The sequence below is a fragment of the Anguilla anguilla genome, chromosome 12 (assembly GCF_013347855.1).
Source record: "Anguilla anguilla isolate fAngAng1 chromosome 12, fAngAng1.pri, whole genome shotgun sequence".
Lineage (NCBI taxonomy): Eukaryota > Metazoa > Chordata > Actinopteri > Anguilliformes > Anguillidae > Anguilla > Anguilla anguilla.
Genome location: NC_049212.1, coordinates 40,774,463 through 40,887,557, shown reverse-complemented (window position 1 = coordinate 40,887,557; position 113,095 = coordinate 40,774,463). Strand labels below are relative to the sequence as shown.

At 38.1% G+C, this 113,095-nt stretch overlaps 15 protein-coding genes across 23 annotated transcripts; 10 read left to right on the top strand and 5 right to left on the bottom strand.

The window, feature by feature from the left end:
- Positions 1-2,568: 2,568 nt before the first annotated feature.
- On the bottom strand, positions 2,569-4,400 carry LOC118210111 (olfactory receptor 52L1-like). The gene is made up of 3 exons (XM_035385989.1): positions 4,271-4,400; positions 3,968-4,078; positions 2,569-3,801 (listed from the first exon to the last, which is right to left on the bottom strand). Exon 3 carries the CDS (start codon positions 3,775-3,777, stop codon positions 2,821-2,823), a length of 957 nt encoding a protein of 318 aa, XP_035241880.1. The 5' UTR covers positions 3,778-3,801; positions 3,968-4,078; positions 4,271-4,400; the 3' UTR covers positions 2,569-2,820.
- A 4,587-nt stretch (positions 4,401-8,987) lies between these two features.
- LOC118210089 (olfactory receptor 142-like) lies at positions 8,988-12,082 on the bottom strand. The gene is made up of 2 exons (XM_035385955.1): positions 11,405-12,082; positions 8,988-11,199 (listed from the first exon to the last, which is right to left on the bottom strand). Exon 2 carries the CDS (start codon positions 10,890-10,892, stop codon positions 9,936-9,938), a length of 957 nt encoding a protein of 318 aa, XP_035241846.1. The 5' UTR covers positions 10,893-11,199; positions 11,405-12,082; the 3' UTR covers positions 8,988-9,935.
- A 2,334-nt stretch (positions 12,083-14,416) lies between these two features.
- On the bottom strand, positions 14,417-21,337 carry LOC118209266 (olfactory receptor 52L1-like). 4 transcript variants are annotated; one of them, XM_035384472.1, is made up of 3 exons: positions 21,152-21,332; positions 16,754-19,313; positions 14,417-15,650 (listed from the first exon to the last, which is right to left on the bottom strand). In XM_035384472.1, exon 3 carries the CDS (start codon positions 15,633-15,635, stop codon positions 14,712-14,714), a length of 924 nt encoding a protein of 307 aa, XP_035240363.1. In that variant the 5' UTR covers positions 15,636-15,650; positions 16,754-19,313; positions 21,152-21,332; the 3' UTR covers positions 14,417-14,711. The 4 variants fall into 4 exon arrangements, 2 of the variants coding, with proteins under 2 accessions (XP_035240363.1, XP_035240364.1); XM_035384473.1 differs by having other exon boundaries at positions 14,417-15,647; XR_004761692.1 differs by having other exon boundaries at positions 15,291-15,650; positions 21,152-21,337.
- Positions 21,338-23,216: 1,879 nt separating this feature from the next.
- Positions 23,217-24,522, top strand: LOC118209184 (olfactory receptor 52D1-like). Its single transcript, XM_035384343.1, has 2 exons — positions 23,217-23,292; positions 23,572-24,522. The coding sequence occupies exon 2, from the start codon at positions 23,596-23,598 to the stop codon at positions 24,520-24,522; it is 927 nt and encodes a 308-aa protein (XP_035240234.1). The 5' UTR covers positions 23,217-23,292; positions 23,572-23,595.
- A 2,121-nt stretch (positions 24,523-26,643) lies between these two features.
- Positions 26,644-28,633, top strand: LOC118209182 (olfactory receptor 1-like). The gene is made up of 3 exons (XM_035384341.1): positions 26,644-26,661; positions 27,374-27,489; positions 27,659-28,633. Exon 3 carries the CDS (start codon positions 27,683-27,685, stop codon positions 28,631-28,633), a length of 951 nt encoding a protein of 316 aa, XP_035240232.1. The 5' UTR covers positions 26,644-26,661; positions 27,374-27,489; positions 27,659-27,682.
- A 3,029-nt stretch (positions 28,634-31,662) lies between these two features.
- Positions 31,663-32,434, top strand: LOC118209181 (olfactory receptor 52L1-like). The gene is made up of 2 exons (XM_035384340.1): positions 31,663-31,894; positions 32,030-32,434. Exons 1-2 carry the CDS (start codon positions 31,715-31,717, stop codon positions 32,432-32,434), a joined length of 585 nt encoding a protein of 194 aa, XP_035240231.1. The 5' UTR covers positions 31,663-31,714.
- A 3,589-nt stretch (positions 32,435-36,023) lies between these two features.
- Positions 36,024-37,583, top strand: LOC118210228 (olfactory receptor 142-like). Its single transcript, XM_035386244.1, has one exon. The coding sequence runs from the start codon at positions 36,024-36,026 to the stop codon at positions 36,969-36,971; it is 948 nt and encodes a 315-aa protein (XP_035242135.1). The 3' UTR covers positions 36,972-37,583.
- A 2,551-nt stretch (positions 37,584-40,134) lies between these two features.
- Positions 40,135-43,249, top strand: LOC118209243 (olfactory receptor 52Z1-like). The gene is made up of 2 exons (XM_035384432.1): positions 40,135-40,471; positions 41,371-43,249. The coding sequence occupies exon 2, from the start codon at positions 41,395-41,397 to the stop codon at positions 42,340-42,342; it is 948 nt and encodes a 315-aa protein (XP_035240323.1). The 5' UTR covers positions 40,135-40,471; positions 41,371-41,394; the 3' UTR covers positions 42,343-43,249.
- Positions 43,250-50,188: 6,939 nt separating this feature from the next.
- On the top strand, positions 50,189-52,369 carry LOC118209244 (olfactory receptor 142-like). Its single transcript, XM_035384433.1, has 2 exons — positions 50,189-50,215; positions 50,404-52,369. Exon 2 carries the CDS (start codon positions 50,428-50,430, stop codon positions 51,373-51,375), a length of 948 nt encoding a protein of 315 aa, XP_035240324.1. The 5' UTR covers positions 50,189-50,215; positions 50,404-50,427; the 3' UTR covers positions 51,376-52,369.
- Positions 52,370-54,476: 2,107 nt separating this feature from the next.
- Positions 54,477-56,934, top strand: LOC118209268 (olfactory receptor 142-like). Its single transcript, XM_035384476.1, has 2 exons — positions 54,477-54,823; positions 55,721-56,934. Exon 2 carries the CDS (start codon positions 55,745-55,747, stop codon positions 56,690-56,692), a length of 948 nt encoding a protein of 315 aa, XP_035240367.1. The 5' UTR covers positions 54,477-54,823; positions 55,721-55,744; the 3' UTR covers positions 56,693-56,934.
- A 2,296-nt stretch (positions 56,935-59,230) lies between these two features.
- On the top strand, positions 59,231-61,812 carry LOC118209269 (olfactory receptor 52Z1-like). The gene is made up of 2 exons (XM_035384477.1): positions 59,231-59,567; positions 60,467-61,812. Exon 2 carries the CDS (start codon positions 60,491-60,493, stop codon positions 61,436-61,438), a length of 948 nt encoding a protein of 315 aa, XP_035240368.1. The 5' UTR covers positions 59,231-59,567; positions 60,467-60,490; the 3' UTR covers positions 61,439-61,812.
- Positions 61,813-65,873: 4,061 nt separating this feature from the next.
- Positions 65,874-66,882, top strand: LOC118209270 (olfactory receptor 52Z1-like). Its single transcript, XM_035384478.1, has one exon. The coding sequence runs from the start codon at positions 65,874-65,876 to the stop codon at positions 66,819-66,821; it is 948 nt and encodes a 315-aa protein (XP_035240369.1). The 3' UTR covers positions 66,822-66,882.
- Positions 66,883-69,304: 2,422 nt separating this feature from the next.
- On the top strand, positions 69,305-90,507 carry LOC118209855 (olfactory receptor 52D1-like). Of its 6 annotated transcripts, none has more exons than XM_035385552.1 (3): positions 69,305-69,437; positions 69,658-69,768; positions 89,304-90,507. In XM_035385552.1, exon 3 carries the CDS (start codon positions 89,328-89,330, stop codon positions 90,267-90,269), a length of 942 nt encoding a protein of 313 aa, XP_035241443.1. In that variant the 5' UTR covers positions 69,305-69,437; positions 69,658-69,768; positions 89,304-89,327; the 3' UTR covers positions 90,270-90,507. The 6 variants fall into 6 exon arrangements, with proteins under 6 accessions (XP_035241443.1, XP_035241445.1, XP_035241444.1 ...); XM_035385554.1 differs by lacking the exon at positions 89,304-90,507 and adding an exon at positions 69,902-70,963; XM_035385550.1 differs by lacking the exons at positions 69,305-69,437; positions 69,658-69,768 and adding exons at positions 73,509-73,658; positions 89,060-89,170.
- Positions 90,508-95,884: 5,377 nt separating this feature from the next.
- On the bottom strand, positions 95,885-98,067 carry LOC118209839 (olfactory receptor 51E1-like). Its single transcript, XM_035385531.1, has 2 exons — positions 97,996-98,067; positions 95,885-97,407 (listed from the first exon to the last, which is right to left on the bottom strand). Exon 2 carries the CDS (start codon positions 97,384-97,386, stop codon positions 96,430-96,432), a length of 957 nt encoding a protein of 318 aa, XP_035241422.1. The 5' UTR covers positions 97,387-97,407; positions 97,996-98,067; the 3' UTR covers positions 95,885-96,429.
- A 1,622-nt stretch (positions 98,068-99,689) lies between these two features.
- LOC118209840 (olfactory receptor 142-like) lies at positions 99,690-101,805 on the bottom strand. Its single transcript, XM_035385532.1, has 2 exons — positions 101,694-101,805; positions 99,690-101,388 (listed from the first exon to the last, which is right to left on the bottom strand). Exon 2 carries the CDS (start codon positions 101,380-101,382, stop codon positions 100,429-100,431), a length of 954 nt encoding a protein of 317 aa, XP_035241423.1. The 5' UTR covers positions 101,383-101,388; positions 101,694-101,805; the 3' UTR covers positions 99,690-100,428.
- Between the last annotated feature and the right edge of the window lie 11,290 nt (positions 101,806-113,095).

Sequence of the window (113,095 nt, the reverse complement as noted above, 5' to 3'; positions counted from 1 at the left end):
AACACTAGACACTCACATTTAGCTGAGAGTTGTTTTTATTACAAAGATATTATATTAAACACCACAATGACCACTTTTTCCATTTTGACTCATGGGCCCAGTTTTTAAAAACATATCTGGCAGAACAACAGCAGTGAGATTGGATTCACATATGAAAATTGGGTTTTTTCAAAACAGATAAATTAGACTTTGATCACAAAGATTGGTACTGAGATTCAGTTTTCCAATCCTAACATAAATCATGCTTAAATGTTTTTGCATTTATCAAACTTGAGGGGAGAAGAGGTGCTTGTCAACTTGGAGGGAGGAGGATTGTGGAATGTGAAGAAAATGTGTTTGTAACTGTTTGTATTGATCAGAAGAGGGCAGCCAGCTAGTTTTGTTGCCATGTTTCCTTAAAAGTTAAACCTCACATTAATTATACATTTTGTTCCTTCAAAAAAGAGCAAACAACTGGAAGCTTTGCGCTATTGTTGTCAGTCATTGTTAAGCACTGGCAGAAGGGCCTGCTGCCATTTTAAAAATTTGGGGTTGGCAGCAGGCCTGTACCTGATCTGACCTAATGTCACAGAGGTGAAAATAGGCCCATTACCCGACCTGATCATACCTTCAGGCCCCATCAGTGTGGGCTCAGGATGCAGACCTTATTGTTAAAGGAACCGTGTTGTAACTGGTGGTGCTTTGGGGAAAATACTGAATATGTGCATTAAAAATGAGCCAGACTTGTTGTTAAAGTTCTATTAATTTGCAAAAAAAAAAGATTAGCAAAAATTATAAGCAAACGTTTTTAAATGAAACACATGTTGAAACCAAAAAAAAATGTATATATGTTAAAATTAGGATAATTCTAACATAATACTGCATAATGAAAGGATTACACACATCTGAGGGAATATCCAAAAGTAATGAGCCATAAATATGCGAGATTTATCTTGTACGTGGCTCATGTTAAGTCTACTTTGAATATTCTTAAATTCAGATCCCCATAGAAAATTGAATCACAGGCAGCAAGTGTGGGGTGCAAGTTTGAATGGCTGTCTTTTGAGATGAATTTGAAGTCAACACGATGATCTGAGAACAAGGTGAAACAAAAAGAGGACGCCAGTCCCACTAATCCCTGAATGGTCTTATCAGAACAAGGGAGTTTAACTTAAGGCAAAATTGGTACAATACACTTTTTTAATGATCCTGACACAAAATGCAACGTGTGACAAAAATGGTATTTTCCCATTCCTAGAACATCTGTGCCATCTTCCCACATCATCATAGCTGCCAGTCTCACCTTCAGCAGACTGCACACCAGACTGACCCCAAAGCACATAGACATGCTCACATTCCTTTACAAAATTATGTCACTTAAGGACTTCATGAGTTAATGTCAAGGATAAAGCTGTATAAGGAACTTTCCAGAATATTTAAAGTGTTTGTGCCACCTGTGACACCGTGGGTTCTTATGGGATAAGTTAACGTTATACGTGCAGACATCGCTAAAAATGAAGCCCATTAATTTTACAATATTTAAAAAACTGTTTCAATGTTTCAAAAAGTTGTGTCAGTCAGTTTTTCAAATGTTTTAAAAAGTTCTTGCAATATTTTATTAAAAAAGCTGTGTTTCAACATTTCAGTGTTTTAAAAAGCTGTGTCAATGTTTTAAAAGCTGTTTTCAATGTGTCAAATTTTCAAAAAATCTGTTTCAATGTTTTAAAAAGCTTTGTCAGTATTTTAAGGCCCATGCCTAATGTCTAGATGCTAGGGTCTTCCACTTCCATAGTCCTCCACTGGTTTTCACATCATAATTGCACACAAAGAGAAGGAGCACACACACACACACATGCATGCACGCACACGCAGTATAAATATGTATATGTAATAAATTGTTCGTTAATAAACTCTGTGTTACTTGAACATTTTTCACTGTGCTCCTAAATTTCTTTGTGTGCTCCTACATTTTTTCATTTAGGAGCACATGTACTCCTTGGGGAAAGAGTTAGCGTAGAGCCCTGCCTCCTGGGCATATTGATCGGTTCACTAGCCCGGAAGTGCAGCTGCTCCGGGATAGCTGTTCGAGTCAGTGTCCAGATGGACCCTAGTGTTATTTCACATAAATAATAGAGGGGTCTCAGTTTCACAAACCAGATGGAGTAACCTTAGTTAGGGCTCCCTCGACTAGGTTTGTTTCGGTACTCGGACAAACATATTTTTTCAGGTTTAAGTCATTATTTGCAAGCTTCCCGGATGATTGGCACCTTTACCTGCTTGGATAGAAGTTCTTAATGGCAGTGGACAATTATATAAATGCCTGGCAGCAGTAGGTAGTCTTGCTCTCTGGGGTGCAAGTCTTGCCACCCACTCTTTCAGCACACCCCAGCGAATACATGTATATGTGAACCCGCACTCACACAAACATCCACATTACAGGGTTTAAAAATAATGGAGTCAGATGAACGTGTTTTCATCCCTACCACTAATTTTAAATCGTTACAATTTATGATTTATGACAAGTGACAGAAAACAATTCATTTCGTAATTTAATCTGAAATCTTCAAGAAACACAACAGTAGTCGTATATGTTAAAGGCATTTATTTATTTTGTAATAAATGAAAATAAACTACCAAAATCGAATTGAACCATGAACATATTGTGAATCCACTCAGGATAGCAATTTTTTTCTATTGTCAGGCAATTTATGTCATTTTACACAAAATAACTAACACCTCCACATGTACATCTTTAGAGAGTCTGATGGATCCTAAAATGTAAATGGGCTCATTTGAGTTATGTGACTTAAAATTGGGATTATGAATTAAACAGGCTTAAGGTTACTTCATTATCATCCGCGTTATCAACTTATTTTTCATACCACTAAACAGTTTGACGATATGAGCCCTGATTGCTTGAATGCTAATTCCATAAATGATAGCATTAAACAATGGAGGAATTATCAGATAGTAAAGGGACAGGAATATACGAGCTTTATAAGGTATATGACTCATATTGAAACGACTTTGGGTGACCTCAAAAAAGCATCCCACTGAATAGTTAATGACAGCCACTAGGTGTGGAGTGCATGTTTGAAAAGCTTTGGCCTGAGATTCCTTAGAAGCAAACAGGCAGATTCTGAGTATTTGTGCATAGGAAAATAGTATCATGAGCAGCTGTGGAACAATTACAAGAAAAGCTACAACAAAGCCAACTCTGTTCTGAAAAGAGGTTTCAAAACAAGACAGTTTGACTAATTCAAAATTGGCACAGAACACTTTTTCTATGATAGCAGCACAAAATGTTCGCTGTACAGTTAATATGAAAAAGAGTCCAAAAAGAATATGGGCATGAGACCAAGACAATGCAATAAGGGTGCACACTTTTCTACGAGACATTAACTGGTGATAGTGTAATGGATGGCAAATGGCAACATACCGGTCATAGCCCATCACTGCTAAAACATTTAAATCAACTGAAGCATGTGAGTGTAAACAAAAGATCTGTAAAAGACAAAAGGTCCGAGATATTTCATAATTCTGAGATAACAAATGGCCAAGCATAGGTGGTAATAAAGAGGTACTACCATACACTCCATTCACGGCTAAGTTACATATAAACAAATACATAGGCCCGTGCAAACCTCTCTCTATGCATATTACTACAATTAGACCTGAATTTACAAATAATATCAGAACGTACAACACGAGTAAAAGTATGAAGTATAAATATCTGTGGTCTTCCAGTTCAGTGTATGCTGTTAAAATGAAGGATGTCACTGCTGATACATTTTCCATAATCACCTGAATGTAGTGTCCGTGCTGTGGAGAAGAGTGTGAGGGTTTATATTTTAAAACTGAGGACTTAAAGCCAGCTGGTACTGAATTAAATCAACATATTGTGTTGATCAAATGTGCACTTTTTAGAGTTCCTTGTTTACAGATAATTCACATGAGACAATGAGGATGAGAAGAGCATTCAGCTCACCTAGGCTCATCAAAGAAGGAAACATATGAAGTATAAATATCTGTGATCTTCCAGTTCGGTGTATGGCATCAATGTGAAGGATATCACAGCTGATACAGTTTCCATGGTAACCTGGTGATACAATGCATAGTGTAGAGACAAATAAACATGGATTCACTAATTGTATTTGTTGCTTGTTAACAGGGAAAGATTAAACTGAGACACATACAGCAAAACAACAACACCTGCATCAGGAAACCCTGAAAGGACAAGCATTATTTACATTACTCTATACCACAGTGAAAGCACAATTGGTACACTTACCACTGGAACATTAGATTTAAAAAAAATGGTTCAGGAAGAAAAGAAACTAGAGTGCAATTTCCTGTTGAAAGGATCTCTTAGATCTTCAGACCTGCTGTTTTATGAGTATGATTATCCTGCAGGTGTGCGACACCTTCTGGATAACTGAAAGGACAGCTCCACTCTTGTGCCTTTTATAGGGAGCTGGTCATATAAAAATAGCCTTCAGTTGTGGACGTCACCAGTCAGCAGCCATTCAAACTGGAACACCTGCAGAATTCCCTTAAGTCAGTTCACCTTTTAATTAGTTTGAAAACACACTAACAATGTCCTGCAAATTGCACACGTTCACTAGTTTTGGGAAGTTCGATTCTTTAAAATGAATCAGCACATTCGAGTCATTGAATTGCAATGAATCGAACTTTCCAGTTTTCGAGTCCTTCAAGCTATTTTCTCACTTGTTGAAAAACATGCCCTTTGACAAATATAGCCTACTTTTTATTTCTGCTCATCGGCCTCAATCTACACTTACTCATTTACAGCGTGTAACAGAAAGTCTGACTTAGGTTCTACGCTTCATCTTGAGAAAAACGTGAAATCTTAATGGCATGGTAAATGACTCCTTTGAGCACAATGCAATGGGGTCTTTCCCACATCCAACTCTTATATGGTGTGAATCCACCCTTAGTTCAACTACACAGAAGCTACTGCTAAGCACACTTTACTACTATTAAAACCTGAACTTTTTTTGCAATTGTAACAACATTTATTCTGCGATATCTGTCATAATCTTGCGACGCCGCTCGGAATTCTGGGAAAGTTGACGGTATAAATTGATCACTTTAGTATGAAAATTGAGTAAAAGGCCGTTGGTGATGATGAGGTCCCGGCTGAGCGCAGTCGCATAAAAAATTACACAGCTGGTCTTCTTGAATGCCAATTTGCAATTAATCACTCATTTTATAAACTATATTGGCTATGTAGTCATGATGGGTTTTGTATTTTTATTTGATTTATTTTCCTATTTATATAGTTATTTTAATTATTCTTATTCATATAAAGAATTCCTTTTCTTGACTGTAATTTTTTCACTTGTTGATCTTGCCGTAGGCTACCTTTATTATATTTTAAGCTCTGATTTGATCCATTTTTTTGTCACACATTTCTATTTGTCTTGATTTGTTGCTGTTGACATAAAGGACTTATTTGAACATGTTTAAAATCAATCAAATATAAGTCTAATTGAATTGCTACGATCTATCCATATTATATATTTAAGGACAATACTGTTTCTAAGGTCAAGCTAAATAATAACCTGCTGGGCTGCATCCACTGAGTTTTGTATAGAAAAAATCAGCAAGTTATGCTAATTTATATTCACCAAATGAGAGGAATATGTCCTCATAGTACTGTTTAAACAGTTCAAATTATCATCAGCATTGCCGTTAACATCATTGTAAACATTCCAGTGACATTATTTTTCTAAAACTGAAACACGGCTTCTTTTATTTCCTGTTTCTGTTATCTTTCTAGTGCATCTCATTCATTTGAGTCATTCAGTAGGTTCGGCACAATCAGTTCATGTCATTCATTTGAGTCTTTCAAACTTTCAGTGGATGAACAAATCTAACGGAAGAAAGGTCCGATTGCGCTTGCAGTCCGTCACAGTAGTACATGAGCGATTTTGTATCGTTGATTTCATTACATAAGATAACCCGTCTTGGTCCCGCAAGCTCATTCTTGAACTGTTTCAGTGAAAAATGCTCAGAAAGGTACCACAGTCATGGCCATAGGGAATCATTTGGTTATGTACTTTGCCAGTGAACATGTACATGTTTAACACTCAGGTAGGCTGTATTTTCAGTTTCATAGTCTGAGTCATGCAGCGAGTCAGGGAAGAAAACTCATGTATTTAGATTACATGTTTAAATTATATGCAATGCAATTATTTTAATTTGGCATGGAATGGATCTGCTTTAAGCACTTCTCTGAAGGCACCAGCAAGGACTAACCTGTCGAACAGGTTGCACAATTCATCTCCCCAACTAAACATGAGAAAAAGCAAAACTCCCAAACAGCAGATCATCCAAGTGCCCCACCCCAAACAAGGCTATGTGTACAGCAGACACAAGCTGTGATCCTGGATCGGACATTGGCTATGCTAACCTTCTGTGATTCTGATAAAAGAAACTATTTGTACAGGAGAGCATCTTATATTTCCTGAAAGATCAGGAAGCCCATACTGATATTACAGTTTAGTGGTAGGAATAGAGGAGCAGTGTCGAGCTGAATGGCCTGTTCTCGTCTTACGTTATGTTATGTTATGTTATGTTATGATATACATCCAGCCCAGAGATGGAACACTAGCTGTGATCCTGCATCAGACATTGGCCATTGTAACATTATATGATGGTGATAGAAAGCTATGTGTAGAGCAGAGTACCTGCTGTTTCTTGGAAGATTAGAAAGGTCATATTGATATCCCTCCAGCACGGAGACAGAACACTAGATGTGATTCTGGATCACCCATTGGCCATGCTAACATTATGTGACATATCATAGCATAGGCTATGTCAGAAAGCTATGATAAGTCAAACTAGGAGGCATGATGACGAGCTATAACATCAAGATAACGATACAAATGCAATATAAGTGCTGGATGGAGATACAAGTGTAACATGAAAGTGCTACAGGAACAAATTAGAAGGATTAAAGTGACAAGAGCAATTCTAAATTGGGAGTGCCTGGCAGGCTTGTGATAGTTAGTCCAGGCATAGTCTGAAGATGCGTCTTCAGACCACGGCGGAAAATGGGAAATGGCTGTTTGTAGAGGGACGGGGAGTTTTTTCCACCACTGGGGAGCTAGGGTGGAGAAGCTCAGTAGTTGGAACGTTTAAGAACCATTCACCCGGATGGCAGGGAGTGCAAGTCGCCCTGCTGCAGCAGAGCAGTGTTCGAGCAGGCAGGTAGGGTTGAACCATGTCCTGTTGGTCAGGACTTTAAACCTGATCCTGGCGGCGACTGGTAGCCAGAGGAGTCACCCCAGGTGAGGAGTGACATGCTAGAACTTAGAAAGGTTGACGTTGGATTAATTAGCATTTTAAACCCCAAGAGCCCAATGGAGATGGGTCTGGCAGTTCCAGTGTTAATAACATATTTTTTTTAATTCCCTGCAATTTAACAAATGCTTACTGTGTCACGATAAACCTGGGTGGTATCATTTCATTTTTATTGTTAGGCTTCTGTGCAAGCTTTTCTGTGGATTTTATTTTATTTTAGTGCAAATGACGCAAATTATTATCTCTATTATCTCATTAAAGTTACAATCTCGAAGATTTCCGTTTCGTTCTCTTTGGCGGTACCAATGGTGAGAAGCGGTAATTGCAGGTGTGTTTTTGGACCTCACTTCCCATAGATCCAACCGGATCCAACCAGTGTCGCCTGTGTGACGTCAGTCAGTTGGTACCTGGGCCACGCCAACTATTACGCTTATTATTTACTGAATAAAAAATGGTTGTTATACAAGTAACGGTATGTACATACTCATTCATTGTCTAACATTAGGCTAAAAAAGACCCACCTTGTCAAATCGCCAAGTGCAGTTTTAGAACGTTTACAATCAGACGTCTTGGAATTTTGCAAGTTGCATCCAGTCTTGTTGCGAATCGTTGATCTGAACTGGCCTTTAGTTAGCTACATTGCAACGCTGCAACAAGGTAGCATTGCATTCGAGAGACGGTTTGCGAGGTCGGTACCGGTCAGTAGCGTTAGCTAGCGTTTTTTCTAATTGTTAGCTGACATTAGATTGTATTCATTCCATTAGCTACCTAGCTAACGCAACGTTACCTGATATGAGAGATGGATTCTGTGCGCAACATTGTCTAAACTAATGTTGCCTTTATTGACATGATCCAGCAGCTAGCGTTAGCTGTGCAAATAGCTATGAAATTTAGTAACGTTACATTGTCATCAAATGTAATACGAAATCTACATCAAAAATAATATGACCTCTCATGTTACACAAAAACTTATTAGGGTTCCATAACCCCTGCCCCCCCCCCCCCCCCCCCCCCCCCCCCCCCAGCGGACCGACCACTGACGCATCACTATCTATGCACTGCTTGTGATTTTTTCCCGGGAATGTCGCCACAGACACCCAGTTCCTTAATCATAAATTATTATAATAATAATAATATTATTATAATAAAATTCATATAATAATAGGCTCGATCACCATTGTGTTACCTAATTCAGCGATAGATAGTGACTTAACAGAAATTTATTTTAATGAAAATCTCCGAGATTATTACTTTAACGTCTGTTTATGTTCAAATCAATTTTTGGGCGTGCTTTATGCAGTTTATAAAGCCCATATATCAATTACCTCTGTGCTGCCCTACACCTTGTAAATACCTGGAGCTGATCAGATTACATGCTTGTGCTGCTGTGAGCGATTTGATTGTTGTGTCTTTTCCAATGAGATGCAATGTGATATTGTCTGCCCACTGTGTTTTTCACCATGCACAGGTTTCTTTTTCTAAACCGGGCAGGTGGTGATGGGGTGACTGCTGCACAACTGAAAAATAACTCTTCACCTTACCCGTGTTTATTATTACTTTCAGAAATACGGTCAGAAATAGGTTTTGAGACGGGCTACTAGGCTGGTTTCAATTTTTGTGAGGTGGGAGAAAAAAATGAACAGAATGAACAGATTTATTTTATTTTGTTGTAACTGGTTCAGAAACATGTTTCAGGCAGAACAAAATAACAGAAATGTTAAAATTCTGATTCTGCTTGTAGCTAATAGATAGAAAAAAAATCTGTTATCGAGCCCTGTCTGTAACACAGGCCAGTCAATGCAAAGGTATTGATGATAAAATTACTGTGGGGAAACTTACTTACAGAGAGTCTGTGGACCACAGAGCAACGAAAAGCAAGTGTTTCACAGTTTTTGGGGCACATTTTTCTTTTTGTGGCTTTAAGACCCGGGTCAGTTACACAGCTGGAAGGCTTTGCCTCTTCAGATGTTAAGAAAAGAGGGAGATTTTTTATTTTATTCAATTTTTTTTATATTGCTGAAAATAAATGTTTCCTTTAAAACAGTTAAAAATCTGGTAAAGTATGTGAAGTTTAGAGGGTTAAAGTATTTTGTGCTTCATATAATTTAGGTGTTTCTGGTATTTATACTTTTTAAAGTTTTAGTTATTATGTTTTACACGTGATCATCACATATTAATAAACATAGGTATTCAATAGGTATGAATATGCTGAAATGTGCCTTCAATGGAATGAAAATAATCTTTTTTTATTACTGCATGCCTGAATATTAGACAGTTGGATTTATGGTTTATGGAAAGTATCTGCAAACAATTTACTTTGCAAGTTCGTCAGAATTCATCAGAAGAAAAAAAACATTAGGCCTATATGCTAAAGGTGTTCATTTAAAAATGAAAAAAAAAAAAAATCTAATCAAATTATGAATGCATTTTGAATCCAGTCAGTTTAGTAATCTAATTCAGTTTTTTTTTTTTTTCTTTAAATATCAGGCAAATTATGTAATTTCACACAGTATAACTAACATCTCTGCATGTACATCTTTAGAGTTTCTCATGGACTCGAGAATGTAAATGGGCTCATTTGAGTTATTTGGCTTAAATATGTGGTAAAGAATTAAACAGGCTTGAGGTTACTTCATTATCATCCGCGTTATCAACTTATTTCTCATACCACTGAACAGTTTGACAATCTGAACCCTGATTGCTTGAATACTAATTCCATAAATGACAGGATTAAGTATGGGAGGAAATATCAGAAAGGAAAGGGACATGAATATGCGAGCTTTATAAGGTACATCACTCGTGCTGAAGCGACTGTGGATGACCTCAAAAAAGCATCCCACTGCATAGTTAATCACAGCCAGTAAGTGTGGGGTGCATGTTTGAATAGCTCTGGTCTGAGATTTCTTAGAAGCAAACAGGCAGATTCTGAGTATTTGCGCATACGAAAATATTATCATTAGGATCTGTGGAACAAGTATCAGTCCAATTGCTGCAAGTCCAACTATGCTCTGAGTGGACGTATCAAGACAAGACAGTCTGACTAATGCAAAATTGACACAGTACACTTTTTCTATGTTTGCGTCACAAAATGTGTTCTGTACTGTTAATATGAAAAACAGTCCAAAAACAATGTAAGCATAAGACCACGATAATGTAATAAGCGTGCATACTTTTTTGCGAGACAGTATTTTGTTATAGTGTAATGGACAACATATGGCAACATACCGGTCATAGCTCATCACTGCTAAAATATTTAATTCAACTGCACCGTATGTGTGTACACAGAAGATCTGTAATAGACAAAAGGTCAGAGATATTTTATAATTCTGAGATAACAAATGGCCAAGCATAGGTGGTAATAAAGAGGTACTACCATACACTCCATTCACTGCTAAGTTACATATAAACAAATACATAGGTCCATGCAAACCTCTCTCTATGCATATTACTACAATTAGAACTGAATTTACCAATAATATTAGAATGTACAACACAAGTAAAAGTATAAAGTATAAGTATCTGTGATCTTCCAGCTCAGTGTATGCTGTTAAAATGAAGTATGTTACTGCTGATAAATTTTCCATGATCACCTGAATGTAGAGTCAGTTCTGTGGAGGAGAATTTGAGGGTTTGTGAACATGTTTTAAAACTGAGGACTTACAGCCTACTTGTTCTGAATTAGATAAACATTTGGTGTTGATGAAGCATGTACCTTTCAGAGTTATTCATTTACAAACAATTTACATAAGACTGTGAGGATGAGAAGAACAGTCAGCACACCCAGGCTCATCAAAGAAGGAAACATAAGGAGTTCAAATATCTGTGGTCTTCCAGTTTGGTGTATGGCATCGATATGAAGGATTTCACTGCTGATAGTGTTTCCATGGTAACCTGGTGGTACAATGCATAGTTTAGAGACAAATAAACATTAACTGTATTTGTTGCTTATTACCAGGAAAGGATTACACCTACACACATACAACAAAACGACAACACCTGCATCAGGAAACCCTCAAAGAACAGGCATGTCACACTGATAGCACCAAAATCACGACATCACTCCATACCACAAATAAAACACAAGTGTTACACTTACCGTAGGTGCACGAGACAAAAGAAAATGTTTCCGCAAAAAAAAAGAAGAAAAAAAAAACTAGAGAAAAGATCTCTTAGATCTTCAGACCTGCGGTGTCACGGTGCGTGACACCTTCTGGATAACTGAAAGGACAGTTCCACTCTTGTGCCTTTTATAGGGAGCTGGCCATATAAAAATAGCCTTCAGTTGTGGACGTCACCTGTCAGCACTGGAATTCCCTTAACTCAGATCACTGTTTTATTCGTTTTAAATCACCTTTTCAATGTCCTGAAAAACACCCAATTGCACTTCTAGAAGTCGAATACATTCTTCATGAATTAGCTCTGACATAGTTTTGCTTTTAAAAAACTTCTTTAAACTAAACTAAAATTAATCTTATATTATTAGAATATTTGAAAACAGCCAAGATGATATGGTGAGTTATATGTTGGTCTTATGGGGAAATCTGTATAATTTTGTTGGTTTAAATTATCTCAGGTAAAGACAAGTTCCATTTTTACCAAAGTTGCATTTAAGTTTGGCTGTGATAGACATTCTAGGGAGGATTTGTTTTAGGCCTGTTAGCCCTGCAGGGCTTGTTCTCAGAAAGCCTGAGGTAGCAGTAAGGACCACAGAACTGTATACCTATGCTTTTTTCAGCTGTGAGTGAGGGGAGACAGAGAGAAAGGGAGTGTAGTAGAGGAGAGGAGACAGAGAGAAAGGGAGTGTAGTGGAGGAGAGGAGACAGAGAAAGGGAGTGTAGTAGAGGAGAGGAGACAGAGAGAAAGGGAGTGTAGTGGAGGAGAGGAGACAGAGAAAGGGAGTGTAGTAGAGGAGAGGAGACAGAGAGAAAGGGAGTGTAGTGGAGGAGAGGAGACAGAGAAAGGGAGTGTAGAGGAGAGGAGACAGAGAGAAAGGGTGTGTAGTGGAGGAGAGGAGACAGATAAAGGGAGTGTAGTAGAGGAGAGGAGACAGAGAGAAAGGGTGTGTAGTGAAGGAGAGGAGACAGAAAGGGTGTGTAGTGGAGGAGAGGAGACAGAAAGGGTGTGTAGTAGAGGAGAGGAGACAGAGAGAAAGGGAGTGTAGTGGAGGAGAGGAGACAGAGAAAGGGAGTGTAGAGGAGAGGAGACAGAGAGAAAGGGTGTGTAGTGGAGGAGAGGAGACAGAGAAAGGGAGTGTAGTAGAGGAGAGGACACAGAGAGAAAGGGTGTGTAGTGGAGGAGAGGAGACAGAGAAAGGGAGTGTAGTAGAGGAGAGGACACAGAGAGAAAGGGTGTGTAGTGGAGGAGAAGAGACAGAGAGAAAGGGAGTGTAGTGGAGGAGAGGAGACAGAGAAAGGGAGTGTAGTAGAGGAGAGGAGACAGAGAGAAAGGGAGTGTAGTGGAGGAGAGGAGACAGAGAAAGGGAGTGTAGAGGAGAGGAGACAGAGAGAAAGGGTGTGTAGTGGAGGAGAGGAGACAGAGAAAGGGAGTGTAGTAGAGGAGAGGACACAGAGAGAAAGGGTGTGTAGTGGAGGAGAGGAGACAGAAAGGGTGTGTAGTGGAGGAGAGGAGACAGGGAGAAAGGGTGTGTAGTAGAGGAGAGGAGACAGAGAGAAAGGGAGTGTAGTGGAGGAGAGGAGACAGAGAAAGGGAGTGTAGTAGAGGAGAGGAGACAGAGAGAAAGGGAGTGTAGTGGAGGAGAGGAGACAGAGAAAGGGAGTGTAGTGGAGGAGAGGAGACAGAGAAAGGGAGTGTAGTAGAGGAGAGGAGACAGAGAGAAAGGGTGTGTAGTGGAGGAGAGGAGACAGAAAGGGTGTGTAGTGGAGGAGAGGAGACAGAGAGAAAGGGTGTGTAGTGGAGGAGAGGAGACAGAGAAAGGGAGTGTAGTAGAGGAGAGGAGACAGAGAGAAAGGGTGTGTAGTGGAGGAGAGGAGACAGATAAAGGGAGTGTAGTAGATGAGAGGAGACAGAGAAAGGGAGTGTAGTAGAGGAGAGGAGACAGAGAGAAAGGGAGTGTAGTGGAGGAGAGGAGACAGAGAAAGGGAGTGTAGAGGAGAGGAGACAGAGAGAAAGGGAGTGTAGTGGAGGAGAGGAGACAGATAAAGGGAGTGTAGTAGAGGAGAGGAGACAGAGAGAAAGGGTGTGTAGTGAAGGAGAGGAGACAGAAAGGGTGTGTAGTGGAGGAGAGGAGACAGAAAGGGAGTGTAGTGGAGGAGAGGAGACAGAAAGGGTGTGTAGTGGAGGAGAGGAGACAGAAAGGGTGTGTAGTGGAGGAGAGGAGACAGAAAGGGTGTGTAGTGGAGGAGAGGAGACAGAAAGGGTGTGTAGTGGAGGAGAGGAGACAGAAAGGGTGTGTAGTAGAGGAGACAGAGAGAAAGGGTGTGTAGTGGAGGAGAGGAGACAGAAAGGGTGTGTAGTGGAGGAGAGGAGACAGAGAGAAAGGGTGTGTAGTGGAAGAGAGGAGACAGAGAGAAAGGGTGTGTAGTGGAGGAGAGGAGATAGAAAGGGTGTGTAGTAGAGGAGACAGAGAGAAAGGGTGTGTAGTGGAGGAGAGGAGACAGAAAGGATGTGTAGTGGAGGAGAGGAGACAGAAAGGGTGTGTAGTGGAGGAGAGGAGACAGAAAGGGTGTGTAGTGGAGGAGAGGAGACAGAGAGAAAGGGAGTGTAGTGGAGGAGAGGAGACAGAAAGGGTGTGTAGTGGAGGAGAGGCTGCAGGCCCTCTTTATTTGCTCTTTATTTCAAGCTTCGAACCCATGTCTGTACTGTATAGAGTTTTAACCCTGGGATTTAAATGGTTCACCTTCTTAGTATTTACCTAGTTTTTACCAATGAAAATTACCCAATTATGTATTATTCCTCCCACATATTACCTGGTAAATGCCTAGTGCTTAGTTGAATGTAAAAGGAAGTGTTACCAATAGGATTGGTCCATTGGCAACAGTTCGACCCGTGTGAAAATTCATATAATTACTGCTAAATATTGTCAGATGATTATGGAGTACTATTTTAAAACTGTGTCATGCTAAACAAATTAGTGAGCAAGACAACACAATGAAAACAAAATCAAGGACAGCTTTATTTAAAAATATTGTAAAATAGACATCAAATGTGATTCAATAATTACCAAGTAACTGGTGTTTTGGTCTCTGAGTCAGAGTGTCTGCGAATTTATAAAATAAAAATGGGAAAAGGGCTTGAGTGCTCCTGGCAGGAATAATAACAGCTTTCTTGTCATGCTACAAAGGAACCAGCGTGCAGACTTTGCATTGCATTTTTAGGTAATTGGCTTACATGTGTTAAAGAATTAAACATGCGACTAGGTCATCATCACCTCAGGTGAAGTCAAGTTATTTAGCACTAAACAGTTTGACAATCTGGGCCCTGATTGTTTGAATGCTAATTCCATAAATGACAGGATTAAACAATGGGGGAAATATCATAACGTAAAGGGACATGAATATGAGAGCTTTATTAGGTATATGACTCACGTTGAAACGAGTCTGCATGATTTCAAAGAGTATACCCACTGCATTGTTAATCACAGCCAGTATGTGCGGGGTGCATGTTTGAATAGCTTTGGCCTGAGATTCCTTAGAAGCAAGCAGGCAGATTCTGAGTATCTGTGCATAGGAAAATAGTATCATGATCAGCTGTGGAACAATTACAAAAATAGTTACGACGAAGCCAACTTTGCTCTGAATAGTAGTTTCGAAACAAGACAGTTTGACTAATTCAAAATTCACACAATACACTTTTTCTATGATCCTGGCACAAAATGTCCGCTGTACAGTTAATATGAAATAAAGTCCAAAAAGAATGCAAGGATAAATCCAGGATAATGCCATAAGGGTGCACACTTTTCTATGAGACATTAATTGGTGATAGTGTAATGGATGACAAATGGCAACGAACCGGTCATAGCCCATCACTGCTAAACTACTAAATTCAACTGCAGCATATGTGTGTATACAAAAGATCTGTAAAAGGCAAGCAGTCAGAGATATTTCATAAGTATGAGACATTAAATTAACAAGTACCGATGGGAATAAAGATAAACTGCCATAAATTCCATTCATTGCTAAATTACATATTAAAAAATACATGGGTTCATGGAGACCTCTGTCAATGTAAATTACTGTAATGAGAATTAAATTTGTTAATACCATAAGCATGAACAATAACAGGAAACTTGTGAAGTATAAATATCTGTGGTCTTCCAGTTCAGTAAATGGCTGCAATATGAATGACGTCACCACTGATACATTCTCCATGGTCTGGTTGTCCTGCTGAGAAAAATAACATTAAATTATTAATCATTTCGTCCTAGAATATTAACTGCAGTTTTTTTATATCAGCATGTTTGGATGCATCTTGCATGATGTAACAATAGAGTACTTCAGTGAAAAACTGTATCAAATCTTTACAAATTCTGACCTATGCATATCAACTTTTAATTGACAAGGAAAATGGTAACATTCATATTTAAACAAATTTAAAGCAGCATATTAAGACATGTATGCTCACAACAGATATTAATTAATGAAGAGAATCATCTGAAGCAATTTTCAAAGTTTCTCATAGAATCATCTGAAGCAATTTTCAAAGTTCCTCACAGAATCATCTGAAGCAATTTTCAAAGTTCCTCACAGGACTCATGAAACATTAGTGCTGACCCACTGTTGTCTTTAAGCACCACATGGAACTATTTCTAACTGTTGGGGTTTTAACTGCAGTGTCCTGAACACATTTCCACAAATATTACCTCTCCAACTGGTGACCTAGCCAGGGCATCTGATTGGCTATAAATTCCCTTGCATCCTTTACCCACATCTACCCCTTTTTGAAGTAGCACATTTGAGCCCATCCATATTTGAGGCGAATAGATGCATAGGGCAATGCATTTTGGGTATCGCTAGCCTTTTAGGTGAATTTAACCATGACAGAGTACAAGGAACTTATTTTATATCTGATGCTGCCATTTTGTTTTTCCTTCAAAAAGAAGCATCTGTTTGCAAATGCAGTGTTGACAGATGTAGACACACTTACAAAAAAATCAATTTCACATGTGAAGTAAAATATCCACATGTCACATGTGACCCGGACATTTTCATACATGATTTTTCACGTGAATGAAAATTTCAACATGTAAAAACAAAACATGTGACATCACGTGAAATTTTATTTTTTAAAAACTTGCAGCTGATATTTTAAAAATGTGAACTACAATTTTCATATGTGGACAAATAGCACCTTGAAATAGCAATAAATATTTTTGTAATATATAAGTTCTAATATTACAAAAATAAATACAAATAATTTCCTTACATGTGCGATGTGTTTGACAAACAGACAAAATCTCAGCAGGAATTAAAAAAAAATTCATACATACCCAGCAGATATTTCACTTAGTATTGGCCTCCTTTAAAATGGTCATTTCTTTGCATGTAGTAAGTGGTCCTGCTGATCATGTGGTTTTCTGCAGACAACACACTTCAGACAACACACTTGTGGAGCGGAGTCTTTTTTCAGCTTTTTATAAAGGCCTGGCCCATGTAAATGCAGCAGCTGTAAACAGCTGGTGATGTCATAGCTGGGCTACTTAGCGATACAACAGATATAATTACGCAGTTCTCCCGAGGATTGTGATTGGGTGGTCTCTGTAGAATATTAATGGACAATTTGTTTTGCCACTGTTTTAAAATTGTGCAAGCAAGTTTTATTTTCTTAATGTTCATACCATATTGTAATGGCAATAAACGTTTCCAGTTACCCTATTATTTTACCATGCATTTTTTACCACATTTAAACAGAGTATCTCTTTATTTCTCACACTTAACAAATAATGTCCCTTTTTTCTACGTATATGATCTTTGAAATGACAGTAAATATTAAATGAACTATCCTAAAATTATAAGGTAAATGTAACAGTTACTAAAGGTATAAAGCATTTAGCTAAATATTCAACTAAATGCATGAAACATTTAGTTAAATGTATGGAATATTTGCTCAGTTTCTGTAGCCTTCTCACAAATCCTCAGCTTTGCTACTCTAAGTGCAGGCTGAAATAGGTATTGAATAAGATAAGTACGTTTTACAAACAGGCATATTATAACAATGTAAACATGTTTTACCCTGGAGTTTTCCATTAATAATGTGAATAATATGTGAAGTGACATATTGGAATGCAAAAGTGCATATGCCAGTGAATTCAAAGCTATTGACGAGAAAATAGCTGTGAGAATTGTTGAAACCTTTTGGATCACCAAGGAAGGAAAGGGAATGTTTTGTAGTTTTTTTGGCAAATGTTTCTTTCTGTGGCTTCACTTAAGACCTAGTTCAATTACACATTTGAAATGTCTTCTGTTGCAAAAAAAAAGAGAAAAAGCTGTCTTATTATTAATGAAGATAAATATTTACTTTATTACTGTCAATAAACTGATAGAATTTTTCTGGTGTTCTATGAATGAAAGTAATTTATGTCAAGTGGCAGAAAACAATTAATTTTATTATTTAATAAGAAGCCATCGAGAAACAATACATTATTTGTAGAAGGTATTTATTTAAAAATAACAATTACCAAAAATAACAACTACCAATATCTAATCAAACCATGAATACATTTTCCGTCTACTCACATTTGTAATCAAATGATGATTATATCTAATGTCATGACAATTATGTTATTTTACTCAATTTATATAACAGAGATCTATACAAAACAGTTTTACAGTGTCTAATCAATTCTAAAATGCAAATGGAGGGAACGGGAGCCTGAACACTTCGAAATTAAGCTTTCTTCTCATGTTGCCACATCTGCAAATATTGACAAAATTATCCTTTGTTGAGGTTAAATCACCCAGACCAGTGTTCATACTGTTCATTGATCCTGCCACCCACTGGAATTCCATTTGAGCTTGTTTTGGTTTATTGGCTCAATAATATGCTTAAATAATTACATTGGCATGAGACTATTTCATCAACCCCTTGCAGTGGAGTTAAGTTCTTTTTCTTGGACTGAACAGTTTGAAAATCTGAACTCGTATGGCTTGAATCCTAATTCCATAAATGACAGGATTAAACAATGGGGGAATTATCAGAAAATAAAGAGACATGAATATGCGAGCTTTATAAGGTACATGACTCATGTTGAAACGATCCTGGATAAATTCAAATAATAACCCCACGACATAGTTAATAACAGCCAGTAGGTGTGGGGTGCATGTTTGAATAGCTTTGGTCTGACATTCTTTAGAAGCAGACAGGCAGATTCTGAATATTTGTGCATATGAAAATAATATCATGAACAAATGTGGAGCAAGTAAAAAAACAGTTACAACAGAGCCAACTATGCTCTGAATAGAGATTTGAAGACAAGACAGTTTGACTAATGAAAAGTTCATACAATGCAACTTTTCTATGATCGTTTCACAAAATGTACGTTGTACCGTTAATATGAAGTACAGCCCAAAAATAATATTTGGATAAATCCAAGATAATGCAATGAGTGTCCACACTCTTCTATGAGACATTGATTGGTGATAGTGTAGTGGACGACAAGTGGCAACATATCGGTCATAGCCCATCACTGCTAAAATACAAAATTCAACTGCAGTATGTGTGTGTATACAAAAGATCTGTAAAAGACAAGCAGTCAGAGATATTTCATATGTATGAGACATTAAATATCTAAGTATTGATGGTAATAGAGATATACTGCCATAAATTCCATTCACTGCTAAATTACACATAAAAAAGTACATGGGTTCATGGAGACCTCGCTCAATGTAAATTACTGTAATAAGGATTGTATTGGTGAATAACAAAAGGATGATTAATAACAGGAAACCTGTGAAGTATAGATATCTATGGTCCTCCAGTTCAGTGTATGCCTTCAATATGAATGACGTCACCACTGATCCATTCTCCATGCTTTAGTTGTACAATGAATCCTACAGAGAAAAATGACAGGAATTTATGTATCATTTTTTATTTGAACAGGAAAAAGGACTGCAGTTTAAAAAATAAATAAATTAGAATGCATCTACTTCAATGCGAGAGCAGGGTGTTCAGTGGCAAAGGACATTCAGCCTTTACAAGTACTTCCCATTGCATATGAGCTTGGTAACATTCATATTTGAACAAATTTAGTGGATTAAAATATTTATTCTTTCAGCAGACATTCTCTGTTGACTTGTAACACCTGAATAAATTAAATAGTAATTACACATTGAATTTACAAGCTTTATTTTGTGTTGGGTGGGAATCTTTTTATGTTCATATGCTTAAAGCACATTATTTTAAATTATGAAGAAATTTGGGCTTGTTGCACGAAGAAGACGATACAGGACAATTGTGTTAAATACAGAATTTCTGAGTGCCACCATTGTTGCTCTGGTCGTCCATTTAACAAGCACCCCCCTCCCTGCAGGCTCATCTGCAACTATACCCTGCTAAGCACGAGCCATTGGACAATAGCGTCCATCTGGGAGTTCATAAAAATATCAATTCACCACCAAAATTTTGTATTATGTCATAGCAACAAGATAAAGCCAACAGTAGCCCAAAGGTATCCCAGTACAGTGAAGAAAAATGCTGCTCACTGAATAGCAAAATAAACAAGATGAATTCTTCTGTACCATTGTGCCTGGTGTAATTCTACAATCAATTTGTGTGACTAAACATAGAATAAATATACAGCATTACTGCGCAAAGGGGTTAAGCATCACATGGCGCTATATCTGTCCTGATCAAATTCCCACAAAAAATTATATCTGCAATTGGTGATCTGACCAGAGCATATGAATTTTCCCCGAATTTTCCCCTTCTGCAGTGCCACGTTGACTGGCCCAGCCGAATTTGACCGAATAGATTGAAGCTGGTATGGGCGGCTCGATTGGGCTTTTAAATTATACTACAATGGCCTTTTGGAACCCTGGACATACAGAAGACTGAAGTCATCAACATTGCAACACATTTTGAGTTTCACAGGCTTTTTTTTTTTTTTTTACATGGATTCAAACATGACGGACTACAAAGAGCTGATTTTATGTCTGATGTTAGTGTTGTTTTTCCTTCAAAAGAAAGCATAGATGTAGAGACACTGGCATACAGTGCTGATGGGCATAGACACTGCACGATTTCTCGGCAAAATAAAGCAGGGATTTTACTGTTATTTTACCTTATGCCAGTATGGGCAAGGGGTATTTGAAAGTATGTAAATATAGTCTTTTCTCACAGAATAACTGATCCATTCAGATTAATCTAAACTGTTCAAGTTTTATGCGTTTATTTGTTGACTGGGCTACCCACATTCAATCTGTAAGTTTGTAAAAATTCTGAACTGACCATTGTTGAAAAAGTCTAGCTCCCAGCTGAAAAAACAGTTGAACAAGTGCAGCTTGCACAGGTCCAGCTGACCGTGAATGTGCAACTGGAATAAAACCATGCTAGCCATAGTAATGAAGCCAGGCTTTGCTAACTGCCACTTTTGCACAAATCCATTGCATTATGATCACTAGGATGGTTTTATAATAGCATTATCAGTAATGCTGTATTTGCTGGGCTATTAGAGCAATTAAAGGGGCAAGTAAAGCATTCAAAATCACAGCAGCAAAATAATTATAATATTAGTCTATTCCTACTCATACTAACTTTCATAATAATAATAATAATAATAATAATAATATGTTAGCAGAATAAGATATTTTAATACTAATAATATTTATGCTTTAAAAAGACATTTAAAGAGAAGCAAACATTTGAGCAAAAATATAAAATGCATACATACCGAGCAGATATTTTATTCAGTATTGGCCTCTTTTAAAAATGATAAAAATTTTAATGATAAATCTTTTACTTGTTGTAGCTTGTAGCACTAATTGTGCTGCTGTTTTGCAGACAACACACTTGCAGAATGGAATCTTCACTCAAGCTTTTTTTTTATAAAGGACTGGCCCGTGTAAACCCATTGGCTGTAATCAGTCGGTGATGTCATAGCTGGGTTACGTTCAATACGCCTACACGTTCAGTCACTCTAGTTTTTTTTTATCACCACCGTTTCACTGTTTTTCTTACACCGGGGAGTTTTTTTTTGTTTTTTTTCAGGCCTGACTTTTGCCCATTTTTCTTTCTGTCACTCTGAAAAGCTTCTTTGTGATTGTTCTTTGTAAAAAGCAAAAAACAAATAAAATTGATTTGATTTAAGTTCCCCTGTATGTATCATTTTGGAAATTATGAGGAACTATATTTTGTTGCTATTTTTACAAATGCATTTCAGTTTTATTTAATATTATATATATATATAAACCTATATATATATCTTCTGTTCCTGGAGATCTATCCTGTGGGTTTTTATTTCAAAACTAACAAAGCACACCTCATTCAACAGCTAGAGGAATGCTGCCCAACCCTGTTCCTGGAGATCTACCATCCTGTAGGTCTACACTCCAACCCTAAAGCACATCTTATCCAACAGCTTAGAGATCCCATTGAGCTACCAATGAGCGGAATCAGGTGTACCAAATTAGGATTGAAATGAAAAGCTACAGAATGGTAAATCTCCAGCTATAAATCCGCTTTCTTGACTTCTACAGTAACCTATAATGGACAGACGACCTAACGAAACTTGTATTTTGAATGCAGTTTGATTTAAGTGTTTTTTGTTTCCTTATCCTGCTCCAATCATGTTTATTTGAGAAAACGTGTGGTTGAATGCAACAGGGGCATTACGTCTATTCTTTTCTATGCATGAGTGCGTTTAACCTAAAACCAGCAAAAACAAAACAGTGCACTTGTGCAGCAAATGTAGGCTACTTGCCTAATTTATTTTAACAAAACATTTGTATTACGTGCCATTCCAGTGGTTTATTTTATGCGTCCTTGTCTCCTTGGTCCTTGCCTGACCCAGAAATAAATCGAGGTCCGCCAGCTTCAAGGACATTCCAACCTGTTAAATGCTCATTGAAGGAGTGAGGAGTGAGGAGCTAAGAGGGATGGTTGAGCTTGGATATGCGAGTGGGTCCTTTGCGGTAGTATACAATGCGATGGGCACGTTCCAACTGGCTGTGTTTATGCTGTGGAGGGCGCTTTTTTGGCATGGTTTGGGTCCACTGGTTCCCTTAGAGGGAAGGGTCACTGCAAAAGTAATTCTGAGTGATAACCTTTATCCTATGATGAATCATTTATATTCTGATTGGTGTGGTTTCTTCCAGGATGACAATGCCCCAATCCACAGGGCATGGGGTGTCACTGAATGGTTTGATGAGTATGAAAATGATGTGAATCATAAGCTATGGCCTTCGCAGTCACCAGATCTAAACCCAATTGGACATTTATGGGAGAGTTTGGATCAACGTGTTAGATAGCACTCTTCACCACCAGCATCAAAACACCAAATGAGTAATGGAAGTATCTTTTGGAAGAATGGTGTTCCTTCCCTCCAGTAGAGCTCTAGAGACTTGCAGATCTATGCCAAGGCGCACATAAGCTATTCTGCCGGCTCATGGTAGCCCAACACCTTACTAAGAAACTTTATGTTGGTTTTTTCTTTAATTTGTCGCCCATCTGCATGTCATTGTTTGTTTGTTTGTTTTCCATCTCAGACATCACCAAGATGAAAATCCAAAGTCATTTTTATTGAGGTTTAGCACCACAACAGCCTTTTCTCATGGACGCATGCAGCTTTTCTGAACAGTCTCAAAAACAAGACCAATCTTAATGAGAGATGGGAATATGTTGGATACCTCACAGGTGTTGATTGGTCTGAGCTGTAACGTCACACACTGGTGTGTATTGTTACATGGTTGTGACATTATAAAAGACTCAAAGGTAGAAATATATCTCTCAGTCATCCAGATGTGGTGTATAACGACAGAACTGTGAAGACTTTTGCTTTTCTCCGAAGGCAAAAAAACATTTTGAAGGAAACAGGTAATTACCTAAATATAGTTATAGTGTATGTATCCTCTGTATATTTTCATAAACCTTTTCAGTCATGTACATAAAATGCATTGTATAGAGGTGCTTTCTTTTATTCTGTAAGTGACGCAGGTTATTATCTGAGCTGTAACATCACACATTGATGAATTTAGTTTAAATAACTCTAAGTGCTTCACCTATACAGTATGTTAGTTTAATGAAGTTTCAGCAGAATGTAGGTTCTCAATCTTAAGGTATGACATTGACAAACCCTCACATTCTTCTCCACAGTACTGACTCTACATCCAGGTGACCATGGAGAATGTATCAGCAGTGACGTCCTTCATAATGACGGCCTACACTGAACTGGAAGATCACAGATATTTATACTTCATATGTTTCCTTCTTTTATACATTATGATAATAGCGGCCAATTCAGTACTAATAACAGTAATATACATTGAGAGAGGTCTGCATGAGCCCATGTATTTGTTTATATGTAACTTAGCAGTGAATGGAGTGTACGGAAGTACATCTTTATTACCATCTATGCTTGTCCTTTTGTTATCTCACCATTATGAAGTATCTCTGACCAATTGTCAATTACAGATATATTGTTTACACTCATATGCTATAGTTGAATTTACTATTTTAGCAGTGATGAGCTATGACCGGTATGTTGCTATTTGTCACCCGTTACACTATCATGTTCTTATGTCTCCTAAAAAGGTATATGCAGCGATTGAATTATCCTGGGTGATTCCCTTCATTTACAATGCCCTTCTTTTCATATTCACAGTACGGGGTACATTTTGTGGCAGGATCATAGAAAGAACGCATTGTAGCAATTTTTCTTTATTTAAACTGTCTTGTTTTGATACGACCATTCAGAACATTGTTGGACTGGCATCAGTTTTTGTTTCACCCTGTTCTCAGATCGTCATGATACTGTTTTCCTATGCACAAATACTCAGAATCTGCCTCTTCGCTTCTAAGGAATCTCAAACCAAAGCTATTCAAACGTGCACCCCACACTTACTGACTGTGATAAACTATTCTCTTGGATGCTTTTTTGACGTCATCCAGGGCCGTTTCAACATGAGTCATGTACCATATAAAGCTCGCATATTCATGTCCCTTTATTATCTGATAATTCCCCCACTGTTTAATCCTGTCATTTATGGAATTAGCATTCAGGCCATTAGAGTTCAGATTTTCAAATTGTTCGGTGGTAAAAAATAAATAAGTGAACCACGCTCAAGGTGATAATGAAAACACTTTCTGTCTCTGTTATTTAAATATACTTAGTAAGGCTGTACCTTGTTTCACAAAGTAATGTAACAGGTGATGTAATATTATAAATATTATAATATTGAAAATATCTTGTCTGGATGGTTAAATAAATATCTGTATTGTGAAGTATAATTTTTCATTAATTTCATCTGGAAGACATGTGTGTCTGATTCTTCCTTATGGTGTTTTGTCTTTTTTGGTTTTTTTCACCCCAGTGACCTCATTGATGGATCTTAATTATTTTATGTTATGTTATGTTATTAGCTAACCAGCCCTGGTGCTTAAAGGTGTGTTCTTCTCCAGAGTACGCGGCCCAGACCGGGACCACACACCGAGAGAGTGAGTCTTTGAGTTAAATTTTTCTGAGCACAAAAAGAAATTAAACTTCCGCTGAAAAGCTGGAGGAGCTGGTCACATGACAAGCTGGCCCGCTACAAGCAGCCAGCTGAAAAACTGTCGCTCATTCTTGCTTCCTTTTACCTTTGTCATTTTAGTTTGTTGTTTTAGTTCATTGTTTTTTGCCTGGAGCCCGTGAGGTGGAAGGGTGAAGGTGTTTGATTTGTTTAATTTCATGTTGGTGTGGGTGCTCCCTCTCTCTCTCCATGCGGCAGCCAACACTGCACACCCAGAAAGGCCGCATGTGACACACCTGTACCATTTACAAAATTTAGATCAGATTATATTCATAATTTATGTAGAAATCAAGTGCCACAAATACATATATGGGTGAAAATGCAAAAATGAAATTGAAACTTCTTCAGTTTTAAATGAAATATTGAGAGATGACACATATGTACATATGTATGTACATGTGTGTATGTGTATATATATATATATATATATATATATATACAGTACTGTGGAAAAGTCTTAGGCACCTGTAAAAAAAATGCCGTAAGAAGTTCTTCCTTGACTGTAGAGGAACGAGTTCTGATTGCTTTGTGGTTCTATGCAAGTGGAGCATTTTTTAGGGTCACTGGAGATGGAGTATGTCACAAAACCCACTGTATGTGCCACAGTATACTGTCTATCCTGATGTCATGTTTCCCTGAACATGCATGCTGTTATTATTTGGCCCAACAGATAGAAACAGATTTATGGATAGATGGATTTTAAAATATTGCCCTTATGGTAGCTTGGTCAGAATGATCCTTTATACGTTTTGAAAAAACTGGCGAAAAAACTGTAGGTTCAGTTTGATCCTGGATTGCAATAATGGGGATTTCATTATCTGGTCAGGTCTGATTAATCAGATTAATCACATTAATCTGCACATTATCATCAAACACCCACCACTAACCACCTGACCTAATGATTTAATCCAATTCGTAAATCTGCACCGGGATAAAATCATTATTTCTCAATGGGATATGGGCCTACATAGCTGACATGTTTAAGAAAAATACAAAAAAAAATAAAAATCCAAGCCACAAAATGGAAATAAAAGTTCCAAAGGAATTGCTCTTTCAAAGGAATGTAGAAAACAGCTGATGATAAAAACATTTACACAACGGGCTTATAGAATAATGGGGAAAATATATTTTTTGGGTGCAGTTCCCCTTTAAGCTACCACCTGATACTGGCAAATGTAGTGTAGCTTGTGGCAGCTCTGTTAGGCCTACATGTAGTTCCGCTACTCTGAAACACTGCCTAATGAGGCATTTCAGAAAACATATGAAGCTTCAAAGATGTAACAATATATTTTTTAAATTTATTTAAAACAATCATTTATTTTACACGATTGACAAATAAACCAGGAGGTCCACTGATATTCATTCAACCTGCACAGCACTATTATCGTGACAATTGTGATCAAGATTATAAGCTTTGAAAAACTGGGCTCATGACTGTAAAATAGCAGCAATCATTGGGTGTTACATATAGATATAACATAATATCATAGTATTAAAAACAACACTTGGCTTAATGAGAGATGGGAATATGTTGGGATACCTCACAGGTGTTGATTGGTCTGAGCTGTAACGTCACATGCTGGTGTGTATTTTTACATGGTCATGTCATTATAAAAGGGTCTCAGATAGAAATGTCCCTTTCAATTATTCAGATGCGGCATTTGACATCAGAACTGTAAGATCTCAAAGCTTTCAGGAAAAAGGCCTTTTGAAAGAAACAATTATTTGACAGATTTTTTACTGTATGTGCTCTCTATATTTTAAACTTTATTTATATAAAATTTGACTTTATTTAAAAACTTTAATTATTCTTTATAACATTTTTAATGTTCTCTTTTTTTGTGCATCAGTGGTATTCCATCAGTCTTTGAATAATGCAGCCTGCTTCAAATCGGTTGCAGGTATATGATTATCAGAATGGATAATGATAATTTAATATTTAATTAAGTTAATGAAGAATATCATTATTAAAATGGTATATATGGTCAAATTTGTGTACCTTGACAATTAGTATCAGCATAAGTGTGATATTTGAGGATATTTCAGATTATTTGGGGAAATTGTATTTAAAAGCAGATGATAATTGCTCTCAGTTTTCTTAAAATAATATATTATAAGCTGGTTTTACACTCTGTTAAACAACCAGCTTTACTAAAAAAGATTGGTCAAAAGTTTGTGCCCATGTTACTCGTGTCGCACGTTAACATGACCTCTCTTCTAAGGGATCTAAACAGCCGTTCTGTTTCAGTGGGCTCATAGTGTTTCATATGGACAATTTCTGAATTTCATACATTTGACGGTATCGTGTAGAAATGTAATGTGCAAAGAAAATATAATATAGCAGGTCCTGGAAAAAGTGCAAACAATGGAAATTAAATCATTTTCAGGTCTGAAATATAAAAGTTAAAGGAAGTACCTACGGGGACGTTTACGAGGGAATTCAACCAAAAACACAGGCGACACTTTGCTGTCCGAATCTCAATACAGAAATAGGAAATAAGAGGTCTGTAAATCTTGTCAATGTAAATTTTGTCTTTAAATTGCTTTCCTATGTAAATTTTATGAAAATGAAGAACTTCTAAAATGTTTAGGCTTCTCCAACACCATATTGCATAGGATGCAAGTCCTCAGTTTTAAAACATGTTCACAAAGACTCACATTCTTCTCCACAGCACTGACTCTACATCCAGGTGACCATGGAGAATGTATCAGCTGTGACGTCCATCATACTGACGGCCTACACCGAACTGGAAGATCACAGATATTTATACTTCATATGTTTGCTTCTTTTATACATTCTGATATTATTGGTCAATTTTGTTGTAATTTTGGTAATTTACAAGGAGAGAGGGCTGCATGAACCTATGTATTTGTTTATATGTAACTTAGCAGTGAATGGACTGTACGGCAGTACAGTTTTACTACCATTTATGCTTGGCCATTTGTTATCTCAGAACTATGAAATATCTCTGAACCATTGTCTGTTACAGGTATACGGTTTATTTTCGTATGGTATAGTTGAATTCACTATTTTAGCAGTGATGAGCTATGACCGGTATGTTGCTGTTTGTCACCCATTACACTATAACCTCCTCATGTCCCCTAGAAAAGTTTCTGCAGCCATTGTATTATCCTGGGTTGTTCCCTGTGTTTACTTTGCCCTTAATATGATAACAACTGCCAGACTTTCATTCTGCGAAAAGCATTTAAAAGAAGTTTATTGTTCCAATTTTCATTTACAGAAAATGTCTTGTTTTGACACAGGTGTTGAGACCATTGTTGGACTGGCATTAATTATTGTTTGTCCTGGTCCTCAGATTGCCCTGATACTGTTTTCCTACGCACAAATACTCAGAGTCTGCCTCTTTGCTTCTAAGGAACCTCAAATCAAAGCTCTGCAAACATGCACCCTGCACTTAGTGACTGTGATTAACTATTCTGTGGGAGTCTTATTTGAGCTCATCCACACTTCGTTTGACTTGAGTCAAGTACCTTATAACGCTCGCTTATTCCTGTCCCTTTACTTTCTGATAATTCCCCCGCTGTTTAATCCCGTCATTTACGGAATTAGCATTAGAGCCATAAGAGTTCAGATTTGCAAACTGTTTAGTGGTAAAGGAAAAGTAAATGGTCTCAACTGTAGGTGATGATTAAATCATTTTCTGTCTCAGTTATTTATATTTTCTTATTTGTCCTGGAGTTTTGCGCAATGCACAATCAGAACAGTTTAAATGGATAGTTCACTTTCTGGAGTTTTATCAATCTTTCTGGAGTTATTGCGGTTTTAGTATTTTTTTTTTCACCTGGCAGTGTGTGCAATGAAGGATATTTCAGATACTTTGAGAGGTTGTGGATGATGCAGCTATCCAATGGCTGGTCTGGGGGCATTCAGTAGATCATGATTCAAAACAAAAATACAAGAAGGGCTTACCAAGTGACACCAACTGATTTTTCTAAACTATGGAGGATGATATGGTGGTCCATGATATCAAAGGCAGCACTCAGGTCAAGCAGGACAAGAACATCCACATCCACATCCACAATCAAGGGAGAGAAACAGATTGTTCAATACTCAGGCGAAGCCTGTCTCAGTACTATGAGGCTTCCTAAAACCTGACTGAAACCTCTCGTACACATTGTTATCCTGTAGGAAAGAAGAGAGTTGCTGTGCTACACATTTCTCAACAACCTCTCAACAACCCATGATAGAAATGGGAGATTTGAAATAGGTCTGTACTTAGCCAGGTCTGTCTGATCCAAATTTGATCTCTTGAGCGGTGGCTTGATTTCTGCCTTTTTAGAAGATACATAAAAGGGAACATAGCTGGATAACGGTGAAGAGTTAATTATATTAAGAATTGGTTTGCTACGAACAAGCAATAGCTCCTTCAGTACCTTTGTGGGTATGGAGTCAAGAGCTCATATGCTAATGAGTACCTGATGATGTCACAAATATACAAATGACAGATGACATTATGTAGTGACTTTTTTTTCAGATGCATTAGGTACTTTCCGTGAGAAAAAGTTGGCAACACTAGATAGCCTAAATAAAAATAGTAAACTAGAATAGGCTATTTCAAGCCAATACATATTTATTGCAAATAAAAGTCCCACATCCTTATTTTGTTTTAAAAAAAAGTGCCAAGAATTATTCTCACAAGTTTGTTTTAATTTAACCTCCCATTTTCACCTACTGTTCCTTTCAAAACTGATTGACAAAATCAGATTATTCCCTGTAACGATGCTGGGGAAGATAATATGAAAATGTAGTTAACTAAGCTGCCAATAACTTGACTCTGGAAGTAGTTAAGCAACAGCACAGCTACCAATAAGGGAAAGGTAGTCAACTAAACTAAAGCTACTTTATAAAAGTAGGCCAAGTTAACTACATGGAAGCTACTTCATGCAAAAACATAAATGAGGTCACATATAGGCCATGCCAGACATTGGCTACTGTTTCAGACCCCTTTTTTCTATGGTCTGCTTTGCAGACGCAGAGCTTGACTTCTCGTTCATTATGTGATTTCGTCTAATGATGGTTCACTATTGCTGAGGGAAAATAATCTGCGTGGAAAGCACAACAATATCTGCCTTTATTGATATTACTGGAACTCACTTTCATGCCAAGAAGGCAGAGAGTGAATATGATGTTCCACATGTGAACACGAGACTGTTGTGTGGACCCATGGCTATGTTTTCATATTGTAAAAATTCATTTTTAAAAAGCTGGTCATGCACTGCCTAATGAAGCACACCAGAAAACAAACGAAGCTTCAAAGATGTGACAAGATTTTTAAATTTAATTTAAAATAATGAAATTGATTTCCCTCTCATCCATCTGCCATGCACCCACGATTCATCAGAACGTCATTTTTTGTGACCCTACCCAGCCGATCCAGGGATAAACTGTGGGGTCCGCTCATTTTCAGTCAATCCACAAATAATTTTTATTATCTGGACAATTGTGATACAGATTGCAAGTTTTGAAAAACTGGGCCCAGTAGGGTAAAATGGAAGTGATAATTGTGGTGTTTAATCTGATATCATATTATTAAAAACAATACTTGGCTTAATGATAGACGGGAATATGTTGGATAACTCACAGGCATTGATTGGTCTGAGCTGCAACGTCACACACTGGTGTGTATTTTTACATAGCCGTGTCATTATAAAAGAGTCAAACAGAGAAATATCCCATTCAGTCACCCAGATGGTGTATGACTCAGAAAGCCTCCTGTAGGAAAAAAAGCCTTTCAGAAGAAACTATTAAATATTTGTAAGATTGATAGCGTACTGTATGTGTTCTCTAATTTTTAACTTTATCATTTATAATATTTTTTATTTATAATATTTTTAACTTTCTCATTCTTGTACATCGTGGTATTCTATAAGTCTTTTTAAAAAATTATTTAAGTAATGCAGCCAGCTTTAAATCTGTTATTACCATGGTAATTCAAGATCAGTTCTTCCATGGCCGCATAATTAATATGGACACATTTTTTATTTCATGACATTTGACTGTATTGTGCAGAAATGTATTGTGCAAAGAAAATATAGTAGGTTTTTAGAAAAAGTGCAAACAATGGAAACTGAATAATTTTTAGGCATGAAATATAGAAGTTAAAGGAAGATCTTGGACAATTTCAAGGAACTTCAACCAAGCACACTACGACTGTTTAAGGGTAAATGCAATTCAATCAAACACTTTGGATCAATTCAGTGCTGTTTCGATAGGGGATACTTTGCTGTCTGAATTTCACTACAAAAACCATAAATAAGACATTTGTAGATATCGTAAATGTAAATCTTGTTTTTAAATTATCTTCATATGTAAATTCTGTATAAATGAAAAAAGACTCTCAAATGTTCATGCTTCACCAACACCGTATGTTAATTTACTTTGAGTATCGGTAGAATTTAACTTCTCAGTTTTTAAATATGTTCACAGACCCTTACATTCTTCTCCACAGCACTGACTCTACATCCAAGTGACCATGGAGAATGTGTCAGCTGTGACATCCTTCATAATGACAGCATACATTGAACTGGAAGATTATAGATATTTATACTTCCTGTGTTTCCTTATTTTATACATCCTAATATTATTGTTCAATTCTGTTTTAATTTTGGCAATTTACACTGCAAAATGTCTGCATGAACCTATGTATTTGTTTATATGTAACTTAGCAGTGAATGGACTGTATGGTAGCACAGTTTTATTACCATCAATGCTTGGCCATTTGTCATCTCAGAATTATGAAAGATCTCTGACCCATTGTCTGTTACAGATATACTGCTTATTCCTGTATGGTATAGTTGAATTTACTATTTTAACAGTGATGAGCTATGACCGTTATGTTGCTATCTGTCACCCATTACACTATCACCTCCTCATGTCCCCTAGAAAGGTTACTGCAGCCATTGTATTATCCTGGGTTGTTCCCTGTGTTTACTTTGCCCTTTATTTCATATTAACAACTGCCCAACTGTCATTCTGTGACAGGTATATAGAAAAAGTGTATTGTTCAAATTTTCATTTACAGAAATTGTCTTGTTTTGACACGAGTGTTGACAACATTGTTGGAATGGCGTTAATTATAGTGTGTCCTGGTCTGCCGATTATCCTGATACTATTTTCCTACGCGCAAATACTCAGAATCTGCCTCTTTGCTTCTAAGGAATCTCAAATGAAAGCTCTGCAGACATGCACCCCACACTTAGTGACTGTGATGAACTATTCTGTGGGAGTCTTATTTGAGCTTGTGGAGAGTTCATTTAACATGAGTAACATCCCACACAAAGCTCGCATATTCCTGTCTCTTTACTTTCTGATAATTCCGCCATTGCTTAATCCTGTCATTTATGGAATGAGCATTCACACCATAAGAGTTCAGATTTTCAAGTTGTTCCTTGCTAAAGAAAAAGTAAATTCTCTCAACTCTAGGTGATGATGAAATAATTTAGTTTTTATGTAAATTCATTTGAGCAATGAGTAATCAGAACAGGTTAAGTTAAATGGATAGTTAATTTTCTGGAGTTTAATTGATCATTCTGCTAATATTATTTCAGGTTTGTGGGAGTTTTTCCCCCCAATTCATCCAGGCAGTTTTGTTAAATCCACTCCAAACTTTATCCTGGTGTTGTATTCATCATGGAGTGCGACTGGAAAGAGATATCTGGTTTCATCCAGTATTTAAAGTATGTGTAGTCACTACAGAAAATACAAAATGACTTTTGGATTCCTTTGTTGTGTTCCTTATGTCCTTTAGGTTTACTCAGTCCCATAGGTACAAACTGGTAACCGTTGGTACAAATGTGCTCTTTATTTAAAGCTTTTAACCCTGTCGGTACTGTATATAGTTTCAGACGTTCGGTCTACGTTCTGCTTTAAAGAAAAAGAACTCACTCCATGCCACTTTTATTGTTATATCAATACACTGTTTGCTTGTTCAGTTCACTCCCTATATTCTAGCTTGTCAATCATCAACCAACAACACATCAGACTCTAATTGTGTGTGACCCACTCAAAAACACATTCCAACAACCACCTATCACAACAAAAAAGGCAGGGGTGGGGGACTTAGAGGCTCAGATGGGGACACTGCATTATGTAATAAAATAATACAGCCTGTATTATAGCCTAAATGGAGACAGCTCTCGCACCCAGACCTGAGAGGTGAGTGGTATGGTGGAGTCAGTTTATTGCAGAAGGAGACCGGGAAAAATAGCTGTAGCAGTAAAATTGTAGGTGCTGCATTTGTAAGGTTTTTAATTAAGTAGTAGTAGTGGTTGGTAGAATCAATGGCAAAACCACAGGGTTAAACTTCACATAACATAACATGATGATGAGAACAGGCCATTCAGCCCAAACAGTGCTTGCTGTTTTCCTAACAAAATTGTTCCTAGTGCTCTGATGACCTACAGGCTGGATAATATGTAACACCGTGTCAAGCCCGGTCTCGAAACCCCCCCCAACATAGACTGGGGTGTGCTTTTTAAATTTAGTCATTTAATTGAAAATGAATTTTAAGGGTGTAAATGTACACATTTCTCTGCATTCGACCTAAATGTGAGAAAATATTAAATACCATTCATTCCCCTTCAACAAAAGATTACATAATGTAGAGCACCAAAAACCATTCAAGAATGATTACATGAAAATATTACATATTTAGGTATGTGTTCCATAGTGTGGCACAATGTTTTGCATTCTTTTTGCAATGTTTCATTAAACCATTCTGAAACCATTATAATAGACATATTATATGATGTATAATGGACAAAACACATTTAATTCATTTTGGGGAGATTTTGGATGGGTTTCTGGACTAGAAATCTTTGAACCATATACTGATGAAAATATAGTAATTCCCTAGTGAAAATGATGCAAAAGTGAATTTCATGTGTCAAAACAGTTGATTTGTAGTGAAATACATGATTGTTTAGAGCAATCAACAATTAAGACATTTTGGGATAGATTTGGAGACACCAAGGGACACATCATGGTACACAGTGTACTTGCTTTCTGACAACATTTGTAGCCGCTAATGTGGTCTTGAAATTCAGTTGTGTAAATCGTCGTCTGTTGTGCAAGCAGTAGGCTATTCATTTAACAAAACAGTAGCAAGTTCCCACTTTGTAAAGTAGGCCTCATGATGTCCAGCAAACGAAAGTGGTAAGGTAAGACCTAAAATAGAAAGCGCTATGAAACCCTCGACAAAAGATTGCTAATAGGCTATATTCCTGAAGGCTGTAACATATAGCCGTAACAAACACCACAGCCAATGCCATTATCTAACGTAATAACCTAGTATTAATTATTCCTCCTCCCTCCAGGTTTACGATTGTAAGCACATCCTCTCCCCTGCAGTTTGATGAATGCAAAAACAGATAAGCTTCATTTATGATAGGATTGGATCACTTAATCTAAATACCAATCTTCGTGATCAGAGTGTCACGGGAGTGGGGGGTTAGGACCCAAACGCAGAGTGAGGGGGAAAAACACAAAACTCCGAACAGTGAATAGAAACCAAGACTTTACTTTACAAAACAGGAACTAAAGCAGGGAACAAAAAGCCTCGCAGGGCAACTCTCAAAAACTACAAAGAAAAACTTCAAAAACACAGGAAACAAAGAAAATCCAAAAATCCAAAAGCACTTGGAAAACAGAACATGAGCAGGAACACACGGGGCAGAAACATGATCAGAGGCACACATGAACAAACACAACCAAGGATCCAGCACCTGAGTCAGGGAGAAGGGAACTTAAATAGACAAGACACTGACGAGACACAGCAGGGCACAATGCACAATCAGGCCACAGAGAGGGAAGGGAAAACGAGACAACCCAAAAACAATAATAGGATAAGTGAAAGCAATAATACAATTAAACAGGGGGAGCAGGACACAAAACAGAAGTGCCGCCATCTGGCGGCCCAACAAGGAAAGACAGATGGAAACACAGAACCATGACACAGAGTCTAATTTATGACTGCTGTTGTCATTCCAGATATGTTTTGAAAAACTGGGCCCATAAGTTCAAAATGGAAGAAGTGGTCATTGTGGTTTAATATAACATCATTGTATAAAAACAAGTCTCAGCTTAATGCGATAAGGGGATACGGCAGATACCTCACAGGCATTGATTGGTCTGAGCTGTAACGTCACACGCTGGTGTGTATTTTTACATGGTTGTGTTATTATAAAAGACTCAGAAGAAGAAATATCAATTTCAGCCATCCAGAAGTTCTACATGACCACAGAACTGCAAGCACTTTCAAATATTTATCTGAAGGGAAAAGGGAAAAGACCCCTTCAAAAAAAAGGTAAATCACGTGCATTCTAGTATTCTTTAAGTGATACAGCCTGCTTTAAATTTTATAATAATAATGAAAAAAAGAAGATGAATACAAAGAAATACTAATAATAAACGACCATAAAAAGTCATCGTCATAATTTAATTATATGCAATGTAAATTGTGTTCTTGTAATGTCAAATTAGAATACCTTGATGGACTGTACATAAGGAGCAATATACCTGTGATACATTAAATCACATTTATAGATATTTCAGTCATGAGCCTGACCTAGAGTTGACCGGTCTATTCTCAACATTACATAATCTAATATAACTTCTTATAAATTAACATTTTAGTGCTTACCACAATTGGTGGAATTAGAACCGGATTTGTACTTAACATTACTAAGTTTTTTGTTCTTTCACATGAACATTCTGAGAATGAACTGACCAAGCTGGGTTTGCGATAAAAAAGTATGAGCCTCGCATGTACTCCTCAGCCATATCTGACTGATTGTTGGATGACAGGTTACTTTCGTTATCACTAGAATGTAGGGCTTGTTTCAAATTATGTTCTTATTTAAACGGTAAATAAATGAAAAGCTCTTCAGTGTAAGGGCTTCTTCAACACCATATGTTGATTTAGTTCAGTGTCAGTAGGATGGAAGTCCTCAGTTTTAAAACATGTTCACAAACCCTCACATTCTTCTCCACAGCACTGACTCTACATCCAGGTGACCATGGAAAATGTATCAGCAGTGACATCCTTCATATTGACGGCATACATTGAACTGGAAGATCACAGATATTTATACTTCATATGTTTCCTTCTTTTATACATTATGATTATAGTGGCCAATTCAGTACTAATAACAGTAATATACATTGAGAGAGGTCTGCATGAACCCATGTATTTGTTTATATGTAGCTTAGCTGTGAACGGAATATTTGGGAGCACATCTTTATTACCATCTATGCTTGTCTTTTTGTTGTCTCATAGTTATGAAATATCTCTGACCCAATGTCTGTTACAGATATATTGTTTACATTCATATGTTTATGTTGAATTTACTATTTTAGCAGTGATGAGCTATGACCGGTATGTTGCAATTTGTCACCCGTTACACTATCACCTCCTCATGTCTCCTAAGAAGCTATATGCAGCTATTACATTATCCTGGGTGATTCCCTTCATTTACTTTGCCCTTATATTCATAATGACTGTTCAGCTGACATTTTGTGGCAAGATTATTGAAAAAGTGTATTGTGCCAATTTTCCTTTAGTTAAACTGTCTTGTTTTGATACGAATGTTCAGAATATTCTTGCCCTGGCATCAACTTTTGTCTCACCTTTAACTCAGATCCTCATGATACTGTTTTCCTATGGACAAATATTCAGAATCTGCCTGTTTGCTTCTAAGGAATCTCAGACCAAAGCTATTCGAACATGCACCCCACACTTACTAACTCTGATTAACTTTTCTGTGGGAATCTTATTTGAGGTCATCCAGAGTCGTTTCAACATGAGTCATGTACCTCAAAAAGCTCGCATATTCCTATCTGTACACATGGGCATTTTTCCCCCATTGTTCAATCCTGTAATTTATGGAATTAGCATTCAAGTCATTAAAGATCAGATTTTTAGATGGTTTAGCAGTAAAAAAATAAGTGAACCCCACCCAATGTGATTATTAATGTAATTTACATTTTGTTCGTAACGCTGTACCCTGTATCACTTGGGTTGCCAGATGCCAGATTTTGGGCTGGAATGTCCAGTTTTCTAATTATTTGTAGGTCCAGTTTGTAGTCCCAACTGGACAATATAAATACCCAGTCAGGATAACTGAAATTTGACTGCTAGTATGCAACCAGTTTCTTCAATGTCCACTGTAACAGTTTTTCCTTAATTAACCCCTCCCCCCTCCCCCAAACCCTGATCAGTTAATTAAAATCTCGCCTATTTCTGCATGCTTGATTTTCGGTTTTGATTCATTCTCATTCTGGCAACCCTATGCATCACAAAGTAATTTAAAAGACGCTGTAACATGAAGAATAACGGAAATGTTGAAAATTTCTTGTCTGCATATTGCTTGGTTTATACATATTTAAAATATCTGTACTGTGAAGTATTAAAATGCTTTCAGTGACCAGGATTTTTTGTAACATAGACCACACCTACTTAGTTTTGCCACAACCAGTCAAACAAAATCATTTGTAATAGCAAGCACTAACACTGACGTAGGTTTTTTTTTTTTCTTAAACGGGGACACCCACTTTTAAAAAATAAATTTTTAAAACTGCAGGCCTCACATTTACACCTAGAAGAACACATTGTGAATGATGAGTGCACATGTTATTTATATTTATTTTATAACATTTCATATGCGGCTGCTCCAAAGACATTTCCTCAGCCCATTACTGAAAGACTCTCTCTGGGCGGCAGACTCTCTCTGGCTCCTTCTGGAGGTTGTGTTTGTGGGTGGAGCTGGAGACCGAGCCAAATTAATTCATGCGTTGCACCTGCGCAACCTGCATTCCAGGGACAAACTCAGCCAAATTTGGGCTTCACTGGTTCTTTGAATGGCTGCTTTAAATTGAGCCTCAGTCCTTGTGTGGGCTGTGTTGTGTAGCTCAAAGTGGGAAAACACTACCTTCTGTTACTTTCCGTTTTGTGCATTTTGGTTTCATAGGTTTTGGTCAGAGTACAAACCTTGTTTTTTTGGTTGTTTTCTTCAAATGTTTTTTTGGTTGTAACTTTCTTTTTGTTCATGTTGCAAGTGTACTACTTTATTCTTTGTTACATTTTGCACAAAAAATGTGTTTCTGGTAAACGTAACTTTGTCAATGTTACACCCATGGTCGTTGCTTGGTTGTTGATTTCTTAGCTACTTTTAGGGCTTATTCAGCTTGATTGGATTGAACAGTGTAGAGACAGGAAGGCCGGGGGTGAGATGGTGCTCCATACACCCTGTTGCTTGGTTACTGTAACTCCATCAGCTATTCTGTGATTATCACAGACCAAATGTCTGTTGTTAAATTACAGGAAAAACCTGCCCCATACTTAATTGACAATGTGCATTAAAACACAAAGGCACCATCAACTGTGGTAAAAACTGAACACAGAAAAAGCTGTATTTCTAACCAACCCTGCTTTTATTTTGCAAAACCACGGTGAGCACCATGGACTTGAGTCAAATTCAACCGATGCCAGTACCAAATGTGGCCCAAAAGCAGCCCCACCATAACTAACTAGCTAGCTAACAGGACACCATAAGTGGCTAGCTAGCTAACAGGACACCATAATTGACTAGCTAGCTAACATAACACCATAAGTGGCTAGGTAGCCAAAATGAACATGATATAATAAGTTATGAGGTAGCTAAAGTTATACCACTAGTGGACCATCAGGGCATTCTCTGCTAGCCCAACCAAAATTGAAGAAACATAATATCCGTGATTAAATCTGTTTATTATTTATTTTTGAGTTCATAAATGGCTAATTTTATAGGAAAATTTGAATACTTTTATTGGAAAATTTTCATATAATTGCACCATTGTTGGGTCAAAACCATGTAATTTCAGAAGGTGAGTCGCAAGGACTTTCCAGTCCAAGGCAGGAAAATAACAGACTTCAAATTTGGCTCAATTCTGAAAATATTACTAGTGAGAAATAAATCATTTTTAATAGAAACAGTTTACATCCCTTGGCTATGATTACACACCACAATGAAATTTTTGGGACATACCTATCACTAGCAACTTTGATTTGAACTAAATTTAATTCCATTTATTTGTTTTTTGTGACCTACTTATATCTGTGAAAATCTATCACGGTGAATTATTATCCGGTTCCCGTCTAATGTCCCTTTGATCCAAACAGCTGTATCAGTCGATGTCACGTCACCACGTAGCTTAAAGTTAAAGTTGAATTTAATATATTTATGAAAATCGGGGGCCGTCTGGGTAGTGTAGAGGTATAAGCCCTTGCCTACCACCACAGAGACCCGAGTTCAATCCCAGGCAGTGGTACTTCCGGCTTGGTCAGACGTTCCTACAAACACAATTGGCAGTGTTCGCGGGTGGGAAGCCGGTGAGGGTATAAGTCCTGATCGTTGCATTAGCGACTCCTACTGGTTGGTCGGGGCGCCTGTTCAGCAGGGAGGGGATTTGGGGGAGATAGCGAGAACGTCTACCCACATTACGCTCTCCCAGTGAAACTCCTCGCTGGCAGGTGAAAAGAAGCGGCTGGCGACTCCTCATGTATCCGAGGAGGCATGTGGTAGTCCACACCCTCCCCAGACCAACAGAGGATAGCGCATCGACCAGGACCGTGATTCACACAGGGAACTGGTATGATGACTAAATTGAGACAGTGGGAGAAAAATGGCGAAAAAACAAAACTATATATATATTTATATATATATATATATATATATATATATATATGTGTAAATCTGGTCTGAGTTGAACAAATTCAGTCAATTGGTTAATTCATAATCTAATGACAAGAAGCTAAGAACCCCATTCGGTTTAACCCCCACAGGGTTTGGTAGCACAGGAGCGAAAAAACTTATTAAACATAACATTTAACGTTTAAGGAAAAATGGCAACAAAGCTAGCTGGCCAGCCTGTTCTGCTCAATACAAACAGCGACAAATAAGCTTTCTTTACGTTGCACATTTCTCCTCCCTCCAGGTTTACGATCTCAAGCACTTCCTTTTCCCTCTAGTCTGATAAATACAAAAACAACATTAAAGCTCGATTTATGTTAGGATTGAATCACTGAATCTGAATACCAATCTTTGTTTCAAATTTATCCCTTTTGAAAATCCCAATTTTCATATGAAATCCAATCTGACTGCTGTTGTTCTGCTAGATAGGTTTTGAAAAACTGGGCCCATGAGTCCAAAATGGAAGAAGTGGTCATTGGGGTGTTTAATAAAATATCACTGTATTAGAAACAACTCTCAGCTTAATGTGATAAGGGAATATGTCGGATACCTCACAGGCAGTGATTGGTCAGAGCTGTAACGTCACACGCTGGTGTGTATTTTTACATGGTTCTGTCCTTATAAAAGACTCAATGTTGGAGATATCTCTTTCAACCATCCAGATGTTCTGCATGACCACAGAACTGCAAGCATTCTGAAACATTCCTCTGAAGGTAAAAGACCCCTTTCAAAAAGAGGTAAATCACTAAAAAATGTCCGCAAGACTTATATCATACTGTATGTGTTCTCTGTATTTTTAAGAAACATGCATTGTAGTATTATTTAAATGATACAGCCTGCTTTAAAATGAAAAACCTTACCGAACCTGTGTTTTGTAGTTGTTCCAATGACCATTATATGCACCGTTGTACATCGCTTTGGATAAGAGTGTCTGCTAAATAAATGTAATGTAATAATAATAATACGTTTCTTGAACATATATCATTAAAAAAAAACATTAAAGCAATAGAAAAAGTTCAAAAATAGATTCAGGTATAAAATGCTAAATATACAAGGAAACACTTCATCTATTTAAGTTCAGCATGAAGAAAGTAAATAAAGAATATGATTGAGATTTTAGAAATTATTAAACTATTTGAAAGGCAAAACATTTCTTAGGTTCACAAGGGAACAAGGAGGTATAAGTGGGAATTTATCAAATGATCAAAGCAGTTTTTTGCACTTTTTTCATCACATGGAAAGCTTTCCTGCTCATGCAGTAAAATACACCTTTGAGGCAGGGACGAGAGATTCGGTTGGGGTTAACATTACTGAAAAATTTAATTAAAGTTTTTTGTTCTTACACTTTAACATTCTGAGTGCAGGAACCACAAAAAAGAACTGACTAAGCTGAGTTTGCGAAGAAAAAGTATGAGTCTTGAATGTAATTCTAAGCTAAATTTAAGTGATTGCTGAACGACAGGTTACTTTCCATATCATTAGAATGTCAAGCTTGTTTTCAAATTAAGTTCTTATGTAAACGGTATATAAATAAATAAAGCGCTTCAGTGTAAGTGCATCTCCACCACCATTTAATTCAATGCCAGAAGGCTCAGTTTTAAAACATGTTCACAAACCCTCACATTCTTCTCAACAGCACTGACTCTACATCTAGGTGACCATGGAGAATGTGTCAGCAGTGACGTCCTTCATATTGACGGCATACACTGAACTGGAAGATCACAGATATTTATACTTCGTATGTTTTCTTCTTTTATACATTATGATTATAGTGGCCAATGCAGTACTAATAACAGTAATATACATTGAGAGAGGTCTGCATGAACCCATGTATTTGTTTATATGTAGCTTAGCTGTGAACGGAATATTTGGGAGCACATCTTTATTACCATCTATGCTTGTCTTTTTGTTGTCTCATAGTTATGAAATATCTCTGACCCAATGTCTGTTACAGATATATTGTTTACATTCATATGTTTACGTTGAATTTACTATTTTAGCAGTGATGAGCTATGACCGTTATGCTGCTATTTGTCACCCATTACACTATCACCTCCTCATGTCTCCTAAGAAGCTATATGCAGCTATTACATTATCCTGGGTGATTCCCTTCATTTACTTTGCCCTTTTTTTCATAATGACTGCTCAGCGCACATTTTGTGGCAGGATTATTGAAAAAGTGTATTGTGCCAATTTTCCTTTAGTTAAACTGTCTTGTTTTGATATGAATGTTCAGAATATTCTTGGACTGGCATTAACTTTTGTCTCACCTTTAACTCAGATCCTCATGATACTGTTTTCCTATGGACAAATATTCAGAATCTGCCTATTTGCTTCTAAGGAATCTCAAACCAAAGCTATTCGAACATGCACCCCACACTTACTAACTCTGATTAACTTTTCTGTGGGAATCTTATTTGAGCTCATCCAGAGTCGTTTCAACATGAGTCATGTACCTCATAAAGCTCGCATATTCCTATCTGTACACATGGGCATATTTCCCCCATTGTTCAATCCTGTAATTTATGGAATTAGCATTCAAGCCATTAAAGATCAGATTTTTAGATGGTTTAGCAGTAAAAAAATAAGTGAACCCCACCCAATGTGATTATTAATGTAATTTACATTTTGTTCGTAACGCTGTACCCTGTATCACTTGGGTTGCCAGATGCCAGATTTTGGGCTGGAATGTCCAGTTTTCTAATTATTTGTAGGTCCAGTTTGTAGTCCCAACTGGACAATATAAATACCCAGTCAGGATAACCGAAATTTGACTGCTAGTATGTAACCAGTTTCTTCAATGTCCACTGTAACAGTTTTTCCTTACTTAACCCCTCCCCCCTCCCCCAAACCCTGATCTGTTAATTAAAATCTCGCCTATTTCTGCATGCTTGATTTTCGGTTTTGATTCATTCTCATTCTGGCAACCCTATGCATCACAAAGTAATTTAAAAGACGCTGTAACATGAAGAATAACGGAAATGTTGAAAAATTCTTGTCTGCATATTGCTTGGTTTATACATATTTAAAATATCTGTACTGTGAAGTATTAAAATGCTTTCAGTGACCAGGATTTTTTGTAACATAGACCACACCTACTTAGTTTTGCCACAACCAGTCAAACAAAATCATTTGTAATAGCAAGCACTAACACGGGGACACCCACTTTTAAAAAATAAATTTTAAAAACTGCAGGCCTCAAATTTACACCTAGAAGGACACATTGTAAATGATGAGTGCACATGTGATTTATATTTATTTTATAACATTTCATATGCGGCTGCTCCAAAGACATTTCCTCAGCCCATTACTGAAAGACTCTCTCTGGGCGGCAGACTCTCTCTGGCTCCTTCAGGAGGTTGTGTTTGTGGGTGGAGCTGGAGACCGAGCCAAATTAATTCATGCGTTGCACCTGCGCAACCTGCATTCCAGGGACAAACTCAGCCAAATTTGGGCTTCACTGGTTCTTTGAATGGCTGCTTTAAATTGAGCCCCAGTCCTTGTGTGGGCTGTGTTGTGTACTTTGAGAAGTTTTTGATGATGCAGCTATCCAATGGCTGGTCTGGGGGCATTCAGTAGATCATGATTCAAAACAAAAATAAAAGAAGGGCTTACCAAGTGACACCAACTGATTTTTCTAAACTATGGAGGATGATATGGTGGTCTATGATATCAAAGGCAGCACTCAGGTCAAGCAGGACAAGAACAAAGATACATCCACAATCGAGGGAGAGAAACAGATTGTTCAATACTCGGGCAAAGCCTGTCTCAGTACTATGATGCTTCCTAAAACCAGACTGAAAACTCTCGTACACATTGTTATCCTGTAGGAAAGAAGAGAGTTGTTGTGCTACACATTTCTCAACAACCTTTGATAGAAATGGGAGATTTGAAATAGGTCTGTACTTAGCCAGGTCTGTCTAATCCAAATTTGATCTCTTGAGCGGTGGCTTGATTTCTGCCTTTTTAGAAGATACATAAAAGGGAACATAGCTGGATAACGGTGAAGAGTTAATTATATTAAGAATTGGTTTGCTACGAACAAGCAATAGCTCCTTCAGTACCTTTGTGGGTATGGAGTCAAGAGCTCATATGCTAATGAGTACCTGATGATGTCACAAATATACAAATGACATATGACATTATGTAGTGACTTTTTTTCAGATGCATTAGGTACTTTCCGTGAGAAAAAGTTGGCAACACTAGATAGCCTATTCTGTGTTTATTATTTTTATTTAGGCTATTTCAAGCCAATACATATTTATTGCAAATAAAAGTCCCACATCCTTATTTTGTTTAAAAAAAAAAGTGCCAAGAATTATTCTCACAAGTTTGTATAAATTTAACCTCCCACTTTCACCTACTGTTCCTTTCAAAACTGATTGACAAAATCAGATTATTGCCTGTAACGATGCTGGGGAAGATAGTATGAAAATGTAGTTAACTAAGCTGCCAATAACTTGACTCTGGAAGTAGTTAAGCAACAGCCCAGCTACCAATAAGGGAAAGGTAGTCAACTAAACTAAAGCTACTTTATAAGAGTAGGCCAAGTTAACTACATGGAAGCTACTTCATGCAAAAACATAAATGAGGTCACATATAGGCCATGCCAGACATTGGCTACTGTTTCAGACCCCTTTTTTCTATGGTCTGCTTTGCAGATGCAGATCTTGACTTCTCGTTCATTATGTGATTTCGTCTAATGATGGTTCACTATTGCTAAGGGAAAAGATTCTGCGTGGAAAGCACAACAATATCTGCCTTTATTGATATTACTGGAACTCACTTTCATGCCAAGAAGGCAGTGAATATGATGTTCCACATGTGAACACGAGACTGTTGTGTGGACCCATGGCTATGTTTTCATATTGTAAAAATTCATTTTTAAAAAGCTGGTCATGCACTGCCTAATGAAGCACACCAGAAAACAAACGAAGCTTCAAAGATGTGACAAGATTTTTAAATTTAATTTAAAATAATGAAATTGATTTCCCTCTCATCCACCTGCCATGCACCCACGATTCATCAGAACGTCATTTTTTGTGACCCTACCCAGCCGATCCAGGGATAAACTGTGGGGTCCGCTCATTTTCAGTCAATCCACAAATAATTTTTATTATCTGGACAATTGTGATACAGATTGCAAGTTTTGAAAAACTGGGCCCAGTAGGGTAAAATGGAAGTGATAATTGTGGTGTTTAATCTGATATCATATTATTAAAAACAATACTTGGCTTAATGATAGACGGGAATATGTTGGATAACTCACAGGCATTGATTGGTCTGAGCTGCAACGTCACACACTGGTGTGTATTTTTACATAGCCGTGTCATTATAAAAGAGTCAAACAGAGAAATATCTCATTCAGTCACCCAGATGGTGTATGACTCAGAAAGCCTCCTGTAGGAAAAAAAGCCTTTCAGAAGAAACTATTAAATATTTGTAAGATTGACAGCGTACTGTATGTGTTCTCTAATTTTTAACTTTATCATTTATAATATTTTTTATTTATAATATTTTTAACTTTCTCATTCTTGTACATCGTGGTATTCTATAAGTCTTTTAAAAAAATTATTGAAGTAATGCAGCCAGCTTTAAATCTGTTATTACGATGGTAATTCAAGATCAGTTCTTCCATGGCCGCATAATTAATATGGACACATTTTTTATTTCATGACATTTGACTGTATTGTGCAGAAATGTATTGTGCAAAGAAAATATAGTAGGTTTTTAGAAAAAGTGCAAACAATGGAAACTGAATAATTTTTTGGCATGAAATATAGAAGTTAAAGGAAGATCTTGGACAATTACAAGGAACTTCAACCAAGCACACTACGACTGTTTAAGGGTAAATGCAATTCAATCAAACACTTTGGATCAATTCAGTGCTGTTTCTATAGGGGATACTTTGCTGTCTGAATTTCACTACAAAAACCATAAATAAGACATTTGTAGATATCGTAAATGTAAATCTTGTTTTTAAATTATCTTCATATGTAAATTCTACATAAATGAAAAAAGACTCTCAAATGTTCATGCTTCACCAACACCGTAAATTAATTTACTTTGAGTATCGGTATAATTTAACTTCTCAGTTTTAAAATATGTTCACAAACCCTTACATTCTTCTCCACAGCACTGACTCTACATCCAAGTGACCATGGAGAATGTGTCAGCTGTGACATCCTTCATAATGACAGCATACATTGAACTGGAAGATTATAGATATTTATACTTCCTGTGTTTCCTTATTTTATACATTCTAATATTATTGTTCAATTCTGTTTTAATTTTGGCAATTTACACTGCAAAAGGTCTGCATGAACCTATGTATTTGTTTATATGTAACTTAGCAGTGAATGGACTGTATGGTAGCACAGTTTTATTACCATCAATGCTTGGCCATTTGTCATCTCAGAATTATGAAAGATCTCTGACCCATTGTCTGTTACAGATATACTGCTTATTCCTGTATGGTATAGTTGAATTTACTATTTTAACAGTGATGAGCTATGACCGTTATGTTGCTATCTGTCACCCGTTACACTATCACCTCCTCATGTCCCCTAGAAAGGTTACTGCAGCCATTGTATTATCCTGGGTTGTTCCCTGTGTTTACTTTGCCCTTTATTTCATATTAACAACTGCCCAACTGTCATTCTGTGACAGGTATATAGAAAAAGTGTATTGTTCAAATTTTCATTTACAGAAATTGTCTTGTTTTGACACGAGTGTTGACAACATTGTTGGAATGGCGTTAATTATAGTGTGTCCTGGTCTGCCGATTATCCTGATACTATTTTCCTACGCACAAATACTCAGAATCTGCCTCTTTGCTTCTAAGGAATCTCAAATGAAAGCTCTTCAAACATGCACGCCACACTTAGTGACTGTGATGAACTATTCTGTGGGAGTCTTATTTGAGCTTGTGGAGAGTTCATTTAACATGAGTAACATCCCACACAAAGCTCGCATATTCCTGTCTCTTTACTTTCTGATAATTCCGCCATTGCTTAATCCGGTCATTTATGGAATGAGCATTCACACCATAAGAGTTCAGATTTTCAAGTTGTTCCTTGCTAAAGAAAAAGTAAATTCTCTCAACTCTAGGTGATGATGAAATAATTTAGTTTTTATGTAAATTCATTTGAGCAATGAGTAATCAGAACAGGTTAAGTTAAATGGATAGTTAATTTTCTGGAGTTTTATTGATCATTCTGCTAATATTATTTCAGGTTTGTGGGAGTTTTTCCCCCCAATTCATCCAGGCAGTTTTGTTAAATCCACTCCAAACTTTATCCTGGTGTTGTATTCATCATGGAGTGCGACTGGAAAGAGATATCTGGTTTCATCCAGTATTTAAAGTATGTGTAGTCACTACAGAAAATACAAAATGACTTTTGGATTCCTTTGTTGTTTTTCAGAATAATTATGTCCTTTAGGTTTACTCAGTCCCATAGGTACAAACTGGTAACCATTGGTACAAATGTGCTCTTTATTTAAAGCTTTTAACCCTGTCGGTACTGTATATAGTTTCAGCGATAACGGTCTACGTTCTGCTTTAAAGAAAAAGAACTCACTCCATGCCACTTTTATTGTTATATCAATACACTGTTTGCTTGTTCAGTTCACTCCCTATTTTCTAGCTTGTCATTCATCAACCAACAACACATCAGACTCTAATTGTGTGTGACCCACTCAAAAACACATTCCAACAACCACCTATCACAACAAAAAAGGCAGGGGTGGGGGACTTAGAGGCTCAGATGGGGACACTGCATTATGTAATAAAATAATACAGCCTGTATTATAGCCTAAATGGAGACAGCTCTCGCACCCAGACCTGAGAGGTGAGTGGTATGGTGGAGTCAGTTTATTGCAGAAGGAGACCGGGAAAAATAGCTGTAGCAGTAAAATAGTAGGTGCTGCATTTGTAAGGTTTTTAATTAAGTAGTAGTAGTGGTTGGTAGAATCAATGGCAAAACCACAGGGTTAAACTTGACATAACATAACATGATGATGAGAACAGGCCATTCAGCCCAAACAGTGCTTGCTGTTTTCCTAACAAAATTGTTCCTAGTGCTCTGATGACCTACAGGCTGGATAATATGTAACACCGTGTCAAGCCCGGTCTCGAAACCCCCCCCAACATAGACTGGGGTGTGGTTTTTAAATTTAGTCATTTAATTGAAAATGAATTTTAAGGGTGTAAATGTACACATTCCTCTGCATTCGACCTAAATGTGAGAAAATATTAAATACCATTCATTCCCCTTCAACAAAAGATTACATAATGTAGAGCACCAAAAACCATTCAAGAATGATTACATGAAAATATTACATATTTAGGTATGTGTACCATGGTGTGGCACAATGTTTTGCATTCTTTTTGCAATGTTTCATTAAACCATTCTGAAACCATTATAATAGACATATTATATGATGTATAATGGACAAAACACATTTAATTCATTTTGGGGAGATTTTGGATGGGTTTCTGGACTAGAAATCTTTGAACCATAGACTGATGAAAAGATAGTAATTCCCTAGTGAAAATGATGCAAAAGTGAATTTCATGAGTCAAAACAGTTGATTTGTAGTGAAATATATGATTGTTTAGAGCAATCAACAATTTAGACATTTTGGGATAGATTTGGAGACACCAAGGGACACATCATGGTACACAGTGTACTCGCTTTCTGACATCATTTGTAGCCGCTAATGTGGTCTTGAAATTCAGTTGTGTAAATCGTCGTCTGTTGTGCAAGCAGTAGGCTATTCATTTAACAAAACAGTAGCAAGTTCCCACTTTGTAAAGTAGGCCTCATGATGTCCAGCAAACGAAAATGGTAAGGTAAGACCTAAAATAGAAAGCGCTATGAAACCCTCGACAAAAGATTGCTAATAGGCTATATTCCTGAAGGCTGTAACATATAGCCGTAACAAACACCACAGCCAATGCCATTATCTAACGTAATAACCTAGTATTAATTATTCCTCCTCCCTCCAGGTTTACGATTGTAAGCACATCCTCTCCCCTGCAGTTTGATGAATGCAAAAACAGATAAGCTTCATTTATGATAGGATTGGATCACTTACAATCTTTGTGATCAGAGTGTCACGGGAGTGGGGGGTTAGGACCCAAACGCAGAGTGAGGGGGAAAAACACAAAACTCCGAACGGTGAATAGAAACCAAGACTTTACTTTACAAAACAGGAACTAAAGCAGGGAACAAAAAGCCTCGCAGGGCAACTCTCAAAAACTACAAAGAAAAACTTCAAAAACACAGGAAACAAAGAAAATCCAAAAGCACGTGGAAAACAGAACATGAGCAGGAACACACGGGGCAGAAACATGATCAGAGGCACACACGAACAAACACAACCAAGGATCCAGCACCTGAGTCAGGGAGAAGGGAACTTAAATAGAAAAGACACTGACGAGACACAGCAGGGCACAATGCACAATCAGGCCACAGAGAGGGAAGGGAAAACGAGACAACCCAAAAACAATAATAGGATAATTGAAAGCAATAATACAATTAAACAGGGGGAGCAGGACAAAAAACAGAAGTGCCGCCATCTGGCGGCCCAACAAGGAAAGACAGATGGAAACACAGAACCATGACACAGAGTCTAATTTATGACTGCTGTTGTCATTCCAGATGTGTTTTGAAAAACTGGGCCCATAAGTTCAAACTGGAAGAAGTGGTCATTGTGGTTTAATATAACATCATTGTATAAAAACAAGTCTCAGCTTAATGCGATAAGGGGATACGGCAGATACCTCACAGGCATTGATTGGTCTGAGCTGTAACGTCACACGCTGGTGTGTATTTTTACATGGTTGTGTTATTATAAAAGACTCAGAAGAAGAAATATCAATTTCAGCCATCCAGAAGTTCTACATGACCACAGAACTGCAAGCACTTTCAAATATTTATCTGAAGGGAAAAGGGAAAAGACCCCTTCAAAAAAAAGGTAAATCACGTGCATTCTAGTATTCTTTAAGTGATACAGCCTGCTTTAAATTTTATAATAATAATGAAAAAAAGAAGATGAATACAAAGAAATATTAATAATAATCGACCATAAAAAGTCATTGTCATAATTTAATTATATGCAATGTAAATTGTGTTCTTGTAATGTCAAATTAGAATACCTTGATGGACTGTACATAAGGAGCAATATACCTGTGATACATTAAATCACATTTATAGATATTTCAGTCATGAGCCTGACCTAGAGTTGACCGGTCTATTCTCAACATTACATAATCTAATATAACTTCTTATAAATTAACATTTTAGTGCTTACCACAATTGGTGGAATTAGAACAGGATTTGTACTTAACATTACTAAGTTTTTTGTTCTTTCACATGAACATTCTGAGAATGAACTGACCAAGCTGGGTTTGCGATAAAAAAGTATGAGCCTCGCATGTACTCCTCAGCCATATCTGACTGATTGCTGGATGACAGGTTACTTTCGTTATCACTAGAATGTAGGGCTTGTTTCAAATTATGTTCTTATTTAAACGGTAAATAAATAAAAAGCTCTTCAGTGTAAGGGCTTCTTCAACACCATATGTTGATTTAGTTCAGTGTCAGTAGGATGTAAGTCCTCAGTTTTAAAACATGTTCACAAACCCTCACATTCTTCTCCACAGCACTGACTCTACATCCAGGTGACCATGGAAAATGTATCAGCAGTGACATCCTTCATATTGACGGCATACACTGAACTGGAAGATCACAGATATTTATACTTCATATGTTTTCTTCTTTTATACATTATGATTATAGTGGCCAATTCAGTACTAATAACAGTAATATACATTGAGAGAGGTCTGCATGAACCCATGTATTTGTTTATATGTAGCTTAGCTGTGAACGGAATATTTGGGAGCACATCTTTATTACCATCTATGCTTGTCTTTTTGTTGTCTCATAGTTATGAAATATCTCTGACCCAATGTCTGTTACAGATATATTGTTTACATTCATATGTTTATGTTGAATTTACTATTTTAGCAGTGATGAGCTATGACCGGTATGTTGCAATTTGTCACCCGTTACACTATCACCTCCTCATGTCTCCTAAGAAGCTATATGCAGCTATTACATTATCCTGGGTGATTCCCTTCATTTACTTTGCCCTTATATTCATAATGACTGTTCAGCTGACATTTTGTGGCAAGATTATTGAAAAAGTGTATTGTGCCAATTTTCCTTTAGTTAAACTGTCTTGTTTTGATACGAATGTTCAGAATATTCTTGCCCTGGCATCAACTTTTGTCTCACCTTTAACTCAGATCCTCATGATACTGTTTTCCTATGGACAAATATTCAGAATCTGCCTGTTTGCTTCTAAGGAATCTCAGACCAAAGCTATTCGAACATGCACCCCACACTTACTAACTCTGATTAACTATTCTGTGGGAATCTTATTTGAGGTCATCCAGAGTCGTTTCAACATGAGTCATGTACCTCAAAAAGCTCGCATATTCCTATCTGTACACATGGTCATATTTCCCCCATTGTTCAATCCTGTAATTTATGGAATTAGCATTCAAGTCATTAAAGATCAGATTTTTAGATGGTTTAGCAGTAAAAAAATAAGTGAACCCCACCCAATGTGATTATTAATGTAATTTACATTTTGTTCGTAACGCTGTACCCTGTATCACTTGGGTTGCCAGATGCCAGATTTTGGGCTGGAATGTCCAGTTTTCTAATTATTTGTAGGTCCAGTTTGTAGTCCCAACTGGACAATATAAATACCCAGTCAGGATAACTGAAATTTGACTGCTAGTATGCAACCAGTTTCTTCAATGTCCACTGTAACAGTTTTTCCTTAATTAACCCCTCCCCCCTCCCCCAAACCCTGATCAGTTAATTAAAATCTCGCCTATTTCTGCATGCTTGATTTTCGGTTTTGATTCATTCTCATTCTGGCAACCCTATGCATCACAAAGTAATTTAAAAGACGCTGTAACATGAAGAATAACGGAAATGTTGAAAATTTCTTGTCTGCATATTGCTTGGTTTATACATATTTAAAATATCTGTACTGTGAAGTATTAAAATGCTTTCAGTGACCAGGATTTTTTGTAACATAGACCACACCTACTTAGTTTTGCCACAACCAGTCAAACAAAATCATTTGTAATAGCAAGCACTAACACTGACGTAGGTTTTTTTTTTTTCTTAAACGGGGACACCCACTTTTAAAAAATAAATTTTTAAAACTGCAGGCCTCAAATTTACACTTAGAAGGACACATTGTGAATGATGAGTGCACATGTGATTTATATTTATTTTATAACATTTCATATGCGGCTGCTCCAAAGACATTTCCTCAGCCCATTACTGAAAGACTCTCTCTGGGCGGCAGACTCTCTCTGGCTCCTTCTGGAGGTTGTGTTTGTGGGTGGAGCTGGAGGCCGAGCCAAATTAATTCATGCGTTGCACCTGCGCAACCTGCATTCCAGGGACAAACTCAGCCAAATTTGGGCTTCACTGGTTCTTTGAATGGCTGCTTTAAATTGAGCCTCAGTCCTTGTGTGGGCTGTGTTGTGTAGCTCAAAGTGGGAAGACACTACCTTCTGTTACTTTCCGTTTTGTGCATTTTGGTTTCATAGGTTTTGGTCAGAGTACAAACCTTGTTTTTTTGGTTGTTTTCTTCAAATGTTTTTTTGGTTGTAACTTTCTTTTTGTTCATGTTGCAAGTGTACTACTTTATTCTTTGTAACATTTTGCACAAAAAATGTGTTTCTGGTAAACGTAACTTTGTCAATGTTACACCCATGGTCGTTGCTTGGTTGTTGATTTCTTAGCTACTTTTAGGGCTTATTCAGCTTGATTGGATTGAACAGTGTAGAGACAGGAAGGCCGGGGGTGAGATGGTGCTCCATACACCCTGTTGCTTGGTTACTGTAACTCCATCAGCTATTCTGTGATTATCACAGACCAAATGTCTGTTGTTAAATTACAGGAAAAACCTGCCCCATACTTAATTGACAATGTGCATTAAAACACAAAGGCACCATCAACTGTGGTAAAAACTGAACACAGAAAAAGCTGTATTTCTAACCAACCCTGCTTTTATTTTGCAAAACCACGGTGAGCACCATGGACTTGAGTCAAATTCAACCGATGCCAGTACCAAATGTGGCCAGCAGCCCCACCATAACTAACTTGCTAGCAAACATGACACCATAATTGACTAGCTAGCTAACATAACACCATAAGTGGCTAGGTAGCCAAAATGAACATGATATAATAAGTTATGAGGTAGCTAAAGTTATACCACTAGTGGACCATCAGGGCATTCTCTGCTAGTCCAACCAAAATTGAAGAAACATAATATCCGTGATTAAATCTATGTTTATTATTTATTTTTGAGTTCATAAATAGCTAATTTTATAAGAAAATTTGAATACTTTTATTGGAAAATTTTCATATAATTGCACCATTGTTGGGTCAAAACCATGTAATTTCAGAAGGTGAGTCGCAAGGACTTTCCAGTCCAAGGCAGGAAAATAACAGACTTCAAATTTGGCTCAATTCTGAAAATATTACTAGTGAGAAATAAATCATTTTTAATAGAAACAGTCTACATCCCTTGGCTATGATTACACACCACAATGAAATTTCTGGGACATACCTATCACTAGCAACTTTGATTTGAACTAAATTTAATTCCATTTATTTGTTTTTTGTGACCTACTTGTATCTGTGAAAATCTATCACGGTGCATTATTATCCGGTTCCCGTCTAATGTCCCTTTGATCCAAACAGCTGTATCAGTCGATGTCACGTCACCACGTAGCTTAAAATTAAAGTTGAATTTAATATATTTATGAAAATCGTCTGGGTAGTGTAGAGGTATAAGCCCTTGCCTACCACCACAGAGACCCGAGTTCAATCCCAGGCAGTGGTACTTCCGGCTTGGTCAGACGTTCCTACAAACACAATTGGCAGTGTTCGCGGGTGGGAAGCCGGTGAGGGTATAAGTCCTGATCGTTGCATTAGCGACTCCTACTGGTTGGTCGGGGCGCCTGTTCAGCAGGGAGGGGATTTGGGGGAGATAGCGTGAACGTCTACCCGCGTTACGCTCTCCCAGTGAAACTCCTCGCTGGCAGGTGAAAAGAAGCGGCTGGCGACTCCTCATGTATCCGAGGAGGCATGTGGTAGTCCACACCCTCCCCAGACCAACAGAGGATAGCGCATCGACCAGGACCGTGATTCACACAGGGAATTGGTATGATGACTAAATTGAGACAGTGGGAGAAAAATGGCAAAAAAACTAAACTATATATATATATATATATATATATATGAAAATCTGGTCTGAGTTGAACAAATTCAGTCAATTGGTTAATTCATAATCTAATGACAAGAAGCTAAGAACCCCATTCGGTTTAACCCCCACAGGGTTCGGTAGCACAGGAGCGAAAAAACTTATTAAACATATAAAACTTATTTAACGTTTAAGGAAAAATGGCAACAAAGCTAGCTGGCCAGCCTGTTCTGCTCAATACAAACAGCGACAAATAAGCTTTCTTTACGTTGCACATTTCTCCTCCCTCCAGGTTTACGATCTCAAGCACTTCCTTTTCCCTCTAGTATGATAAATACAAAAACAACACTAAAGCTCGATTTATGTTAGGATTGAATCACTGAATCTGAATACCAATCTTTGTTTCAAATGTATCCCTTTTGAAAATCCCAATTTTCATATGAAATCCAATCTGACTGCTGTTGTTCTGCTAGATAGGTTTTGAAAAACTGGGCCCATGAGTCCAAAATGGAAGAAGTGGTCATTGGGGTGTTTAATAAAATATCACTGTATTAGAAACAACTCTCAGCTTAATGTGATAAGGGAATATGTCGGATACCTCACAGGCAGTGATTGGTCAGAGCTGTAACGTCACACGCTGGTGTGTATTTTTACATGGTTCTGTCCTTATAAAAGACTCAATGTTGGAGATATCTCTTTCAACCATCCAGATGTTCTGCATGACCACAGAACTGCAAGCATTCTGAAACATTCCTCTGAAGGTAAAAGACCCCTTTCAAAAAGAGGTAAATCACTAAAAAATGTCCGCAAGACTTATATCATACTGTATGTGTTCTCTGTATTTTTAAGAAACATGCATTGTAGTATTATTTACATGATACAGCCTGCTTTAAAATGAAAAACCTTACCGAACCTGTGTTTTGTAGTTGTTCCAATGACCATTATATGCACCTTTGTACATCGCTTTGGATAAGAGTGTCTGCTAAATAAATGTAATGTAATAATAATAATACGTTTCTTGAACATATATCATTAAAAAAAAACATTAAAGCAATAGAAAAAGTTCAAAAATAGATTCAGGTATAAAATGCTAAATATACAAGGAAACACTTCATCTATTTAAGTTCAGCATGAAGAAAGTAAATAAAGAATATGATTGAGATTTTAGAAATTATTAAACTATTTGAAAGGCAAAACATTTCTTAGGTTCACAAGGGAACAAGGAGGTATAAGTGGGAATTTATCAAATGATCAAAGCAGTTTTTTGCACTTTTTTCATCACATGGAAAGCTTTCCTGCTCATGTAGTAAAATACACCTTTGAGGCAGGGACGAGAGATTCGGTTGGGGTTAACATTACTGAAAAATTTAATTAAAGTTTTTTGTTCTTACACTTCAACATTCTGAGTGCAGGAACCACAAAAAAGAACTGACTAAGCTGAGTTTGCGAAGAAAAAGTATGAGTCTTGCATGTAATTCTAAGCTAAATTTAAGTGATTGCTGAACGACAGGTTACTTTCCATATCATTAGAATGTCAAGCTTGTTTTCAAATTAAGTTCTTATGTAAACGGCGTATAAATTAAAAGCGCTTCAGTGTAAGTGCATCTCCACCACCATTTAATTCAATGCCAGAAGGCTCAGTTTTAAAACATGTTCACAAACCCTCACATTCTTCTCCACAGCACTGACTCTACATCCAGGTGACCATGGAAAATGTATCAGCAGTGACATCCTTCATATTGACGGCATACACTGAACTGGAAGATCACAGATATTTATACTTCATATGTTTTCTTCTTTTATACATTATGATTATAGTGGCCAATTCAGTATTAATAACAGTAATATACATTGAGAGAGGTCTGCATGAACCCATGTATTTGTTTATATGTAGCTTAGCTGTGAACGGAATATTTGGGAGCACATCTTTATTACCATCTATGCTTGTCTTTTTGTTGTCTCATAGTTATGAAATATCTCTGACCCAATGTCTGTTACAGATATATTGTTTACATTCATATGTTTATGTTGAATTTACTATTTTAGCAGTGATGAGCTATGACCGGTATGTTGCAATTTGTCACCCGTTACACTATCACCTCCTCATGTCTCCTAAGAAGCTATATGCAGCTATTACATTATCCTGGGTGATTCCCTTCATTTACTTTGCCCTTATATTCATAATGACTGTTCAGCTGACATTTTGTGGCAAGATTATTGAAAAAGTGTATTGTGCCAATTTTCCTTTAGTTAAACTGTCTTGTTTTGATACGAATGTTCAGAATATTCTTGCCCTGGCATCAACTTTTGTCTCACCTTTAACTCAGATCCTCATGATACTGTTTTCCTATGGACAAATATTCAGAATCTGCCTGTTTGCTTCTAAGGAATCTCAGACCAAAGCTATTCGAACATGCACCCCACACTTACTAACTATGATTAACTTTTCTGTGGGAATCTTATTTGAGGTCATCCAGAGTCGTTTCAACATGAGTCATGTACCTCAAAAAGCTCGCATATTCCTATCTGTACACATGGGCATTTTTCCCCCATTGTTCAATCCTGTAATTTATGGAATTAGCATTCAAGTCATTAAAGATCAGATTTTTAGATGGTTTAGCAGTAAAAAAATAAGTGAACCCCACCCAATGTGATTATTAATGTAATTTACATTTTGTTCGTAACGCTGTACCCTGTATCACTTGGGTTGCCAGATGCCAGATTTTGGGCTGGAATGTCCAGTTTTCTAATTATTTGTAGGTCCAGTTTGTAGTCCCAACTGGACAATATAAATACCCAGTCAGGATAACTGAAATTTGACTGCTAGTATGCAACCAGTTTCTTCAATGTCCACTGTAACAGTTTTTCCTTAATTAACCCCTCCCCCCTCCCCCAAACCCTGATCAGCCAACTCAGCCAAATTTGGGCTTCACTGGTTCTTTGAATGGCTGCTTTAAATTGAGCCTCAGTCCTTGTGTGGGCTGTGTTGTGTAGCTCAAAGTGGGAAGACACTACTTTCTGTTACTTTCCGTTTTGTGCATTTTGGTTTCATAGGTTTTGGTCAGAGTACAAACCTTGTTTTTTTGGTTGTTTTCTTCAAATGTTTTTTTGGTTGTAACTTTCTTTTTGTTCATGTTGCAAGTGTACTACTTTATTCTTTGTTACATTTTGCACAAAAAATGTGTTTCTGGTAAACGTAACTTTGTCAATGTTACACCCATGGTCGTTGCTTGGTTGTTGATTTCTTAGCTACTTTTAGGGCTTATTCAGCTTGATTGGATTGAACAGTGTAGAGACAGGAAGGCCGGGGGTGAGATGGTGCTCCATACACCCTATTGCTTGGTTACTGTAACTCCATCAGCTATTCTGTGATTATCACAGACCAAATGTCTGTTGTTAAATTACAGGAAAAACCTGCCCCATACTTAATTGACAATGTGCATTAAAACACAAAGGCACCATCAACTGTGGTAAAAACTGAACACAGAAAAAGCTGTATTTCTAACCAACCCTGCTTTTATTTTGCAAAACCACGGTGAGCACCATGGACTTGAGTCAAATTCAACCGATGCCAGAACCAAATGTGGCCAGCAGCCCCACCATAACTAACTAGCTAGCAAACATGACACCATAATTGACTGGCTAGTTAACAGGACACCATAATTGACTAGCTAGCTAACATAACACCATAAGTGGCTAGGTAGCCAAAATGAACATGATATAATAAGTTATGAGGTAGCTAAAGTTATACCACTAGTGGACCATCAGGGCATTCTCTGCTAGTCCAACCAAAATTGAAGAAACATAATATCCGTGATTAAATCTGTTTATTATTTATTTTTGAGTTCATAAATGGCTAATTTTATAGGAAAATTTGAATACTTTTATTGGAAAATTTTCATATAATTGCACCATTGTTGGGTCAAAACCATGTAATTTCAGAAGGTGAGTCGCAAGGACTTTCCAGTCCAAGGCAGGAAAATAACAGACTTCAAATTTGGCTCAATTCTGAAAATATTACTAGTGAGAAATAAATCATTTTTAATAGAAACAGTCTACATCCCTTGGCTATGATTACACACCACAATGAAATTTTTGGGACATACCTATCACTAGCAAATTTGATTTGAACTAAATTTAATTCCATTTATTTGTTTTTTGTGACCTACTTGTATCTGTGAAAATCTATCACGGTGCATTATTATCCGGTTCCCGTCTAATGTCCCTTTGATCCAAACAGCTGTATCAGTCGATGTCACGTCACCACGTAGCTTAAAGTTAAAGTTGAATTTAATATATTTATGAAAATCGGGGGCCGTCTGGGTAGTGTAGAGGTATAAGCCCTTGCCTACCACCACAGAGACCCGAGTTCAATCCCAGGCAGTGGTACTTCCGGCTTGGTCAGACGTTCCTACAAACACAATTGGCAGTGTTCGCGGGTGGGAAGCCGGTGAGGGTATAAGTCCTGATCGTTGCATTAGCGACTCCTACTGTTGGTCGGGGCGCCTGTTCAGCAGGGAGGGGATTTGGGGGAGATAGCGTGAACGTCTACCCGCGTTACGCTCTCCCAGTGAAACTCCTCGCTGGCAGGTGAAAAGAAGCGGCTGGCGACTCCTCATGTATCCGAGGAGGCATGTGGTAGTCCACACCCTCCCCAGACCAACAGAGGATAGCGCATCGACCAGGACCGTGATTCACACAGGGAATTGGTATGATGACTAAATTGAGACAGTGGGAGAAAAATGGCAAAAAAACTAAACTATATATATATATATATATATATATATATGAAAATCTGGTCTGAGTTGAACAAATTCAGTCAATTGGTTAATTCATAATCTAATGACAAGAAGCTAAGAACCCCATTCGGTTTAACCCCCACAGGGTTTGGTAGCACAGGAGCAAAAAAACTTATTAAACATAACATTTAACGTTTAAGGAAAAATGGCAACAAAGCTAGCTGGCCAGCCTGTTCTGCTCAATACAAACAGCGACAAATAAGCTTTCTTTACGTTGCACATTTCTCCTCCCTCCAGGTTTACGATCTCAAGCACTTCCTTTTCCCTCTAGTCTGATAAATACAAAAACAACATTAAAGCTCGATTTATGTTAGGATTGAATCACTGAATCTGAATACCAATCTTTGTTTCAAATTTATCCCTTTTGAAAATCCCAATTTTCATATGAAATCCAATCTGACTGCTGTTGTTCTGCTAGATAGGTTTTGAAAAACTGGGCCCATGAGTCCAAAATGGAAGAAGTGGTCATTGGGGTGTTTAATAAAATATCACTGTATTAGAAACAACTCTCAGCTTAATGTGATAAGGGAATATGTCGGATACCTCACAGGCAGTGATTGGTCAGAGCTGTAACGTCACACGCTGGTGTGTATTTTTACATGGTTCTGTCCTTATAAAAGACTCAATGTTGGAGATATCTCTTTCAACCATCCAGATGTTCTGCATGACCACAGAACTGCAAGCATTCTGAAACATTCCTCTGAAGGTAAAAGACCCCTTTCAAAAAGAGGTAAATCACTAAAAAATGTCCGCAAGACTTATATCATACTGTATGTGTTCTCTGTATTTTTAAGAAACATGCATTGTAGTATTATTTAAATGATACAGCCTGCTTTAAAATGAAAAACCTTACCGAACCTTTGTTTTGTAGTTGTTCCAATGACCATTATATGCACCTTTGTACATCGCTTTGGATAAGAGTGTCTGCTAAATAAATGTAATGTAATAATAATAATACGTTTCTTGAACATATATCATTAAATAAAAACATTAACGCAATAGAAAAAGTTCAAAAATAGATTCAGGTATAAAATGCTAAATATACAAGGAAACACTTCATCTATTTAAGTTCAGCATGAAGAAAGTAAATAAAGAATATGATTGAGATTTTAGAAATTATTAAACTATTTGAAAGGCAAAACATTTCTTAGGTTCACAAGGGAACAAGGAGGTGTAAGTGGGAATTTATCAAATGATCAAAGCAGTTTTTTGCCCTTTTTTCATCACATGGAAAGCTTTCCTGCTCATGCAGTAAAATACACCTTTGAGGCAGGGACGAGAGATTCGGTTGGGGTTAACATTACTGAAAAATTTAATTAAAGTTTTTTGTTCTTACACTTTAACATTCTGAGTGCAGGAACCACAAAAAAGAACTGACTAAGCTGAGTTTGCGAAGAAAAAGTATGAGTCTTGCATGTAATTCTAAGCTAAATTTAAGTGATTGCTGAACGACAGGTTACTTTCCATATCATTAGAATGTCAAGCTTGTTTTCAAATTAAGTTCTTATGTAAACGGTATATAAATAAATAAAGCGCTTCAGTGTAAGTGCATCTCCACCACCATTTAAATCAATGCCAGAAGGCTCAGTTTTAAAACATGTTCACAAACCCTCACATTCTTCTCAACAGCACTGACTCTACATCCAGGTGACCATGGAGAATGTGTCAGCAGTGACGTCCTTCATAATGACGGCATACACTGAACTGGAAGATCACAGATATTTATACTTCGTATGTTTTCTTCTTTTATACATTATGATTATAGTGGCCAATGCAGTACTAATAACAGTAATATACATTGAGAGAGGTCTGCATGAACCCATGTATTTGTTTATATGTAGCTTAGCTGTGAACGGAATATTTGGGAGCACATCTTTATTACCATCTATGCTTGTCTTTTTGTTGTCTCATAGTTATGAAATATCTCTGACCCAATGTCTGTTACAGATATATTGTTTACATTCATATGTTTACGTTGAATTTACTATTTTAGCAGTGATGAGCTATGACCGTTATGCTGCTATTTGTCACCCATTACACTATCACCTCCTCATGTCTCCTAAGAAGCTATATGCAGCTATTACATTATCCTGGGTGATTCCCTTCATTTACTTTGCCCTTTTTTTCATAATGACTGCTCAGCGCACATTTTGTGGCAGGATTATTGAAAAAGTGTATTGTGCCAATTTTTCTTTAGTTAAACTGTCTTGTTTTGATATGAATGTTCAGAATATTCTTGGACTGGCATTAACTTTTGTCTCACCTTTAACTCAGATCCTCATGATACTGTTTTCCTATGGACAAATATTCAGAATCTGCCTATTTGCTTCTAAGGAATCTCAAACCAAAGCTATTCGAACATGCACCCCACACTTACTAACTCTGATTAACTTTTCTGTGGGATGCTTATTTGAGCACATCCAGAGTCGTTTCAACATGAGTCATGTACCTCATAAAGCTCGCATATTCCTATCCGTACACATGGGCATTTTTCCTCCATTGTTCAATCCTGTAATTTATGGAATTAGCATTCAAGTCATTAAAGATCAGATTTTTAGATGGTTTAGCAGTAAAAAAATAAGTGAACCCCACCCAATGTGATTATTAATGTAATTTACATTTTGTTCGTAACGCTGTACCCTGTATCACTTGGGTTGCCAGATGCCAGATTTTGGGCTGGAATGTCCAGTTTTCTAATTATTTGTAGGTCCAGTTTGTAGTCCCAACTGGACAATATAAATACCCAGTCAGGATAACTGAAATTTGACTGCTAGTATGCAACCAGTTTCTTCAATGTCCACTGTAACAGTTTTTCCTTAATTAACCCCTCCCCCCTCCCCCAAACCCTGATCAGTTAATTAAAATCTCGCCTATTTCTGCATGCTTGATTTTCGGTTTTGATTCATTCTCATTCTGGCAACCCTATGCATCACAAAGTAATTTAAAAGACGCTGTAACATGAAGAATAACGGAAATGTTGAAATTTCTTGTCTGCATATTGCTTGGTTTATACATATTTAAAATATCTGTACTGTGAAGTATTAAAATGCTTTCAGTGACCAGGATTTTTTGTAACATAGACCACACCTACTTAGTTTTGCCACAACCAGTCAAACAAAATCATTTGTAATAGCAAGCACTAACACTGACGTAGGTTTTTTTTTTTCTTAAACGGGGACACCCACTTTTAAAAAATAAATTTTTAAAACTGCAGGCCTCAAATTTACACCTAGAAGGACACATTGTGAATGATGAGTGCACATGTGATTTATATTTATTTTATAACATTTCATATGCGGCTGCTCCAAAGACATTTCCTCAGCCCATTACTGAAAGACTCTCTCTGGGCGGCAGACTCTCTCTGGCTCCTTCTGGAGGTTGTGTTTGTGGGTGGAGCTGGAGACCGAGCCAAATTAATTCATGCGTTGCACCTGCGCAACCTGCATTCCAGGGACAAACTCAGCCAAATTTGGGCTTCACTGGTTCTTTGAATGGCTGCTTTAAATTGAGCCTCAGTCCTTGTGTGGGCTGTGTTGTGTAGCTCAAAGTGGGAAGACACTACCTTCTGTTACTTTCCGTTTTGTGCATTTTGGTTTCATAGGTTTTGGTCAGAGTACAAACCTTGTTTTTTTGGTTGTTTTCTTCAAATGTTTTTTTGGTTGTAACTTTCTTTTTGTTCATGTTGCAAGTGTACTACTTTATTCTTTGTTACATTTTGCACAAAAAATGTGTTTCTGGTAAACGTAACTTTGTCAATGTTACACCCATGGTCGTTGCTTGGTTGTTGATTTCTTAGCTACTTTTAGGGCTTATTCAGCTTGATTGGATTGAACAGTGTAGAGACAGGAAGGCTGGGGGTGAGATGGTGCTCCATACACCCTGTTGCTTGGTTACTGTAACTCCATCAGCTATTCTGTGATTATCACAGACCAAATGTCTGTTGTTAAATTACAGGAAAAACCTGCCCCATACTTAATTGACAATGTGCATTAAAACACAAAGGCACCATCAACTGTGGTAAAAACTGAACACAGAAAAAGCTGTATTTCTAACCAACCCTGCTTTTATTTTGCAAAACCACGGTGAGCACCATGGACTTGAGTCAAATTCAACCGATGCCAGTACCAAATGTGGCCAGCAGCCCCACCATAACTAACTAGCTAGCTAACAGGACACCATAAGTGGCTAGCTAGCAAACATGACACCATAATTGACTGGCTAGCTAACAGGACACCATAATTGACTAGCTAGCTAACATAACACCATAAGTGGCTAGGTAGCCAAAATGAACATGATATAATAAGTTATGAGGTAGCTAAAGTTATACCACTAGTGGACCATCAGGGCATTCTCTGCTAGTCCAACCAAAATTGAAGAAACATAATATCCGTGATTAAATCTGTTTATTATTTATTTTTGAGTTCATAAATGGCTAATTTTATAGGAAAATTTGAATACTTTTATTGGAAAATTTTCATATAATTGCACCATTGTTGGGTCAAAACCATGTAATTTCAGAAGGCGAGCCGCAAGGACTTTCCAGTCCAAGGCAGGAAAATAACAGACTTCAAATTTGGCTCAATTCTGAAAATATTACTAGTGAGAAATAAATCATTTTTAATAGAAACAGTCTACATCCCTTGGCTATGATTACACACCACAATGAAATTTTTGGGACATACCTATCACTAGCAACTTTGATTTGAACTAAATTTAATTCCATTTATTTGTTTTTTGTGACCTACTTGTATCTGTGAAAATCTATCACGGTGCATTATTATCCGGTTCCCGTCTAATGTCCCTTTGATCCAAACAGCTGTATCAGTCGATGTCACGTCACCACGTAGCTTAAAGTTAAAGTTGAATTTAATATATTTATGAAAATCGGGGGCCGTCTGGGTAGTGTAGAGGTATAAGCCCTTGCCTACCACCACAGAGACCCGAGTTCAATCCCAGGCAGTGGTACTTCCGGCTTGGTCAGACGTTCCTACAAACACAATTGGCAGTGTTCGCGGGTGGGAAGCCGGTGAGGGTATAAGTCCTGATCGTTGCATTAGCGACTCCTACTGGTTGGTCGGGGCGCCTGTTCAGCAGGGAGGGGATTTGGGGGAGATAGCGTGAACGTCTACCCGCGTTACGCTCTCCCAGTGAAACTCCTCGCTGGCAGGTGAAAAGAAGCGGCTGGCGACTCCTCATGTATCCGAGGAGGCATGTGGTAGTCCACACCCTCCCCAGACCAACAGAGGATAGCGCATCGACCAGGACCGTGATTCACACAGGGAACTGGTATGATGACTAAATTGAGACAGTGGGAGAAAAATGGCGAAAAAACAAAACTATATATATATATATATATATATATATATATATGTGTGAAAATCTGGTCTGAGTTGAACAAATTCAGTCAATTGGTTAATTCATAATCTAATGACAAGAAGCTAAGAACCCCATTCGGTTTAACCCCCACAGGGTTTGGTAGCACAGGAGCGAAAAAACTTATTAAACATAACATTTAACGTTTAAGGAAAAATGGCAACAAAGCTAGCTGGCCAGCCTGTTCTGCTCAATACAAACAGCGACAAATAAGCTTTCTTTACGTTGCACATTTCTCCTCCCTCCAGGTTTACGATCTCAAGCACTTCCTTTTCCCTCTAGTCTGATAAATACAAAAACAACATTAAAGCTCGATTTATGTTAGGATTGAATCACTGAATCTGAATACCAATCTTTGTTTCAAATTTATCCCTTTTGAAAATCCCAATTTTCATATGAAATCCAATCTGACTGCTGTTGTTCTGCTAGATAGGTTTTGAAAAACTGGGCCCATGAGTCCAAAATGGAAGAAGTGGTCATTGGGGTGTTTAATAAAATATCACTGTATTAGAAACAACTCTCAGCTTAATGTGATAAGGGAATATGTCGGATACCTCACAGGCAGTGATTGGTCAGAGCTGTAACGTCACACGCTGGTGTGTATTTTTACATGGTTCTGTCCTTATAAAAGACTCAATGTTGGAGATATCTCTTTCAACCATCCAGATGTTCTGCATGACCACAGAACTGCAAGCATTCTGAAACATTCCTCTGAAGGTAAAAGACCCCTTTCAAAAAGAGGTAAATCACTAAAAAATGTCCGCAAGACTTATATCATACTGTATGTGTTCTCTGTATTTTTAAGAAACATGCATTGTAGTATTATTTAAATGATACAGCCTGCTTTAAAATGAAAAACCTTACCGAACCTGTGTTTTGTAGTTGTTCCAATGACCATTATATGCACCTTTGTACATCGCTTTGGATAAGAGTGTCTGCTAAATAAATGTAATGTAATAATAATAATACGTTTCTTGAACATATATAATTTAAAAAAAACATTAAAGCAATTGAAAAAGTTCAAAAATAGATTCAGGTATAAAATGCTAAATATACAAGGAAACACTTCATCTATTTAAGTTCAGCATGAAGAAAGTAAATAAAGAATATGATTGAGATTTTAGAAATTATTAAACTATTTGAAAGGCAAAACATTTCTTAGGTTCACAAGGGAACAAGGAGGTATAAGTGGGAATTTATCAAATGATCAAAGCAGTTTTTTGCACTTTTTTCATCACATGGAAAGCTTTCCTGCTCATGTAGTAAAATACACCTTTGAGGCAGGGACGAGAGATTCGGTTGGCGGTTAACATTACTGAAAAATTTAATTAAAGTTTTTTGTTCTTACACTTCAACATTCTGAGTGCAGGAACCACAAAAAAGAACTGACTAAGCTGAGTTTGCGAAGAAAAAGTATGAGCGTTGCATGTAATTCTAAGCTAAATTTAAGTGATTGCTGAACGACAGGTTACTTTCCATATCATTAGAATGTCAAGCTTGTTTTCAAATTAAGTTCTTATGTAAACGGCGTATAAATTAAAAGCGCTTCAGTGTAAGTGCATCTCCACCACCATTTAATTCAATGCCAGAAGGCTCAGTTTTAAAACATGTTCACAAACCCTCACATTCTTTTTAACAGCACTGACTCTACATCCAAGTGACCATGGAGAATGTATCAGCAGTGACGTCCTTCATATTGACGGCATACACTGAACTGGAAGATCACAGATATTTATACTTCATATGTTTTCTTCTTTTATACATTATGATTATAGTGGCCAATGCAGTACTAATAACAGTAATATACATTGAGAGAGGTCTGCATGAACCCATGTACTTGTTTATATGTAGCTTAGCTGTGAATGGAATATTTGGGAGCACATCTTTATTACCATCTATGCTTGTCTTTTTGTTGTCTCATAGTTATGAAATATCTCTGACCCAATGTCTGTTACAGATATATTGTTTACATTCATATGTTTACGTTGAATTTACTATTTTAGCAGTGATGAGCTATGACCGGTATGCTGCTATTTGTCACCCATTACACTATCACCTCCTCATGTCTCCTAAGAAGCTATATGCAGCTATTACATTATCCTGGGTGATTCCCTTCATTTACTTTGCCCTTTTTTTCATAATGACTGTTCAGCTGACATTTTGTGGCAAGATTATTGAAAAAGTGTATTGTGCCAATTTTCCTTTAGTTAAACTGTCTTGTTTTGATACGAATGTTCAGAATATTCTTGGACTGGCATTAACTTTTGTCTCACCTTTAACTCAGATCCTCATGATACTGTTTTCCTATGGACAAATATTCAGAATCTGCCTATTTGCTTCTAAGGAATCTCAAACCAAAGCTATTCGAACATGCACCCCACACTTACTAACTCTGATTAACTTTTCTGTGGGAATCTTATTTGAGGTCATCCAGAGTCGTTTCAACATGAGTCACGTACCTCATAAAGCTCGCATATTCCTATCTGTACACATGGTCATATTTCCCCCATTGTTCAATCCTGTCATTTATGGGATGAGCATTCAAGCCATTAAAGATCAGATTTTTAGATGGTTTAGCAGTAAAAAAATAAGTGAACCCCACCCAATGTGATTATTAATGTAATTTACATTTTGTTCGTAACGCTGTACCCTGTATCACTTGGGTTGCCAGATGCCAGATTTTGGGCTGTAATTTCCAGTTTTCTTATTTGTAGGTCCAGTTTGTAGTCCCAACTGGACAATATAAATACCCAGTCAGGATAACTGAAATTTGACTGCTAGTATGCAACCAGTTTCTTCAATGTCCACTGTAACAGTTTTTCCTTACTTAACCCCTCCCCCCTCCCCAAACCCTGATCAGTTAATTAAAATCTCGCCTATTTGTGCATGCTTGATTTTCGGTTTTGATTCATTCTCATTCTGGCAACCCTATGCATTACAAAGTAATTTAAAAGACGCTGTAACATGAAGAATAACGGAAATGTTGAAAATTTCTTGTCTGCATATTGCTTGGTTTATTCATATTTAAAATATCTGTACTGTGAAGTATTAAAATGCTTTCAGTGACCAGGATTTTTTGTAACATAGACCACACCTACTTAGTGTTGCCACAACCAGTCAAACAAAATCATTTGTAATAGCAAGCACTAACACGGGGACACCCACTTTTAAAAAATAAATTTTAAAAACTGCAGGCCTCAAATTTACACCTAGAAGGACACATTGTGAATGATGAGTGCACATGTGATTTATATTATATTATATTGATTAAAGCGTTGTCACAATATTTCCCTCTCCGTCTTGTTTTTATCATTACTTAACAGGAACCTTGGTTTTGTTTGTTGATTTTATAAAAAATGTTTTTACCTTGGTTGATGGGTTAAACAACGGCTTGGCTGAATACTCGATTCTGATTGGTCTAAGGTTGGGCATCATTTCTCAGTAAAGGGACACCTCGGCCTTTTAACAGTTCTAAAATCAATGCGCTACAAAATTCAGCATTCTAAAGCAATTTAAACAGCAACATTATTCTTTCACTTTTTAATTGTTTTTACATCCCCTCCCCTTTTCAATTGCCCAATTTCACAATTGATGGCAACGTTGAATCACATTTCTAATTACTGTTGCTAGTTTTATTTACGGTTGCCAACCATCCCGCAAAATATGGAATCAACTGCAAAATACGGCCAACTGCGACTGGATGACTTGAATCGGCTGCAATGGTGAGCACCGGCATCAGACGTTCTGAGACGAGTGGATCACACTGCTGCAACTCCCCTCAGCAACACTCTAAACGGTTTTGTTGCGTCGCAAATCTTTGGTCTGAACTAGGCTTTAAGGCCAGTTCAGATCAATGATTCGCAACGAGACGAAACGGTTTTAGAATGTTGCAGAGAAAACTGCAGTGGTGTGAACTGGTTATATAATATACACTGTTTCTGTAATACACACTCATTTGTGAAGCCTGGGTACCTTCCAGAATAGCTGTGTGTAATACCACACATGCTGTTTACACTGTTGTCCCCCTTTGTAGTACAATATGGCTTGCTTGACAATTAATTAATCAAATAGGCAACAGAGTAAGCTTTCTAACTATGTATAACATGTCTAATTTTCCTTTTGGAATAGTGTTATATAGCTCAGCGCAACCGAAAGTTTTATGTCATCATTGCCGCCTTACCCATTCACTCTGTGGTAGCAGTAAAAGACACTGCACCCAGTGAAACGTTATCAATGAGTTTAATAATTTCTTGGAAAATATTATTATTCTTGAGAACTTCTGAGCATGGCTAAGGCATATGTTTGCTGATAGACCGAGCTGATGTCCTGTTTTCTGGACTTAGAAGAGGCCTTTCCAAATCATGTCTAATCAATTGAATTTACCACAGGTGGATTCCAATCAAGTTGTGGAAACATCTCAAGTATGATCAATAGAAACAGGATGCACCTGAGCTCAATTTTGTGTGTCACAGCAAAGGGTCTGAATACTTATGTAAATGTGATACTTCAGTTTTTTTATTTTTAATAAATTCGCTTTGTCATGATGGGTTGATTGTGTGTAGATTGATGAGAATAAAAAAGAATTGAATCAATTTTATAATAAGGCTGTAACATAACAAAAAGCAGAAAAAGGTAAGGAGTCTGAATACTTTCCGAAGGCACTGTATGACCTTTTTTTCTTTGTGCTGGAGGGATATCAATATGAGCTTCCTATCTTTCAGGAAACAGCAAATGCTCTGCTGTACACATAGTAGTTATGGCTATTACAGTTAGTTATTACAGTTAGCATGGGCAACGGCTGACCCAAGATCGCAGCTTGTGTCTGCTGTACACATAGCCTTGTTTGAGGTGGGGTTGCTAGGACGATCTTTTTGGCAGTTTATGAGAGTTTGAGCATTGGGGGGGAGGCATTAATGGGGGGGGGGGGGGTCTGGGGGTCTGAAAAAAAGGTGAACTGACTTAAGAGAATTCTGCAGGTCGTCCAGTTCTAATGGCTGCTGACTGGTGACGTCCACAACTGAAGGCTATTTTTATATGACCAGCTCCCTATAAAAGGCACAAGAGTGGAGCTGTCCTTTCAGTTATCCAGAAGGTGTCACACACCTGCTGGATAATCACACCCCTAAAACAGCAGGTCTGAAGATCAAAGAGATCCTTTTAACATGAAATTGCACTCGTTTTTTTTTTTTGGTTTAAAAAAAAATCATTTTTGTCTTGAGCACCAATGGTAAGTGTAACACTGTTTATTCCTCTGTGGTATAGAGTAATTTAATGAAAAATTATTTCTGGTACTATCAGTGTGGGATGCATATTATTTTGAGAGTTTCCTGATGCCAGTGTTGACGTTTTCTCAAACGTCTTAGTGTAATCATTTCCTGTTGATAAACAACAAATCCAATTAATTAATCCATGTTTATTTGTCTCTACACTATGCATTGTACCACCAGGTTACCATGGAAACTACATCAGCTGTGACATCCTTCTTATTGATGTCATTCACCAAACTGGAAGATTGCAGATATTTATACTTCGTATTTTTCCTTCTTTGATGAGCCTAGGTGAGCTGAAGGCTCTTCTCATCCCCATGGTCTTATGTGAATTGCTTGTAAACAAATAACTCTAACAGTTAACTCTGGTTGTAAGTCCTCAGTTTTAAAATATGCTTACAAATCTTCACATTCTTCTCCACAGAACTGACTCTACATCCAGGTGATTATGGAAAATTTATCAACTGTGACATCCTTCATTTTGACAGCATACACTGAACTGGAAGATCATAGATATTTATACTTCATATTTTTACTCAACTTGTACATTCTGATATTATTGGTAAATGCAGTTCTAATTGTAGTAATATGCATAGAAAGAGGTTTGCATGGGCCTATGTATTTGTTTATATGTAACTTAGCAGTGAATGGAGTGTATGGTAGTACCTCTTTATTACCATCTATGCTTCACCATTTGTTATCTCATAATTATGAAATATCTTTGACATTTTGTTTATTACAGATCTTTTGTTTATACACGCATGTTTCAGTTGATTTAAATGTTTTAGCAGTGATGAGCTATGACCGGTATGTAGCCATTTGTTGTCCATTACACTATCACCAGTTAATGTCTCGTAGAAAAGTGTGCACCCTTATTGCATTGTCCTGGTCTCATGCCCATATTCTTTTTGGACTGTTTTTCATATTAACTGTACAGCGAACATTTTGTTCTGCTATCATAGAAAAAGTGTACTGTGTGAATTTTGAATTAGTCAAACTGTCTTGTTTTGAAACTTCTTTTCAGAACAGAGTTGGCTTTGTTGTAGCTTGTCTTGTAATTGTTCCACAGCTGCTCATGATACTATTTTCTTATGCACAAATACTCAGAATCTGCTTGTTTGCTTCTAAGGAATCTCAGGCCAAAGCTATTCGAACATGCACCCCACACTTACTAGTTGTGATTAATTTTTCTGTGGGATGCTTTTTTGAGACCATCCAGAGTCGTTTCAATATGAGTCATGTACCATATAAAGCGCGTATATTCCTGTCCCTTTACTTTCTGATAATTCCCCCATTGTTTAATCCTATCATTTATGGAATTAGTATTCAAGCAATCAGGGTTCATATTGTCAAACTATTTAGTGGTATGAAAAATAAATACGGATAATATGGATGATAATAAAGTAACCTCAAGCTTGTTTAATTCTTTATCACAATTTTAAAGTTACAATCTCGAAGATTCGTTCTCTTTGGCGGTACCAATGGCGAAAAGCAGTAATTGCAGGTGTGTTTTGGACCTCACTTCCCAGAGATCCAACCGGATCCAACCAGTGTCACCTGTGTGATGTCAGTCAGTTGGCACCTGGGCCACGCCAACTAACACTTACTATTTACTGAATAAAAAATGGCTGTTATAAAAGTAACGTTATGTACATACTCATTCATTGTCTAACATTAGGCTAACTTAAGCTGTCTTTACACTGCCGAGCCAGGTTAAAATGCTGTAGCAGACCTGGGGTAGAATTAGTGATGATCAATTTCCACAGACGTTCTTTATCCACCTTTTGCCCGGTATGAACATCTTTACACTGCAGAGAAGAATCCACGCGATTCACTGTGGCTCGTGCAATTATGTATCTCGTACACAATAAACAGTCTTTCTCGTGAATGATTGTTGTGTGATATTTTTGGAACAACTGCCTTGCAAAATGTTACCCCTGGTGTTTCTGGTTTTGCTAGCTAAACTGTTCAAGAATAAAGCTGAGCTGGGTGTTAAATTAGCAATCAGAACAAGAATAAAAAAACAAAAACAAAGAAGATTTCATCAAAAAAGGACATCAAGGCTGAAGGAACATATGAGGAAGCGTAATAAAATAATAACAATGCTAATCCATACTGCCCTATTCTTTTATTTAGTTTTCTCCGGCTTGACATCTTTAAACAGAAATCAAATGACCCATTTACATTTTAGAATTCATCAGACACTTTAAAGATGTATATGTAGCGATGTTAATTATTTTGTGTAAAATTACATAAATTGCTTGCCAATAGAAAAACATTGCATTAGATTACTAACCTGAGTTGATTCAAAATGGGTTCGATCAGACTTTGGTAGTTTAATTTTATTTGTTTATAAAAAATAAATACCTTTAACATTTCGGACTACTATTGTGTTTCTTGATGACTTCAGATTAAATTATAAAATAAATTGTTTGCTGTCACTTGTTGTCAACCTGTTTTATATATGGGATCTCTCAGTATTTAATTGAAAACTTTAAAAAAAGCAAATTCATTTTTGCTTTTTTGTCTAGACAATTGCATTTGTGGCACTTTATTGCTTCCTATATGAACAAATCCAAGTCAGTATTGTAAATGGTACGTATGTCCTGCTTCATTTAAGCCATTTTCAAGTCTCTGTGGTGTTCACATCTGGAGTTATAAAGCTTTAAATTAGGTAACCCCTAAATGGGAAAGGATTGGGCAGATTTGGCATGTGGCTGAAGCGGTTAAGCCATTTAAGATGAAGATAGCTTGGTAATACAGCCATTTGCCAAGTCTGTTATGTCATCTTGGAAGGTGGAGCACCACCAGGCTGTATTTGGGCTGCTTTGAAGTGGAGAGGTAGAGGAATGTCCAGTCGGTTGTCTAAATGGTAAATAGACTGCATTTATATAGTGCTGTTATCCAAATCGCTTTACAATTGATGCCTCTCATTCGCCAGAGCAGTTAGGGGGTTAGGGGTTAGGTGTCTTGCTCAAGGACACTTCGACATGCCCAGGGCGGGGTTTGAACCAGCAACCCTCCGACTGCCAGACAACCGGTCTTACCTCCTGAGCTATGTCGCCCCGTTGTCTGAAGAATAGCAATCCCTTTACACTGTCAAATATGTAGGATTTTCCTTTCATTGAACAGATATATCAATGTATTTGTGCCTATTTGAAATGTGAAATGTATCTTCAGTTTTTTTTCATATGCAATGATCACGTGTAAAACAAACATAAGAATAACTAAAACTTAAGAATATAAATACAAGGAATACTTTTACCTTTAAACAATCCAAAAATTATATCAGATTATTGACGGTTGTAAAGGAAACTATGCTGTACGCATAGTAGTTATGGCTATTACAGTTAGTTATGACAGTTAGCACGGGCAATGGCTGACCCAGGATCACAGCTTGTGTCTGCTGTACACATAGCCTTGTTTGAGGTGGGGTTGCTAGGACGACCTTTTTGGCAGAGTTTATGAGAGTTTACACTAGAAGATCAGCTCAGAAATCGAAAATACATCAGAGTATTTGCAACACAGATTCGCTGACTCACCGCATGACTCGGAAGCTGAAATTACAGCCTAGCCGAGCGTTTGCAACGTTGCTACGCTGACTCTGTGCCTACCTGCAGAATCTAGGATATGTAGAAGTGACTGCCTTATCATTTGGTATTATCAAACCATTAAATTGATTTCTAATAGTGCAGCATCTAGCAGACTTCTAATAATGCATCATCTATTCCCTAGTTTATTTATGACGTGATAATGCGGTTATAATGAAGGTGTTTTTCCGTACTCTTCATGATTTACTTGTCCGAAGATGGCAGAAGTTACCGATAAAGAATAAATATGACTTTTAGAAGTGAAAGTGTGTGTTTTGCAGGACATTGTAAGTGTGCTTTCAAACTAATTAAAAGGTGAACTGACTTAAGGGAATTCTGCAGGTCCTCCAGTTCTAATGGCTGCTGACTGGTGACGTCCACAACTGAAGGCTATTTTTATATGACCAGCTCCCTATAAAAGGCACAAGAGTGGAGCTGTCCTTTCAGTTATCCAGAAGGTGTCACACACCTGCTGGATAATCAGACCCCTAGCACTGCAGGTCTGACGATCAAAGAGATTCTTTTAATAAGAAATTTCACTCCAGGTTATTTTTTTTTCTGAAACATTTTCTTCCATCTTGTGCACCAGTGGTAAGTGTAACACTGTTTCTTCCTCTGTGGTATACGGAAATGAAGTGAAATATTATTTTTGGTACTATCATGTGTGGAATGCATATTCTTTGAGAGTTTCCTGATGCCAGTGTTGACATTTTGTCACACATGTCTTAGTGTAATCTTTTCCTGTTGATAAACTGTGGGCGACATTGCTCAGGAGGTAAGACCGATCGTCTGGCAGTCGGAGGGTTGCCGGTTCAAACCCCGCCCTGGGCATGTCGAAGTGTCCTTGAGCAAGACACCTAACCCCTAACTGCTCTGGCGAATGAGAGGCATCAATTGTAAAGCACTTTGGATAAAAGCGCTATATCAATCCAGTCCATTTACCATAAACAACAAATACAATTAATCCATGTTTATTTATATCTACACTATGCCTTGTACCACCAGGTTACCATGGAAACTACATCTACTGTGACATCCTTCATATTGATGTCATTCACTGAACTGGAAGATCGCAGATATTTATGCTTCATATTTTTCCTTCTTTGATGAGCCTAGGTGAGCTGAAGGCTCTTCTCATCCCCATGGTCTTATGTGAATTGTTTGTAAACAAATAACTCTAACAGTTAACTCTGGCTGTAAGTCCTCAGTTTTAAAATGTGCTTACACACCTTCACATTTTTCTCCACAGCACTGACTCTACGTCCAGGTGATTATGGAAAATTTATCAACAGTGACATCCTTCATTTTGACAGCGTACGCTGAACTGGAAGGTCATAGATATTTATACTTCATATTTTTACTCATCTTGTACTTTCTGATATTATTGGTAAATGCAGTTCTAATTGCAGTAATATGCATAGAGAGAGGTTTGCATGGGCCTATGTATTTGTTTATATGTAACTTAGCAGTTAATGGAGTGTATGGTAGTACCTCTTTATTACCATCTATGCTTCACCATTTGTTATCTCATAATTATGAAATATCTCTGTCCTTTTGTCTATTACAGATACACTGTTTACACACATACGGTTCAGTTGAATTAAATATTTTATCAATGATGAGCTATGACAGATATGTTGCCATTTGTCGTCCATTACACTATCATCAGTTACTGTCTCGTAGAAAAGTTTGCACCCTTATTACATTATCTTGGTCTCATGCCAATATTCTTTTTGGACTGTTTTTCATATTCACTGTACAGCGAACATTTTGTGATGCAATCATAGAAAAAGTATACTGCATTAATTCTGCATTACTCAAACTGTCTTGTTTTGAAATTTCTTTGGAGAACATGGTTGGCGTTTTTGTCGCTAGTTTTGCACTTGTTCCACAGCTGCTCATGATACTATTTTCCTATGCACAAATACTCAGAATCTGCCTGTTCACTTCTAAGGAATCTCAAGCAAAATCTATTCAAACGTGCACCCCACACTTACTGGCTGTGATTAACTATGGAGTGGGATGCTTTTTTGAGCTCATTCAAAGCCGGGTTAAGGCGACTCATATACCTTATAAAGCGCGCATATTTATGTCCCTTTACTTTATGGTAATACCCCCTGTAATTAATCCTGTCATTTATGGAATTACCATTCGAGCAATCAGAGTTCAGATTCTCAAACTCTTTAGTGGTATGAAAAAGTTGGTAATTAAGTAATTTCAAGCTTGTTTCTTTATCACATATTTAAGCCAAATATTCTCATTTGAGTTACTTTTTAGAATCTGTGACACACTCTAATGATGCAGATACAGATATATGTGTCATACAGTGTAAAATTACCCGATTTGCTTGACATTATAAAAAAATTGTGTGAATTCAAAGTGCATTTGTGCTTCCATTATATATTGGTGGGTTTGTATTTTTTTTAAATAAAAATATTTAATGTCTGATTTTTTGTTTCTTGATGACTTCAGATTAAAGATTAAATTACTTAATACATTGTCACTATAGATGCCATAAACCATAAATCCAGTTGTAAAATATTCAGGCAAGCACTAATGCTAATAAAAAATATAAAAAATCTATTTTCATTCTATTGAAGGGGCATTTCAATGAATTCATGCCTATTCTAAACATGAAATGGATCTTCAGTTTTTTGATATTCAATAATCACAGGTGGTGTTAAACCTCATAATAACTAAACCTTAAAAATATGAATAACAGGAACACCTAAATAATATCAACTACAAAACATTCCACCCTTTAAATATTACAAAAATATTACAAGTATTAACAGTTTCAAACGAAACATTAATTTTCACAAATATCCAAAAGAAAATACATGTCCTTTTCTTATTTACATCTAAAGAGGCAAAGCCTTTCAGGTGTGTAACTGACCCAGGTTTTAAGTGGACCCACAGGAGGCAAAATGTGCTCCAAAAACTATGAGACACTTCCTTACGTTGCTGAGTGGAGTTTCCCACAGAAAATTTCATCAACATCTTTGAATTGCCTGGCATATGTTACAGATATTATTTTTGCATTCCAATATGTCACTGGACATATCAGTCATTTTATTTATAATGGACATGATCATCAAATTTCCTGCCTCTCGCCCAATGCACGCTGGGATAGGCTCCAGCACCATTTGCACCATTCACCACCCGCCTGCCCAGACCCCGTCTATGGGTTTATGGTGCAGGCCGTCGTCTGGCGGGTTGGTCGTGTCGGGGCTTTACCATGCAATGTGCGCATGTTTCACAGTCTACTCAAAAGGCAATCGGCCCATAATGTCTTCTCACCATCTGATCGCATCTTGTGTTCCGTCTCTGCACTGGAGGGGTATTCGGCCCTACCACATCCATAGCTATTTTTATATAAGCGATACGTTGACACTCAGGGCATGTCTGACAAAATTTGGTGACTTCTGCAGTCATACCTAGCCAGGTGACCAGGTGACCAGCCATTGGCACTGAATGACCCACTTCAAGCACTTTTGCCCAACAAATGAATGGCAAAACTAACTGACTGACCCCCTTATGGACCCAAAAAAGTTTATCATTTTCAACTACAAATTCACCAGTCTGTATTTTCTCAAAGCACTGAACTAAAGAATCATCCTCTCTTTGCAATTTAGCCAAATTCCCCAGGAAGATGTCATTCGGAAAAACCGTCCTCTCTATTTTTTCTAGTGTGCCTCCGTCCTTACATTGCCTACGCTCCCTACGTGATTTACGCACTTAAACATTGGGTTTAAAATCTATTTCAGAGTCTGCAAAAGGCGTCTCTAAGCTGAGGGCCCTATCAAACAGCGCGTGACAACAAAACGCTGAGCAGGCGGAAGTAACAAATCAACAATCGGGAAGTCGTCGCCCAGAACAACGTCATATGGCAAGTTTTATACAACCCCAACACGCAAAAAAATGCATTGTTTCGAATTATTAAATTAACTTCAGCAGTAGGGTAACGTTTTACATCGCCGTGAACACATTTTAGATCTACTACTGGCCCGCTAATAGTAATGCCATCGATCAAGCCTGCGGGGAGTTGTGATTGCGTGCTACCCGTTTCAACCAATGCGGTCGCGCGTTTACCAATGTGCGTGATCTCGCAGACACGCTTGTTATTTTGAAATCTGGATGGCGGAATCGAAGAAACTTGTGGGGCACAACACAAACAGATCCAGGACTATTTTACGGGCCATGCATTGAGCTGCTTTATGTCCTCAGCCTGCACAAAAATGACAGATGATACCCTTATCCTTTCTGTGCCTGTCAGTGCTAAGGGACTGCATATGCTTTGATTCGAATCTAAACTTTTGCACTCCACTGCCGCTATCATCCCAACAACCTACCCGATCTAGCCGATGCTCACCTCTCCTCCCGAAACTATCAGAGGCTTTTCTTGCCGCAAGGTAGGACTCCGTCAATGAAGCAGCCTCTGCGGCGCTTGCGGGACCCCTCTCCAAGACGAACACGCGCGGATGTCTTGCCTCAGGATGTATATAAACTGCCCCAACACCATCGCGTCGATCGCCGCCAGGACCTTATTTTCCTCGGGAGGGATCCACTTCTTCGCCAGCTCCCTCAGTCGGACATACAGCTCTCTCGGCGTCTCGTTTGGCTGCAATGTGACTTCACGAAACCGTCTCCGGTAAGTCTCTTGGTTAATTCCATACCTTTCCAAGATTGCTTAGTTAAGACGAATATAACCGTTAATATAGGCTAGTTAATGTCCATAGCAACATGAGCTTCTTTCGCCTTACCGGACTGCTGGCTCGCCAGCCGTACTGACCATTTCTCTGGAGGCCACTGACAGGTCTCGGCGATTCTTTCAAAACATTGCCATATACACTTCGATTTAATCTTTCTGAGCTTTGGTACTTTAAGGCCAGGACCTAGTCTGTCGTTGTATCTTGCGGCTGGCAGTCATTGCGGATGTCCGTGGTCGATCAGACCTTGCTGTAGTTGCCGTTGCGGTTGGCTTGTGGTGTTTGGCGGAGTGTAGCACAGTGGGTAAGGAACTAGACTTGTAACCGAAAGGTCGCAGGTTCGATTCCCGGGTAGGACACTGCCGTTGTGCCCTTGAGCAAGGTACTTAACCTAAATTGCTTCAGTATATATCCAGCTGTATAAATGGATACAATTTAAAATGCTATGTAAAAAAAAAAGTTGTGTAAGTCGCTCTGGATAAGAGCGTCTGCTAAATGCCTGTAATGTAATGTAATGTAATGTTTGGGCATCCTCCTGCTTCAGTTGTGGCTGATGAATGTAGATACTCGCTGCGCCCCCGGCTTTTGCACCTAGTAGCTCGTCTGGTGAATCACCCGTATGCCTCTGCCTATGATTGAATGCCATCTCTGATCCGTAGCATGGTTTCCTCCATCTCTCTCCACCTCCGGTCTTGCCTCCTCTCTCGCTCTGTTCTCTTCCAGCATCGCCTTCATCACCTGCGCCAGCTCCAATAAAGGGCTGAACTGGTCCGGTTAGCAAAACAATAAATACAAAGTTTAAAAAACAGCGAATGATTGACTAAAGAAATCTTAGCCTGACAAGACCATTTCACTTAAACAATCGACTGACTTAGGCTACTAAAGGAACTAAACAAGATAATGTCTGTAAAGTCCTGTTTAAATGAAATTGGTCCGTGAGGAACGACATTTCGTTCCCGTATACTATGTATGTGGATGAATGACAAATAAACAAACTTGAACTTGATGGAAAGGGGGCTATTAAAGATATAATTTTTTAACACAGCTTGGACTGTCATGACACTCCACCCTTTTGCAACCCCTCCAACTTCCAACACACTAACCAGGGAAGTGGCCTAGTTCATAAGGATCAAGCCTTCAAAACCAAGGGTTGTCAATTCAAATCCCAAAGCTGCTGTCTCCAAGACATAACATGGATGTTGTCAATGCATTCAGGATGATTTTTATTATTCCCACACGTGGAAATTCAATTGTCCACACTCACTACAATCCCGTGGCAAAATTGCTGGAAAAAAAGGTTTTTGATGTCCTTGATTCATAAATATCATGTCCCTGGTCAAACACGGATTGTCCAATTCTCATAAAACCTTTGCTTATTTGCCTGTGTCTGTCTATCTGTCTGGTCTGTGTTGCAAAATGCATTATCTGTCTATTTTTGTGATGTGTGCTTACTCTATAATTGCTGCTTGCAGCAATATTTGTTTATGGATTATTTTGAGTTACTTAAAATGCATTGCCTTGATTCGTCTGTTCACAATATTGTTGGACTGCTAGTGACTATATTCTTACTTCAGGTCATTATGATATTTTCCTAAATCCAAATACTTGGAATGTGCCTGTTTGCCTGCAAGGAATCTCAAATCAAAGCTATTCATCCATGCACCCAGCACTTACTGACTGTGGCTATGTGTTCTGTGGGCGTCTTATTTGAAGTCCTTCCAAGTCATTTCAACATGAATCGCGTGCTTTATAAATCTTGAATATTCGTGTTACATTTGCTTGCTGACATTCCATCTGATGCTTCCTCCTGTCATGTATGGATTTACCATTCAAGCCATAAGAGACCAGATATTCAATATCTTTTGTTATGATAAAAATAAGTTGGCTCTAGCCCTGTTCATGAGGAAGTAGCGTCTTGCCTCTTTTTAAATGGTCACATTTTAAAAGTAGCAGTCAAGAGTTTTTTTTTTTTAAGGAGAGCAGCTATCTGAGATGAATTTGTGTTAAACCTGGTTAGGCGCACAGTACCATATGCTAATGAGCATTAACGTGGGGCTGTGCCACATTTGTTCTGAATTTTTAGTCCCCAATTGAAATAACAGGCTAACAGAGTATTCAGACACATCTGACTAATAAAACCACAGGACTGCTGGTTGTTTCTCTCTGTGCTTCACACTGAGTGAGCATCAGTCTCACTCTGGCTCCCATTCCCCAGAGCCAATGCACGGGCTGGGATTCACAATTAAAAGAAGAAAAAAGAAAAAAAAGGCTTCTATTTTTTCTTCACGGGAATCACTAACTATCTATGCCACATTGAGTTTGTAAAAAATAGCATTTACTTTTAAGTCAAAGTTAAGTATAATTTGGTTGATGGTCTGTTCAGTAGTGTGACCAGTTTTATCAAAGTGCTGCTTTGATAAAAAGACTGCTTGCATTTGGTCATAATTCCTTCTCATGCAAATTATTTCAGAGAGTGTGAGTATTGATATATGCGAAATAAAATAAGAATTCATGTTAAGTGTGCATTTGAAGATATTTGCCTCAATGAGCATCAATGCCTTTGAAAGCAAAATAGATCTGAAAACGTTTGTGTTTTGGAAACCAATGTACCTAAGGAATGAAAGTGCTTCAAATAAAGAATCGGGCATTTTTGAGCATGTGTGGAAGAGACCTTCACATGGGCCCAACCCACTGGAACGAAGGGCAAACTCCCACATTGGCTGGACAGATGTGTCATTCAAAAATTTAGTGAGCCAATCAAAATAGATTCGGCCATTACTGACAGCTCAGCACACAGCGACATACCTTTTAATTACCGCTTAAAACTGTCAGGGGAGTATGGAGTACCATGATGAGTCTGTGTCCAGGTCAGAGAAATTAGTGAGCAAGAAAACACCTTGATAACAAAATCAGTGAAAGCTTTATTTAAAAACATTTGTGTAACAGACATCAAAAGGGATTCACCACTTACCAAGTAACTGGTAAACTGGACTCTGAACAAGATTGTCTGCTAAATTATAAAATGTACATGGGAACAGGGCTCGAGTTCTGGCAGGAACAATAACAGTTTTCTTGTCCTGTGGCAAAACAACCAGTGTGCAGACTTCATTGAGCCCATCACCCTATAGAACTCCATTTGAGCTCACTTTGGTTATTAGCTTAACAATGTGTTAAAGTATAAAACAGGTGTGAGACTACTTCATCCTCACCTGCAGTGGATTTAACTTATTTTTCTTAGCACTAAACAGTTTGATAATCCGGACCCTGATGGCTTGAATACTAATTCCATAAATGAATGGATTAGACAATGGGGGAAATATCATAACGTAAAGAGACATGAATAAACAGGCTTTATGAGGTACATGACTGTTGAAACTAGTCTGCATAATTTCAAAAAGCATGCACACTGCATTGTTAATCACAGCCAGTAAGTGTGGGGTGCATGTTTGAATTGCTTTGGTCTGAGATTCCTTAGAAGCGAACAGGCAGATTCGGAGTATTTGCGCATAGGAAAACAGTATCATGAGCAGCTGAGGAAAAATTAAAAAAATTGTTATAGCAAAGCCAACTTTGCTCTGAAAAGAATTTTCAAAACAAGACAGTTTGATGAATTCAAAATTTACACAATACAACTTATCTATGATTCTGTTACAAAATGTACGCTGCACAGTTAATATGAAATCAATTCCAAAAACAATACAAGGATAAATCCAGCACATTAAAATAAGTGTGTATACTTTTCTATGAGACATTAATTGGTGATAGCGTAATGGATGACAAATGGCTACAAACCGGTCATAGCTCATCACTGCTAAAGTATTAAATTCGATTGAAGCATATGTGTGTATACAAAAGATCTGTAAAAGACAAGCTGCCAGAGATATCTCATAAGTATGAGACATTAAATGACCTAACAATGATGGAAATAAAGATATGCTGCCATAAATTCCATTAAGTGCTAAATTACACATAAAAAAATACATGGGCTCATGAAGACCTCTCTCAATGTAAACTACTATAATAAGAATTAAATTTGTGAATACCAAAAGGATGAACAAGAACAGGAAACCTGTAAAGTATACATATCTATGGTCTTCCATATCCACGAACGGCTGCAATATGAATGAGGTCACTGCTGATTTATTCTCCATGGCCTAGTTGATTCCTGCAGAGAAAAATGACATGAAATTATTAATAATTTTTACTTGAATACGAACAAGGGCTGCAGTTTAAAGGTATAAAAATAAAGCCAACTAACTGCATATCTTTGGCACACTTCGTTTGCACTATAATCAGTGGGACAGTCTTTACGGCATTATCTGTGTCATCAGGCTGAACCATGCATTTAAATCAATACTATATTTGCTGGACGGAACTACTACAACACGTCAAGGATAAGGCCAACATAATTTTATATTTGTCTTATTACCATCTTATCCTATGAACAGAACTTCTGTTCGACTCTCAACACTGTCTGACATTCTCCTGCCCCATTTGGCCCTCAACCAGGAAGCCATTCATTCAAATTTGGCACTAAAATAATTAAATACAGTGCAGAAAGGTAGATTTTCATTTTCAGAACCAATTACTACACAACAAATTATCACAAAAAACATGACCAGTGCAGTGTTTAGCAAATTTACTACAAAATTGAACAAATTGTTTATTTGATGGAGACTATTTGTTTTTTAATGTAACTACTTTCCACATTACAAAAAAAAAGCAATCAGTAGCCATATAACAATGGAGTTATATGGCTACTGGAATACTGGCTAAATGTGGTGTTTGGCAGATGGACAGTTCTTGGTGGGATAAATTCATTGTAGCTGTCAGTTTTTAATAGCACATGTTGATCATAAAAAAAATATAAAAGTACACTGGCCGTACCTCCTTTAAAGCAGCGCTTCCCAACCATTTCCCTTCCGTGGCACACTTTCCAAATTTACAGAATCTCAGGGCACACCACCCTCAAAAGCATAAAAAATAAACACCCTGCAGCCCCCCTCCACACACGCTCGCACATAGGCCAAAATGTTCTTTTGGGATTTTAATTAAGCGGTATGCATTTTAATGACTTTTTTTTTTTAGCTTTTGTGAATGGGAATTGTTCATTTAAGTTTCTTTTTTAAATTCATTTGAACATTATTAAAATTTTTCCAGTTGGGAAAGGGGCAAGCAAAGCATTATAAACCAACTGCAAAATTATTTAAATATTACATAGTACTATTACTTCTACTACTACTACTGTAATAATAATACGTAATAATAATAATAATGATGATGAAGCAGAACTTGTAATGCTGGTAAGAAGCAGAACTTATAATACTAGTAATATGTGCAGAGGTTCCTGGCTTGTGTTAGATGTTCAAGAGACAGGATATCTCAGCAAAAAATATGAAATGCATACATACCCAGTAGATATTTAATACAGTATTGTCCTCCTTTAAAACGAATTTTTGGTTGTTGTAACTTGTATTGCTGATTGTTTCAGTGTTCGGGGGGACTCTTCACTTGAGCTTTTTTAGAAATGACTGGTCCATTTAAATACGCCTGTTCAGTTGGTGATGTCATAGCTGGGTTATTTTCAATACAATTACAGTGACACTACAGTTATAATTAAACACTAATCCCCCCAATGGTATTAACCAGAGCCCAATCTACAAGGAGCTAGGGTTGGCTTAGCTACACTTAAGACATGATCTCATTTGGAATTTTTTTTTTTTTTGTGGCTTACAAATATTAATTGACCATTTGTTTTGCCACTATTTTTACAATGTGAAGTTTTATTTTAATCTTTAAACTATCATACAATGGCAATAAAATACCACATAAAATGTTTATAAATAGTGTGTGCTTTCATATGGTAATTCATAATTATACAAACCCACCAATGCTTTTCAGCTATATGATATGCTTGCACATGCCTTTCCCATTTGAAATCATAAGAAATTTATTTTCTGTGAAATAACTTTTTTTTTGTACTGTTAGGACGTTTGTTTAAGTCCCAGCACATTAGCACAATACAGAAACAGAACTGGTGAGAGGGAATGGCAAACAAGACAAGACAGAGCAGGGTGCATTGTACTACAGTGTGGTTAAGACAATGGAATTTTGATTAAAGCATTTCACTGGTTAGCTATGGGGTGGGTAATGTGGATGAAACAGCAATCATTTAACATTTGTACAAAGGAGGGCCAGGCATTTTTGAAAGATTGGATGTTTTTTGTTTTTTTTAGGGTTGCACTTACTTTTTTTCTAGAGTAGAGTGGAGTTTTGTTGTTAGGTTCAAAGCTTTTGCTTTGTCCAGTGTACACGGTGAAGGATTTTAAACTGCAACAACCCACATCTTGGACAAAATTAAATTGTATGTACTTTTCTTAAGTGCAGACTCCCAGGCCTTATCGGACACATCCCTCCCCAAATCTCAAATCCCGCTGCCATGCAGCCCTGGTTCTAGATAAAGAGGCAGTACTCAGTTCTGATATTTTATGATACATGTTTGACATTCATTTCTTTAAAAGTCAAGGGTAGGTCCAAAATAAGTTCAGATGGCATACTAGGTCGAGGGCCGGGGAATGTGGGGTAAATTCACGTATGATGTCTTGGGCCTGGAAATACCTAAAGAAATGTGATGTAGGGAGCTCAAAGTTTTCATGCAGTTGTTGGAATGATAAAAATGATCTAACTCCTAAATTTATCCACACTTAAAATTATTAGTTATAGCATTATTAAGTCTTTGAGCACCAAGGTGATTTTGATGTTTTTTTTTCACAACTTTTTTATTTTATTTTTTATTTTATTTATTTTTTATTTTTTTGCAGATTAAAGAGGTTTATCTAATGGATAACCCGTCATGCAACCCATATTGATCACTATCAGGAAATATCCAGCTTAGGCCTGGATATGATATGGGTTAGTTGGTAGGCCCAATTATGTGAGGAAAAAATCATTTTCACTTACTAAAAAATATTTGTTCACTTGAGTATACAGTATCTCCTAAACCAAAGGTGTCAGATCAGGAACCTGAAAGCACTCTCACTATTTCTAGACATTTTTAAGTCGTTTCATTGCCATTGTAACATAGTTTAACGATTTATAAAATGAAACTTAAATGTATTTTCCGGAAGTAGTACCAAACAATGTCAATTAATAATGCAATATCCCCCCAAAATTCTTGTCCTAAGCTCCCCCTTCACTCCACCATAGATCGGATCCTGGTTAATACCTTCGGCAGATTAGTGCTTAATTATAACTGTACCATAAGTGTAACTGTAAGTGTATTGAACGTAACCCAGTTATGACATCACAAACTGATTACAACAGGTGTGTTTACATGGGCCCATCCTCTATAAAAAAAAACTTGAATGGAGTGAAGATTCCATTCCATAATCGCGTTATCTCCAGAACACAAACACGATCAGCAAGTTTACAACATACAAATACATTATAATTTTTAAAGTAGCCAACATTAAATGAAATGTCTGCTTGGTGTGTATGCATTTATATTTTTAGCTGAGATGTGCTCTGTCTGTTCAACACATTATTCATGCCCTGTTTGAAGGTTAACCTTTGCCCCAGTCTGAGGTCCTGAGCACTCTGTCACAGGTTTTCATCAAGGATCTCTCTGTACTTTGCTCCATTCATCTTTCCCTCGATCCTGACTAGTCTCCCAGTTCCTGCCGCTGAAAAACATCCTCACATCATGATGCTGCCACCGACATGCTTCACTGTAGGGATGGTATTAGCTAGGTGATGAGCAGTGCCTGGTTTCCTCCAGACGTGATGATTGGCATTGTGGCCAAAGAGTTCAATCTTGGTTTCATCAGACCAGAGAATCTTGTTTCTCATGGTCCTTTAGGTGCCTTTCAGCAAACTCCAAGCGGGCTGTCATGTGCCTTTTACTGAGGAGTGGCTTCCGTCTGGCCACTCTACCATAAAGGCCTGATTGGTGGAGTGCTGCTGAGAGGGTTGTCCTTCTGGAAGGTTCTCCCATCTCCACAGAGGAACTCTCGAGCTCTGTCAGAGTGACCATCAGGTTCTTGGTCACCTCCCTGACTAAGGCCCTTTTGGTCAGTTTGACCAGGCAGCCAGCTGTAGGAAAAGACCTGGTGGTTCCAAACTTCTTCCCTTTAAGAATGATGGATGGAGGCCACTGTGTTCTTTGGGACCTTCAACGCTGCATACATTTTTTTGTACCTTTCCCCAGATCTGTACATTGACACAATCCTGTCTCAAAGGTCTACGGACAATTCCTTTGACTTCTTGGCTTGGTTTTTGCTCTGACATGCACTGTCAACTGTGGGACCTTGTATAGACAGGTGTGTGCTTTCCAAATCATGTCCAATAAAATTTACCACAGGTGGATTCCAATCAAGTTGTAGAGACATCTCAAATATGATCAATGGAAACAGGATGCACCTGAGCTCAATTTTGAGTGTCATAGCAAAGGGCCTGAATACATATGTAAATGTGATATTTCAATTTTTTATTTTTAATAAATTTGCAAAAATTCTAAAAACCAGTTTTCGCTCTGCCATTATGGGGTATTGTGTGTAGATTGATGAGAATAAAAATGAATTTAATCAATTTTAGAATAAGGCTGTAACGTAACAAAATGTGGAAAAAGTGAAGGGGTCTGAATACTCCAAAGGCACTGTATTACAGAAACATTATACACACCAAAGCATTCGAAACCATTGGCCACAGCAGTGTACCTGTACGCTACAAATAAGTATTTGTGTGATTTTGCGTTCCAGTTCTTATTGCAAGTGAGTTTATTACAACAGAATAATGGCAAACAAAACAGACACATGCCTTTTTATTTTTTGTTATTGTGAGCTGCTTCTCATGCTGATCGCCGTATTGATGTGGCGTGTTGCTTTAGAACTCATTTGTCTGTCTTACAAAATGAACTTTTTCATTGGCAGGGTGGCAGTGTAGTATAATGGGTAAGGAGTTGGTCTTGTAACCTAAAGGTCACAGGTTCGATTCCTGGACAGGACACTGTCATTGTACCCTTGAGCAAGGTACTTAACCTGCATTGCTTCAGTATAAATCCAGCTGTATAAGTGAATGTAATGTAAATGCTATGTAAACGTTCTGTATGTCGCTCTGGATAAGAGCATCTGCTAAATGCCTGTAATGTGTAATGTAATGTTTTCGCTCGTGCTTGCAGTCGTATGTGTAACATTAATGTTGTGTGTACTTATCATGTCAGTCACGCTTGACCCCTGTAGAGAGCAAAGACACATTTGCACGATCTGGCTGGTCTATTTCTTTTGTGGTTATTTCTGATGAACATATTTGGTATTTACTACAACAGAATAATGAAAAACTAAATGTAGATGGGGCTTGCCATTTAGTCAAACTATCGCCGTTGATGTCAGGCAATGTTAACCATGGGAATGCAGTCGCAAGTGTGTGTGTGTGTGTGTGTGTGTGTGTGGGAGGCCCAGACAGTCTGAGAGTAAAGTAGATTCTTCTTCCCTGGAATTATTAAGTGTGGGATTCATAATAATGGTCTCAGTAAAAATCAAATGTTGATATAGACCCATAGAGGTCAGCTGAACCTTCTCACTGCATGTATTTAACTTATTTTTACACGCAATGAACAGTTTGAAAATCTGAACCCTGATGGCTTGAATGCTAATTCCATAAATGACAGGATTAAACACTGGGGGAAATATCAGAACGTATAGAGACATAAATATGCAAGCTTTATATGGTACATGACTCATGTTGAAACGACTCTGGAAGACCTCAAATAAGCATCCCACAGAATAATTAATCACAGACAGTCGGTGTGGGGTGCATGTTTGAAGAGCTTTGATCTGAGATTCCTTAGAAGCAAACAGGCAGATTCTGAGTATTTGCGCATAGGAAAATAATATTAGGCTAAAAAATAATAAGGCTGTAACATAACAAAATGTGGAAAAAGTTAAGGAGTCTGAATACTTTCCGAAGGCACTGTATGACCTTCTTTGTGCTGGAGGGATATCAATATGAGCTTCCTATCTTTCAGGAAACAGCAAGTGCTCTGCTGTACATATAGTAGTTATGGCTATTACAGTTAGTTATTACAGTTTGCATGGGCAATGGCTGACCCAGGATCACAGCTTGTGTCTGCTGTACACATAGCCTTGTTTGAGGTGGGGTTGCTAGGATGATCTTTTTGACAAAGTTTATGAGAGTTTACACTAGAGGATCAGCTCAGAAATCGAAAATAAATCAGAGTATTTGCAACACAGAATCGCTGACTCACTGCATGACTCGGAAACTGAAATTACACCCTAGCCGAGTGTTTTCAACCAGTGGCGTAGGTTTTGTTTTGAACATTGCGGGGGGCATTGAGGGGGGGGGGTGTCTGGGGGTCCTCCCCCAGGAAATTCTGAGCATCAAATACTTCATTTCCTGCATTCTGGTTAATTTTTATGCACCAATTTGTGCCTTTTCTGCATCAATTTATGGTGGAAGTGTCTTTATTTATGTAAAGAAAAACACAAAATTCAGTTTTTATTGGGGGGGGGGGGGGTAATGGTATTATCAAACCATTAAATAGATTTCTAATAGTGCAGCATCTAGTAGACTTCTAATAATGCATAATCTATTTCCTAGTTTATTTATGACATGATAATGCGGTTATAATGAAGATGTTTTTCCGTACTCTTCATGATTTACTTGTCTGAAGATGGCAGAAGTTACCGATAAAGAATAAATATGACTTTTAGAAGTGAAAGTGTGTGTTTTGCAGGACATTGTAAGTGTGATTTCAAACTAATTAAAAGGTGAACTGACTTAAGGGAATTCTGCAGGTCCTCCAGTTCTAATGGCTGCTGACTGGTGACGTCCACAACTGAAGGCTATTTTTATATGACCAGCTCCCTATAAAAGGCACAAGAGTGGAGCTGTCCTTTCAGTTATCCAGAAGGTGTCACACACCTGCTGGATAATCAGACCACTAGCACTGCAGGTCTGACGATCAAAGAGATTCTTTTAATTAGAAATTTCACTCCAGGTTTTTTTTTTTTTCTGAAACATTTTATTTCGTCTTGTGCACCAGTGGTAAGTGTAACACTGTTTCTTCCTCTGTGGTATACGGAAATGAAGTGAAATATTATTTTTGGTACTATCATGTGTGGAATGCATATTCTTTGAGAGTTTCCTGATGCCAGTGTTGACATTTTGTCACACATGTCTTAGTGTAATCTTTTCCTGTTGATAAACAACAAATAGAATTAATTAATCCATGTTTATTTATATCTACACTATGGCTTGTACCACCAGGTTACCATGGAAACTACATCTACTGTGACATCCTTCATACTGATGTCATTCACCAAACTGGAAGATCGCAGATATTTATACTTCATATTTTTCCTTCTTTGATGAGCCTAGGTGAGCTGAAGGCTCTTCTCATCCCCATGGTCTTATGTGAATTGTTTGTAAACAAATAACTCTAACAGTTAACTCTGGCTGTAAGTCCTCAGTTTTAAAATATGCTTACACACCTTCACATTTTTCTCCACAGCACTGACTCTACATCCAGGTGACTATGGAAAATTTATCAACTGTGACATCCTTCATTTTGACGGCATACGCTGAACTGGAAGATCATAAATATTTATACTTCATATTTTTACTCATCGTGTACTTTCTGATATTATTGGTAAATGCAGTTCTAATTGCAGTAATATGCATAGAGAGAGGTTTGCATGGGCCTATGTATTTGTTTATATGTAACTTAGCAGTTAATGGAGTGTATGGTGGTACCTCTTTATTACCATCTATGCTTCACCATTTGTTATCTCATAATTATGAAATATCTCTGTCCTTTTGTCTATTACAGATATACTGTTTACACACATACGGTGCAGTTGAATTAAATATTTTATCAATGATGAGCTATGACAGATATGTTGCCATTTGTCATCCATTACACTATCATCAGATACTGTCTCGTAGAAAAGTTTTCACCCTTATTACATTATCTTGGTCTCATGCCCATATTCTTTTTGGACTGTTTTTCATATTAACTGTACAGCATACATTTTGTGATGCAATCATAGAAAAAGTATACTGTCTTAATTTTACATTACTCAAACTGTCTTGTTTTGAAATTTCTTTGGAGAGCATGGTTGGCTTTGTTGTCGCTAGTTTTGCACTTGTTCCACAGCTGCTCATGATACTATTTTCCTATGCACAAATACTCAGAATCTGCCTGTTCACTTCTAAGGAATCTCAAGCAAAAGCTATTCAAACGTGCACCCCACACTTACTGGCTGTGATTAACTATGGAGTGGGATGCTTTTTTGAGCTCATTCAAAGCCGGTTTAAGGCGACTCATATACCTTATAAAACGCGCATATTTATGTCCCTTTACTTTATGGTAATACCCCCTGTAATTAATCCTGTCATTTATGGAATTACCATTCGAGCAATCAGAGTTCAGATTCTCAAACTCTTTTGTGGTATGAAAAAGTTGGTAATTAAGTAATTTCAAGCTTGTTTCTTTATCACATATTTAAGCCAAATATTCTCATTTGAGTTATTTACTTTTTAGAATCCGTGACACACTCTAATGATGCAGATACAGATATATGTGTGTCATACAGTGTAAAATTACCTGATTTGCTTGACATTATAAAAAAATTGTGTGAATTCAAAGTGCATTTGTGCTTCCATTATATATTGGTGGGCTTGTATTTTTTTAAATAAACATATTTAATGTCTGATTTTTTGTTTCTTGATGACTTCAGATTAAAGATTAAATCACTTAATACATTGTCACTATAGATGCCATAAACCATAAATCCAGTTGTAAAATATTCAGGCAAGCACTAATGCTGATAAAAAATATAAAAAATCTATTTTCATTCTATTGAAGGGGCATTTCAATGAATTCATGCCTATTCTAAACAAGAAATGGATCTTCAGTTTTTTAATATTCAATAATCACAGGTGGTGTTAAACCTCATAATAACTAAACCTTAAAAATATGAATAACAGGAACACCTAAATAATATAAACTACAAAACATTCCACCCTTTAAATATTACAAAAAATCTATCCAAGTATTAACAGTTTCAAACGAAACATGTATTTTCTTTTGGATATTTGTGAAAATTAATGTCCTTTTCTTATTTACATCTAAAGAGGCAAAGCCTTTCAGATGTGTAACTGACCCAGGTTTTAAGTGGACCCACAGGAGGCAAAATGTGCTCCAAAAACTATGAGACACTTCCTTATGTTGCTGAGTGAAGTTTCCCACAGAAAATTTCATCAACATCTTTGAATTGCCTGGCATATGTTACAGATATTATTTTTGCATTCCAATATGTCACTGGACATATCAGTCATTTTATTTATAATGGACATGATCATCAAATTTCCTGCCTCTCGCCCAATGCACGCTGGGATAGGCTCCAGCACCATTTGCACCATTCGCCACCCGCCTGCCCAGACCCCGTCTATGGGTTTATGGTGCAGGCCGTCGTCTGGCGGGTTGGTCGTGTCGGGGCTTTACCATGCAATGTGCGCATGTTTCACAGTCTACTCAAAAGGCAATCGGCCCATAATGTCTTCTCACCATCTGATCGCATCTTGTGTTCCGTCTCTGCACTGGAGGGGTATTCGGCCCTACCACATCCATAGCTATTTTTATATAAGCGATACGTTGACACTCAGGGCATGTCTGACAAAATTTGGTGACTTCTGCAGTCATACCTAGCCAACAAATGAATGGCAAAACTAACTGACTGACCCCCTTATGGACCCAAAAAAGTTTATCATTTCCAACTACAAATTCACCAGTCTGTACTTTCTCAAAGCACTGAACTAAAGAATCATCATCTCTTTGCAATTTAGCCAAATTCCCCGGGAAGATGTCACTCGGAAAAACCGTCCTCTCTATTTTTTCTAGTGTGCCTCCGTGCTTACATTGCCTACGCTCCCTACGTGATTTACGCACTTAAACATTGGGTTTAAAATCGATTTCGGAGTCTGCAAAAGGCGTCTCTAAGCTGAGGGCCCCTATCATACAGCGCGTGACAACAAAACCCTGAGCAGGAGGAAGTAACAAATCAACAATCGGGAAGTCGTCGCCCAGAACAACGTCATATGGCAAGTTTTATACAACCCCAACACGCAAAAAAATGCATTGTTTCGAATTATTAAATTAACTTCAGCAGTAGGGTAACGTTTTACATCGCCATGAACACATTTTAGATCTACTACTGGCCCGCTAATAGTAATGCCATCGATCAAGCCTGCGGGGAGTTGTGATTGCGTGCTACCCGTTTCAACCAATGCGGTCGCGCGTTTACCAATGTGCGTGATCTCGCAGACACGCTTGTTATTTTGAAATCTGGATGGCGGAATCGAAGAAACTTGTGGGGCACAACACAAACAGATCCAGGACTATTTTACGGGCCATGCATTGAGCTGCTTTATGTCCTCAGCCTGCACAAAAATGACAGATGATACCCTTATCCTTTCTGTGCCTGTCAGTGCTAAGGGACTGCATATGCTTTGATTCGAATCTAAACTTTTGCACTCCACTGCCGCTATTATCCCAACAACCTACCCGATCTAGCCGATGCTCACCTCTCCTCCCGAAACTATCAGTGGCTTTTCTTGCCGCAAGGTAGGACTCCGTCAATGAAGCAGCCTCTGCGGCGCTTGCGGGACCCCTCTCCAAGACGAACACGCGCGGATGTCTTGCCTCAGGATGTATATAAACTGCCCCAACACCATCGCGTCGATCGCCGCCAGGACTGTATTTTCCTCGGGAGGGATCCACTTCGCCAGCTCCCTCAGTCGGACATACAGCTCTCTCGGCGTCTCGTTTGGCTGCAATGTGACTTCACGAAACCGTCTCCGGTAAGTCTCTTGGTTAATTCCATACCTTTCCAAGATTGCTTACTTAAGACGAATATAACCGTTAATATAGGCTAGTTAATGCCCATAGCAACATAAGCTTCTTTCGCCTTACCGGACTGCTGGCTCGCCAGCCGTACTGACCATTTCTCTGGAGGCCACTGACAGGTCTCGGCGATTCTTTCAAAACATTGCCATATACACTTCGATTTAATCTTTGTGAGCTTTGGTACTTTAAGGCCAGGACCTAGTCTGTCGTTGTATCCTGCGGCTGGCAGTCATTGCGGATGTCCGTGGTCGATCAGACCTTGCTGTAGTCGCCGTTGCGGTTGGCTTGTGGTGTTTGGGCATCCTCCTGCTTCAGCTGTGGCTGATGGATGTAGATACTCGCTGCGCCCCCGGCTTTTGCACCTAGTAGCTCGTCTGGTGAATCACCCGTATGCCTCTGCCTATGGTTGAATGCCATCTCTGATCCGTAGCATGGTTTCCTCCATCTCTCTCCACCTCCGGTCTTGCCTCCTCTCTCGCTCTGTTCTCTTCCAGCATCGCCTTCATCACCTGCGCTAGCTCCAATAAAGGGCTGAGCTGGTCCGGTTAGCAAAACAATAAATAAAAAGTTTAAAAAACAGCGAATGATTGACTAAAGAAATCTTAGCCTGACAAGACCATTTCAGCTAAACAATCGACTGACTTAGGCTACTAAAGGAACTAAACAAGATAATGTCTGTAGAGTCCTGTTTAAATTAAATTGGTCCGTGAGGAACGACATTTCTTTCCCGTATACTATGTATGTGGATGAATGACAAATAAACAAACTTGAACTTGATGGAAAGGGGTCTATTGAAGATGTCATTTTTTAACATAGCTTGGACTGTCATGACACTCCACCCTTCTGCAACCCCTCCAACTTCCAACACACTAACCAGGGAAGTGGCTTAGTTCATAAGGATCAAGCCTTCAAAACCAAGGGTTATCAATTCAAATCCCAAAGCTGCTGTCTCCAAAACATAACACAGATGTTGTCAATGCATTCAGGATGATTTTTATTATTCCCACACGTGGAAATTTAATTGTCCACACTCACTACAATCCCGTGGCAAAATTGCTGGAAAAAAAGGTTTTTGATGTCCTTGATTCATAAATATCATGTCCCTGGCCAAACACGGATTGTCCAATTCTCATAAAACCTTTGCTTATTTGCCTGTGTCTGTCTATCTGTCTGTAAAGTCTTTGAGCACCAAGGTGATTTTGATGTTTTTTTCCACAACTTTTTTATTTTATTTATTTTTTATTTTTTTGCAGATTAAAGAGGTTTATCTAATGGATAACTCGTCATGCAACCCATTTTGATCACTATCAGGAAATATCCAGCTTAGGCCTGGATATGATATGGGTTAGTTGGTAGGCCCAATTATGTGAGGAAAAAATAATTTTCACTTACTAAAAAATATTTGTTCACTTGAGTATACAGTATCTCCTAAACCAAAGGTGTCTGATCAGGAACCTGAAAGCACTCTCACTATTTCTAGACATTTTTAAGTCATTTCATTGCCATTGTAACATAGTTTAACGATTTATAAAATGAAACTTAAATGTATTTTCCGGAAGTAGTACCAAACAATGTCAATTAATAATGCAATATCCCCCCAAAATTCTTGTCCTAAGCTCCCCCTTCACTCCACCATAGATCGGATCCTGGTTAATACCTTCGGCAGATTAGTGCTTAATTATAACTGTACCATAAGTGTAACTGTAAGTGTATTGAACGTAACCCAGTTGTGACATCACAAACTGATTACAACAGGTGTGTTTACATGGGCCCATCCTCTATAAAAAAAAACTTGAATGGAGTGAAGATTCCATTCCATAATCGCGTTATCTCCAGAACACAAACACGATCAGCAAGTTTACAGCATACAAATACATTATAATTTTAAAAGTAGCCAACATTAAATGAAATGTCTGCTTGGTGTGTATGCATTTACATTTTGGCTGAGATGTGCTCTGTCTGTTCAACACATTATTCATGCCCTGTTGGAAGGTTAACCTTTGCCCCAGTCTGAGGTCCTGAGCACTCTGTCACAGGTTTTCATCAAGGATCTCTCTGTACTTTGCTCCATTCATCTTTCCCTCGATCCTGACTAGTCTCCCAGTTCCTGCCGCTGAAAAACATCCTCACATCATGATGCTGCCACCGACATGCTTCACTGTAGGGATGGTATTAGTCAGGTGATGAGCAGTGCCTGGTTTCCTCCAGACATGATGATTGCCATTGTGGCCAAAGAGTTCAATCTTGGTTTCATCAGACCAGAGAATCTTGTTTCTCATGGTCCTTTAGGTGCCTTTCAGCAAACTCCAAGCGGGCTGTCATGTGCCTTTTACTGAGGAGTGGCTTCCGTCTGGCCGCTCTACCATAAAGGCCTGATTGGTGGAGTGCTGCTGCGAGGGTTGTCCTTCTGGAAGGTTCTCCCATCTCCACAGAGGAACTCTCAAGCTCTGTCAGAGTGACCATCAGGTTCTTGGTCACCTCCCTGACTAAGGCCCTTTTGGTCAGTTTGACCAGGCAGCCAGCTGTAGGAAAAGACCTGGTGGTTCCAAACTTCTTCCCTTTAAGAATGATGGATGGAGGCCACTGTGTTCTTTGGGACCTTCAACGCTGCATACATTTTTTTGTACCTTTCCCCAGATCTGTACATTGACACAATCCTGTCTCAAAGGTCTACGGACAATTCCTTTGACTTGACTTGGCTTGGTTTTTGCTCTGACATGCACTGTCAACTGTGGGACCTTGTATAGACAGGTGTGTGCTTTCCAAATCATGTCCAATAAAATTTACCACAGGTGGATTCCAATCAAGTTGTAGAGACATCTCAAATATGATCAATGGAAACAGGATGCACCTGAGCTCAATTTTGAGTGTCATAGCAAAGGGCCTGAATACATATGTAAATGTGATATTTCAATTTTTTATTTTTAATAAATTTGCAAAAAAATTCTAAAAACCAGTTTTCGCTCTGCCATTATGGGGTATTGTGTGTAGATTGATGAGAATAAAAATGAATTTAATCAATTTTAGAATAAGGCTGTAACGTAACAAAATGTGGAAAAAGTGAAGGGGTCTGAATACTCCAAAGGCACTGTATTACAGAAATATTATACACACCAAAGCATTCGAAACCATTGGCCACAGCAGTGTACCTGTATGCTACAAATAAGTATTTGTGTGATTTTGCGTTCCAGTTCTTATTGCAAGTGAGTTTATTACAACAGAATAATGGCAAACAAAACAGACACATGCCTTTTTATTTTTTGTTATTGTGAGCTGCTTCTCATGCTGATCGCCGTATTGATGTGGCGTGATCAAGACATGATCAAGATATTTGCTTCCCTTACAGTGTAACTTAATTATGATGTTGATGTTTCTTTAACAATATGACAATACGTTTACTTTTAGTTTAATTTTTGTTTAATTTCTGCCCATTGAACTTCATTCATCATTCAGTTAAAAATACTCCTGACAAGATTTGCCTGATAGGCCCAACTTAATTTCCCCAATGTATTGCAATGTATCTTGGTGTGAAATGTAAATATGCAAGAAGTTGGCAAAATTTACTACCTGGGAAAAGGGACTGAATTCTACAGGTAAAAATAACAGTTTTCTTGTCCTGCTGCAAAACAACCAGTGTCCAGACATTTTATTGAGCCTATCACCCAGTGGAATTCCATTTGAACTCATTATTGGCTTAACAATGTGTTAAAAAAGTGAAACATTTATGAAACTACGTCATCACCTGCAGTGGATTTAACTTATTTTTACACGCAATGAACAGTTTGAAAATCTGAACCCTGATGGCTTGAATGCTAATTCCATAAATGACAGGATTAAACACTGGGGGAAATATCAGAACGTAAAGAGACACGAATATGCGAGCTTTTTGAGGTACATGACTCATGTTGAAACGAGTCTGGAAAACCTCAAATAAGCATCCCACAGAATAATTAATCACAGACAGTAAGTGTGGGGTGCAAGTTTGAAGAGCTTTGGTCTGAGATTCCTTAGAAGCAAACAAGCAGATTCTGAGTATTTGTGCATAGGAAAATAATATCATGAGCAGCTGTGGGACAATTATGAAAACAGTTACAACAAAGCCAACTTTGCTCTGAATAGAAGTTTCAAAACAAGACAGTTTGACTAAAGCAAAATTGGCACAATACACTTTTTCTATGATCCTGTCACAAAAAGTACACTGTACTGTGAATATGAAATAGAGTCCAAAAAGTGTAAAAGGATAAATCCAGGACAATGCAGAAAGTGTGCACACTTTTCTATGAGACATTAGTTGGTAATAGTGTAGTGGATGACAAATGGCAACATATCGGTCATAGCCCATCACTGCTAAAATGCTAAATTCAACTGCACCATATGTGTGTATGCAAAAGATCTGTAGAAGACAAGCAGCCAGAGATATTTCATAAGTATGAGACATTAAATTACCAAGTACTGCTGGTAATAAAGATATAGTGCCATAAATTCCATTCCCTGCTAAGTTACACAATAAAAAATACATGGGTTTATGGAGACCTGTTTCAATATAAATTACTGAAAGAAGAATTACATTTGTTAATAGCATAAGGATGAACAATGACAGGAAACCTGTGAAGTATAAATATCTATGGTCTTCCAGTTCAGTGTATGCCATCAATACGAATGATGTCACCACGGATCCATTCTCCATGGTCTAGTTGCACAGTGAGTCCTACAGGGATTATAAAAATGGAATGGATTTATTAACCTTTTTTTTATGTCAGTAGAAACCAGGACTGCATTCATACTGTTCTTAAAGCAGACATCCTCGGCTTAATTAAATCACCTGAGGCAATTAATTAGCACTTTAAGACTGGATATAGGCTACAAGATATCTAGATTGTTTCGGGTCGCGACGTGCATTCTTCAGATGAGACTCACTATCTTCATGAACTAATGACATGACACTGTCTTTTAGCACTGGGGTGTTATCGCCAGCGTCCTGGTCGAATTCCCACAAAAATTGAATCTGAAATTGGCTGCCTAACCAGGGCATCTGATTGGCTACACAATACATTACATCCTTTACCCACTTCTATCCCTTTTCTGTTTACACAATATTGCTGGCATAAGACTGAATAACATACCTCTATGAAAGTTCAGGCTCATGCTATATTTGCTTTACTACTACTACTAATAATAATAATAAAACATAAGAAGTTATTATAATTTTAATAATATTTACACCAGGAAGTACCTGCCATGAGTAATGTGTTAAACAGACAGAGAACATTTCAGCCAAAAATAAATGCGTACATACCCAGCTGACATATAATTTAGCATTGGCTTCCACTAAAATTACTTTTATTCGCATTTTGTTACTTGTAGCTATGATCCTGTTGGTGTTCCGGGGACAATGCACTTATGGAATGGAATCTACACTCAGGCTTCTTATAAGGGATGAGCCCACGTAAACACAGCTGTTGTAATCCGTTGGTGATGTCACCGCTGGGTTACATCCAATGCACTTACAGTGATGCTACATATATTATAATTAAGTACGAATCCCCCAAAGGTATTAACGCCAACACCATGCGTGTTAAAGGAGAAGCAGCAGGAGAGGTGTTTGGGGGAACACCGGAAATTTTCATTTGGGCCTCACAAATGTATTTGGTTTGAAAGTTCTCAATAACAGTTTAAAAGAAAATTGTCTTTATCTTTGACCTTGCGCTAGTTACTGTGCGGTGGCAGGCCTGCCCTTGGCTTACCTGTCAGAGTATTTTCATTGGCTGGCAGTTACAGTACCCTGCTTCACATCTTGTTTCTCACTTCATGAAAGTTCAGTCATCTTTGCTGCCCATGAATTCACTAGCTGGGTTCTCACTAAAGAAGACAGATACAACTGTTGCCAGGACAGTTTGATTATTGTGGGCCACGCTTTGCAGTTTGCAGGCTAGAATTACTAAAGCAATTGTCTGGAAACTTGTTTGGTCATCTTGTTCATTTTGAGCAAAAAGGGATAGGCATCACAATGATTTAAGAAAATGTTCATGCTGGCTAAAATGACAGCAGCAGCCAAAATTAAGAACATGAGACCATACTCAAAGTCCAGGAATGTAGTCCATAAATAAAAGCTGAGAATGTGCACTGTAATCACATGTGGATTGTTTGATTACAAATCTGAAATTGTGAAGTACAGAGCCAAAGCAAAACAAACAAAATAAATGTGTCTCACTGTACATTCTAGCTGTCATGTGGGACTCTGCTAATTTCACAAGAAAAGAGTTTGCCTCTGTAGTTCAGCAAAGAGTTTGCCTCTGTAGTTCAGCACGAAATGACATAGCCTACCTTTAATCCGTTAATGTAATCATGATTTCGTGAATTTGGAATTGCACTCATTGACAAAATTATCTGCATTTGTACTGGGAATGGGGAACAGTGCCAGTGAGCTGTTGATTTATTGGGTGGGTGGGGGGGGGGATTTTGCTTTCTGTGGCTTTACTCAAGACTTGGATTAATTGCACATCTGAAATGCTTTACCTCTGTAGATGCAAAAAACAAAAAAAAACAAACAAACAAAAAAGAGATATTTCCTTCTGGATATGAGTGAAAATAAGCGTTTCCTTTGAAACTGTAAAAAAAAAAAGAACAGACATCACTTCTATCATATATGAGGGGTTTAAGTATCTGGTCCTAAATTGTATTTAGGTGTTCACTGGTGTTCATTTTTTTGACTTAGTGATGAGGTGTTACACGATGGCAGCATATTAAGAAAATGAAGGGCCATTTCACATTTTTGTAGGGATAAGTACATTTAAATTTCCCATAATTGTCCTTCAAGGAAGTACAAATAGTGTGTTTAATACACAAATGTTATTTGCTTATGTTTTATGTCTTATTTTTGTTTGTGTTACTGCTTTCCATTAACACCTGGATTTATGGCTAATGACAACTGACCGAAAACAGTTCATTTTGTTATTTTGCAATTCTTGAAGCCACCAAAAAACAAGGCACCACATTTTAAATATATTTATTTTACAAAGAAAAAAATGACCAAAATCTTATTGAGCCATGAATACATTTTGAATCCACTCATGCAAATTATGTGATTATACACTGGCTACCTTAACATTCCCACCAATACCCTGATTATTAGGAGTAATCAGTTTATGCCATCATTTAGATTTGTGTATACATATGGATATAAGTAATGTGATTACTCAAATAGCCACATTTAAATGATTTTTTCCAAAATCAGTGTACACAGCAGCCATGCTTGTTGTCACCAGGATCTTTGACTTGCAGTTTCAAAGAGCTGAAAGAAAACAGAGTAAGATGACTACATGCAGGAAAAATCGAAAAATTAAAGGTGGCTTAATCGAGTTCTGACTATACCGATTATGAAAGTCCACCAATAAAGATAATCAGGTAAGGGCTTTTACATGACCACTTCAATAATCAGAATATTGCCACAATTTGGGTAAGACTAGAGTATCAGTTTGCATGTAAACACAACCACTGTTATTTATTTTGTCCACAAATAAATGCAACTCAAAGTGCTTTCCAGTGTCAGTAAAGGATTGAAAGAAAAATAAGACAGAAGATAAAAATATAACAAAAGAGACTCATGCACAAGACAGCTGGAGAACAAATAAAATAAGAAACATCAAAAAATAAAAATAAGAGTAATGAAACTGACATTTGCACATCTACGTGACAGCACAAGGTAGAAACTATGAGGCATAAGACGACTTCAGCATACTTTTATTGGAATTAACTTGTTTTTCCTAGTACTGAACAGTTTGTATATCGGAACCCTGATGGCTTGAATACTGATTCCATAAATGACAGGATTTAACAATGGGGGAAATATTAGAAAGTAAAGGGACATGAATATCCGAGCTTTATATGGTACGTGACTCATGTTGAAACGACTTGAAATAATTTCAAAAAAGCACCCAAATGCATAGTTAATAACAGCCAGTAAATGTGGGGCGCATGTTTGAAGAGCTTTGGCCTGAGATTTCTTAGAAGCAAACAGACATATTCTGAGTATTTGCGCATATGAAAATATTATCATTAGGATCTGTGGAATGAGTAATAATCCAATCGCTGCAAGTCCAACTGTGCTCTGAAAGGACGTATCAAGACAAGATAGTTTCACTAATGCAAAATTGGCACAGAACACTTTTTCTATGATTCTGTCACAAAATGTACGCTGTATTGTTAATATGAAATAGAGTCCAAAAACAAGAAAGGCATAAGACCAAGACAATGCAATAAGGGCATACATTTTTCTCTGAGACAGTATTTGGTGATAGTGCAATGGATGACAAATGGCTACATACCGGTCATAGCTCATCACTGCTAAAACATTTAATTCAACTGTACCGTATGTATGTAAACAATATATCTGTGACAAACAAAAGGTCAGCGATATTTCATAATTATGAGATAACAAATGACCAAGCATAGGTGGTAATAAAGAGGTACTACCATACACTCCATTCACTGCTAAGTTACATATAAACATATACATAGGTCCATGCAAACCTCTCTCAATGCATATTACTGCGATTAGAACCAAATTAACCCATAATATCAGAAGGTACAACATGAGTAAAAATATGAAGTATAAATATCTATGATCTTCCAGCTCAGTGTATGCCGTCAATATGAAGTATGTCACTGCTGATACATTTTCCATGGTCTCCTGATTGTACGTTGCACGGTGTAGAGAAAAATAGTATTGATTCAGTAACAAGAAAACAAAAACAAACAAAAAAAATTAGTATTAACAGGCAAAGATTACACTGATTCACATATGACAATACAACAACAATGAACAGTAATTGAAATCTAAGTGTTAATTCAGCTCTTAACAGATAACATTGGCTGTCATTTTACTGTGTGGCTTCAGAAAACCCTGGAAGGAGGAACACTCCACACTCTTTGTACAGAAATTATGTATCATGAAATTACTACAGACTATAAAAGAAGCACAAGTATTATACTTACCACTGGTGCACAAGATGAAAAAATGTTTTTTTTCCCTGTTAAAAGGATCTCTTAGATCTTCAGACCTGCTGTTTTATGAGTATGATTATCCTGCAGGTGTGCGACACCTTCTGGATAACTGAAAGGACAGCTCCACTCTTGTGCCTTTTATAGGGAGCTGGTCATATAAAAATAGCCTTCACTTGTGGACGTCACCAGTCAGCAGCCATTAGAACTGGAGGACCTGCAGAATTCCCTTAAGTCAGTTCACCTTTTAATTAGTTTGAAATCATTACATTACATTACATTACATTACAGGCATTTGGCAGACACTCTTATCCAGAGCGACGTACAACAAAGTGTATAACCATAACCAGGAACAAGTATGACGAAACCCCTAGAGAGAAGTACCGGTCCAAGTACAGGGAACAACCGCATAGTTCAACTTGGACCCTGATGGTTAAACTGATTAACACTAACAACGAGAACGGCAACAACGCAATCTATGGAAAAATAAAAATAAATAAAAATACAAGTAGTCGTTAAGACAGGCGCATCAACTAAGTAACCTATGAAACAGCTGCCTAGTTACAACCCTAAGTTTAGTCATTTACAGGGGGGAAGGGAGGGATGGAGAGAGGTGCAGCCTGAAGAGGTGGGTCTTCAGTCGTCGTTTGAAATTGTTCACAGTCTCAGCTGTTCTGACCTCCACAGGGAGGTCATTCCACCATCGTGGGGCCAGAACAGACAGGAGACGTGTTCTGGAAGTGCAGGTGCGAAGAGGGGGAGGTGCTAGGCGTCCTGAGGTAGCAGAACGGAGGGATCTGGCTGGGATGTAGGGTTTGAATATCTTGTGAAGGTATGCTGGGGCTGATCCCTTGACTGCCTGGTATGCTAGGACCAATGTTTTGAATTTGATGCGAGCTATAACAGGCAGCCAGTGGAGGGTAGTGAGCAGGGGAGTTACGTGGGAGTGTCTGGGGAGGTTGAAGACCAGACGAGCCGCAGCATTCTGAATGAGCTGCAGGGGTCTGGTGGCAGATGCTGGTAGTCCAGCCAGAAGACAGTTGCAGTAGTCCAGGCGGGATAGAACCATTGCTTGGACCAGGAGCTGGGTTGAGTAGGTGGTGAGAAAGGGGGGGATTCTGCGGATGTTGTATAGGAAAAATCTGCATGCCCGGGTTACTGCTGCAATGTTGTTGGAGAGGGACAGCCTGTTGTCCATCATCACTCCGAGATTCTTGGCGCAGGGTGATGATGTCACTACGGTGTCCCCTAAGGAAATGGAAAAGTCGAGGAGGGGAGAGGATAGAGCAGGAATAAAGATTAGCTCCGTCTTTCCTGGGTTGAGCTTCAGGTGGTGATTGTCCATCCAGCTCTGTATGTCCCTCAGGCAAGCGGAGATGCGGGCAGGGACCTGTGTGTCCGATGAGGAGAAGGAGAGAAAGAGTTGCGTGTCGTCGGCATAGGAATGATAGGACAAGCCATGGGCAGATATTACAGGGCCAAGGGATCTGGTGTACATGGAGAAGAGAAGGGGACCAAGGACTGAGCCCTGGGGAACTCCTGAGGGGACGGGGTGGTGATACCTTACCCGCCCAGGCAACCTGGAAGGAGTGGTCAGAGAGGTAGGACTCAATCCAGTCAAGGACTGTGCCGCGGATCCCTGTTGCTGCCAGGGAGGACAGGAGGGTAGAGTGGTCCACCGTGTCAAATGCAGCAGAGAGGTCTAGAAGAATCAGGACGGAGGAGAGGGAGGCTGCTCGTGCGGCATGGAGTGACTCACTGACCGAGAGGAGTGCAGTCTCAGTCGAGTGGCCAGGCCTGAAGCCAGACTGGTGGGGATCAAGCAGGTTGTTCTCAGAGAAGAAAGCAGAGAGCTGGTTAGATGCAGCACGTTCCAGTGTTTTGGATAGGAAAGGGAGGAGAGATACCGGGCGGTAGTTCTGAATGACTGACGGATCTAGTGTGGGTTTCTTCAGCAGCGGGGTGATGTGGGCCTTCTTGAAGGATGAGGGGAAACATCCAGAAGATGGGGATGAGTTCACGAGGGAGGCGACAAAAGGGAGGATGTCTGGTGTGATTGCTTGAAGGAGAGATGAGGGGATAGGGTCGAGGGCGCAGGTGGTAGGGCGGTGGGTGAGCAGAAGCTGGGAGACTTCAGTGTCTGAGAGGAGAGAAAATGTGGAGAAACAGGGGGCGGAGGACGCGGAGGGGGCGGAGGACGCAGAGGGGGCGGAGGACGCAGAGGGGGCGGAGGACGCAGAGGGGGCAAAGGAGCTGCGGATGTCTGCAATCTTTTCGTCAAAGAATGCTGCAAAGTCATCTGCAGTGAAGGAAGACTGGGGTGGAGGAGGTGGCACGCTGAGGAGAGAAGAGAAAATAGAGAAAAGTTGACGAGGGTTAGAAATGGAGTTATGAATTTTGGTTCGGTAGAATTTTGCCTTAGCGGCAGTGACAGAAGAAGAGAACTCTGTCAGGAGAGACTGATAGGCTGAAAGGTCTGATGGGTCCCTGGATTTGGCCTACTTCCTCTCAGCAGCGCGGAGGGTGGCCCTGGAGGTGCGTAGGATGTCAGACATCCATGGACTGGGAGGGGATGAACGTGCTGGCCTAGGGACGAAGGGGCATAGGGAGTCGAGTGCTGAGGAGAGAGATGACGTCAGGGTGGAGGATGCAGAGTTAGTGGGGAGCTTGGAAAATGATTGAAGAGGGGGGAGGGAAGCAGTCACTCTGGGAGCAAGAGAAGAGGGTGATAGGGAGCGGAGGTTACGGCGGACAGTGACAGTGGGGATGGGAGGGGGAGAGGGAGGGTGTGGAGAGAGGGGGAGGGAGAAGGAGATGAAATGATGGTCAGACGTATGCAGGGGGGTAACCGTAAGATTGGAGCATTTACAATGTCCAATTGTTTTACACTTACAATGTCCTGCGAAACACACACTTTCACTTCTACAAGTCAAATGTATTCTTCATCAAAAACTTCTTTTAAAATAAGTTATTGATGAAAGAGATGTTTTAGTACCAAAAGTATTTTTGCAGTGTTGTACACCCTATGACATTCTAGACGAAAACCAACTGCGAGCCAGGCCTAATCGCCCAAACAGTGCCCGGCCTCAGTAATGCTCTTCTGGCTGAATGGTAGCAAATCCCTGCAGCAATGCTCTGCCATCTAGTATAAAGCCTTCCTTGAAGAGTGGAGGTTGTCATAGCAGCCAAAGGTGCACCAACTCCATATTAATGCCCATAATTTTGGATGGGATGTTGAATGTCAGGTGTCCAAATACTTTTGGTCCTTTAGTTTACATAACATTTTGAAATCAGGAAGCAAAGATAGGCATCACATTGGTTTAATTCTCATGCGAATAAGAGATTGTATCTCTACTACTCATTCATACATTCAAACAGTCACTCAGTGATTTTGTTGTGGTTTGTTGTGTTGTATTGTAGTGACTGGAAAGCGCTTTGGCGCAACTCCTGTTGTTTTTAAATGTGCTACACAAATAAAAGTGACTTGACTGCACGGAGAATGAGGCACACAAAAGCTCAGGTTTAATGACCTTAAGCTTTGAAATACAACTTGTGACAGCCCTCCAAATATTCTTCCGTTGGCCAAAATGCAAGTGGCACATTTTTAATTGGTGTAGGGCAGTTTACAGAAGTGTGTATTGGACCCCCAAAGGAAAACAGACTGTTTGCTGTGCTGACAGGGAGTCAGCAGGGTGCGATGACTGAGACAGTGCTCAGTTGCATAACATCCTACTGGATCAGCATTATGGTAATGGTAATGGTAAATGGTAAATGGACTGCATTTATATAGCGCTTTTATCCGAAGCGCTTTACAATTGATGCCTCTCATTCGCCAGAGCAGTTAGGGGTTAGGTGTCTTGCTCAAGGACACTTCGACACGCCCCGGGCGGGGTTTGAACCGGCAACCCTCCGACTGCCAGACAATCGGTCTTACCTCCTGAGCTATATCGCCCATTATACAAAACCTGGTTTCTCCATGATACAGTGTAAAAATGTTTTGTATTGTTGGAAAGCCGATGCCGCGGGAAACAATTTGGTGTCTTAGCGGTGGGGTGCTGACTAAAGGTCTCGATACCTGCAGTATGGGTCAGCGCCCAGGCAAATACAAAGGTTAACTTGGTGTGGTGTGCTTACACGGAGAGGATGAGCAGAATCATTAATGTACTGTTTTGTTGTGTTTGTGTCTTCATTTCATGACTTGGTCTTTTGCTCTGATCTTTGGGTATATGAGGTGTAATGTTTCAGGGAGACTCGTCAACACGGTCTCCTCCACATCATATGCATATAGCCATCTCCCTACATACGCATTTCCCAACATTGCATGCATCGCTGCTGTATTCAATAAGCGACACGTTCAGACAACTTTGTCTTGCGCAATTTGCGCAAACATCATCGATCAGTTCATCTGATTGGCCAATTTAGGGACTACTGATTAATTGACTGGGAAAGAAAATCTATAATTTTCCCCCCAGGGTATGGGGAGGGTTAAGTGGGTTCGGGATTCGGGTTTCATTGCTCTTCAGCGACCCCTGCTGGTCAGTCGGTTGCCCGTGAACTGCATGTTAAAACCACATATGAAAGGTCTTCCTTCGACTCCACTCTACGAGAGCTTAGCTGTAGTCTGTAGTGTGTAAAGAAGAAGCTGGTGACACCAAGTGTTTTGAAGGAGAACTGTAGGCAGCTACACAACCCCAAACTGACAGTGGGATTTGTGCATGAACTCGCCTGCGTCTGCAGATCTTTGGACAAATTAAAGCAGGAGTTGGACATGTTCAGCCCCGTGATGGATGGCTAATTTATTTTACCACTTAACGCAGACCCTCTAGTGGTCGGCACGCCAGCGTGCCTATATTGTTCAACTCAGACATTCATTGCTCCTCCAACCAAAGTATGAGTTTAAAACAGAGACGCTTTGTTTTAGTTTCATTAGTAGAAGATACATGACAACTGTGCCGAATACGGAGTTGTGCGTAATACCACACGTGCTGTTTACGGCATTGTCGCCCCTTTTAGAACAGACTGGCTTGATTGACAATTCATTTATTCAGTAGGTGACAGTGTAAGCTTTCTAATGATGTATAACATGTCTAAATTTGCTTTTGGAATAGTGTTTTATAGCTCAGCGTAACCGAAAGTTTTCTCACCATTGCATTCACTTTCACATCATTGCATTCACTGAGAAGTCCTTATTATTGAGGACTTCTCAGCATAGCTAAGCCATATGTTTGCTGGTAGACCAAGCTGACATCGTTTTCTGGAGTAAGACAGAAGGGGAGAGAACTACAACATTGATATACTGTCTCTCTTTCTATCTACTGAACACTTCATCATTGCTGTGTAAGTATTACTGCTCTAAATATTTTGGTTATATACATAATTTTTGAATTGAGTATCTTTAAATAGGTTGGTGGTATTTTATAATGAGGATATTTCACACTGTAATGTAAGCATTTGTTGATAGCTTAGCAGTTTTGTGTTTCATGCACCGGATATGACATGAGAGTTGGAACATTGCCAAAACATGGACGGTTGAATATTGTCATCCCATCCCCATACAAGAAAACATTACATACTACAGAGTACAGAAATACACACAAGAGTTAATTATTAGGTACTGTACCGCATTGTGTGACAATGTTTTTGCATTATTTTTTAATCTGATATCAATGTTTCATCTTAAACCTTCTTAGGGGCTCACTTATATGCTTTATAATGGACAAAATTATTTTATTTTATTTTTGGAGAGATTTGGGATATGTTAGAAGGACATGCATTCTGTTTTCTTTATGTTTAAAGCCAGATAATTTTGTTTGAGCCAGGAGTAAAGGGTGTTCATATCACTAGTTTTTAAGTGATTTGATATGGGGTCTTATCTGAGATGTAAATCTGTGTCATCAGCATACAGAAGACAGTGCGGGTTTTGGCAAGAATCCGGGAGGTCATAAATATATAAAAGAAAAAGCAATGGACCCAATATAGAGCCTTGTGGGACTGCAAGAGAGCAGAGGGATAAGGATGACTGTGTTGTGGATATTCTTACAGACTGGAATAGGTATGATGTAATTTTTTGGTATGATGTAATCAAAGTGGTGGAAGCAGGTGATCTGCTAAGATGTTGTAGTTTTAACAGAAGGTGTGTATGGCTAACGGCATCAGATGCTCTCCTGAATATGGCTCCGGCCATTTGACCCTTGTTGAGCAGAGCGGACGTGTTCCGTGAAGAGTAGAGCAGAGCGTGGCTTTCGGGATCCAGAGTGGAGACTGTTTAGGAGATGTTGACTTTCAGGGTAACTTGAGAGTTGCACTGTGTCGGTCATTCAAGATGTTACCAAAAACAAGTAAAATGACCGTTATCCCAGGAAGAAGCAGATCAAAAGTTTGTAGTAAAAACAGGAAGATTTATTACGCAGCCGGCTACGGGAACAACTCAGAGAGAAAGTTCAAAGTAGTATTGGTGGGTGATTAGATTTATACAGTTTCCATTAGATTGGTATTTGCATATAGTGGAATTCTATTGTTGAAAGGGAGCACTGCCTCTGATTGGTGATAAGAGGCTGTGCTTCCTTCCGATTGGACCGTTCAAATTCAAACCCATCCTACCTATTCAAACAGGTTCCATTCACATTGAAATTGAAATACAACAGGGGGGCTCGCCCCCTTCCCCCCCGGGGCCCAGCGGAAACTTCCCAAACGCAGAATACACAAAACTGTCTGTTTCCCAACAACTGTAAGAATCCCTTCAAGCACATTTGATAAAACAGGCAAAATGCTAATAGGTCTATAATGATGTGCCATTTGGGTATCACTGCATTTAAAGACTGGAGCTATTACGGCACATTTCCAGTACTTAGGAAAAACTGATTTCTGGATGCACAAAGTAATGAGGGTATGAAACAATGGAAGGAAGGCATCATGATGTACTTTTAAGAACAGAGCTGCTCGACCGTAGATGTCCTGATCTTTAGAGTTGCTCAGTGACATAAGTGTTTTCGATACTGTGGATATAGGTACTTCAGAAAAACAGTGGTGCATAGAATTTGAAAAATTGTAGTTATTATAAAAATGTTTTTTTAAAAATCCTTTTACTCGTAGAACGCAATTAAGTTAATAAGATAAGTTATTATCGTCGCAATGCACTCTGGGTAGTGACGTCAAATGGTTGCATGGGTCTGTGTCCATTGCTGTTGTAAAGAGCTCCATTTTCTAGCAGCAGCCATTCAAAGTCACTTGACCATATGGATCAAACTGTCACTTTTGGTGAAACTGAAACGTGTACATCTTCTCCATCAATTTAAATGACGTAACATTATTATTGATCTGCATCGTATACATGAGCTTAAAGCTGGTGATAATACTTGTAAATGCATAATCCCTAATGATAATATGTACTGATATATTATGATGTTTAGCTATTGAATCCATCCTATTCAGGGATATCTCAGACACAAATTTTGTGGCATTGTATTGATATTTTTCACTATTAATAACCGTAACTGCTGGTCAATACAACTGAGTTAAACTCCAATGCAACAATTTTACGCCATCTACCCGAAGTGCATTGCCCGTCTAAAATAATGGCGATCTCCATTAATCAAAATTTCTACTAAAGGCTTGGGTTTTTTTAAATAACTTAAATCTGTTGTGCTTTTTACATATTTCCATAGTTGAGGGCATTTACAACATATTAAGCCCTACAAGTCTTAACAGGCAGGGTTTCCCTTTAACACACTTGCTTGGTGTTGGTGTTACCATTGGGGAAATAGTACTTAATTATAACTATAACGTCACTGCAACCATAAGTGTATTGAATGTAATCCAGCCATGACATCACCAATTGATTACAACATGTATGTTTACGTGGGCCTGTACCTTATAAAAAGATTGAGTGAAGATTCCATTCCTCAAATGTGTTGTATGAAGAACAAGTTAGAATATAATAATAATAATAATATTCCATATAACTATAACAATAATGTCTGTATATCATTATTGTTATAGTTTTATGGTCCAGCGAGAGTTAGTAGTTGTACTAATAGTAGCAGTAATAATAGTAGTAGTCGTAGTTTTAGTTGTAGTAGCAGTAGTATCAGTACTACTAGTAGGAGTAGTAGTATTTGGAGTAATTTTAGAACTATATTGCTGCAGTGATTTATAAACCTTTACTTGCCCTTTTAATTTCTCTAATAGTTCAGTACTGCAAATATATCTTGATCCTGCACTTTCATACAAATTCATGACTCAGCCTTATGACAATGAATGTGTGCCAGTGCAAAAGGGGCAGAAGTGGATAAAGGAATCAAGGGATTGTTTACCCAATCAGATGCTACTTACATATAAAATACAAATTTTATGGAAATTTGATTGAGACACTGCTTTAACACCCCAAACTCCAAATGATGTTTAAAGACAATATTTACCGTTGACCTGTTCATGACTCATTTGTAGAACTCATGTTACGACCCTAACCTTTTTCTTCAGAAATTCTGAAAATATACTTTAGATATATTGTGTACACAAAAAGATTAACCCTCAAAAGAATCTAGGAAGCTTGTGTATCAAATCTTAAACTGCTATTTAAGAGCCTCGGGTGATTTAATTCAACAGAGGACATCTGCTGTGAGAGTACATCTTAATCTGCTAATGAACTTATTAAAATAGGAATGTCACAATTTTTCTTTTCTATCATAAGCTGCCATGCATAACCATGTATTTTTAATGCTTAATTCAGTATTTCACCGAGTGCCCTGCTGTTACATCCTGGTAGATTCATCCTAACATGCAAATAAAACAATTTAAAAACGACAGTCCTTGCTCTTGTTTAAATAAAACATTGTTACTAAATCTGTTATTTTTTATAATCTTTGCAGGATTCAATGTGCAACTATGGAGAATAGATCAGTGGTGACATCATTCACATTGAAGGCATACACTGAACTGGAAGACCATAGATATGTATACTTCACAGGTTTCCTGTTATTGTTCATCGTTATGCTATTAGTCAATGTAATTCTTATTACAGTAATTTATATTGAAACCAGTCTCCATGAAACCCATAGTCTTTTTATTGTGCAACAAAAATACATGGGTTTATGGAGACCTGTTTCAATATAAATTACTGAAAGAAGAATTACATTTGTTAATAGCATAAGGATGAACGATGACAGGAAATCTGTGAAGTATAAATATCTATGGTCTTCCAGTTCAGTGTATGCCATCAATACGAATGATGTCACCACGGATCCATTCTCCATGGTCTACTTGCACAGTGAGTCCTACAGGGATTATAAAAATGGAATGGATTTATTAACCTTTTTTTTATGTCAGTAGAAACCAGGACTGCATTCATACTGTTCTTAAAGCAGACATCCTCGGCTTAATTAAATCACCTGTGGCAATTAATTAGCACTTTAAGACTGGATATACAAGATATCTAGATTGTTTCGGGTCGCGACGTGCATTCTTCAGATGAGACTCACTATCTTCATGAACTAATGACTTGACACTGTCTTTTAGCACTGGGGTGTTATCTCCAGCATCCTAGTCGAATTCCCACAAAAATTGAATCTGAAATTGGCTTCCTAACCAGGGCATCTGATTGGCTACACAATACATTACATCCTTTACCCACTTCTATCCCTTTTCTGTTTACACAATATTGCTGGCATAAGACTGAATAACATACCTCTATGAAAGATCAGGCTCATGCTATATTTTCTTTACTACTACTACTACTACTACTACTAATAATAATAATAATAAAACATAAGAAGTTATTATAATTTTAATAATATTTACACCAGGAAGTACCTGCCATGAGTAATGTGTTAAACAGACAGAGAACATTTCAGCCAAAAATAAATGCGTACATACCCAGCTGACATATAATTTAGCATTGGCTTCCACTAAAATTACTTTTATTCGCATTTTGTTACTTGTAGCTATGATCCTGTTGGTGTTCCGGGGACAATGCACTTATGGAATGGAATCTACACTCAGGCTTCTTATAAGGGATGAGCCCACGTAAACACAGCTTTTGTAATCCGTTGGTGATGTCACCGCTGGGTTACATCCAATGCACTTACAGTGATACTACATATATTATAATTAAGTACGAATCCCCCAAAGGTATTAACGCCAACACCATGTGTGTTAAGGGAGAAGCAGCAGGAGAGGTGTTTGGGGGAACACCGGAAATTTTCATTTGGGCCTCACAAATGTATTTGGTTTGAAAGTTCTCAATAACAGTTTAAAAGAAAATTGTCTTTATCTTTGACCGTGCGCTAGTTACTGTGAGGTGGCAGGCCTGCCCTTGGCTTACCTGTCAGAGTATTTTCATTGGCTGGCAGTTACAGTACCCTGCTTCACATCTTGTTTCTCACTTCATGAAAGTTCAGTCATCTTTGCTGCCCATGAATTCACTAGCTGGGTTCTCACTAAAGAAGACAGATACAACTGTTGCCAGGACAGTTTGATTATTGTGGGCCACGCTTTGCAGTTTGCAGGCTAGAATTACTAAAGCAATTGTCTGGAAACTTGTTTGGTCATCTTGTTCATTTTGAGCAAAAAGGGATAGGCATCACAATGATTTAAGAAAATGTTCATGCTGGCTAAAATGACAGCAGCAGCCAAAATTAAGAACATGAGACCATACTCAAAGTCCAGGAATGTAGTCCATAAATAAAAGCTGAGAATGTGCACTGTAATCACATGTGGATTGTTTGATTACAAATCTGAAATTGTGAAGTACAGAGCCAAAGCAAAACAAACAAAATAAATGTGTCTCACTGTACATTCTAGCTGTCATGTGGGACTCTGCTAATTTCACAAGAAAAGAGTTTGCCTCTGTAGTTCAGCAAAGAGTTTGCCTCTGTAGTTCAGCACGAAATGACATACCTTTAATCCGTTAATGTAATCATGATTTCGTGAATTTGGAATTGCACTCATTGACAAAATTATCTGCATTTGTACTGGGAATGGGGAACAGTGCCAGTGAGCTGTTGATTTATTGGGTGGGTGGGGGGGGGGATTTTGCTTTCTGTGGCTTTACTCAAGACTTGGATTAATTGCACTTCTGAAATGCTTTACCTCTGTAGTTGCAAAAAACAAAAAAAAAACAAACAAACATAAAAGAGATATTTCCTTCTGGATATGAGTGAAAATAAGCGTTTCCTTTGAAACTGTAAAAAAAAAAAAGAACAGACATCACTTCTATCATATATGAGGGGTTTAAGTATCTGGTCCTAAATTGTATTTAGGTGTTCACTGGTGTTCATTTTTTTGACTTAGTGATGAGGTGTTACACGATGGCAGCATATTAAGAAAATGAAGGGCCATTTCACATTTTTGTAGGGATAAGTACATTTAAATTTCCCATAATTGTCCTTCAAGGAAGTACA

Bases quoted from the DNA above. Each gene is read 5' to 3' on its own strand.
- LOC118209266 (XM_035384472.1), bottom strand. From the start codon at position 15,635: ATGGAGAATGTATCAGTGGTGACGTCATTCATATTGCAGCCATTTACT.
- LOC118210228 (XM_035386244.1), top strand. From the start codon at position 36,024: ATGGAAAATGTATCAGCAGTGACATCCTTCATATTGACGGCATACATT.
- LOC118209269 (XM_035384477.1), top strand. From the start codon at position 60,491: ATGGAGAATGTGTCAGCAGTGACGTCCTTCATAATGACGGCATACACT.
- LOC118210089 (XM_035385955.1), bottom strand. From the start codon at position 10,892: ATGGAAAATTTATCAGCAGTAACATACTTCATTTTAACAGCATACACT.
- LOC118209839 (XM_035385531.1), bottom strand. From the start codon at position 97,386: ATGGAGAATGGATCCGTGGTGACATCATTCGTATTGATGGCATACACT.
- LOC118209243 (XM_035384432.1), top strand. From the start codon at position 41,395: ATGGAGAATGTGTCAGCAGTGACGTCCTTCATATTGACGGCATACACT.
- LOC118209181 (XM_035384340.1), top strand. From the start codon at position 31,715: ATGCTTGGCCATTTGTCATCTCAGAATTATGAAAGATCTCTGACCCAT. The intron at 31,895-32,029 runs GTTACTGCAGCC...TTTCATTTACAG, and splicing joins TCCTCATGTCCCCTAGAAAG to AAATTGTCTTGTTTTGACAC.
- LOC118209184 (XM_035384343.1), top strand. From the start codon at position 23,596: ATGGAGAATGTATCAGCAGTGACGTCCTTCATAATGACGGCCTACACT.
- LOC118209270 (XM_035384478.1), top strand. From the start codon at position 65,874: ATGGAGAATGTATCAGCAGTGACGTCCTTCATATTGACGGCATACACT.
- LOC118210111 (XM_035385989.1), bottom strand. From the start codon at position 3,777: ATGGAAAATGTATCAGCAGTGACATCCTTCATTTTAACAGCATACACT.
- LOC118209855 (XM_035385552.1), top strand. From the start codon at position 89,328: ATGGAAAATTTATCAACTGTGACATCCTTCATTTTGACGGCATACGCT.
- LOC118209268 (XM_035384476.1), top strand. From the start codon at position 55,745: ATGGAAAATGTATCAGCAGTGACATCCTTCATATTGACGGCATACACT.
- LOC118209840 (XM_035385532.1), bottom strand. From the start codon at position 101,382: ATGGAAAATGTATCAGCAGTGACATACTTCATATTGACGGCATACACT.
- LOC118209244 (XM_035384433.1), top strand. From the start codon at position 50,428: ATGGAAAATGTATCAGCAGTGACATCCTTCATATTGACGGCATACACT.
- LOC118209182 (XM_035384341.1), top strand. From the start codon at position 27,683: ATGGAGAATGTATCAGCTGTGACGTCCATCATACTGACGGCCTACACC.